This window comes from Odontesthes bonariensis, chromosome 15 (genome assembly GCF_027942865.1).
Source record: "Odontesthes bonariensis isolate fOdoBon6 chromosome 15, fOdoBon6.hap1, whole genome shotgun sequence".
Classification (NCBI taxonomy): Eukaryota; Metazoa; Chordata; class Actinopteri; order Atheriniformes; family Atherinopsidae; genus Odontesthes; species Odontesthes bonariensis.
This window is the reverse complement of record NC_134520.1, coordinates 21,609,051-21,753,229: the sequence shown is the minus strand read 5'-3', so window position 1 is coordinate 21,753,229 and position 144,179 is coordinate 21,609,051. Positions and strand designations below refer to the sequence as shown.

At 41.0% G+C, this 144,179-nt stretch overlaps 5 protein-coding genes and 1 long non-coding RNA gene across 10 annotated transcripts; 1 reads left to right on the top strand and 5 right to left on the bottom strand.

Moving 5' to 3' along the window:
- Positions 1-31,313: 31,313 nt before the first annotated feature.
- Positions 31,314-65,993, bottom strand: opa1 (OPA1 mitochondrial dynamin like GTPase). 4 transcript variants are annotated; one of them, XM_075485518.1, is made up of 31 exons: positions 65,803-65,993; positions 62,233-62,557; positions 61,946-62,042; positions 61,696-61,803; positions 60,704-60,757; positions 59,166-59,248; positions 57,384-57,539; positions 55,735-55,788; positions 55,389-55,493; positions 55,211-55,297; positions 54,384-54,497; positions 54,026-54,106; positions 53,845-53,919; positions 53,676-53,747; positions 53,417-53,516; positions 53,119-53,249; positions 52,625-52,697; positions 52,463-52,535; positions 52,266-52,381; positions 51,276-51,340; positions 50,929-51,005; positions 49,771-49,936; positions 49,305-49,457; positions 48,969-49,077; positions 48,627-48,706; positions 48,045-48,185; positions 47,770-47,886; positions 47,583-47,676; positions 46,912-47,022; positions 33,238-33,311; positions 31,314-33,079 (listed from the first exon to the last, which is right to left on the bottom strand). In XM_075485518.1, exons 1-30 carry the CDS (start codon positions 65,829-65,831, stop codon positions 33,247-33,249), a joined length of 3,111 nt encoding a protein of 1,036 aa, XP_075341633.1. In that variant the 5' UTR covers positions 65,832-65,993; the 3' UTR covers positions 31,314-33,079; positions 33,238-33,246. The 4 variants fall into 4 exon arrangements, with proteins under 4 accessions (XP_075341633.1, XP_075341635.1, XP_075341634.1 ...); XM_075485520.1 differs by lacking the exon at positions 57,384-57,539; XM_075485519.1 differs by lacking the exon at positions 60,704-60,757.
- A 1,442-nt stretch (positions 65,994-67,435) lies between these two features.
- On the bottom strand, positions 67,436-104,184 carry atp13a3 (ATPase 13A3). 2 transcript variants are annotated; one of them, XM_075485516.1, is made up of 34 exons: positions 103,939-104,184; positions 96,588-96,668; positions 93,140-93,226; positions 92,849-93,022; positions 91,130-91,363; positions 90,624-90,694; positions 90,399-90,482; positions 86,958-87,027; positions 86,213-86,347; positions 85,504-85,576; positions 84,909-85,040; positions 84,640-84,819; positions 84,114-84,271; positions 83,128-83,316; positions 82,929-82,990; positions 82,642-82,792; positions 80,600-80,719; positions 80,475-80,492; positions 79,989-80,142; positions 79,562-79,682; positions 79,127-79,251; positions 78,646-78,806; positions 77,731-77,859; positions 77,564-77,643; positions 77,317-77,359; positions 77,098-77,207; positions 76,662-76,758; positions 76,482-76,554; positions 76,150-76,327; positions 75,797-75,975; positions 75,618-75,706; positions 75,272-75,352; positions 74,378-74,470; positions 67,436-72,566 (listed from the first exon to the last, which is right to left on the bottom strand). In XM_075485516.1, exons 3-34 carry the CDS (start codon positions 93,188-93,190, stop codon positions 72,369-72,371), a joined length of 3,813 nt encoding a protein of 1,270 aa, XP_075341631.1. In that variant the 5' UTR covers positions 93,191-93,226; positions 96,588-96,668; positions 103,939-104,184; the 3' UTR covers positions 67,436-72,368. The 2 variants fall into 2 exon arrangements, with proteins under 2 accessions (XP_075341631.1, XP_075341632.1); XM_075485517.1 differs by lacking the exon at positions 74,378-74,470.
- Positions 104,185-106,444: 2,260 nt separating this feature from the next.
- On the bottom strand, positions 106,445-118,187 carry tmem44 (transmembrane protein 44). Its single transcript, XM_075484393.1, has 10 exons — positions 117,970-118,187; positions 117,762-117,888; positions 117,596-117,686; positions 117,182-117,363; positions 116,877-116,963; positions 116,614-116,784; positions 116,128-116,289; positions 110,412-110,501; positions 110,152-110,295; positions 106,445-106,679 (listed from the first exon to the last, which is right to left on the bottom strand). Exons 1-10 carry the CDS (start codon positions 118,152-118,154, stop codon positions 106,494-106,496), a joined length of 1,425 nt encoding a protein of 474 aa, XP_075340508.1. The 5' UTR covers positions 118,155-118,187; the 3' UTR covers positions 106,445-106,493.
- Positions 118,188-119,854: 1,667 nt separating this feature from the next.
- lsg1 (large 60S subunit nuclear export GTPase 1) lies at positions 119,855-126,485 on the bottom strand. The gene is made up of 14 exons (XM_075485515.1): positions 126,228-126,485; positions 125,775-125,901; positions 125,374-125,494; positions 125,205-125,291; positions 124,951-125,037; positions 124,773-124,833; positions 124,265-124,441; positions 123,784-124,122; positions 123,500-123,601; positions 123,260-123,403; positions 122,923-123,046; positions 122,703-122,782; positions 121,437-121,610; positions 119,855-120,455 (listed from the first exon to the last, which is right to left on the bottom strand). Exons 1-14 carry the CDS (start codon positions 126,327-126,329, stop codon positions 120,276-120,278), a joined length of 1,905 nt encoding a protein of 634 aa, XP_075341630.1. The 5' UTR covers positions 126,330-126,485; the 3' UTR covers positions 119,855-120,275.
- A 1,005-nt stretch (positions 126,486-127,490) lies between these two features.
- fam43a (family with sequence similarity 43 member A) lies at positions 127,491-129,495 on the top strand. The gene is made up of 2 exons (XM_075485514.1): positions 127,491-127,581; positions 127,689-129,495. Coding segments are annotated over exons 1-2 (1,071 nt in total). The 5' UTR covers positions 127,491-127,580; the 3' UTR covers positions 128,759-129,495.
- Positions 129,496-131,682: 2,187 nt separating this feature from the next.
- On the bottom strand, positions 131,683-138,764 carry LOC142399849 (uncharacterized). Its single transcript, XR_012772889.1, has 4 exons — positions 138,698-138,764; positions 138,407-138,446; positions 138,233-138,302; positions 131,683-132,381 (listed from the first exon to the last, which is right to left on the bottom strand). It is a non-coding gene; the product is annotated as an uncharacterized LOC142399849 (long non-coding RNA).
- Between the last annotated feature and the right edge of the window lie 5,415 nt (positions 138,765-144,179).

The window sequence follows — 144,179 nt, the reverse complement described above, 5'->3', positions numbered from 1 at the left end:
GAGGGAGGGTCAAGTGTGCTGGATTTCAAAGGGAACCCGTAAAAAGAAACAATCTGGTTTCCACATTTCGACGAAGGAGGCAAATGTGGCTGAGATATCATGCCGTTGCCGTTTCCAGGGAGGGGTGCTATCGCCAGTTCTTACAGTAATTTGAGCTCTGCTCAAGCGTGGCGATTTATGGCTGCTGTTAAATCAGCAGTTCGCAGTTCTGTGCCACTAAAGTGAAAATGATGATGGTTTTAAATTCTTACAGTCACTAAATCCACATGTTACTGATATTCCTATTCTAAAAGAGGACCAAACCATTGGTTGGCATGGGAACCTGCATTTTCTTCTGTCTTTACATTACACATGAGTGTAAGAAACATGCATTAATACCGTTTGCCCTGTAACAACAATCATCCGTGCAACTTCCCCTCACATGATATTGGTTAAAAGTCTCTGGGTACCCCCCTTCACTACTCAATACCTGTACACTTGCTACCTTACCCCCTGGCAGTATATGAGATCTCAGCTCCTGAAGTAACACACCGATTGGGATAATCCCTTGTCAACATGTTGCTGATCCTGGGATTGGGCTGCCCTGATCTCCCCTCTGCCTCCCTCCTTCCCTCATCACTGGGTCTCTTGGGCTGACATGGGCCCTGACAAAGCCCTAATCCATCACCTCCTGTCAGGGAAGGCTGCGCTGCAACCCCCCCCCCCCCCCCCAATGGGTCGGCATTATCCTAATCCACAGGCCCTGGCTTCCATGAGAATGAAGCGCCCACATGGCCTCACCCCGGTTCTGTTTACTCGTCCCATCTGAGTCAACACACTCCCCATTAGGAGAGACACCGCAGAAAAGAGGGGCGTACTATGAAATATCTGAGCACCCATCAGCAGGAGAGGGTTTACCTTGGGTGTGGATGCTGATTGTCTCTCTGACCTGCCTCTGGTGTGGTAATGTAATCTCTGGAGCAAACACAGGCCTCCTGACTTGTGAATGATCCAGTCTGCCCACTGCAGAAGCGCATGTCGATGGTCCGGCTCTGACAGTAAAACGTGAATAGCTTTCAGTGTGCACACTCACACTGAATATACATGTAAACAGCGAGCAAACCCATACTGAAGGGCACAAACCTGAGCCAAAAAAATGAAATTCTACAAAGTGGCGAGTGCGCAAATCTTAGCAAATCATGGCTAAAAAGGATTTTCGAGCAGGCGTCTGCAAACACATAAAAAGTGAGAGCTGCGTCTGACTAATGTTTGTTGGAAGAATTAACTTGTTGTTGTCAGCTGTACCATTAAAATAACGCCTCTCTTCCAGCCTAATACGAGCCAACAATTTAGTCAAAAACATCCAAAAACGTCAACATGGAAAATTAATCATTCAGCACTCAGGCTCACCAGGTGCGAGCAATTTCAGTAATTGCCATGACAGGGTGATATTAACTGTTTTTAATGTTTGCCATGTTATGATCTGCACTCATGCATACATACTTTTACCCGCTGACGGCTCCACACTGCTTGTTTGAGACGAAGCTGCCATTGATCAGCGCTCTTTTCCTCAACGACCATTCAGAGCCAACACTTCCCTCTAGTGGCGGAGGCATGAATAGCAACTGTTTTAATCTCCATGTAAATCTGATGGTACAACCATTTGATCGTCACCTGTTGAACTTGGAAAATGTTTGGGTAAATTTTGTTAGGACGGGTCTGATAAGTTTAACAGATTTTAACTTCACTGAACTCACCAAATTTTAATGAAAGAGTTGTTGAACATACGGAAACCCGATTTGCAAAAGAAATACATTAAGACGTGGAGATTTAACCAGCTGCTCTGCATTGTTAAGAATCCCAAATTTTCATAGATACTTGAATAATTCAATTTGAAATAACTGTCCTGTTCATTAGACTAATCCAAAGTTTTGAGCATCGTTGTGAGAAGATTTTTAAATGCCAGAGGTGCCAGAAGATTAACCAAATAACGGGATATGGAGAGACACAATGCTCTGAAAGATTATAATTCACGACCAACCTCACTTATAGAATTAAGTGAATTGGCAGCAAACTGATCCCAGATCCTGTAAACATTCCCGAAGGACACACACACACACTCACACACCCGAGCCAGGAGGTGTGGAAGCCACGTGCAGAGGGAACTGAGCCCAGGTCTTATTTTCCTTAAAAGAGAGCCTCTGGATGGGTCTCTCCATGCTTGAATTACCTTCCCTTCTAACTGCAGATATCCCTTTATCCCAAAACCAGTGTGATGAGCACGAGTCCCCGAGGGCACATCTGCATGGAGTTTCACATTCTCTCAAAAACACATATTGTCTGGCCAGAGATGAACAGACAAGGAATTCTGGCAGGAAAGGGGGTTATGCTGCCTGAAGGGGAGAAGGAGCTGGTAGTGGGATATTTCAGGATCTCCTGGGGCTTTGTTGGCATCCCACATGGCTTTGTTATCAGCTTCAGTTGGGAGTTGGCGGATAGTTCAGGGGAATCCTGGGCTGTGAGAGGGGAGGGGAAAGGCTTGGCCATAAAATACTTCAAAAATGTGTGTAAGATTTTTGTTGAATGTTCAGGATTTTTTTCATTGTGAAATATTTCTTGCACACCAGTGAAAATACAAGTTATACAGATTTATTGTTTATGAAATAATTGGATGAGAAGTCTAGCTTTTATCTTTAATGCTAAGTGCAGATTGGGTTTATTTAACAGTGATTTGATTTCCATGATTCTAACATTGTCAGTTTCCCTGATACAAGATAACCAATTAGGTAATATCATCATAACTGTTTTTGACAAGATAACATATTGTGAAACTCGTATTTACTGCAGTTGTGATGATCTGATTTAAGTATTGTTTCTGTATCCAAGCGAAAGAGGCTTCTGAAACAGGAGAACATCTGAATGAAGTGTATTATGGAGGCAGTCTAAATTATGTCAATCGATCCCAGCATGCTGATGATATCATTATGATAAACCTTGATTCAATTTATTGACTCATTCTTTCTGTACCTGCCCCAATGCCTGTTAACTCACATTTGGATTGGAACAAATTTTTAATGTTTTACTTCATAACAAGTCAGAATTAGTTCAAACATGATACTCTGCACTACTCTACGGCAATACAGTGATAAAGAAGGTTTCCAGTTGGCGCTACACACGGAAGATATGACAGTGCTGTGGATTCACAGCACTTACACACCTTGGCCCGTGTGATCTGCTTCTGCGATGTCCGTCATTTGAGATCTCTATGTCTCCGCTGCTCTCTGTGCCCTGCTCCTCCTTGTCTGGTGAATAGACAGCAGCCACATTAAAACCCTCTGCCTCACAGCACTTTCACCTGCCGAGTAAGGGCACCTCAGATAATACGGGATCACCTTGCACTACCTGCTGTTTTACTGAACACACAGCCCTGCCACACACACACACGACCTGCCCACTGACAACACAGTTTGTGTCAGTGTAGTGTGAGGAGGGGCATGTGCGTGAGTAAATTTCATGTATATAACTTAATTTTCTTACTCAAAGCACCAGTTTGATCTGAGGGCAAAGCTGGTTGGAGTCCTGCGTCCTTTTCACTGTTATTCAGAGGAATTTTCCCATTAAGAAACCTGCTCAACTGCCCTAAAATTACTTCACACACTAAGCTGCCCTTGTCCTCACTTTAATCTAGCCTTTAAAGTCTCAAATCATTATTATGGCACTCCCATACACAATGAAAGCAATAGAAACATAAAGCCTCTCTCAGCAAGCTAGCACAACACTCCAGGACAGCCTCCACTCTGGCTTTTGTTGGGTTTTAGATTATAGATTCATTTTTGCTGGACGTGTGGTCGAAATCGTCCATGGGAAAAGCCCTCAGTATCCCTCCCTTTCATCTCAGTCTCATTTTCAGGGTATCTAATGGTCATAATCGAGGCGGCCATGCTGGGTATGTGTTTGAAGGAGCGGTCAAGGAGCCACTAATCCCCTCATACACTGTTTGTAGTGGTGGCCCCCAATACAAGAGCTGATTTTGTTGCTGAACACTGAGAGAGAGAGGAGTGGATTTGGGTTTTGGGCTCTTATGAATATACACACCCACACTTACACAAAGAGACAAATGCTTTGGTGGGAATCCTGGGATTCCTGACAAAAAATCAGACAGACATTTAAATCCCAGTGAGTTTATTGAAATTAAAAGTAAGCAAGGATGAGCGGCAGATATGGTTTCAGAGGTGAGTGCTATTAGTTAGTTCCGTGACTGATCGTGGCCTAAAGGTATCATGAGTTATGTACAACTCAATATTTGTCATTTAGGTTAGAAATATGCGATTTGAAATAAAGTAAAAAAAAAAATAAAGCAGACTTCCATTGAAAGTGCAAAAACTTAGATGAAAATATAACGGGTATGTTTTTCTACAATATTTAAAAAAAGGTGCCTCATGTATTGTCTAAGACAGTTATTTCCTTGACTTTCTCCAGACAGTAAATACATGTTTTAGGCAAATGATAATCCACAAAACAGTCTAAAAGACACTTCTGCTGAAAGTTGCAGTAGTTACGATCTCTTTTTAGACCAGCAGAGGCTTCAGGCCTTTCAGCTTTCAGCAGATTATCAGAGTCAAGTGTGGTGGAGTTCTCAGACCTGAAGTCCACTCCTCTCCCCGCTAGTGAAACGCACAAAACAGGAGTGAAGATGCTCTCTTAAGCAGCTGGCAGTGAAAGAGAGGAAACCCTCACTGCTAAACGCTGGGAGCCCTCTTCAGACAGACAGCAGCAGGGTGTCTGCTTCCCACCCCCCCGAGTGATCAAGTTCACCCTCTTCACCAGCACCTGGACCCTTAGCTGGACAGCCTGTCACTCACAATGAGGAGAAAGCATATATTGATGGAGGAAGGGAAAGGAAGGGAAAGGAAAGGTAAGGAAAGGAAAGGAAAAGCCAGAAAAGGAAAGGAGAGGGAAAGGAAAAGAAAGGAAAGGAAAGGAAAGGAAAGGAAAGGAAAGGAAAGGAAAGGAAAGGAAAGGAAAGGAAAGGAAAGGAAAAGCAAGGAAAGGAAAGGAAAGGAAAGGAAAGGAAAGGAAAGGAAAGGAAAGGAAAGGAGAGGGAAAGGAAAGGAGAGGGAAAGGAAAGGAAAGGATAGGAAAGGAAAAGCAAGGAAAGGAAGGGAAAGGAAAGGAAAGGAAAGGAAAGGAAAGGAAAGGAAAGGAAAAGCAAGGAAAAGCAAGGAAAGGAAAGGAAATGTGAGGGATAGGAAAGGAAAGGAAAGGAAAGGAAAGGAAAGGAAAGGAAAGGAAATGTTAATGTTTATTGTTGTTGATGCTGATGTTGCTCATGTTGGGGGGTTGTGTGCAGTGTGGTTGTCAGTGGGATGTTGTGTGTGAGTGAGTTTATGTATGTATTGATTTTATTATGAAAAGCACTTTTCACTTCTTTTTTGTATAAAAAGAGTGATATAAATAAAGTTTGATTTGATTTGATTTGATTTGATTTGATTTGAAAGGAAAGGAAAGCAAATGTTAATGTTTATTGTTGTTGATGCTGATGTTGCTGATGTTGGGGGGGTTATGTGTGCAGTGTGGTTGTCAGTGTGATGTGTGTGTGTGTATTGATTTTATTATTGATTTTATTATGTAAAGCACTTTGCACTTCTTTTTTGTATACAAATAGCAATATAAATAAAGTTTGATTTGATTTGAAAGGAAAGGAAAGGAAAGGAAAGGAAAGGAAAGGAAAGGAAAGGAAAGGAAAGGAAATAAAATGAAAGGAAAGGAAAGGAAAGGAAAGGAAAGGAAAGAAAATGAAAGGAAAGGATGATCTTGAGGAAGCCTGTGAGGTAAGCTCGCCAGCTGAACAGCTCTTATGCCCCAACAACTCCCTCCTTCTTCTCATCTTCCCCTGTTTCTTACCGTGCCACCACGTCTGCCCGTCCCATGGGGCTGCAGGTTTCTGGTCCAGCAGACTGGGACAAGGCCACCATTAACTGCAGGGCTGTGCAGAGGGCACAGGGGACAAAAGGCCCAACACGCTGTCCCTGCCCTCAGACAAGGCCTGAAACAAATGTTACAGGGCTGGCACAGAAAGGAATCATCCGGCCGGTGTCACTGAATACATTTACCTACCTCAGAGCCCTTTCAGGCCCATGCATTGTTTTAGCCCAGGAAGAAGGGAGGGCGTGAATGGAGGGGCGGGAGGAGGAGGGGACTGGGGGATGTCTGTGTTTGTGTGTGTGCAAGTGATGTGAAAAAAAAACACAAGGAGGGAGGAAGGGAAGTAAACGCATGAAATGAACGAAAGAAGCTCCAGGTTTCCACAGTGACGGCCTGAGCTTTGAAAACACCAGAGTTTTGTGAGGGATGGGAGGAGGTGTTTGTGTGTGCGTCCTCCCTCACAAGGATGCCAGGAGGTCTTGTTGATTGTTGTGTATTGTTTTTCTTTTGGCCTCCCCCTTCTCCTCTTTTGTCTGTGCTATCCTTGCTGGGTTCTTTTTAGGCTAATTGGAGACCTGGAGAGCAGAGCAAACTCAGGACAAGATGCCTTCTAAGTCCTCGACAGCAGTTTGGTCAAATAATTAACATTGAGAGACAAGCATTCGGTTGACATGGCTGGAAGTCACAAAGTCAAATTGCAGGTCTGAGTGGCTTTTTGTTGTTTATCTTGGAGTATTTGAGTTTGAATTCCCAGCAAACAGAACTGGATGGACTGGAGTACTCGAATAGACTCCAATGAGGAATTAGTATCTGCCTCACAATCAAAGATTTTGACTTGTTTCTAAGAGGTAGACTTGATTAAAAAGGCTTATTTTTTAATTCTGTGGTTGGGCAAACGTATAAAGGTAAAGTTTGCATGTTGTAAATAATGTGCATATGGTTGATCTGGTTCAAAATACAAGCAGTGAGTCTTTCGTTTAAACCCCCCCCCAAAAAATGTGTTAATTTCTCCAAGTTTAATTTTGTGAGAGCAAAAGGTGCAGATATTCTTTTAAAAAAAGTATTGGCTTATATTCAAGACCAAAAAAAAAACATTTTCAGAAAAAAAAGTGTTTTAAAACTAAAACTATAGTTACTTTCATTATAGGGTTGTTTTCTATCATAATCTGAATTAAACAGTTTAATTTTGGTCCTCCAACTGTCCAAAGATTCAGTTGGCAAAAACACATGTTTAGAAAAAATTATACAAGATTGAGAAATGTTCCAAATCCTCCCAAATGATAAACTCAACCTGGGGGATCCTCATCGTAAAAACGCCTTTTTCTTCTTCCTCAGTAATGAGTTGGTAGGTTTCTGTGAAGAACTTGCACTCTACACTGCATCTCATCTGTTCAGTGTAATGAAACTCAAATGAAGAGAAGGAATTGTATCAAAAGCAATTCACAAAATGTCCAGCATGTGCTCATCTCCCTTAAAGAAAACCTTTAAACTAAAATGTATTCCACACCCCCAACAGAAAGTAATTAGTGTGTCATTTCTCCTATAATCCCTTCAGCTAATCTCCTCCAATCCACTGGGTTTGATTCAGTCATCTTTTCACTCATATTCTAATCCATTTTGCCTTTGAGTTTTTGTGTGGGTCGCAGCGCGCTGCCCCACTCACAAAGAGCAGTCACTGAGCTATGACATTAAAGGTATTGTTGAGCAGGGCTCGGCCCAGCAGCTCCCTTATATGGGCTCACCGCGCAAGGAAGTACGTGTTTTCATCCCTGTTGTCATGGGAATGGACACACACGCACACACATATAACAGCCTCCTCCTTGCACTGAGTTTAACTGCCATAAATTCATTCTTTTGTGCAGAACATGCCTTCTTGTCTTACGCCATGTAGCTGCTTTCACCACCTGAACTTTAAAATATGAACCAGGAAACTTTCCGTCATATGAGGGAGGTGGGGGTGAAATATGCTTTATGATGGTGTGGGCCTGAGGATGAGAGGAAGGGCTTAAGTATAACTCAGCCTGTGCCACCACAAACTGCCAGAGCAATTCATCAGGGCTTTCAAAGGAGTCATGGAGAACAGATGAGAAACAGGACCGACTGCAGTGTACAGTAAAATATGACCTTGGGGAATCACCGTGTCTAAGAACACATACAGTGTGAATTATCTGTGAAGTGTACATGGGAACATGTGGCGCAACAAGTATGCACCCGACATTCGTACATGAGCCTGAATCTTGATTGTCCTCATATCCTCAAGATTTAGGGAAAGATTTAGTCGATATAAACTGGGACAGCACACCATCCGAGTCGGTTCAGTAAATCGCAGCGTGTTCTGAGTAAAGAGTATCTGAATCTAAAGGCTGTACCTCAAAGATGTAGCTCTATTTGACTCGACTGATGAAACTATCCTTAATTTTCTTTTAGCTCGTGTAATTCAACACACAGAGAGGAGGAGTAGTTTTGACTCTTACTTATGCATTCTGAAAGTTTGTTTCCAGCATTCAAAACGGATGTGAATAGCCTTTTTTATTTTCATTTTTCAAAAATGTTGTATTTCCTTTATATTAGTCAACAATTTAGACATAGTGTGTAACGTCTACCTGCATTACAATACTTATTTGTAGAGATTGATGACTCTAACATGAAGAAATAAACTAGATCCAAAGGTATTTATCAATTTGGACTCATTTTCTCTCGAAATGTATAAACCTATCTAATGCAGGATGAAAACATCAAACTTTTCCTCAGGTTTGCTTTGGCTTTATATTTAAATTGGCTTCTCCAATTAAATGTTTTGTATGTAATGTAAAATTATTTTATCAATACTGAAAGCAGCATTTTTATGTTGAAGCTTGGTTTGTAAAGAAAATGGGAGTTAATTTTGTTATCTACTCATTTCATTGACTGAATAAAATACTTAATCTGCCAAAGAACTCTTGAATTTCCAAGTTGAATAAAGACAACAGTATAAAAAGAGTCCATTAACTAAGGTATAAATAAGCAGAATAATGCAACCACTGTCCCCTGCAATTCGATTTTGAGTACATTTTTATGCCTATTATTCTCTAAAGTGGAATAAAATATTTCAACACACCTACTCATTCTAAATGAACATGTGTCTGTGTCCAAACTTTTACTGGCACCGTTGTGTAAAGTGCAACCAAAGTTCAGTGCTTGAATTGATATTCTATGTTAAATTTGGTGTAATTTCATGATTTTCTGTCAGTTTCCATCTTATTGCAAAAATAAAGCAGTTAAAAAAAGAGCCTCAATATACTTTGAAGTCTACTGATGATCAGAAGGAGCAAGGACACGGCCCACTATTTAGTATGATCGGCGAAAGATGTCCATCTTGATTTAGCTCAATCTCTAGATGCTCATGAGGTCATTCATGCCAATTTCATTGGATATCTTGGACACTCGCCAAGTAAGCCAAAGCCAAACATTGATATTTGACCTATGTTCAGAAGACACTAAACACTTAAAAAATAGGTATGTACCTCATGAATAGTGGTAATTTTGAATCTCTTACAGAGCTGTTTGCCTTTGTGATTTTTTTCACTTTTCTTTCTATAAATCTTTTCATTTTGATTCTATTTGTGGTTGTTCTGAGTCTGTTGCTGTGCAGCGTGTTTTCATGGCTGTCTTACATTTAGTGGTTGTTCATTTTGAATGCTTTCTGGGTTTTTATGCAACTCTTTGTGGTTGTTTTACGTGTCCTCATAGTTGTCTCATTTCTCTTTATGATTTCTTGGTGTCTTTATTGTCATGTCAGGTTCAATTTAGACTATTCAGCATTTTGTTGTGATTGCTTTGCATTTCTTGTTGGTCATTGTGACTGGTTGTTTATTTCATTTTTTGGTTCTTTTGTCTCTTTATTGTCACTTTATGTATAAAGAGAGAAGATTTTCACTAGGTAAAACTATTTCAGTTAAAAGTTGCTGTATTTAGGGAAATATCACATTTGTTTTGGGTGAACTGATTTTTAATATCACCTCAAATACAGGAAAGCCTCTTCCAACCCATGACTCCTCCAGCCAGATATATTTTTGTCCTCCTATGATCACTTTTCTTTCCTCTCTACGTCCTTAATCTGTCTGTCTCACAGACTGTCATCAATCTGTCTGCCACTGTATTGAGACCATCAAATAGATATGTTTGCCATACATTCACCATGGCCATATGTCAAAATGGGGGCCCTATAGTCGCACGAGACACCTCCTTCAAACCTTTATGCTGGCTAATTGAGTTTGTCTATGAAGCGTTCATTCACTGTCAGAGAAGAGAGCCAAGTCCCTCTCGTCAATCTTTCCCAAAAGTCAACACTGGGCCAGACATGCACGCACATGCACTGAAAAACACACACTACAATACAGCGCCGAGGGGTCTGGGACATCCCGCAGACAGCATCCTGTTCCCACTGAATGGCTCTTGTGTCACAAAGGACAATTTGGCTTCTCTCTGGCCCAGCTACCTGCGTGGGATCTGAGTGCCTCCCTGGCTGACTTGTGGCCTCAGGTTTTTTTGTTTTACTTTGGGAACGTCGCTCCCTTCTTCTGTCTCTTCTCTTACCCTGCTCCCTCTCTTCTCTTTCTCTTCGTCTCAAGTGGTCTGCAGAGAGTGTCCTGGGAACCTGGCTGGCTGCCCCGCTGGCTGCCCCGCTGACAGCCCCCCAACCGCCACCCCCCATCTCTTAGAGATGGACTGCTGAATTAGACCCTGTCAGCCAACTGTCTGACACCCAGACGGCCACTAACTGACATGCACGCACTTTACATATTCACAATGACATATAAAACAGGCACATAAGCGCACAAGCATGCTGACAAGCCAACATGTAGACACACACAGTGTCAACAATGGTAGAGCTTGACAAGCAGTTTGCCAGATAAAGGCCAAGAGGCATGGGAAGAGAGCAATTTGCCAGAGTGAATTTTCTATAGCACAAACCAAGAAGAACAGACTCACATGCACATACACACACAAATTGGACTAAATAAACTGACATTTAGGACTAAATTCATTTTGTAACTCTGCATCTCATAATGTGTGATGCCAACAACAATGTTTAAATCCTGCAGAAGTATAGTTTTATTATATATCAGCATGATGGGGAAAGTGTCCAATCAGCTTCTGTGTATCCTGTAATCAGAAATTATTAGTGCAAATCTTGGCAATGACTATGTTAATTAAGTAGACACCAGTGGTGGAATGTAACGGAGTATTTTTACTTCGTTACTGTACTTAAGTAAATTTTTCCGTATTTGTACTTTACTTAAGTAAAAATAATAATGCATACTTTCGACTTTTACTCCATTACATTTTGCAGCTATTATCTATACTTTCTACTCCACTACATTTCTACAATATGTGTTGTTACTTGTTACATTTTATAAATGCAGTTTCGCCATAACGTTGCCTACACAAAAATATGTTTAAACCAATCAGGTGGCTCTGTCAGCTTCAATGTTGCTTATAGTTTTTACTAACAGTGACTTCTGTAGAGGCTTAAGTATTACCAGTAGCTATACCTGCATTCTTCATCAAAATGGCCTAGACATTGAAAGACAACCAATTGCGCGAGTACTTTTACTTTTAATACTTAAAGTAAATTTAAAAGTCAGTACTTATGACTTTTACTTAAGTAGGATTTTTGATGCAGTACTTCTACTTTTACTTAAGTATATATTTTGCTGGGTATTTATACTTTTACTTAAGTACAACACTTCAGTACTTCCTCCACCACTGGTAGACACTACAGGAAAAAGAATAGAACTGCTAAAAACCTATTGAGAAAATAGATTATCATCTGGAAAAAAAGCTGTTTTGAAAAAGAATTACATAGTGTGGTCAGTTATATTTAGATTTTCCCCTTATAGTGTCTGTGTAATAGATGTCTTCCAAGCTAACAGACTCAAAACGCATTAGCATTGGTAAAATTCCTTTTTGCTGAAACAGACTGTTTTTATTCAATTTCAAAAGGCTTTTGAATCTTGACAGAGATGCAAAAGGAACCTGATGTGATGGCCAAATTTAGAGACAGCTATAGCTGCCAACTTTTAGATCGAACAATCATTCACATTGTCCTATGCACAGTATTTAGGTTTCCACTGCCTTCTTGAATATTCAGTATGGCATCATCAACTGCATTTACTTACTTCGAATGAAAACTCAAGATAATACAGCAATGGGTTATGCCTGCACTGAGCTTAGTGTATTCCAGTGTATGTGTGTTTGTGTGTGTATGTATGTAAGTGGAGGAGAACGTGGCGGCAGGCAACAGTTCCCCCCTGAGGGTCCTCGCTCATTACCCAGAGGTCACAGCCCACGCCTGGCCACATCCTGCCTGACCTCCCTCAGGAGCGCCGAGCATGCTGGGTTATGGATCACACGTGCTGATCACAAACAATCCTACTTCCTGTTCCAGATCAGGCCAGGGACACAGGGAGAAACAGAGAGGGACCGAGTCCTGGCGTCTTTCAGCCACTTGCTGTGTTCACTTCCTCCACTCTCACGCTCTCTCTGTGTCTCACTCTCATTCATTAGCCTCCTGACTATTCACCCTGGCCCAGTCAGCCCAGCCAGCATAGCCCAGCCCCAGCACTGGGAACAAAATACTCATTCCCCATCTTGTTCCAAACTTCCTCCCACACTCTTCCATCTGAAGACATGAGTCACATCGGCCTGAATCACACATGAATGGAGAGGTCTGTATGTGAGGGACTTTCTCTGCATCCTTAAGAAAATTGGACTGTTCCTCTTGGCAAAATGTAGCGTTAACACCTGAGCAAAGGATCAGTCATTACATGACAAAGATGTGTCCCAGGTTCGATTTTGGAAAATTGATCACGGATCAGACATCTTATTTTCTACTTTTAATAAATGAACATGAAGGATTGAGTGCTTCCCTCAGTTTAAATGTCGTGTAGCCTACAGGGTTATGAGAGTGACAGACATTAGCCACTTTCGGACTGTAGGAACCTTTGGCAGTTCTTATAACCTTTTAATCCACGGGGCCGTTTTCTCCCGCATTCGGACATACAGGAACTCGGGACCATCTCCCTCAGTTCCTATAACCATTTTAGCTCCTTCTCCGAGGCTGGGTCTTTTCAGGGTTCTATAGGAACACATCTGACGGAGGTGTTTGGTGGTCGGTAGCTACGCCCCATGTCATGCTGTCACGGCTGAAATGTTTCCTCATATGACACGGACACAACCGGAGCGTGTTTAATAAGTTAAACTTACACGTTGTCTCCTTTGTCTGCGGCGCTCTGCTCTCCTTTCTTCCTTCATAAAACGAAGAAGTATCGCCTGCGCTCGATCCTTCGTCTCCTGACTCTCTCTGTGAGCTCTTCCAGCCTCAATGTTAGACGCCCGATGTGATCGTCCATGATTAATATCTCCGTCATGCAGACCATGAACACGGTGGCCTCCCCGCTCTCCATGTTAGCTTTTTTCTTCTCTCCTTACTTTTACCGGGTTTGGTTTTGTTTTGTTTTGTTGTTGAATGTGGCACTAAACGGCTAAAGTAGCACGTCACTGACGCAGACGGCTGCGCCGCATTAAGCGGAGTTTATGGTCGGAAACCAGGTCGTCTGCGTGTGTGTCGCAGTTAACGCAGACATGCCCCCCCCCCTTCCGCAGACACTCTGGTGCACCTCCCCAAAATTGTAACTGACCGCAGACAATGCCGCAGATATCGTCGCAGGGAGGAGAGAAAGGAGGCCTCTGACTGGTCAACTCTACATCCGCTCTACACTATGCGTATTTCCGGTTTGCTAACCGGCTTATTTTGTTTGTATGACTGCCGCCATTGTGGAAAACGAAATGGAAATAGTAGCAATATTTCTTCTATTTCTAGATCGATCAGCTGCATCTCAATCAAAGTGAGCATTCGTCCAGTCGCCATTGTTGTTGAATGACCTCCGCAACCGGAAGAGAAACACGCCACCCACCACACCCACAATCCTAGCTTGTTCGTGATTGTCCCTCTTGCGTTGTGGCGTGGAATTAACATAGCGCAGGCCGCGCTTCAAAATTGGGCATAAATCAAAAATAACTGCGTCATACCTGCGACAAGCTCACTGCGACACACTGCTGCGAGAGTATACACGGCCCTTTAGTCCCGACCTGGTCCCGACTCATGTGCGAATGCAGACTGAAACAGTTTCGCTGGGGAAGGACAGTTATCAGAACGGAATTCGAGGAGGACCGTTCTTATAACTGCGTTCTTAGAACGGCTCTGTCCGAAAGCGGCTAATGATTGTACAAGACCCTGGAACTCTTCTCCATACGATATTGCCTCACAGTATTGAGATTTGGTAACTGAAAAGCATAGCGCACATTTCACAGCATGTCTATCCTCATCAAACAATTCTAGGTGGTATTCTCATCAGGAGAGACTACTCCCGATAAACAGAAATGTTTCACCATTGGATAAACATGATCCTTCAGACCATCTTTTAGTTGATGTGGTGTGACTTTTATTTTTAGGGGAAAAATAGACTCAAGGAGGGTCAGTAAAATTCCTCCTAAAACACAACATAGCCACCAGTTAATCTGCTTTTCACACCTTTTGCTTCAGTATAAAACATTGAGCACTATTATACCTACGTTTTACATGTTACCATTGGAAAGAACTGTTCATTCTAACCTGACCTAACAAGCTATTAGTTTACCTTCATAGACATACAGCATAACCTCATCAATGTCAGAAGGAAACCAAACACAAATATTTCACAAACTGTCAAAAGGTTTCTTTCTTTTTTTTTTTTAGTTTCTATGACTACTGTTCATGAACATGTTTGAAAAGCTAAATTGTAAGCTTTAAGAATTGTAAGTGAAAAAAAACAAAATACAAAAACATTTTTTTTGTGTGTGAAGGTCTTGATCAACTCTTGATCATTCTTGCATTATTCCAAGGCAAAACCTTTGTAGAAGCAAAATACAAAGGTTGTTATGTTATGTTATGTTAATTGTAACTTTTCCATCATTTGAGCAATTTTTTAATAATATGTGTATTCAAACAAATCTAATCTCTGACATACCAATCACATCTGAGCAACTTCAGCTGGATTTAAAAATTCACGAATAAAGCTTCATCAGCATTTCAGCAAGTCATTTTTTTAAACTGTTTTGAATTTCACATATGTTCACAAAATCTCCAAAACTTAAGATATATAGCATCTGTCACTTTAGCCGTTAGCCAGCTGACTATTGAGCAACCAGAGGACCTTTGCTGAGAATCCACACAAAATGAAGACTGATGTGTTGAATAGCATCTCAGGACATCTTATTGATGCCAGATGGGCTTTGTGAGGACTAGATTGGCCCTTAGAAAGAGACCTTGCACAAACATTATTTTTTACCAGTGCAGACCCATTGTTGATAAGGCATCTGCGGCTTGCATACCACCATCCTGCAAAATTAGACTGTGGGGACAGGGGTGCAGCTATCCCCTTGCTTTCAAACAACTATGCCCCCTGTGGCTTGACCACAAGTCCTTTTATCACTGGTCAGCAGCCACTACAATAAGCCGCCAGGAGCCTGACCCTCTGACTCACCACAGGGAGCCTTGCCATCCCTGAGCAGGGTCACACCCGCTGAGGCTGGTGGCCAGAGGGCACATCAGTGGTGTGGAGGTCAGTCCAGGGTTGTTGACTCTGGTACCTGACCCTGGCAAACTCTTATTCTTTGGGGTCAGGCATGGCGCTTAGAGAACCGAGATCTCCTGCAGAGAGCTGGGGGATGAGCAACTATTCAGTGTGGCTGAACCAGAAGCTGCATCCCGTTCAGTTCAGCGCTGACCACCCGGGACCATGCAGGTCAGCCCAAAATGGACTCCTGCTGCTGACCACAAATCAGAGAGTGAATGAGGCCATGCTCATTAGGGATGGCATTCTGCACTGGAGATATGTGTGAAAAGTCCCAATTAGCTGGAATTAGGTTACACGGGGCATTGACGCCTAATTGATCATATTGATCAGACCCCAGTGTTCAGCCCAATTCCTCTTGTTCACCAAAGCGTTTTGATGGGGAGCAGCACAAACCGTGCAGCACAAGCACTAGGAAAACCCAAATGACATCTGTCTCTAATATTACATAACAATGAAGCAAACCATGACAAAAACGGTAAACAATTACGTACATACACACCATGGTGGGATGGCTGATTTCTTCAGGGCACAGATGACACCTTACCTGTGTAAGTTTTACTAAATGTAAATAGTCTTCTGTACAGTGAGGGTATTTTGAATACATGTCAAAACTTAGAAAACACGACAGATATCAGTTCACTTGCAAACAGAAACATTGTAATGTTGTGTACGATATAAATAAACACAGTGCAACAAATTTAAATCCCATAGTGACAGAGAGAGCAGTGGTATAAATATTACACAGCTAGAATTGAGAAATGTTTTGTGAGATATTTTTGGTCATTCTGTACGAAAAAGTTGGGACAGGTTAATGTTGACCATTGTGCTTCATCATCTCTTCTTTTAATTAACGCTGAATGTGTTTTGAAAGTGAGACCAACTGCATAATTTTGTTTCATAATGTGCAATTTTTTTCAGTCTGGACAACAGACAAGTCACTTTAACACCAAAATATTATTTACTATTGACCTGTAGCTGAAATTATACATGTAGAATATGGTTTGCTAATGTACATTTTCTGACACTTCTGCAATGACCATCCAAATAAGTTGGGTGTTATATTACCATCGTGTGGCCAGTGTGACTAAACATACCCAGACATCAATATGGTTCCAACTAGCCAAGCTCTCCGATACATCTCTGCTTTTAGGCTGATTTGAGACAAAATGCAATAAAAGTGCAGGGGTCATAAGGTGAACTGATAACACACAAGGACAGGTTGTGTCTTGTTCCATGAGACATCCTCATGTCTGTCTCCCCCTCATCCATCCATCCATCCTCCCACCCACACATCCATCTCTCTCTGTCAACACTGTGTGACTGAGCTCTGGCTCAGAGAGGAAGCCCCTGTCAAGATAGAGTCCTTATCATGTCCAGGGCAGCCCCCTCTGTTCCTGTCACCCATCAGGCAGGCAGCCACCTGGACGACTGCTCAACCTGGCTACGAGCTGATTGGACAGCCGGGCAGAGAAGACACACAGGAGTGGAAGTGATAAGGTAGATAAGAAGCCTGAGCACATTCTTGTAACTCAGCATTTTTTTTTTTTTATTCATGTATTGGCAAGGATTAGGAAGCCATGCTTTTTTTTAGAAGTGTCAAATTTCACCAGGAAGCCAACTCCTATCTGGATGTCAAATCAAACTGCGTGTCTTAAGTTGCCCTGAACTGTATTTTTCATGACCTAAGGAGATCTCCACACAGATTCCCCGCCATTACCTTACTCGACTCCTCTTATCCACTTCACTTCACCTCTCCTATTCTGTTTGTTTGTTTGTATTAGTACCCCATAGGACCAAATTATGGATCAACTGAGGAACATCCATCTCCCTCTCGCCTTAGCCTCTTGCTCGTGCTAAAATAAGTGGCCAATTAACTTGGCAACGACCGTGTGTGCTTGTCCCCATCTGACTGTAGATTAATGACCAGCCAGCGCTTTCCCTCCCCAGACCCATTTATCAGAACCCACAACCAGGTTGGATGATGATTAAACATCCGGACTGTTAGGGCCCCCTGGGGCTCAGGTCCCAGCATTACTGCAGACTCCAATTGAAATTAATTGCTCTCTTTTCATGGCTGTGAAAGGAAAAAGAGACAGTTTCATTGGCAGGTCCTATTAGCCTTTGAGGGGACGAGAGCTGAGGAGTCTTGGATGTCGCGCTTCCTCTGAGTGTGTGTTTGAAGAGGTTTTATAGGACTGAGTTCACTTCATTAAAATACACTCATTTAGGGCAACTGCACTTTCTCCAGACTCTCTTCATACGTCACTGTCTTGTCTCAAAGACTTGACAACCTACAAGGAGTTGGTACAGGCTGAGAAGGCTGCTTTTCAGAGTGGAATAAAAGTTTCATATGGCTCGGGTCTTGTGCTTGCAGTTAATTGGCCACCATCTACAACACTGAAACTGTAAAGCGAATTACTGGGAATAGGGTATCAGTTGAAATCCAATCCAAAAAAGCCAGAAAAACTGGTGAAGAAAAACTAGAAGATAGCAATTCAAGTTTTAAACAAATTGCCACATTGGCAACCCAAATGGTACAGAAAATTCAATTAAACTTATCTGTCGTAAACATCAGTTTAGAAAACATTTTCTCAGTTCCTGATTCGAATCATGCTAGGTAGTAAACATGTCTGGGTATGCAGTTATCCTGTGCAATGTGAGATTGATTTGTCCCATATCAACGATTGAACATTTATCATAAAATGTAAATACCCTACGTTGTTGTTTGTCCCTCTTCGGTCCTGAGGGACCCTCAACCGTCCACACCACTTTGTCCCTCTGCTAACCTCGTTGATGAGCATTTGTTTTGCTGAAAGCTGAAGTTAGCCAGAGATGCTTGATGAAATTAGTCTGGCAGACGGCTCTGATAGAATTAACTCATGCAGGTCAGTCTCTTAAGGCTGCCTGAAGACATCAGCAGCTGTGTGAGTTGAAGTGAATCAGGAGTCTGGCAACTTCTTTTAATCAGCTGTTAATTTAGTCCTGAGTCAACAATTGGAGCCAGCAGGGAGTGTGTGAAATGGATTAGATACAGCAAACCTGAATAGAATGTCAGATGAATCTTTGCCATCACCATAAAGTAATTCATTTTACCATAAATATCTAACTGCAGAAACTACTGACTGACTCATCTTGACTGTAATGGATACGAAACAGATTGTCAGAGTGAACATAAAAACATAAAAACGTAAAAAACGTTTCATTCAATTAAAGCTAATTGAAAGGCATTTCTGATCATTCTCGATTCAGTTCTGAAATGTTTGCAGGCAAAACTGCTACAGCATATCAACATCTGGGTCACAAATGAAAACCAAAGGTAGAAACAAAGATAGCGTGCTGAAATATTGTACAGCGTACTTAACAAGATTTAAAAAATACTTTAAAGACTAAAATATGCATTTTGATTTTTTGTTTTCTCAGAAATGAGACGATGCTTTTGTCCTGTTGTTGTCTCATCCTTGGAGACTATAATGTCAGTATTTATCCATGACTGGGTGCTCGCCATGCAGCGCTGACCAGTATGAAGGAGGGTATCGATGGCATTTGAAAGGCAACAGAGCACTGCGGCCACTCTGACCCTGTCCTGCCCCGGCCTTTCAGCACCGAGCCTTTCAGATGCAGCTGGACAATACCGACAGGCGTCCGGTCTCTGACTGGCCTCTGAGCCGATTAGGAACCGGACCTGCCACAGAGGGGCAGAGCCATGGTCTGACACCACCCACATCCAACAACATCCCTCTGAGGGGCCAAGGTCAGCGGCCAGGCTGACCTCTGGTCTCCCGCCATGTTTGGACACGTCCAAGCACAAAGCATGGCCCAAAGGGGCCGATTAGAATATGTGGGGATGAAAAAGGGCAAGAGGGCTCTGGACTGTTGCAGGCAGTAGTTTGCGGGTGTGGATATGTGCATCTATGTTGTTGGCATGGTGACCTGGTCAGTGGCCGTCGGACCACCGGACCTTCGTTAAAACACCCATCCCTCCCCCACATGTGCAGCTCTTGTCCCTGGTGTCTTTGTTCAGGACCAGGAGGGAGGAATTACACCAGGGATGATCCCGTATTACCGGGCCTGCCTGCCTTTCAGGTTGGGCTTAGTTTTGTTGGCTGGGTCTGGTCTTATCCTCCTCCACCACTGAGCTGATCCCTTTGATGTCCTCATACACTGACCACCAGATTGCAACAATTCAAATTTCTCCTTTCCAAAAATTTGGAAGCATTGTGTTGGATTTGATGAAAAGGTGATGTGGAACATAGATAATGTAACAGATGTGGTTACAATATGACAAATTCTTTTATGGTGCAGATGAAAAACAACGTGGGTGGGAGAATACTGCACTCAAATGACACACTGATTTTAGAAATTGATCATTACAGAGAGAATTTATCTGACAACAAGATTTACTGATGCCTCATCAAGAATAAAACGACCCACAGAACGTAATACACGCAGGAGTGATTCAGTAACAGCGTTATCCGGGTGTGTTAGCCTAATTTTGGGAAGCTCGATTTCATTTGATTTTGGATGGACTTAAAAGTTTGACTTAAATGTTTAAAAGCTTTTCAAAAGTGCCTTTTTATTATCAAAACAACACAATGTGGATAAAGAAGCAAATCTCAAAATCACATGGTAATTGTACTCTCAGCTGGTTTGTGATGAAACAGTACTCTGAAAATCAGATCGACTCACTGAACTACATAGTTTCATACCTAGACAGCCCAAAACAAAGCAACAGTATATATTTTTTGCAGGTTTTTACAGATTTACAGTAACTTCAGACACCCAAAGATGTGCTTTCAAGCACAGAAAAAGAAATTTTTTTTTTCTCACAATATCTCCTCTTTAAATGCCACAAACCAAATCCGATTCCAACCACATTGCGTGGTAGACTAGAGAAAAATTACAGTGTGAAATCAGATCATTATCTGAGTGACTAAACACTACAAAGACTGTTTTGTATGATTTTAATAATTTGTTCATATTTTCTTCACTTCCTTCTTTCAGGCTGATGTTTTTGTTTGTCTTTCATCTGTTCCTTTCTCTTCCCTCTCTTTATTTTTCTACATTTTCATGAGAGACTTTGTGAGGTCAATTATCTTCTTCTTTATAGTCTCACTTAGTCAAAAACATCCAGGGAACAAACAAACATCTCCACAGCGCCCCCTGTATCTTGCAGCTGTTCTTTCCATTTTGGACTGCATTAACCTGCGACCCACAACTAACCTCTCACCGTACAGCTGTGTGTGTGTGTGTGTGTGTGTGTGTGTGTGTGTGTTGTGAGGAGGTAGTGTAGTGAGACGCCTTGTGTGTGACCAGTGGTCCATTTATTTTTCTTTTACTGTTCAATTCAGTGCACACACCCAGAGGGGTTTGCATGTATGTTTTTGTGTGTGCATGTATGTGTGTGCCATGCCACAGCAATAATTGCTGGGGGTCTCGCTCTGACACCCCTGTGTGTACTCATTCAGCACAGAGGTCGTGTGTCAGGGGTCAAAGGGTCTGTGGGGGGAATGAAGAGCTGGTGGACGGTGGTGACTCGAGGGGCGGGGGTGGGGGGATTTGGCGGTGAATATGCCTCAAGGTAGATAGACTATCTTAATTGGCCTCTAGAGACTTCAGGAAGTGTGTGTGTGTGTGTTCTTGGTGTTTACACAACTATGTGTGTGTGTGTGTGTGTGTGTATGAGAAGGAAAACCTGTTGTATCTTCACAGATGTGATATGAGAGGGTGGTGATGACGTTTCGTGTTTATTGGAGCATCTGGGAAGAGAGTACCTACAGGTGAAAGTCTTTTGTTGTGCAAAAGAAAGTAGGGAGGAGAAAAATTCTCTAAATTACAAAAATACCTTTTCAGCATGTTAAATCTCAAATCAAATAATGTTTTTTCATTAATTAGGAATGTGCCCTGTTTTAGTAACTACTGTTCCTTCATATGATGTCTGCTGTGGCCTGTCTGATATGTGTCTGTTTTGATGTCTGTCCATATGTGACCAAATGAAGATAGACAAAAACTTACTTATATAAATCGAGTTAAAGTTAACTGACACAAGCTAAAAGAAACTGCATCTTAAAAACCCAATGAATTATACTTGTGAAGTAATGAAAATAAAGATTTTCTAGAAAAAAAAAACAAAGAAGAAACTGATTTAACTCCAAATTTGTATCACTCGTTCATCAAACATTAGACAGACAAACTGACACTAAGTTCCCACGTAAATGTGTTTCTGAGTGAACATGTGTGAGATGCCTGAAAGCTGCTGCACTACACTCATGACTCCATAAGATAAAAGTCTGAACTAAGTTATTTCTCGTTAAGCTCTTCCTATCTACTGTTTTTTGGAAAGTATTTGGCCCTTGTGTGTGTGTGTAAGTGTGTCTGTGTGAGCAGCTACTTCCCTGTTTGCTCAGGGACAGTCAGTCTTGTGCCTTGCAACCATATTATCCACCTATTAAGGTCCTTATTTACCTTCCTCCTCTTAAGAGGACGGACCGTGTCTGGCTGATAAAAGGATGCAGAGTGTCTGATTCTCTCAAGGCAGGAGAGACGACGACGACTACAGTCAGTGAGTGTTGGCAGAGCAAACATTCCTGAGCACCGAGGATCACACACTTGCACACGCGCAAACACACATTGCTAAGGAGGGGCTTGCACATAAAGCCTGGCTATAGCTTGGAAAAACATCTCATCAGCATTTAAAACCAAGGAACTCAAACACACACCTGTGCAGCCTTCATGAAAAATCTGCAAACATGTCGACATGTAAAATAACTGTGTTCCAGTTTCATTCTTTGGAGTTGTCAAAAAGGGCAAATAGTTATTTTACCTTTGCTTGTATTTAGCAGTCTCCCTGGTGTTGCACTTCCATCTCCTCTGTGCCTTACATCGTGGGACATTTCACAGAAAATATTAACAGCACAACAACAAAAGTTGAGCATTAAGTGTGTCTTCTGATATTATAGAATTATGTTTGCTGTTTTTGTTCAATTTGAACACCCAACATGCTAGAAATTAGTTTGTAGAATTAACAAGAATAATTGTACACTTTGTGTAAAAACATCTTTGTGCTAATTTGAAGCTGAATAGAAACGTTAGGTTAGAGCTTTGCTTAGAAAGTTGAGAAAAAAAAGCTCGATGCAAAATTTGAGGATTAAAGTGACGCTTTACTTTAAAACTTGGCTTAAAGCGTTGAAGCAAAATTGAAAATGCAAGTTTACAATGTGATTCAAATTGATGCAGCCCTCCACACTTTAACACCATCAGGGACGTGCCCCGACCTGCCGATGTCTGATGGCAGTAAAGCTGTTCTCCAACAGTCAAACATTCAGTGGGCAGCAGAGAAACCTTGACTGACTGGTTCAATATTTGCTGGACCGGAGAGGAGACGTGTGGAGGCTGCAGGAGGTCAGGAGGTCGGCGGGGCAAAGCAATGGCCTTTCAGTACGGACACCACTGACCAGCAGGTGAACAAACAGGGAGGCTGCGGTGGAGGGTGCATTGAGATGGTCCAGAGGGAGATGTCAGTCAGAACGCTCAGTGTTATCATGTTTACAGGTGAACAAAGAGGACTACAAAAAGCTTTGAGTTTACATTATGAGACGAAACACTGAGGAAAGGACCAATAAGTTACAGACATTCATAAACCAGATCATTTCTTAAGTGTTCAATCGCTCACCCATTTTCATTTCTTTATTTGGATTTTATGCCTGTGATCAGGACAAAATATTCTCAAGTAAAAGATGTGTTTATTTTGCACAAGCATCCCCCGTGCTATATGGTGTTCATCATTCAGTTTGTCCTCTTCAATCCTATTTCTGACTCATCTGTGCAAAGGTCATGTGAAAAAACAGTCTTAGGAGCTTTTTTTTTGTTTGCTTGAAACAAAAGTGCAAGAATTCCTGACAGCTCTGAGTGTGTAACGTGGCAATTTTCTTGTCTTAATCTGGTGTGATGTCAGGCAGGTTGAAGTCCAAGTGCTCTGGGAAAACACACTGAGCCATTCATGTGACATAAGCTTGTTTTACTGTTTAACTCCCAGAACACATGTAAAACAGGCCTGTTTGAAAATGCAAATCTAATTAAAACTATAAGCTCGGGGAAATAAGATCAGGACTTCCTGAGAAGAGACAAAAGCTCAGAAGCTTAATCGTTTTACCAACTGTGTTGTCATGTCTGCTTTGCTTTAGCATGTGATGCTACTGCTGATTCGGACCCTCGCCTCGAACATTCACACTCTGCCTCGTATTGTGTTTGCTTTTGGTTTTAGTGCCCGCTAAGATACTATTGATGGCTAGTCAAGTAATGTCACCCGACCAGTTTTTCGTCTGGCCTCACTACAGCACTTAGATGATGAAAGCCGGTCCTCAGCGTCCCCCCAATCCAGCAACAAGTGCAGCCCCCTTTCCATCCATCACCATCACTCTGCAAGAGGCAGATCAGCCTGACTGACGTAAGCAGTGTGGACAGATACAATTTCAGCCTGGCAACACAGCCAGTATCTGGCAACCCTGCTCTCTGTTTACCTAAAGGCTGAAGGCAGCTGAACCAAGTCCTCACCTGCTGGCCTCACTGGTTGCCATGAGAGCTCACATAATCCCACTAAGTCCATGCAAGCCCAGAGCCGCTTCTTGTGCTAAAAGCTCCACATCCCTCCCTCACACCAAGACCTCCACTTGATTCACAAACAGTTCTTGTGATGATCACTTTTTCCATGGTAACTCTGCATATATCTCTATTCTGCAGAGGGAAGTTCCCACCCCTCTGCTGTTACACACACAAACATACACACTTTAGTTTCTTTACCTCTGTTTCGACAGCCTTACTGCCACCAATTGTTAGGATGTAACCAATAGCAAACAGTACAGACAAACTTATTCACAAGTACACCAATTAGGATTGTTTTTCTAAGAAATTCTTAGCGTAGACACTTTTTAAACAATATTAAAAAAAAAACTGAATAGATCAATATAAAGACCTGAGACCTAAAAATAACTTGAAATAAAATCAGCTCTTTGGCTTTGTTTCAGTGCGCTTTGACGCTTTGCATGACATGGTTTGCATCTGAATGATTTCACATTAGTAAGTTTATCATTGTCACAGCATCACACACACTGTTCAAGACCAGTGTTTGTCAGAATAAAGCACAGCATCATGCTGTGAAACACCTTGCCAGAAAGTTAAGACTGTAAAATATCAATTAAAAACAGAATGCCAGAATGCCTACATTAATTTGAATGCTTTTTGAAAAATATATATTTTTTTATATATTTTTTGATGCCATTGATTTGTTTCATATTCATTGGGACTGTAGCAACTAAAGACAGGAAAAGTTGGGTTAAAAAGGAAAAACAAAATAAGACACCTGGTGGAACATGTCACAGTTCGCCTAACTGGCACCACACTAGTAACAAGTTTGGGTTTGAAATGAATTCAGAGAGGGCAAGTCGCTCAAAATAAAAGATGAGAAAGGGCTTTGTTACAATATAAAAACCTTGTGTGGAAAAAAAAGGTCAATGATTAAAGAACATTGTTTGAATGGAGGCTAAAACATAAACAACAGCCAGAAACCCGCCACCATCTCTGAGCCTGAGCTCACTTGTGATGGGCTCAGGCAAGTGGGGGAAAAAAAGTCTGGGCTAAAGCGGAGATGGACCATTCAGCTTATTATCACCAGTGATGTGGTGTTTCGTTCTGTCGCATGTGTGATCTTGTTTGTGAGCAGAGTAAGACAACATAGATTGACCATCAGGGATTTACCAGAGGCAGTTTTCCTCCACAATAGCCTGATTGACTGATGACGTCCTGTGTTGTGGGATGATGAGGTCACTTTATGGATGCTTTCAGGGTAAATGTCAGACTTGAATGGTGAGAACAAGCAGCGTTCCCCTGCCATGCCACACACACACACACACACACACACACACACACAGAGGAAGATACAGGACCACCACAGGATTCACACGCTTTACTCTCCTTCAGTTCCTAAAATTTAAGCACTGTGATAATTTATAGCTCTCACAGCGTAAGAACACAGCTCTATATGTGTGTGTGTTGCGGGTATGACAGGGAAGGTCGTTGACCTTGGTGACTTGGCTAAAATCCCCATGGGCCTAGTTCACCATTGGAATGGACCCCACAGCGCAATGGGAAGATGGCTCCAACATAATGAGCACAAAGGCCAATTGTGAAGCTATTCTCTGCAGGGCAGAAAGCGTCAGGCCCCGGGGACAGTAGAGGGTTTTGTCGGCTGAAACGGAGAAGGAAGCCTGTTGCTTCAACAAGCCTCTGATAAGATTAATCAGCGGTGACCCAACAGTGGAACTTTGTCCCTGGGGCACAAAGTGTCAGAGTTACATCCACTGTATCTATCTGCACTTGTAGACTGAAGTGCTGATAAGTGACTCTCATTAGCCAAATTAGTGTCTTTTACTGTTGGTATTATGGTGTTTGTCATGAACAGACAGTCAGAGTTTCTAACGTGTTGTCAGTACTTCTTATGATCAGTGAACTGAAGTCAGCAATCCTGGAATTGATTGCTCTCTCTATGAATGAAATACAATACTAGTGCGAGAATGATTTGTGGTCACATAAAACAAGAAATAATAGCATCTCTTCCCCGAGTTGCACTCACATCTATTTAGTATTTTTTATAATGTAGTTTGGAGTGCTTGGTAGAGTGTGTGCATCATGTACCCAGACTTTCCTGTCTCCAGTATCTTCCATTGTATTTTATTCAAATACAAGTCTAAAAAAGCAGCGAAAGTATCTTTAAAAGTAATAATGTAGGCCTACACATTGAGTCCAGCTCACTCAAACCAGCGTGAAAAGCTCATCTTAAGGACAAATAAGTAAATCTAATGTGAAATGACCGAAACCATCTAAACTTTGGCAGAAAATGTCGTATTATTGTTGAACTCATTTGCTCGCAAAGAAAAGTTGATTAAGGAAAAATAATTCAGGGCCTTTAGTAAGATTCTTTTTCATTTTTATTTAATAATAAATAAAAAAAAAAATGGCTGTATTAAAAGTGCTGGAGATCTGACAGAATCAATTTTACTCCAATGTCTTCAAAATGGGGAAATATTGAAAATCGCAGCACATGGGTTTGTGTCCCTGTTTCCCAAACCATTAGGAAGGTGTTTTACCTCAAAAAGAACTATCTGCAGCAGATAACAAACCTCCTAACAGCCCCGATCTTTACCTCAGAAGTGTATGTACAGCATTATAATAAGTCATGGAAGATAGTGACGCAGCTTTAATTTACAGAAAAAGTGTGTTAATGTCACCAGGATGCTAAGAGCAACCTACCTGCCAAAAAAATATGCTCAAGAGTACCAACAAGAATCAGCTCTGTTTTAAATGCAAATGACTGTCACACAATATCTAATCTACATTTTCTCTATTTTCTTAACTTCCCATTTGGCTAATTGATAAAAAAAAATCCTACTAGATTTTATTCCCTAAAAACAATTGGCAGCAATCAATTTAGCAGTCTTAATCATTGACTTCATAAAGCCTTATCCATCAGTGTTTGTTTAAAGCAGCTCTATGTTTGTCAAGTTCTCTTCACGTTGCAGTACGTGGGTACATCTGCCTGCTGCCTGGATTTCTGCCTATCCCACAACTTCAATGATCATCTATTTAACAGAAGGTAGAGACAGAAGACAACAAAGCCAGTGGCAGCACCAAGAAGGCAAACAAATGCTAACACTGCTCTTCCTGCCAGAAAACGCCCATCCCCACAACTTATTGCCCTTTTCTAAGACGTATTCAAGGTTTTCATCATCTACTGACCCGCCACACCCCTTCCAAAAGACCATGAATGTGTCTGTATATTTAGATGGGGGGGGGGGATTAAAGAAAATTAAGCAACAAGGCCGGCTCTTTCTTTTTCTTCAGAAAGACTAGAAATGACGCTTTGTGCACATCCTCTTCTGTGGCACATTTGACAGGTTTGGCCCGGCTGCCTTTGTGTCACCAGAATAAAAGGGATTTAAGGAAAACACAAACTGAGCCACTGTGCTGTTGTGGTGCTGGCTATTAGTCAACGTGACGGCCTTTACAGATGCTAATGGCTTATAGTGTGTCCTGGTCGGCATCCCTCCTCACAGAGCGTGGCTATCTGATAGCACAAAGGCCTTGTGCTGGAGGTTGACTTTTCCCCCTTTCTTTTCATGGCTGCTACAAAGTCATGAGGCTTTTTTTCCACCCTATTTTTAAGAAAATTGAAGAATACAATGCGAGCACAGAAAGCAACAATTTGACAAAAAAGCAGACTTATTCATGTGTAAAGCCTCAGGTGATGAGGATGAGGCCCGTCCCCCACATCCAGCAGCCCTTTGAGTAAGGTGGAGATGTGGTAGCAGCCAGGCTCTTGTGAAACGAGAGATGATGCCCGGGAGTGGAGGACCTCTGGACTCTGACTGATTAATCAGTCAGACCCTCAGCTGCCTGCCTCTCGTCACAGCCTGAGGCAGCGGCGTACCTTCAGCCAGCTCTGGGATGAGATAACAGCCCGCAGAGGTAAATACTCTGAAGGGTTTGCACAGACCTGGAGCGCAGGCGGCTCATCAGCACAAAGGTCACTGCATCCAGAAGCAACCAGCTGTAGGAGAACAGTAAACTATACATACATATACAAACATACTGTATGTACGACACAGGTCTCCGGGGTTGAGAGTGAAACAATGCATCAAAGGAGATTGTCTGTAAAGTGCTTCTTCCCCTTCCATATTACATGTTTAAACTCCAGAAGGTTTGGGGTAAAAAGAGCTGAAATATGTTCCAGCCAACAGTGAAACTGTAAAGGTACATTCAAGTCGAATATTTGACGTAATGCTTTAGTTGTAGTTGTGCGAGAATGTCAAACTTTTTCCATCAAAATATAAGTCGGTAAAACATATATAGATATGTCTGATCACGTTGCTTGGTAACAGTTCGATAAATAGTTACCACAAGGCCTTCCTCCGCAAGTGGGGTGAGATGTATAAACGATGAACACTCATAAAAAAATACATGAATGTAGCTTTTCCCACAGTGGTATCCATGTACATAGGCAGCATACGGGGTGAGAATAAGCATCTCACTTTCATTAACAGTTTTCCAGACACACACAGCTTTCACAGCTGTCCACATAAGGACTTTGTATTGACTTCTGATTATTGCGGTAGGTCTAATTTAATTTTTTAACTTCCCTCTAACCCAAACCAGAACCCAAGAAATGATATTTCATTGGAAACATATTTGGTCTTAGAAAAGGTCCCTGTGAGGTAACACAAATGAGTAAGAGCACATACACACTTAAAGCAAAACAGTTTACTATTCAAAAACTGCAATGTTAGTAATTAAATGTGTACTAAGTTTCAAAAGACTTAACCCTCCTGTTACCCTCGTTTTTTCAGACATCTATTATCCTTGGGGTCAATTTGACCCCAGCGATTTTAATCTATAAAAAAAGGACTGTAATTCAGAAATGTTCCCAACTTTTCGTGTCTGGCCCTTCAGGTTTATTTGTTGTTAGCATAAAAAAGCCCTTCAAGTGTTCCTGCCCCCCTCACACACACCCCATTTGTCCAAAACACCTAATCAATGACTAGACGAAAATGTGAAAATATCCATAAAATCTCATTGGCTGATTTAAAACTGGAAAGAAAGACATTTATTTTACTTCAATACCTTCTTATTATCTCTCACTACATATTTCTGTAATTTTTAACATGAAAATTGTTGCATGTTATATTATGGCCACGCAGGCCTTCAGCCATGTCCAGGACCACCCTCATCCCCTGGTTCTTCTCTGGTGCTTCACCAGGTGCCTTGCCAGTGTACACCTGCATATTCCAGGCATAGCTGGACTGGGCATCACATCCTGCCCAAATTTTTATGCCATATTTAGCTGGTTTGCTCGGGATGTATTGATGGAAGGGACAGCGCCCACGGAATGCAACTAAACATTCATCCACTGTTACGTTGGGGCCTGGATTGTACAGCAAGGGCAATCTTTGGACCCACTTGTCCCATACCTCCCTTATGGCAGCAAGCTTGTCACGAGCACGCCTTCCCTGCCTGGTTTCTTTGTCATCAAAGCGGATGACACGGGACAACATATGGAATGTCTTCAGAGACATTGTGGCAGGAAAAATAGCCCTTCCTGTTTTAGGATGCCATAGACTAGCTGTAGCTTCCCCCTTTGATCTGTAGACCCCTGCTAAAATGAGTAACCCCACATAGGCTTGGAAAAGGGTGTCACTGATGTCTTCCCATGTGTCTCCATATACACGTTTCCCCTCTAAATTTGTCATGTCCAGTATGAGCTTTTCTATTGGTGGTGTAATGAAAAGCTCAAATGCTGTTTTCATGCTTTGGACATGACTAACTGCATACCTGGTGGGCCCTGGAACCATTTTGATTACATTAGCAGCGCTTCGTCTCCCGTGCTGTTCAAGTGGGGAGACGGACCATGATATCTTGCCATTTTTTGACTGCAACCTGTCTGCTGGAGCGTCTGACACTACAGGGGGATCAACATGAAGGCTTTCATTCTCCTCTCCCTCATCTGATGATAAGTCATGGTTAGGATTCTCCTCAACATTATCCTCTGTTTCAGAAGCATCTTCATTCTCCTCCATGTCACTGTCACGATCAAAAAGCTGGGATAAAACCTCAGTAGTAGAAAATCTTTCCTTCGAAGTCATCTGTTCTTCTGGCTAACAGATATCACAGAAGGAAATTGTGTGAAATGCTGGTCAGGTCTTTTTATATTTTATGCTGCAGTGTAAGAGGCTCCTCCCACTCAAGCGCAGGAAAGATCAAATATCAAAGATCTCGTGGGAATCGTTTTTGTTTGACAAATGTTTGTGTCATTAGAACTATAAGTGTTAGGGCCCTAAACATAAACAAGCCCTCTGAAGTATGTATAAGTGTGACCTTCATGTGAACTGAGACCAATAAAGCATCAGTGTAAGTGAATTTACAGTAATTCTACATTTTCTTTTATGTTTTATGCAGCTAAATCGCTTTGGGGTCAAATTGACCCCAAGGAACACAGATGTATACAAGATGTGTACAGGACATCAAGAAAGTGTTATGATGAAAAATGTCAGTATACCATGTTCCCCCCACTTAATTAGGAAAAGTCATCAAGTATGAAGCAAAAAGAAATTGCACTTTGTGAATTGTGAGTGGTCAAACATTGAAAGGGATCAAATAGACCCCAAGGATAACAGGAGGGTTAATTGCTGATTAGACCCCTTCTGTCATAAAAGAGTAAAAAATTACAATTTCTTGAGGTGTTTTACAAATCCTTTTATCAAATGTCAAATAATCGTTTCACTTAATAGATATCTTTTGTTTTTGTCTTCAAAACAAAAAAGATGAATAAACTTTCTCCAAGTTTGGCGATTCCATAATTTATGGGCAGGTATCACACATGTAGATGCTGCTCCAGTTATCGTTGGCCACTCTAGGGTTAACATGTTACCATGCCAACATTACTTTTTTACAGTGTCCAAAGGGTGTAGCCGAGTCCAAAGGAGCAGCATCTAGATGAGCAGATTTTCTTTGTCACAATGCAAACTGTTGTACAAATCAAAGTTATGACAAAAGGAGGGACCAAACAACACTCACTGGTACTCTGGCTGGGAGGATACTGCAAACACCATGATCTCAGGCAATGTGCCAGCAGCAAAGGCAGCTTCCATCATACATTTGTTTAACTTTGGTGGGACAAACCGACGACCACAAAGAAAAGAAAATCTCTCATTTTTATTTCTCAACTTTATTTTCAATTTTCTTTTAAACACAAATTAAATAAATAAAGCACACCTGATGGGGTACACCATGCACATATTACTTTCTACAACATAAAACATGTTTCTGAGCCACCTGACCAACTTTGTGTTACGCAAGCGGCTCACTCTGCATACTCGTGCTGTACATGACAGTAGCTCCATGACTCCCCATAAACACTAGCCGTGCAGAATGCACATCATGTCTTATATATTTACCCATATACACATATGAATGAATGATTAGAGGTGACATAATCTCACCCCGTTTAGTTGAATACATCTAATCATTTTCAAGATAGGAAGAATGAGAATATGTGGGAGATGGGAAGAGTCAGAATGGTCCAAATGAAAAAGGTGCAGAGTGTGTGGATGTGAGAGGCTTTAAGATGAGAATGTTGAAGGAGCTCAATTTCGTTGGATCAATTGTGAATGTTTGGCTATGAACAGTGAATGGAAGGAGAATTTTGGGGAGTTGACAGAAGCATCCGTTTTCACTTGAACGCTGGACATTTTTCTTGACTTTGAGGACCAAGTGAGATAACTTTTTATCCCCTAGTTTTGCCACGTAAATGCTCAATAACCAGTCGCAGACAGAAAAAGGAGGATGAATACAAGTGCACCCGTGTTTGGGCAAACACGGAGACAAAACATCAGTGACATCAGGGTGTCAGATTTGGAAAAACATGAAGAGAAACTCCTCACTTATGTGAAACTCTACCCACAATAAGCCGGACCTGAAAACTAGATCAGCACCAATAACCAGGTCCAACGTGGAAAAATAAAGAGTTTCATAAAATCAAGACAAATGCATCTGCTAAGTGTCTGAGAAGAGTTTCAAAACATTTATACTGATGTCATTTTTATAAGATCACACTTCATAATTTTGCTAACGGACTCAGCGATTCTCAAACATCTTAAATGTGCGGTTCATTTAATTTTCAGTTTGAAGAGAGTATACGATAACGCTGCAGCATATGAATGACATGTTAATACACAATGACAGAGCAGACAGATTCAGCGGGAAAAAGACAGAACAGCATGACCAGGACAGTCTGTGAATTCGGCAGATATAGAAACTTAATGTTTTGTCTAATAAACCAATTGAAAAATAAATAGAATTAATACAGCAAATTACTTCCAGCACAATGACAGCTGATCCTATTCTGTTAACCTGTTCATTTTTGTGGCGATACAGTGGAGAGCGTTTATGGTTGGAGAGCTGAGTATTGCACTGGGAAGTCTTTTGCTCCAATTTCCATCAATACAGAGCAAACTGAGATTACACTGAAATCTTGGAGGGGTAACTGAAGTGCTAAGTTACCACTAAGTGCAACTATCTCAATCAATATGCACAAAGAAAACAGAAGGAAAGCCAAACAAAATTAAGAAAGCTGGAGATTAGACATGTACACAATCTTCATTTATTGAAAATAAGTGGTTCTGACAACACACTGCAAGCTTCGTAATTTCCTTCTGATCTGACTGGGTTCGGGTTTCCGTGCAGAAGTCCCCCTCTTGTCCCAAAGAAACGGGAGAAAACAGGAATCAAAGAGAAAGTCTGGAAGCGGTTCCTCCATCTTATGCTTCTGTTTTAGGTCAACCACTCCTTCAGTGTCCAAGAGTGAACGGGAAGCCAAGTAGTGGATGGTAAAATCAGATGAGTGATGAGGCGGGGCCATGGGGCGTCGACGGTCATTTACAGATGCGTTTATCTTTGTTCAGTGCATTCCTCAGCTGTGATCCAAAAATGTTTCATCAAAAGAATTATTACGAGGAAGGACCAAGGAGAAACAAACACGCTACACAACAACCAGTTGATCCTGAATCTGAGCAACAGAGTATTCATTTAAAGCACAGCTTTGGGGTAAACTGGTAATCACATAGACAAATACCTGGGTCTGTTATTTTTCCTTGTGAAGAGCTTCTATAAAAGCTTCAAGTTTCTCCTGGATCTCCCGAACTTTCTCTGCAAAGAAGAGAGGAAGTGGGTTAGTGTATCACAAGCAAATTCAAAAACATCTTTTGGGCAGAAATAAAAGAAAAAACATGAAATGATGCCAAGAGCTCTAAAGGTTTTTTTTTGTTCTTTTCAATCTGCAGATATCTTTTGGTTTTGGGGCAAAACAACACTGTAAAGATGTCATATTAACCTCTGAAATGGGAAACTATCATCTTCAAGCTTAAAAATACCAACGGATTAACTGACGGTATCATTTTAGATGCAACAGATTTAAAATTTAAGAATATATTGTGTAGTCCAAATCGTTACTTTGTTCTTACATAAAACAAACAAATAAAAGAGAGTAACCGACAGTCTTTGATAATGGTCATCATTGTCATCGTTCAGGCTGAATGTGAATGTTCACTTTTGAGGGGTTTTTTTCCCAGCAGATTTTGGGGTTAAGCAGAGGCTTAATCATACAGTCATGTCTTTTAACTATTAAGGTTTTGACTGATCAGGACATAAAATAATTTTTCTTTTTTTAAAAACAGTAAAATGTATCAGATGAAACAACACACTGTAATTATTGAACAAAAAATAAGCAAAAAATGCAGAAGTAGTGTGTGAAAAACTAATCCCACCATTCATGCTTCCATCAGAATCAAAAGGGGAAGTAGCCGTGAGGCACTGCTAATCTGATGCTTCTGATTATCTGATGATCAGCAAGTGGGAGCACCAATATAAAAGGAGAAGTTCTGGCAGTTTGCTGGAGTTCATCTGGAGGACTCAGGCATTTGTTAACACAATGCCAAGGAGGAAAGACATCAGCAAAGATCTTGGAGAAGCAACTGTTGCTGTGCATCAATCTGGGAGGGGTTACAAGGCTTTTCCCAAACATGTTGGAGTTTATCTTTCTACAGAGAGAAAGATGATTCACAAGTGGAAAACTGTACCCTGGCTTTTGCCCTACGCCGGCTAGTATAGGCCCCGTCCCCATATGACCCTAAATTGGATTAAGTGGGTATAGAAAATTAAAGGATGGATGGAGTGAGCCATAATGATGTGAAAGCCTGATAATAAAACAGTTAATTCTGCTAAAGCAGATTCTTGTGTGGTGTACTCAGTCATATCACACACTGCATCTCGGGTTACTTTTGTTAAATAAATAATGAAATTGTGTAATATATTTCATGCTTTGCTTTATTTGTTGTTACTGAATTTCAAGACCTGGTAAGGACCTGGTATTCTTTTCTTTATTTATGTGTTTATCTTTTTTATGTCCTGAATATGCAAAGCCTTAGAAGTGACACAAGGTGTTCACCGTAGGGGCTAAATGAACTAACACTAAGATGGGTAGCTGGTTATAAACATGCTCTTTAACAAAGAGTATATTTAACTTTAGAATTGATGATTTTGATCTATGATATACCTGTATATAATTCCAACTGGAACCTAATTCTCATCCCTTTTAGTATTTGCAGGTAGAAATTCCCTCACACTTTTGACCAAAACACCAGATGGTCCCCTCTGACAGTGGCAGCCAAACCTCAAGGCAGACCTCCTTCACACATCTGATGATGAAGGCTTTTGTACCCACATCAAAGCTCTCACCGTTCCCCCTTTTTTTTTTTTCTTAGTGTGTACCTCCTGGGCACATTGCTAATGGACAGAAGAGGACACCATCCCAACAATGGGAATGAATCTGCTGGAAAAACAGTCACTCACTTATTTTCATGATTAAACTCCCATTGTCCAGAGACTGCATACAATGAGCAATCCTTCCACTCAACATGTACTGTCACACGAGATGAACGAGCCATCTAAAGCAGTCTTAATCGCTGATTAAACAGTGGCTGAAGCAAGTCTGTGGGCCAAGACAGAGGAAAAGAAGCCGTGGCTTGCAATGCCAGCTGCACCTCAGGGCCTGGCTGCCTCTTCAGCTTCCTCGTCACCCTCGCTAATCTGTCTGGATCGCTCCCAAGCACAAACTCAAACACCAGCCCTGAAGAACAAACTAGCACTGCTCTATCTTGATCAATCAGCAACACGAGATCCCGAGGGGAACTATTGATGATTGTTTTCCTACGAGGAGGCCAACGAAAAACCACAGCTTTTCAAAGACTTTTTCAGGAAGATAAATCATTTCGGTTCGGACCTCATAGCACCGGTCTCCTAAGTGTCCATTTCACATCAACACAAAGGTGATAACTTGTGCGCGCTTTGGACTGAAACTTAATATTGTACTCGGAGGGCTTGTGTAACCCCCTTTGATGGGAGCACTGCTGTCGAGGTATCCTTTTCTTAGCTGCACCCCCACTTGCACCCTGCAAAACTGCCAAAGCTAAGAAGAGCTGCGTGATACAAAACTATGGAGAGCTGGGAGAAACTGACTTTGAGCCAGAAAGCGAAGTGAAAGATACAGAGACACATTCATCCTCATGTATTGAAATCTGACAAGAGCTGTACAGTCATGCCACTTACACCTCATTTCACCTCCTACATGCTCCACACTGGCAGGTGGGCAGGAAAAAAAATTCCCAGCCTTTGATACTCTGTTAACACACTCGGACAAAATGGTAGGGCGTGAGGGGGAGATTACTACACCTAATGGCAGCATTATAAAAGGGGCCTGTCGAGGGGAAACGCTGACAAGTCACTGCAGCAGGTGTGGGGTTGAATGAAACATGACCCTGCGGTACGCCATCCCAACACACAGCCCACCGCAGGGCACAGCTCAACGGCAGCAAACAGATTAGGCTACATGCCCTGACCACAAGACAACACAGCTCAATCCAAGCCAATCAGAGCAGGATTATCAACATCTGTCTGACCTGAAGAAAGAGATGTGAAGTATGAGTGGGTGGGGAGGTTAGGTTGGTGCGAGGAAAGGAGGGCAGTGGCTGTCAGATCATCAAAAAACATGGGAAAACCCCTGGCTCAAGCTTCAAAGTTTCTCACAGGGTTTAGATGTAGCTGATGACACACATGGTGCTTACAGGGTTTCTAATATATACCTCTTAAAAACAAAACAAAAAAAAACCACTGAGCCACCTGTCAGCTGTGGGCAGAGATTCTGACCTCTGTCGAGTCACTGCACACGCATTTGGGGCATTCTTTGGCTCTAGTTTTCTTGTAGAGAAAGGCTAAAATGCCCGGTTGTAAACCCTGGGCCAGACAACACACTAATTAAATGTCTGCCGTGATATTTTGAAGAGAAGACTGCGTACATAAGAACAGTAAAATCCATGAACTATTTCCTGACAGCAAGATGCTTAATGACTCTGAAATGAGGCCTCAGCAGCTTTCATGATCCCAGGAGGCCACGGGTATGTGTGAATGGCGTCTTTCAGAGCAGCCAATATTCTGGGATAAAAACTGTGAGAAAAAGATATTTATTTCCTCCTGCACCATCTGTTTGCCACCATAGACCACAGCACGATAAACAAAAGGCCATGACAAGGCTTTCTTTTCACCATCCTGTGGAAATGCAACAAAAAACAGTGGACAGAGTCCCCAAGGCCTGTTCCTCCCTGTGCAGAGGGAGTAGCGATTTAAAACTCCATTTAGGCTCCTGTTTACCTAAGAGATGAGCCCCAAAACACAGTCATTCAACCGCTCACCCCTTTATCTGGTCATGAATATTCCCATAAGCCTCTAGGCCTCTACCCCAGAGGCCCCTTCTTTAAGATGCTTGGTGCTGTGTGAGTTGCTGAGGGTGGAGGGACTCTGGCAGACTGATAGAAAGTGAGGGAAACTCCCCGACCCCCCCCCAAATCCCCTCTTTCAAGCCCTTCTTTCGGCTGATCTCCACATGAAATGATATCTCATTCACTGGCACTCTGTAGAGTCCCCTAAGCCCGCTATGGCCAGAGCATTGGCAGAGGTAGGACTGAGCCAGAAAGCCTTTAATTGATCTGTAATTAGACAGCATGGCCTTGCTGGACAAGTAACCAACAGAGAGAAGAGGGAGAATAGAGAGCAGAAAAAGATGGGAGGGAGGGCAAGAAGGCCTGCAAACTAATTCAATGCTTACTATAGATGGCCACTCTTCTTCACAGGATGGGAAAGGAAGCAACCAGGAAGAATGGGTGGCTTTAGTGGAAAAATAGCAACAGAAAGACAAGTATGAAGGTTTAGCAGGCTGCCCTGCAAGGTTTTGCTAACGAGAAAGCAGCAGTTCACAGCATGATCTTGAGAGTGTGGGGCGAGTGGTTTGGTCCATGTCTCAAGCTGTCATCATTCATAAAGACACTCTTTATATCTCATGACTGCCAAGGGTGCAGTGTAGGTGGGGACAGTGAATGTTTAAATGCTCGGCTTCTTCTGCCTTTGAAAGTCAATCTCCTAATGTAACAAACAGAAAAAGTCCTTTCCCTCAGCATGCTGTTTGATTTGTCACTGAATCTGGATCGTTGGGCTATAAAATCTCAGCCAGGGGAGACACGGTCGCAGGGAGAGGGAGCATGTCGACGGCGCAAACAGCACGTCAGTGACAGATTAATGAATCAGTGCGAGCACTCCTGGTTTTTTATCTAGAAAACAGATGCCGGGGAAAAAGCCGCACAATCTGGAGAGAGACGTACATGGGTCTGAATGGGTCAAAGCTTGGGATCAGCCCGAGGGCAGACTAGACTAAACAAAAAAAAAAAAAAAAAAAAAAAAAAAAAAAAAAAAAGGCAAAATGCAGGTAGTAAAATCTTTGAAAAGAGCCAGGTGATGACTGCTGTTGTGCTCTGTGGTGCAGGTTTTATTGACGAGCACTGCTTGCGCCTTTGAAGAGCCAGACATTAAAATTTTAGGGCAGGAGGTTGTAAAGATGAAGATAGTGGCAAGAACATTTAGAAGTGAGCGGGTTCACCAGAAGGCTTAGTAGATTTAACTTCTGCTGATGTTGTGTTTGAAGACTTATTTTTCCTTCGACCTCACTGCAGCAGGGATCATTAAATTTCTCCAACAGTTAAAGTAACACATGTCTACTCTTACGGTGATGGCACTCTTGGAGAAAGAGACAATAAATAATTAGGTGTAAAATATTATAGTTGAATTGTTTTCATTCGTTTTGTTCATTCTGTACAAACAGGGTACGGTCAACAACTGAGCAGCCCAGCTTCACTCTCTCTGTGCTGATGAAATATTTCCAAACAAAACTCTAAATTAAGACTGAGTTGACAATAGCCACCAGCCAAAAAAAAATAAATGTAAATGTCAAGAACACAGATTAACTGTGACTATGTATGAGGAAACAGTCGGCATCACTTTCTATATCTGCTCTTTAAAAAAAAAAAAGAAAAAAGGTATCAGACATTTAATCTGCCTATTGCTCACCGTGTAAACCATGGCAAGTCAGGCGTGTGAAGTTTTGTAAGAGTCACCTTTTGCACTCCAACGTAGGCATGTACTGAGGCTAAATGGTAATCCATCTTGAGAATCCACATGGGCTTGAATATTTGATGCTCAGTTTTAAAGTGAGATTGTCTCATGATCCCTCAGAGAAACTCCCCTCTACTTCCCACAGGTGTACAGAGAGGTTAACAACTGATGAACTTCATAGTAAGCACATACAGGTGAACTGTACCGCATGTTTGAAAACACGTCGACCCTGACAACAACTCCATTTTTCTGAAAATTGACCCCAGGCAAGCATATCAAACATGATTTCTTTTGTTTGCTGAATCGGATAAAAACTGAACGCGTTGGCTCCACGTCTCAATGTGTATCAAGAGCGCTTCTCTGTCAATGTCGTGACAGCCAAGTTACATTGGATATGTGTACTCAAACAGAAGTATTACACTGTGAGCTCAAGCACCTGTGACCTCAGCTAATGCACGTGCATGTGTACTCTGCGGTACACATACATGGAGTACGCAGAGACGAACATCAGAATAAAAGTGACACACGTCTCAATAATTGAAAGCTGCTGCAACAATAGCAGACTGGTGAAGCAATTACTATCATGCATTATCTGTTTGAAAAGGGCCAGAAAAAGATAAGAAAGGTCAGCTGCCCTCATCCTCCCGTTTCCCTCGGGTGTTCCCAGCTGTTCTCGACTCCAACAAACACCTTCACATCCATAAAAAACTGAGAAGATGGCAAACACACCTGGAAACCCTTTGAGCCACTGGAAGAAACCTGTTCAGGCCCATTGGCTGGACTTCCTGGACTGCAGGTGGTTCACTTGCAAAGTCTGAGAAGGTTGTACGAGCGCTACTAAAAATGCAGACGTTTCAGATAAAAGCGTTCTATAGCAATTCAAAATGAAGTGTTTCTTTAAACTGAACACCCATTCTGAGACAAATGTGGCTCCTGAATTGCTTTAGATTTTTTCTGATTCAAGGCTTTGTTCACATCACTTTGGTTCATCACTTTAAAAGAGTGAGAAGACAGAACCAGAGCGTCATTGCGAAACGGGGATCGCAGCAAAACAATCTTTCTTTTAGTTTTCTCCAAGTAATCCAAAGTGAGGTTTGTCATTATGTGGTTAACTGCATACACAAAACAGTCTGTCCCATCCGAACAACATGCTCGAAGCCACAAAACTGTCTGAAAAAAACAAGATCCACATTTTATGCTTCCAAACCAGGCAACCATGAATGGATAGAAGGGTGAGGTCAGTGGGGCTACAACATGAACGCAGTGTCCACTAAAGTTTGCAGTTTACAATTGTTAAGAAGACGGGGTATGTGGTTTTTCTATCACCTCATCTTAACCAGCACCTGATGTCAGATATTTGCGTGCGCATGTGTGTGAGTGAAGGGAATGATGGGTGGAAATGGGTCCCTGGTGGCCCAACTGTGCAGGGAACATGTGAACAGAAGTCTAGCTGAACTTCCCCTCCGATCACTGCACATCTTTCTCTGTCCCATTTTCCCACACTAGCACCCTCTCTTCCCCTGAGCCGGATGAGAGATGGCTTCACAAATCTCCTGTATAGTTTTATTTCGTTATCACCACTTCCATCATCACCCTTTAATGGGTTAACCATTTAAGGGGGAGGGGCTCAGAAGAACGTTTTACTCTAAATAATAAAGTTACTTTCAGAGCGTGTCAGATCTACAGTTTGATCTACAGTTTTTCTCCCTGCAAAAGGTAATTCAGTGCTTCGTTGAAACATTTATTATCATGACCAGCAGCTGTGTTGTCAAGAGCTTGCCAATCAGGTGCTGGACAGCTGACAATGTGTGTTTGTGTGTGTGTGTACAAAAGAAAGACGTCCCTAGTTCTTGACGTGAGAGGAAGGATGGATGGACTGGAGTGCAGGGAGGAAGTGAGAAGTCGTGAGGGAATAAAGGGGAAAAGACAGATGATGGGAAAGTGGAAGGAGAAGCAGGTCATGACTTTGGTAAATGGTGGCAGCTGGTTTGTTGGAGCTTTGATGAAGAGAAGGAGAGTAAGAGGAGAACAGAAGGAGAAAAAGGTGAAAGAGAGGCTCTTGCACGGAAAAGCTGTTTAAGAAAATGATATATATATAAATATTTATATATGCCAAATCTCTGCCAGTGTTATGACAACTCTGAATCTACTGTTATTGTATTTGATGCATCCAAGGAGAAAATGGATCATTTGGCAACAGCCGGAGGTTTACTCTTCTGTGGGAAACACTGATATTGTAATACAACTAAGCCTGCTCTGAACTACACTCCTAGTGTAGATTTAATTCAGAGAATGATTTACAGTGGGGATGTGTCATTCAAAAAGACAATGAGAGGTAGAAGGAGCAAAAGGTTCATGAGAGAAATACAAAAGCAAGATGTGCAACAGTGTGTGATGGAGAGAGTGGCAACAGCCAACAGAGTGTAGATACAAATAAACACATGAGTCCAATTCGTAAAGGTTATACTGAAGGAAGCGCCAAAGAGCAGAAAGGGTGCTCAGTGCTCACTGAAAGAAATTCCCTCTCACTCCAGAATTATACGTTGTGTGTGAACAACAAGACTGGACATTTTATGTTCAATGCCTAACAAAGAAAAATCCTTTGAGGGAAAGCAGAAATTTCATCAGTCCATATTCATAGTAACTACCTGGATCTAACTAATCAAATGATCTAGGTTTGCTTCTGTTGGTCAGGTCTTTGTTCAGCAACATTATGTGGCCAAAAGATGAGGCCAGTTGCCTACCTGAATGCAAGGTTTGTCCATCAATAGAGGTTTTTTTCCTCCCTGAGGGAATGGGCAAGTGCCACGATCACAATCCATCAGGCTCAGATGGTGAAAAAGTGGTTTGGGGAGCATACGTGTAAGATGCTGCACATGCTGTGATTTGATATGGTAATTCTATGATCAGATTAAGTTAGCAGGTTCATTAGTTGTACTTCTGATCTATAAACAAGAGAATGAACAAGAGAAATAATCCAAACAAAACAATTTTCCAGTTTACTCCCTGCCAACTTTGCAAAGACAGCAAGCTGACAGTGTAGAATCAGCTGTGTCACAGCAGCCTTGTTGGTGAAAACGGTGTGCCAGCGCATGGTTTCACCCATTTAACACATACACACCAATTTCCTTCTGCGTCTACCTCTGTTACCGGCTGAGGGGTGCATAAACCTTAACCTTCTCAACTCCGCCTCCAGACCTTATAAACAGAGCAGCAACGTGAAACAAAGGCATATTGTGTAAAAAGTGATTACAAAATATGGCTCCTTGAGGATAAATCCAATAAATGTCATTTTAGAACTGACATATCATTGATAAATGTGCAACATAAAAACTCAGATAACAACTAGATGTCACAATACAGCAGAATATCCTTTTTCTGAAACGCTTGTAGATTTCTCCATTTCCAAGTTATTCTCCTTATTCTTCCCTGTATTGAAGGTTTTTTTTGGCTTTTTTTTTTTTTCCCAATGGAGGAGTATCCAGAAGCTCACTGGATTGGGACTGCAAAGCAAAGACTCATAGACGAACAAAGAATAAAACTACAAAGCAACACTTTCCATGCCTTATCAAACATGCGCTCACGGAAAGTGTGAACTCACTGAGAAGTTTGAGCAATCAACAACACTCGCTGTCACCGTCTCTTCTGAATGCAGCCACACGTGCACAGAGCACCTTAAGATGATATGTCATGCCATACAGGAGGGAGGAGGGGGGGGCAGAGGAGCACTTCTCATTGAGCCCTCACTAATCACTCTGAAGGAAGCTGCTCAAAGGAGGACGAGGGGGAGGAGATGAAAGGAAACAAAGTGAGCGTGAGGCTGAGAGGGCATTCCCGTGAGCAAGCCTCGACAACCAGAGCTTTATTGTATTCTGCTTCCACCAGAAAAAAAGGAGAAAGTGACTGCATGTGCAAACATGCAAACAATTAACACATTTTCACAGTTCTCTGAGCACCTTCTGTTGACACCTCTGATTCCTCACCCCTCAGGTAACCTCACAACACAAAAGCTGAAATCCATCAATTTTCCACACATTATTGCATTCATCAGCAAGAAGCCTCCACTGAAGAGTTATTGTTAGAGGTTGTGAAGCAGCCAGGTGTTCATGTGCATCAACTCGCTCCTGCAACAATGTGCCAACAAACAAACTGGGACACTTATAGATTTAATGTCTGGATCGAGAAATGCACGACTCCAAGTGTAGAAGAAACCCTGTACTGTCAACGAGGATATAAACAATTCTTAAAAGAAAATAATGTTAATCAGATTTGTCTTGTATGAAATCATTTACACAGTTAAACGGTGAAGTGGGAATTTGTGTCCATGAGCGTGGGTCATGTTTAGAAGCTCATAATATTAAAGAGAACACTCAACATGTCATAAAAACTGCCATGACTCCGGAAACAATATGGTGTTCTGGATTTTCTCTAATAAGGGACTATACTACTTTTTCCAGTGCAAGACATTACACACACAAAGCATATTTTCCATGTAGGCCAGTGAAGAGGTGACAGCCCAGTGGTCTCTGCTCTGCTCACACATTAGGCCTGGACCCTGCTCCAGAGATGGCACCGTGCCATACAGCTGGTCTGGCACACGCTGACGCATAAACACACACACACACACACACACACACACACACACACACACACACACCTTTTTGCAGTGTACACTGTACCATTCATTAAAGGTGCTTTCACACTCTCACTCACTGATGCACGCACCTGACCTCTATTTGTAACCTGAGCAATGGCTGTCTGCATGTAGGGGCAAATGGAGCTTAACAGCAGACTGCCCCTGGGAGCACATTTCTGCCTTTGTTAAGTGTGTTTATCCTTTCCCTGTCTCTTATCTCTCCCTCTTTACCCTCCTCTCCTCCCTCCTTTTCTAATAGAAGGGGATGTCAGGTAAAGGTCTCTTCTCTGATTTCCTCTCCTTTCTCAGTCCCTCTGTCGAGGGGGAAAGCGTGAGTTGACCTGGACAGAATTTGATGGGACGCACTGAAACAATGGAAAAAAAATTAGGGAGACTGAAGTTAAAAAAGCCCCCCCTCCCCCCCCAAAAAAAAGGTGGATCTAGTAGTCTAGTAGTGGCTGACCTGTGGGTTCAGGTTATAGTTTGCGCCTGAGGCAATGTGACCAGCTGTCACAGAAGAGGGATTAACATCCCTGAGGAAAGATGATTTCATAATAGCAGGAGTAAGGTTGCTTCACAGACAGAAACTGACAAAATCCCAATTCCTGTAGGGCAAAGATCCCCAAGAAAGAGGTGTGTGCAACTCCTGTCAAGTGTTCTTAACCCCAGATTAAAATAACCACGCTGAAAACAACTGTGGTGAAGAGTTATTTCTGCTAAGCAGACTCCTCTGAGGGCAGGTTTAACATCTGCTAACAGCTGAAATGTCTTTAAAACTGCAGAATGTTCACAGACATTCAGTATCTAACCCCATATACTTCTAATTAAAGGTAGCCTCTGGACACCTCAACATGAACATCTTGATACATAACTAAGACAAAAAAAAGGTGCAAAAAGACCATTAAATAAGTTTGACAACTACCAGAAGTTGGAATACAACCTACTTCACTTTATGATTTCAGACTAGACACCAAGTCAGCCCATCAGCCATGCAGGCCAGCCTAGACTGATGAACCCACATACCCATGCCCACAGACTGTGGTACTGGCTGCACCACACAGAGCACTCTGTGCAAAGTAGCAGACAGCTAATGACCCACAAACTCAACCTGACTGACAAACAAAGCCAAAACTCTGGAGCATACATTCGTCTCAGTAAACAGACAAGAAATTTCTGACCCGAGCAGAAAATTAGGGCTAAATTTAGCAGACGGTAGAGACGGGAAACACCTATTCTGTGACACAAATAAAAGTACCCCAAAGACTGTGTCAGAAAAAGACTGTGCTTCAGTTCATCTGGCGTTGTCATATCTTCAGAAAACTACTCAGTGGGTTCGACGGATGAGATTTACCAGCCAGCAAAATTTCCATGCAGCCCATAAGCCTACAAGAGGTTACAGTGTGTATGCACAGGTGTGGTTCGACCCTCTAAGATCCCGTGACAGATTCAAACCACATCCATGAGTGAAACGAGGCTTTGGTGTCGGGAAGTGGGAATGTTACGCTTGTTTGGAAAAGTTTGGGATTGACTTGCCTCATGGAATTTGCAAGGCCAGGCAGGTTTAGAGATTTTCAGACAGTGTGGCATGGAGACAGACTGTGTGTGTGTGTGTGTGTGTGTTTTTACTCATCTACCCTAAGCTGGTGTCACAGAAAACCTGAGTTCTCTGCAAACAAAGTGAAAATTAAAAGTCTGGCAGTTGGACTGTGTATGAGCCCACTGTAATGGTCTCAAACTGTTTGTCCACTTAAATGCACATCCCAGTGTGGATCTTGTTCTTATGTGATGAGTTTAAGTGTTCATGTGTCTTATATTATAAGGGATATTATAACATTTAGGCATACATTCATATTTTGCCAGGTTTGAACTGAACAGGGGAATCAAAAGAGACTGTGTGCATTTGTTGAAAGCCTCAAAAAGTTAGGGGCACTAAGAAAGTGGAGACATAAAAACTGGAAAATGTATTTGACCACTTCCCATCAATGGAAGCTTTCAAACAAGAGCAGATACAATACATGAGCAAAAACAGTCGATAGCTCAATGCTTGCTTAACAAATGCAAAAAAAAAAAAAAAAAAAAAAAGAGGAAAAAGCTACTGTACTGACTTGAAATCTTTTATTCAAACAGCATAACAGTGTGCTTCAACAAGTAAACATGAGCTTCATGCATCCCGCTGGGAAGAAATGAGAAGACGAATCACCTGTATTGATAACTTCGCTAATCCTTGGGGAAACTCAAGCAAGAATAACACTCCCAACTGTGTGGGGTTTTTGGGCAGCAGTCTGTCAAGATTTAGATATCCATGGAAACACCAAATTATATCCACTTAGCTCAGTTCACGTCTTACCTCAGCACAGTCCAAGAATAATACTCTATAACTAGAGGAATAGTGAGTGGCGTGTGAGTGTGTCTGCATGAAAAATCATGAGAAGCTTAGAAACCTTCCACATCCATCTCTGGTTACCATTAACACTGGGCTCAAACTGAGACCAGAGGATTACTGATGCTCTGACTCATCACAGCCACACATGACAAATGCAACATTTTCTTGAAATATATGTTTGGGTTTACGTACTTAATCCCTTTTTTTTTTTTTTTTACCTTTTATTTATATTTTAACACCAACGTAACTCAACATAGCTTATGTACTAACCAACAACAAAGTCCTTTTCCAAAAGTGTGTGCCAACACTTTGTACTCATATACAAAACTATCTAAAATTACTGGAGCATTTTGAAGTGGCTCAAGATAATTAACCACATTCACAGAAAATGCCCTCTGGTAAAATCAGTGTGATGTCATTACAACACATGCACTGTCACAGAATAATATGCAGTCACGGCATTCTGATATTTGTACGTGAGTCACACGGGTTTGAGAGAAACAGAGAAATTCTAGGGTTGTCTCTTACTAATTCTGTGTTTTATGAGCGTGGTTTTGTTAACCGATGGCAGTGAATACTGCTGAAAAGACACACGCGCTCAACTGCCTGCTCTTCTATGTGTCAATTAAAGTCTACAGATATAGAGTAACAATTCAGTGTTGCACATATAAAGGATCTTCTCACAGACAAGTATTCAAAGTCTCTAACTGCAGTACATACAGTCCCTGTGTAGGCTGAGCTCATTAAAAGTGCTATACTCGTTTGCCATTTGAACAACATTTACAACATGGAGGCATTGGGGCTTGAATATAAAGAACTGCAGAGAGTTTTAGGGGAACTGAAAAGTGAATCCCTCTTTAAAAGACTCTCAAAATACAGTTGGCCTCAACGCTTCTTACAGCCTGTCTGTACTATCATCTTGATGCATCAACTAAAGCAGACCTCAAGCAGTCCATACAGATTCCTGAAGCCCTGCTGCCACCTACTGACGATTGAGAGATTTCCTTAAACGTAACCATAAACCTAAAGAAACGAGCTAAATATTGAGCTGAGTGAGCATATTAGATTGCATGGAAGTTTGTAAGCAGGTAGAATGAATGCCATATAATCAGTGTAATGATGAAAAGTTTGATCAATCTGCTTCCTTGATATTTTTAATTGTAGGCTCTGAGTATACCCTGTGTGATTTTGCAGTGTAAAAAAAACAGAAAAAAGAAAAGGTGTATGCGTCTTACTGAGATCCTCAGCTAGCTGGACTCTGCGGCCGGTGATGAGCTGCGTCTTCCTCTCCGTGTCTTCCCCAAAGTCATCCAAGACCTCTTTTACATTTTTCTCCAACCGGCGCACTGAGAGGAATAAACAAACCACACACACACATAAAAATCAGCTAAATCAGTGACAATATACTGAAATCATCTGTGGGCGTTCTGTTTGAATTATGTCATCGAGACATTTTGCGATCAATAAATTGATGGAAAAGAGCTGCCTGTTTTAACAATGGCCATTTTTTGAGCATATTAGCTGTGAGATCAATTTTACCATTGAATACATATCAAGGTTATGGATCCTGAGTAAATCATATCACAAATCTTGAGCCTGAAGTAAAGGTTGTGTCTTAAACCCCAGTCAAACAAAGCTTTACCACTTCTGTCTGGCTTCAAATGGCTGCTAATTATCATCATGACTGGGTTTGTTACAAAGCTATGAAAACTTCCACCAGTTAAAAAAAAAAAGCCCATAATGGACGTATTTACTCCATCAGAGAAAAACATAAAAGGTGGACTCAAATATCGCCTGAGCTCTAAAGCACTTTGCAATGCAAGCACCAGTGAAAAACAACCAAAATCATTTCACCACAAAAACTTTTTAGAATGGTCTTCTACTGTAAGCAAGTCTCCATCCTTACCCTCAGTGTTGGTTAGCTGCTGACGGAGAGTGTTGGCTGTGATGACCAGCATCCTCTGGATCCTCCAAAACAGAACCACATCATTGCACTCCAGCTGTAACGTTCGAGAACAAAGATGAACTTGAATGCAGGTTTGACACAGCTGAAAAAGGCGGCAAGCTTTTGATCATTAATACTCTGCACATACCTCGGAATCAACAAAGTGTCTTTGATAGTAATAGAAACCCCTCTTGCAGAGGTTGCAGTGGGACAGTGCTTTCTGTAAGAAGTGCCGGCGATACAGCTGATGCCACGTGTCCTTAATCTGTCCAGGTATGAAGAATTTCAGAAGTTTAGCAGTTCATAGAAACAGAATGGGAAAAGAATTGGCTCTTAGAATTCACAGTGAATTTAACAAGCAACAAATAACTAAAATGGGAAACAAAGATTTGCACAATAATCCCACAGGACTCCCGATCTCACCAGTACTGGATCGACTTCTACCCCTCGTCCCTCCAGGTTCTTCCTGACTGTGGTGACCTCATCATTGGCCAAGTAAGCGGTGTGGTCATCGAGCAGCTTCAGCAAGCGCTCCAGCTCATTTTTTGTTTCATTACGAATGTGCTACCGGGTCAGAGAGAAGCGAGAGCGGACTGTCATTGGGTAGCTCCTTCAGCAGCAGACTGAAACATCCAAAATGTCTGAAGGAGTGGTATTGCAGGTCATTCCTCCCTGCTGCTGTTAGCACTGTTCTCAGTAGACCAAAGGCTACATGTAAAGCTTACACGTTAAAAACGGGACAATGTGCAGTTTCATCCCCATCATGTGCATATCTCCATGTACAATCAGTGGGACACTGTAGATACAATGTAAATATCCATACTTATTCCGTTTGTATATATACTGGCTGTTTAAGTGATTCATTCAATATTAAATACGGTATCCTATTTTGTTTTTCTATAACCAATATAACACAATCTCTGAACATTCATAAACATAAAATTATGTATACGCCAATCACCACAGTCGTGGTGATGACTTCGGAGGAAACACTGCGACTCTGACCTGATCAGGTGTACGGTTCTTCCAGTTGAGCCACCTCTGCTTCCAGTCTGGACCAACCATGTCTCTGATTACTGATTCAGCTAAAGGAGAAGCAGTGGGTAAAAGATTAAAACATTGACGAGAGAAATTTGTCAATCAGCCACCATTAGCATATCACAAGTGGTTAGGACAGTTATGTGACTGCAAAGTCTGGATGGAGCATTGTGTTCGGACCATAAAATGTTTATGTTTTTTTAATAAAAAAAAAATACTCCAACTGATCTGAACATCTGCTAAGCGGTATTAATTGTAAAGTAACTTTAAAATCACAGATAAGAAGCAGCCAGCGAACAGTGAACCTACTGTCTTTCAGGCGTGACTGCAAGGTTTCCTCCATGAACTGGATTGCTGCATCCCATTGAGGTTTGTCTGTGATGGAACGGTCTTCTAGGGCATTGTGCTGGATCACCCTCTAACATACACAGAGTTAAGTAGAGCAATTACATCCACGGTTAGGTTGCAATGTGATTGCACTGATTGCAGAGTAAAAACCTTTTCGCATCAAGTTAGCAAGACTAGTTTCTTTGTGTGTGATGCAGATTGTCAGTAAATTGTTTCCTATGTGAGAAATCAAATCAACAAATGTGTCTGTGCTCTCCGCATCCTTGCACAAAGGATGAGTGGATTTTCTGTGTTTACCAGGCTGTCCATTGCCCTCTCATTCCACTTGTGCCTCTTGATGCTCTCATCCTTCACAGCCTCCTTCAGCTTGTCAAATATGTCATCTTGGTCTTTGCCTTTGTACTCAGCCATGAAGCGCGCAAACTCCTCCTGCAAAGTCTCCCAGGCAATCTGAAGAGGGCAAATTATTACCAAGGTAATAGAGCAAAGGGGAGCACTGAATTTAACTGTTGACATAAGTTCATTCAAGAGAGCTGTGCCAGTCATAAATGGCTAAATTAAATGCAAAATTTTGAAGTTTGGAAATAAATAAATACATTTCTAATCTAATTTACTATTAAATTACAAAATGCCCTCCAATTAGCTCAAGTTAAAAAATAAACTGAAAAAATATTTCATGTAGTTATTACCTTCTTATCTTAACAAACTAAATTATGATAGTAGTGGTTGTAAAAAAATATATATTTATTTATTTATTTTTTACCTCAAGTGCTTTGTGTGGAAGCTGCTTGTCTGTCCACTGCTTGAGCTTGATGTCTACAGTGGTGTTAAAGGTGCCAGAGTCCATCGTTTGGGCAGCAGGGAGGTAGATGTTTTCAATAACATGGGTGGAAACGCGTTCCCACAGCTTCTTCTGCAGAATAGACTCCCTGTGAGGGGAAATAAAAAAAATAAAAAAAGCTGTTTGTTGATTTGTACTGCACTCCACAACCAGCCGCTCCAATCTTAGTTTTCCCACTAACACTTTAAAAAGAGCTCCAACCTAACCTTAACTCAGATACCTATTAAGAAGATCTTCAAGATTTGGGTTGTCAACTTGTGTTAGTGAAATGGATCCAATAAATCTGAAAAAAAGATTTCTTTAGGTGTCCAACAGAGCTCAGTTAAGTGATCCGCTGAGACGGAAAAACAATGGCTGTGGAGGGGACTGTTCTTGGCTGACACGCTTTTACTTTTGTCATCCGAAGTACTGCTACTGCACTTGATAGTAAATGCCAAAATAACTCTACTATAACCCTTTTAGCAGGTAACAGAGTCACCACTCTCAGTGGGACTTTGGAACAAAACCTTGCGTCCCCCCTGAGCCTCAGGTCCCTCTCATACCACACCTCTCTCATTTATCATAAACACACGCTCATATTTCATTTTGCCCCCTTTTGTTCAAGCTGGCTCTCCTCACTGTCAATAAACACTTTCTCCAATAGTGTTGGCTGGCTGGCTAACAGGGCCACCCCTGCTCCTGTCCATGGGCCATTCATCAGACTATTGATCTGGGAAAGTTGAAGGCACGCACACAGGGGATGGCCACAAAACCATAAATACATCTAATTTAAGCAAAGTTTTTTTTCGCAGTGTGGGTGAGGTATAACTATACGGTCTCGGTCAGATAAATGCACAATAACAAAGATCAGGAGTTTGTTTTAAAAAAGAGCTTTGCACTCATGCGTGGTTGAGTGGGAGCAAACGTGTGATATACCAGCCAGCAGGTAAAGCACACACGCACATCTTTAGACTGTGGAGTCCCCTTAAGGAGGCATCTCATTAAGAACAACATTCAACAAAAGAAACACTAACAACAGCAAAACTGCAGTGACAGAAAATGCAGTTATAAAGCCCTCATATTTCATGATCATCAACTTACCAGTGCTGTGGGGTCACTTGACTCAAACTAATGACTTCATCCAAAATTTCATTTTTGGCCTTTTCGAAAAGTTCATTCTGTAAACAGACAAAATAATGTTATAATAATGCTGTGGTACCTCCGTCAATACTAAATGCATTTGGAAGCAATTTCTGACATGCAACAGTTCAGACGTTTCAGAAATTACCTTTAGCTTTAATCTCAATGACTGCTTTCCTCCTTTACATTAATTATCATTCAAGAATGTTAAATAATATAATTTCTTTGTCTTTCAAGAAGTAGGTTTCTATCAAATCCTTATTTAATTGCCATTAAGAATCTTTATGACTAGTTGTGCATGTTCTTACCCTGTCCAGTTCTCTCAGACGAGGGTAGTTGTTCTTCCATTCTGTCTCCAGGTTGAACCGTGATGCTGCAGAAAGAAGAGGCCGTGAAGAACATTTGATTCGTCTTCAAACTTATTGGGAACAATCCTCAATTATACATTTGTCTCACTGGACAAATTCTAAATGAATGGAAGAAACTGTCATTGTTGGATAAAAACTGATCTCAAACGTGTCTCATTGCTCTCTCATCTTTTATGTTAAGCATCAAAAGATCATTTACCATAAACTACAGGCAACGATCAAAGACAACTAGCCTGCTGCGTTTTCTCCAGGTGATATAAAGCTTGCTCTCAGTTTGCTAATGGTCTCCATCATTTAATAACTGTGGCTGCGGACACTTTCCACACTTACTCTCTTAACTGGTCCCTCAGGAGGTGAAGCAATGGTTCCAATAACACATTCTTTATCAAAAGTCAGTTTTAGCTCTTACATATGCACACAAAAAGAGAGATAATACACAAACACACCAAGGTTGCAGCCTTTTTCCTCAACTCCCTATCCACAGTGGAGATTAGTCTAATTGCTGATTTGTGGAGCTTGTGCTGGCGCCAAGAACAGAGGATAGAAGCCGGCTGCGCGTGATTTGATGGGATATAGATCAATACATAACACAATGGACCTATGGGAACTGTGGTTTCATAGCCATAAATCTCCTCTGCTGTTAGCAATGGATTGTGATTGTCTAGACTAATTGTAGCTGAAAAGCAGGATGGAAGGGGTGGAAAAGTGTGGCAAGGTGGGCTGAGGAAGACTCAAAAGTCACTAGTCGAGCAGCTGCCTGTTCACTTTACTTTTAACGGTTAAAATCCTATTCCTTTTGACATTATCAAAGGATGTCGCAATGCAAGTAAGTTTGGACATGACCATTTACTAAATAGTTATAAATAGCGAGACATCCAAACCAATCAGCCCTCTGTGGTACTAATGTTAGTCCTGAAGATGAGGTCATACCTTTAAAGACATCGGCTTGCTGTTCTACAGACTCTCGAACCATCTTCCAGAAACAGTCAGAGACGGCCAGACTCAAGTTCTTTGTGGTGACCTGATGAGCCTTCAGCATACCATCCCTAGTGACACACAAATCATTCTTAACTATGAAATCATTTACTTCTGAAAGCATTAAAAGTTGTGCAATAGATGCAACTTACCTCAGTAATCTTGAGTTCTGGAAAAAGTCCTCCTCGTAATCTTTGATGGAGTCAATGCTTTCACCGGTGCTCCCTTTACATTAGAATTCATTTTCAAAAGTCAAACATTAAATGGCATGGGAGTAAATGCAGCATGCTGGACAACTCAGAAATAGGTGTTACCTTTTCCTGTAACTACAGCAAAGTAGCCCAGGGCTTTCATGGGAAACAGCTTGCCTTCCACTATTTGCTGGATCTGAAATAGAAGAGGTTAAAGAAAGGACTCAAATTCTCCAGTGAAACCTGGTTACAGAAGAACCACAAGGTTTACTGAAAAGGACTGAGCTCCCTCTTGTGGAGTAGGTGCAAATAGCTTTAGTAGGCTGAAAAATTGTTCAAATGTAGAAGATTACTGATAGAAGTCAACTTCACGAACATTTCCATCACTGCAACTTCAATTCAAATAGGAATTCCAATAATAAAGATTGATTTAATTGCTTTCAACAACAAATTTACAAACTGTGTAAGTGGCACTGCTGGGATGTTTATTTACTTTTGGTTATGAAATCTATAGACATATCTGTCTAACAGATTCCCACCATTATTAGTCAGCGTAAACTCTTTACATATAAAGGAGCCCTTTTGAATAATCTGTTGGGACAGCCCAGCTCCCTTACTCTGCTCGGGCTGGCCAGATTCTTCTCAGCCAAGTCCACTTTGGTCAGGACAAAGATGGTCCTTTTCCCCTGAGGGTCCATCTGGCTGACCAAGTCTGTTACAATGCTCCGCTCTGCATCCACACTGCCATCTGGATGAAGAGAAACAGGGTCAGGGTAGATGTGAAAATAATCAAAGACCAGGGTTATGTTCTTTGCTCAGTGTGTGAGGTTCCGAAAGGCAGTATTCTTACGGATTATCTCCCTGCTGTCTGCTCATATGAATGTGGTTAGATAGCATAATGCCGTCAGGACTCACCCTGGATACAAAGAATGATTGCATTGGGGTTTTGCATGTAGGCCTTGCTGATGCTGAAGATGGTTTCCTTAGTATCTGACGCCATGCCTGCTGTTACCGTCTGCAAAAGAGATACATTAAGGTTTTAGGCAAAAAAACAAAACGTATTCCTAAAACTAAAATAGTGCACTGGGAGGAAAAAAAAAACCAACACATGAGTGAATATTTAAAGAACTATGTAAATACTCATATCCTTATTAATTCAACAATATATACTCACACTAATGACACCTGGTAAGTCAACGAGTACCATCCTCTGGATGCCTGGGCCTTTAACACTCAAGGATATGGTCTAACATTGAAAAAAAGAAACATTATTTCATGAAACCTAACAGGAGTGAATCAGGAAGTAAAGCTTAATCAGAGATGTGACTGAAACCATGTCCAACCTCGGAGCTGACCGTCTGGCCCTCCTTCACACTCTTCCTCATCCTCAGCTCAATCTCATGCCTCAGTGCAGCCAGCTGCAGAGCACATTGGAAGAAAGACCACAAAAAATGGTGTAATGAGGCAAATTGGTTAAAGGTGTAATTCGAATCAGATGGATGCATCCATCGTCTAGAGACTTACGTCTTCTTCCTTACTGAGGTCAAACTCTCGGCCACTGTCTTTGAACATGGCGACGTGGTGGGGACCTTCGCTTAAAGTGACCTGCAAGAAGATTCAAAGTTTATATGTCCAAAGAATATCTTTTAAAATTCCATTAATACCAGGTTAACCTAGAATTTATGTGTGATCCTAAAGTATCTCTTTGCTCACGGTAGTCAATAGAACCCTTGTCTGCTTTGATTGAGCTAAATGTTTATTGTGGTCTTTAATGACCACATCTCAATAAAAAAAAAATCTGAAAAAACGGGTTGGGTAAATTTACACGAGAAAAATCTCTTTATTTGTCCTGTCAAATGGAAGCCATTTAGTCGAAACTCACCTTGACAGGAGAGCGTGTCATCATTTCTCCCGAGCCCCTGGGGAAGATCCGGGCCTGGGCAATCATCTCCAGCACACTGGTCTTTCCAGCACTCTGATCGCCAACCACAACCACCTGAAACACAAAAGAGAAGATGGGTGAGACCAAGGAAATGGGATGCAAATAGATTAATGAAAAGATGATCAAAGAAGACAGATGGCAGACAGATGAGAGCAACACTCAGTGGCGTACGGTCAGTAGAAAAGGAAACACGGGGTTTCAATATCATCAGATTAACGAATAGATTATATGTTTAGAAAGTCTTTGCTTAGTGATACAAACTGAAATGTCGACTTTAACCATTAAACATTAATTCACAAAACATTGCAGTGTTCCCTAAAAATGATCCAGTAACATTAATCCTTATGTTCAATGAGCAACATAACTACAGCCCTTTTCACACATGAGATGCATAACGTTAATGGCTTCATTGTGGCGGTTGTATGAAACAAAACAGCGAGGGATGGCAGCAGCTGAAAGGGTCCTTTTCTCAACATGTTGGAGCTTGTTGAACATTACAAAGTTTAACTGTACAAATATAACAAGAAAGTGATGTTTATTTCCCAAGGCAACCTTCTCCATAGTATCACCGCTGTTTGGAAAAAAAGCTGTGCCACAAAAACAAAATATATTTTTTGATCAGTGCTGTTATATATCTGTTATTTATCCAATATTGCAAACTGTTGGATTCCGGAGGGTTAATAAACCCATTACACCAACATGTTCGGGTGCAAGTACATTAATGGAAAGCAGTGCATGCGTGAAAGGGGCTTAAATTCACTCCTTACCCTGGGCAAGTGGTCCTGGGTGTTATAGTTGGCATCATAGTCGGATAGGATGTCGAGGACTTCAGAATACAGGTCAATAAGGGATTTCTGCATAAGAAGACACAATCGTCATGAACATCAATGTTAACAGTTGTCAAATCAAAATGCTTTACAGCGAGGTCTTTAATGCGTAACTCACCTTCACTTTCCTTTGATGAATCCCCTTGTCATCTTTTTGCAGCACCACTTTCCTCAGCTCTTTGTTTTCCTTCTCCAGTCTCTCTAGCATGCGCTGGTATTTTAGCTAGGGCATAAACATCAGTATCCTATCAGCTCCAGTCCCACTTTTTGAACATTGTGTTTTTTTTTGTTTTTTTTTTAAAGAAAACCTGGTGACTGTTCCCAATTTTAGGATTCATGGAACATTTTTAAGGGACATTCTGTCACAATGAATTGGACACAAAGTCTAAAACTTATTGTTGAACGAGATTTTCCGCAAAGAAATTCAGTTTAGCTTTCAGCAGAAAGAAGGTAAGAGAGAGTACCTGAGTACGGAGTAACTCCTCCTGAAGCTGGTCCAGCCTTTCCTTGTCTGAGGACTAAAAGTCAAAGTAGAAACAAAGAAGAACAGCAGCACATAGTGTTAATGCTTCTGTCCTGCCTCAGAGTAATGGGTTTCCAGTTAATCTCACAGTGCAGCTTCAAAAAACTCCCACCAGCACCACAAAGGTTCAGTACATGCAAACTGTATTACAGAGAGAACCAGAGTAGAAAGTCAAGTTAATGCATAAAGAGAGAAACAAAACATTTCAGGCAGACAGTACTCATTCTGGTATCACTCAAATTTAGAATCTCAATGATTCCCAAACAGGCACGAATCACAGATTGGGCCCTGAACGATCGACTGAAATTACTCACAAAATGATTCAGTCAGTACAAGATGCTTTTGAATGACTGGGCAAATCCGTGTAATTATCGATAGATTTCATACAGTTACACCATGTCAGGATGAAAGTACAGGACAGGACAGAAAGCAGGAAACAGCATACAAGAACAAATGGGACTGACAGCATAAAAAGGAATTCAACTGACAGACACAAAACTACAGCCCCAAAACTGTTTCTAAAACTAGGACAAGGATTGTGCTTTCAATGTAACTCTAGCCCATAAGAAATAAGAAACATTTAAAGTTCCAAAATGTAAATACTTAGAAAAGCAAAACACAAAACTGCTTTCAAAGACCTTAAGGCTTCTTCCTTTAGTTAAAGTTAGGTTCATTCAAGTTAGTTTCGAAATCGGCTCACATCATGCAGCGGGTTGGCACTCAACTCCATGCTGTGCTTCCATACATGAACTGACAACTGCTGATGATCATCCTGCCACTTATATGAACGAGTGAAGTCCAGCTGGTTGCTGTTTTTCTGAAACTAGGCTTTAAAAGGTCGATGCATGACCCTCTACAGACCTCAGGCAAATCTTAATGCAGCCAGAGAAACTACTGGGTACTACATGTAGGCCATGTGTGGGGAATTGTTGGGAAGTGACAATAGTCAACTGACAGGCCATTAAATCTGTGCTACTTTCAAACAAAAAATAAGCTTCAAAAGTTACAAAAATATCTAAAAGCCACATAATATCTTTAATCAGCGGGCAAGACACAAGTCCTTATAAAATGAAATACAGTTGAATGTATGTGCAATCCAACAAATAGTCAAAAGTTAGTTGAATAATGTCATTTAAATTCTAGTTTTAGATCTTATTGCTCTTATTATGTGGAAGGAATGAATCACTTTAGATGTAAAACATTTAGCACGTGGTCAAAGCAATGGAAATACTGTTCATGGGTCATTTTGAGGCCGTTTGGAGTTGCTTCGCCTATCTCTGTATGTTGGTTAGACATAAAATACATGCATTCGTTTACTCATAATAGTAAACAAAGAACATCTAACAAAATGCGAAACTCACACATAATTTAATCAATTCTACTGAAATATTAAAAACTATGATTTCTCATGTAAAACTTTACACCAGCTGAAAATCATGTCACTTCAGCGGGTTAAGATCTCCCACTGCTACAGTGATGAAGCAGAAATCAAACTGTCCTACAACATAAAGTCTTGCTCTACGTTTTAGCTGCAGTGTTTTGGGAGTCGCTGGTGGGATGGGGCGGATCTAAGTGGGGTGGGACCTTCACCTTGCGTTTCTGTTGAGGGGGGCTGGGGTCCGGAGGCGGACTGGGAGCAGGCTCTGGTGGTGGGGGACGCGCACTATTGGCTGCAGCGGCCCGCCGGACCTCCTCCTCGTGCTGCTGGATCTGCTGCTGAATAAGAATGAGCTCGCCGAGCAGACCCTGCTGGGGTACGTCATAGTGTGAGAGAGGAAGGAGGAGCAAAAAAACAAAAAGAAAAACAAAAAAAAAAAAACAACAACGGGCCACTGGGCTGGTTAGCCATGCAGGCCAATGCTGCATCCCAACACAGGAAACCTGGCCTGGGAAACTGGCACTGGTCTTATTCAAGTGGAAAGGTCATTTCTGACAAGATTTACGTTTGAAAGAACCAAGATCTTTCTTTTTGGTAATCTTGCCATCATCATCATCAGTGCAACCCAACAAAGTCAGTATCTCTTAAACACAAACTTTGCCAGACTGAAGGCAGAAGAGGCAACTGATGCCACAACCAGAGCCTCTTAGCACGTGGCAACTTGCCTTTCTTCACCATCTTGGGGGATTTCATGACCGTACGCTCACCCACCATGACATACACCAATACATGTAACATACAGACTACAAGTGAAGCTCACGTTGTACTGTGGCTGCAGGAGAAGTTTCAAGTTCTGAGCAGAATCTTTTAATGTTTTGCAACACAATGTTAGATGGCTCTCAACAACTGGCCTGTTGATGCCGAAGATGAGGATTCAACAAGCGAAGCAAGCAATGTGATACTGATCTTTCAAGGCGAAGCACATAGCAGGTGAAAATTGCCTTAGTTCAGAGGTCCCCAACATGGCATGGGTGTCTAATTCTGTGCTTTCTTTTTGCATTTTAACTCGTTGAATTGTAAGAATAGCGGCAGTTGAAAGTAAACTGATGAGAAACGCCAACTCGTAAGTTGTCATGTACATGTTGGAGACCATGATTGCAGGCTAAAAAGCAGGGAAGGGAGGGCTGTTTATTTAAAAGCACCTTTTTTTTCTTGATTTTCAACGCGACACCTTTACATTTCCTTTGTTTAAACGTTGTACTGTGATAAAAACATTTAAAAGACATAAAAAACACTGAGAAACTGAAACTGTTGAGGAGAAAAGACAAAATGAACAAGGCAGAAAAGAGACCAAAAAAAAAATTTGAATATCAAGTGTTTTGTGAGAGATGGATACATAATATGAAACTAAAAAGAAAAGGATCGCATCTATGAACAACACCTTCAGGAGAAAAAGAGGCATGATAAGCAGTAAGGCACAGTTGAGGCAATGGTAAAGCATTTTGTCTTACTTTTTAGTATTAAAGTCTTATTTAATACTCACATCAAATTTGGCCATATATTTAATCTTTTCCCCAATTTGAAAATAACATTTCCCACTATAACATTGCCTTGACTAAAATGCTTATCTATACAATTGGCTGTCAGCCTAAGTGAAATATTTCACATTTAGGAGAACTGGTTGAATCAAAATTCACCCCAAAATACTCATTATTTTTCATTTTTCACTTGTTTTCAAAATCCTGCGAGTACACGCATTTATATGATTCTTAAATAAGGGTGAAACTTAAGGAGAAAAAAAAATGACTTGATCTTTGAAGTTCGGTGCTTCAGGAGCTGTAAATGTATCATTGAGGACATTTTCATTCAAATAACTGCAGTTCTCCTGGTGAAAAGTAGCCAAACTGCCAAAAAAATGAGTTGAATGACATCATTGTTGTGGCGCAGAGAGCAAAAAAAAAGCTGAGACGTGTCGACTGTTTGTATAAACTTGCCTTTTTGTATTGCTTGTCACTGGCATCATGAGAGGCTGAAGTTGAAGAATCGGAAGCTTTTAGTGCAGGATCACTTGAAGTGTCTATCAGCGGAGACATGACAACCCGAAAACAAAGTGTCATTAAAGAATAAATATGTCCCATATAATATGAGGTTAGGAGCAAATGATGCATGTCGGAGGATTCTTCAGTAAAGCATGCTGCGATAAGCAAAACAAACACCACTGTGATTCAATTCAAATGTTTGGAAAAGTTTTGCACTGAAAATGAGTTTATAGGAAACCCATGAAAGCCATTACACGGGCTAAATGTACCTCTTAGGGGCAGATACAAAGCAATCCAGTCAGGATAGCAAATTCTTTCATGATCCATGAATTACTGACAGAAGCAATGGACTTGCTTTCTTTTGACTTTACATTGTATTTTTTGTCACAACAAATAAAGTTGAGCAGAGAATGTTGTAATCCAAAAATATAATCTCCAAAAGTGTCACAAATATAATCCAGCTGGGATTCTTAGCTTCAAAAGCATGCGATAAAGGTTCATCTACAGGTTCTTTATGTCTTTACTGTTGACTGAAACTTAAATTAACACATTTTCATGGTTTAGAAATCCAAAGGTTTTTAACTGAAAATGCTTATCATTACTTTGGCATTACTCAGCATCGAAGCCTGCTTTTAACTGTAAATGAGGCAGGTCTTTACTGAAGTGTTTACACTGCTAAATATAACATATATGGCAAGCAGGATATATATCGTTTAAAAATCCACTCACAGTAATGGAAAATACTTTCCCGAAGCCATTAAAAGGTACATAGAAAGTTAGGAGCGAAGGCAAAGAACCAGGGGTGCTCCTTTGCTGTTTCTATGACTACATAGTACATTTTCCAAACATTTGTGTGTTAATGACTAAAGGCAGAGAAAGGTTAGCAATGAGACTGTAATTAGAGAAAGCAGAAACCCATACCGGTCAGGTGAGAGAAAGGGAGGAAGTCAAAGGAGGCAAAAACCACACAGATAGGAAAATATACAGCCAAAGACAGTCAGGTTAAAAAAAAAATAAGAGAAAAGGAAAAGGGGGAGCATACTACAGGCAAACAACGACTTCCTGCATCAAAGCACTCTCTCCAGAAACCTTTTAGAACTCTCTTTGAAGCTTTTGTGCTTTGAAATGAACAACACATAAGAATAATAAAAAAAAAAATCATAACCCTTCGAGGTTTAAGAATTTTGACTTAGCAAACAGAAGTCAGCAAAGAAGTTATAAAAACTGACGTCTGCTTAAATCAGAATACTCCTAAAATCACTAAGTTCAAGATGAGGCGCTTTAACCTTCTACAAACATTCGATTGAGTAAAGAATCTGCGTAAACAATGAACGAGGCCACTGTTGATGGCAGCATTCGTCTGCAACCTGGACAGATGGACCAATGCCACCTTCAGAGACTAATCTTTTCAACCCTACCAACGGCATGGCGGCCACAGAGACAGAAGGAAAAGAGGGGAGTGGGCAGCGCTACTAAATGCGGGGTTTACACACCTAACAACAGATGCAGACCAGAGGCTCCTTTGACTTCACTACCCAAACTCACACCTGCAAAGAATGTGAAGGAGGACAGGAGGGGAGGGGAAGGGGGAGACAGGAAGAATAACACAAGATAAAAATCATAAAAGAAAGAGGCAGAGGGATGGTGGTCAAAGCAGGAACATGGCTCAATGATGAGAATTATTAAAAAGCTGCTGCTGTGCCAGAGCTTCAAGTGAAGTGGTCAGTTAATGAGAAAACATGTAAACAGACCCTTGATGAGACTATAAATGATCATTTTGTCATTACCAGCAAATCAGGATTTACTCTAATTAAAAACCTGTTGTTGAATGCCCAGAGATTTGTGGAATGAATGATCTGATGGTATTACTTCATCCGTTTGCGAATGTGCCAAAATGACCCAAAATCACCAGTTCCGCTGTGAACTGATGGAATAAATTTCGGTTAAAGCCTCTGAAAAAAGAATCTTGGAGTAAGATGACCAAACACAATTGCATGTGGTGTACAGAACTGTACTGTGGCAAAATGACTTATTATAGGCGGCATAAAGCAATTTCGAATGTGGTGAAATAATGAACATATCTGATGTGGTATCAGTCCACCAAGAACAGCAGCAGCACCATTCATTTGATACCATCTGCAATAACAACTCTTTGTGACACCATGTTACAAAAGCCAGTGCACACAAAATGAAATGTTTGAATTTTGCAGATAATAACCACAGCCAAAGGCAAGAGGCCATAGCAAAGCAGAAGCAAAACAAAGCAGGCTACTTCTGTATATCTTAAGTCACTAAGCTGTAGAAGAGACCAAAACATACGGTACTTGAATGATGGTAAAGGTATGAAGGTAGAGGTCAGGTTTCATTTAGTTTAAAAAGGTAATCCTTATTCCTATAAAGACCTAGACACACTGATATCTACATGTTTGTTTTATTTAATATTCAGTAACTTTATGTAGGATCTGTTGATACTTTGTTTACTCACCAGGGGTGAGGAGGCTTTTAAGGAAAGTGAAGTTCTCTCCTATCTTGTCGAAATCAGGGAGCAGTTTGGCAATTTCTTCCATCTCTGGTAGAGCTTTGGCCAGTTTATCTGTAAATGAAATTAGATAGGGGGTCAAAGGGAGAAGACTAATAGTCAGGAGTTGTATCTTATGACACAGCTGTCAATGTAGGGAATGAGCACATTTATTGGAAATATGATCAGTTAATAACTAAAATTAAAACACACTTACCAAGATCTATTTGTTCACTCAGTTCCCAGACAAAATCAGGAATTACCCAGTTGTATTCACTAAAATCAGGCAGCATATCCTTCCACTCATCATAGGTCTGAGGATAGGATAAAAGAACACATTTTTGGTATCATTAGCCCATTTCTTCTAAGCATCAGTGTACAATCACAGCTAAAATGTCACATCACTGCATTGTAATCATTGATGGAGAGAAAATGAAAAATAGGTAGAATTCAGTTTAACTTAAGAGAGCGTGCAACAACAAAATATTACTACTTGACACTGACCTTCTTAGCGGTGTACCCTCCTCCCACCGCTGAGCCCAGCAAAATGTATCTGAGCTTTAGTAGTCGAGTTGCAAGGCGCACCACCCAGAAGTTGCGTTTCTGTTGGTAGCTACGGCCACCTGAACCCGGAGGGGGCTTTGGAGGTCGCATGGGCAACCGAGACATAGAGGTATAATATCGGGCTGCTGTACGATGAGGAGTGCGCTGAGGGTTAGCGTTTCCCGAGTAGCGATGGTGGATGGCACGGGACAGAGGGTGAAGCTTCTGCAGCGGCACTCGAAATCTTATCCCCATATTGGTAGAGACCAGGTTCCTACAGGCCATGCTGAAATAAGGGAGAAATGTAAAGCTGTGATAAAACGAGGGAGGGTAAGCTGTAGTCAAAAAGAGGGACAGGGGCAAGGAAGATTAGAATAGTTGTGTAAAGCTATGAAACCATCTGGTGAACAGTGAGCTATTAGGGACATAATAAGAGCGTCCAAGTGAGGCTGAGTCTTTTAAAAGTGGAGATGCGGATGGGTTTGCCATGTTGTGCTATGCATGGGAAAAAAAACAAAAAACAAAACTGGATATGGGTAATATTTCTTAATGTGAAACGACAAAAAACAGGTGCATAATGTACTTCAGACATTTAGATACTATGGAGATATCAATGTACACACAATGGCCCTCATTTATCAAACTTGCGTAAGACGAAAAACGTGCGTAGGTCGTGTGTACGTTCTTTTCTGCGCATAGGTTGGCATTTATCAAATCCATCGTGAACGCAGGAAAGATGAAATCGCCACGACAGGTCTGAGGCCGTGTACGCACTTTTCCATTTTGACTTGCGGTGACTGCAATACAGCAGCGTCACTAGTGCGTGCTCAGGAGTCGCAACAAATAGGTTAAAATGACAGACTTATCACTTTAAAGAAGGCCCATGTTTTATTTGACTTCCACATAAATATAAACATAAACGCAAATTAAATAAATTAAACAAGTACAACTCCGTAATTGGGAGAGTGATGGCTCATTAATCAACCGTGCACCCTCACACCGAACAAGAGAGGGGCTTTAACACTGCGCATTCGCGCACGCGTACCCCTGTGGAGAGGTGTATATGGCTCCTAAAGCTGGATCTGTCTCTCGGCTGTGGGGGGAACCCTATCCGCCCGAAAAGGTATGCAATATTATTATTGCATGCGGAGTGCCATTTCCAGATGTACATCCAGAGGACCCCGCACCCAGAGATCCCTACCACCAGCCTGCACAGCCAAGAGCGCTCAGGAGCAGAGGAACTTATTCAGCGATTCTGACTTTCGGTAAGCATTCTGTTATTCAAGGAAAAAAGAAAGGAGAACAACGATTTCTTTCAGCATTTATTCTGTGACTTCAGTGTTTCATTTATGTCTTTCAATGTACTGTCGATAGATTGCACGGTGTGTGTTAAAGCCATCATCCACTTCACGATCTCTGTTTGTCTTTCTAGGACCTCTGTGGTTAACACGGCTGGCCGGTGTGACGCTGCAGACCGGGGGGGGGGGCAGAGGCAGGCAGACGCCTCGGATGTTGACGGGCCGCGTATTCGTCGCGCGGGTCAGGTTGCCCGGATGCCATTTTGGATTCATCTGTGAATGAAAAATATTAGTTTGATTAGGAAACTCATTTGTGTTGAAAATTAAAGCAACTGTGTTATTTAAACGTCTTGGGTGTGCAGTCATTCTTACCATTCTTGAGCTCTAGCATGGGCGCATCAGTGTCAAGTTTCCCTGGCACGCCCGATGAGGACGTAGCTCCGATCACGCCAGCCACCCTCTCCTCCAAGGCACTCAAATCCAAACCTGGACCCCCCCCCCCCCCCACCCCCCACCCCCCCGCCCCTCCTCCCGTTTGTGACATGCTGCGTCGGAGAGCTGCGACCTTCTTTTTTGGCCAATTTCATATCGGACCACTTCTTCCTGATCTTACTGGAGAAAAGGTAAAACATCGCTCAATTTTAGATTTTATTTAATCTGGAGTTTATCACATTTTATTGACCATCACAGTAGGGGAAAATACATACCTCGTCCGGTCTGCGATTTACATCGCCAACGCTGTTGACAGCTGGGACGGCTGTCAACAGCGTTGACAGCGTTTCTTTGCCGCCTTTCGTCTATCCATGTCGCAAACTCTAGAGGTGCGGCCTCTCAGCCCCGTTTTGTAGAAGGCGTGGTTAGGATCATTACGATGGATTTCAGCCACCGGATTTATCAACAGCCGCTCGGTCTTACGATGGGATTGGTGTGGTACGCATGTTCTGTAAATCTCACTTGAACCTCTGCGTACGACGAGTTCTCCGCTCATATCTACGATGCTTTCTACGACGGCTTGATAAATGAGGGCCAATGTGAGGCTGAACAATACACACGGTTCAAAAGCCAGCATTCACAAAGGTATAGGCCCTCATTAGTGGACATGGCTTTTTTATTCTCAGGAAAGGCCTTGCTTGTTCCAGCAAGGTAACGCCAAACCAAAGATTAAAATGGGACGGTTCCATAGACAAATACTTAAAAATGAAAAATAATAATAAATGAGGCCTCAGACAGTCAATCAAGAATGGTTGAAAAAAAAAAATTAAAACTACAATAATTGGTCTCCTGACATCCTAAAGGCTTGTAAATTGCTTTGTGTTTTAATTTAGAGGTGATTTTATTCAGAGGCTCAAACTTTTTTAAAAATCGTTGCAGCAATCAATATCACAATGAGCGTACATTTTCCAAAAACAATAATATTTTCTGAGTTTCAACACTTGGTATCTTTACATTGCATTAAGTCCAATAAATGTGGGTTTTAAGAGGATTAGCATGTCATTGCTTTCTAAAAAATCTTTTTAAAAATTTATACTTGACATATTGTCCAAATATGGCAGATTTCATATTTTCTGGGCTACGACTTTATCACTGGATGAAGATTTAACCTTCTGACGGAAACAGAACGAAGAAGACTAATATCAGAAACAATATGTATAACCAGCTATCAGTCTGTCACACCAAAGTGAAGCCATCAGTTACATACTGCAGGCACTCATTAGCGAAAAGAAAACGGAACATAGCTTGAGCTTGGGATATCACTGCATGTCAACAACAGAGGTTGACATCCATGACACTCAACCAAACACTTTCCTGCGCGTATACCAACATTTACCAAAAGTCACGTTACTACAGAAATCTGAGAGCAAGTCAGCTTGGTTTCAAGTAATACTTGATTACCACGTCTAGATTTAATAAGAATGCACTGACAAACCATCTGGATTAGCTTCTTAGCCGGTCAGTTGGCTGGCTAGTTGTCACGTCAAACTCCACACCAGCACAAATGGAAACACCAACAGCATTAAAAAGTTAAAAATGTCAGTGACAAAGTGGGCGGACAAAGCATACTCTTAACGATAAATATTCCAAATATGTGTATTTTCCCTCTAGATCAGCAGCTAACGATATCTACACAAAGCTAGCCGTCCTCAACTGACATAAGGACCCGCTACTTATGCTTTCCTTACACTACAGTTAGCACTAGCTTCGTTACCATTACCTTCAGCAAATAGAAACTCACCAGGCAGCTTTGCTCCCGACACGCAACATGGTGCTGTTAACAGTGGATCAACGTCAATCTCTTATAAATTCACTCTTCAGGCACAGTTGAATTCATCTTTCCAAATGGTACACATTTGCTTGCCTGTTATGGCAGCTAACTAGAATGCTAGCTAACAAGGACACAGCCAGAATGACAGTCCACTTCCGGTGAACAGTACAACATCCAAATCAGTCCTGACAGAAAACGCTTCCGTAAATTGATTCCAGTGTATTGCGACATTTGTGGAACTTTGCTCGAGAAAGCATTTTCTCTTCATCTGAGTCATCCTCAACATTATAATCCTAGGTCCCCTAACCTGTCCTTTTATTAGGCAAGTAAGTAAATAAATAAAAAGTTTAGTTCTAAATAGTTATAGAGCTCAACACTTTATGATACAACTTTACCACTCTGGAGGCATACCGGAGACATAGAAGACGACTGATAAGTGCAATTTGAATAAAATGGGTGTGGTTCATAGGGTGTAAGAGCAAACTGCAGTGAAGATGTGGTTTAAGACTAACAGAGTTTATGCTACTCGTGATGATCCAGACCCATTTATGAAGACGATCCATTAGGTCCAATGTTTAACCTGGCTCAGATAACACAAAGTGTGTATGTAGGTCAATAGTCTGAGACAATTACTCAATACACTTCATGTATTTTTATCAAGAATGCTCCACTGAAATTGGAAATGAGTACTTATACTAAAAGAGTATTATTTTCAGTCCCCTTGTCTTATTTGACAGCAGCATTCAAGTTGTATGGACTTGAATTGTGTATTTAAAACCAATAACTGATCACTCATAATTCTACCATGTTCCAGTGACTTTCTTGTGAGGTCAGAAATGCTAGGCTCCCTTAGTCTTTAAGTGCCACCATTAATCTTCAGAGGTGGTTGAGGTCGGGTGACTGAAGTCAGCATTCATTGGTCTTCAAAGCGTTGATGCATTTGGCCCACAGGGTGTTGCTCATCGACGACAATGAAGCGCTACGTCATTTTGTTCAGGGTGGAGTAATTTCAGGGCACCTGTGGAACTCCAGAACAAGCAAAACGCCATTGTTCCTCATCACATTTCATTGTAGGTTTGATACATCGCCATATTTCTCTCACGGTCATCCCATTGGAATCTTGCTTCCTTTATGCTGCATCTGTGATGAAATTGCTTTCCAATCCCTTTGTGAAAATGCCTTGATGTGTTAGCCTATTAATGTTAGGTGTGCCTGTTGCTGCTTTGGATACACCTGATATTAAGTCTGAAAAGCTCTTCAATGCTGAAAAAAACTATTGGATTTCTATCTATACTCGTGATGATTATGTCAAAGTCACACATCACTGTTTGAGTACAGGGTATCTTCAGCATGTCATTACTTTGTGTATTTTCTATGACACTTGTGTATTTTTTGTGACCACTTGACATTTAACAGGTGCTGCACAAACTTAAACTCTTTGAACAGGTGAACTCGATCAGCAATATGCCTTGAATGTGTGTGAAATATAGGCAACTTGAGACTTCCTGTATTGACCAATGTTTCACTCTTACGGGGCTTTTCCTGCATCATTATCACATTTACACGCACATGGAAGTAAATGACTTGAAGACATGCAGCGGGCTGCTTTAAGAACATTTATTGAAAATAAATCAAAAATAAAGCTATGATACAATCCTCAGAGAAAAAGAAAATCAAAATAAATAAAAAATAAATTATAAAGTACAAAAATTTTCAGAAAAAATGTACATCTCTGCCAATAAAAAGAAAACAACATACACATCAGGTGAGCCTCTTGGTGAGGTGCAGAAAAATAAGCACACCAAATAAACTGAGCTGAACTGCAGGTGGACTATAACAGTACTAATAATATCAATGATTGGTGAATGGTATATTTTGCATTCAGTTTGGCTTTCAACTTTTGTTTATTTGTCTTTACAAAAGGAAACGGTTCCCTGAGGAAACAACATCCACGAGTCATTTACCCAGAGGCGGATTCAATCTGAACGCCATGCAACAGTTTGTTTAAAATACGTCATGTGAGGACATGTGTGTATACAGACCGTGAACAGTCTGTATACACAGTCTGCTGTACCTGTAGAGGTTTCATAAAAATCCATTGCTTTGACAAAGCTGTGTCGTAATAAAAGGCAGATTTGTAGCACTGAAGAAAAGCAATAGTATATTTACATGTTGCACATCATTTAGTTGTTGGTTTTTTTCTGCTTGAAGATGCATACTTGTTTTGTTCAGAGCAGCAATATAATAATTTCTATAATAGCCCACTGATGCTGAACTGCAATGCTCATTTGCCTCCCAATTACATTTAACATGGAAGGCAAACTAAGTTTTAATCCTGTCCAGACTAGACATTCAGTGGGTAATCAGACAAATTGTGAATGTACCAAGTGGTGGTGTCAAACTTATAGTTGCTGAATTCCCTTCTTGTGTCAGATTCTTTGATGGATAAAAACCATTGTGGCATAAGAGAAATGAAAATATGGGTAACTCAGAATTTGGAACTCCAAGTGGAAAATCTTTTGCGTTGAGGGTGCTTAAAATCAACCATATTTCCATCTCTGAAACAGACATTGGCTGCGTTTTGTTTACCCAAGTATGTCAGCCAGACTTTGCAAAGACTGATTTAATCTGACACGAATGCCTACAATTCATGTCCAAATAAAGAACCAAGATTATACAACGCCATCATGAAAGCAAAAGTACAAATAAATCGGAAAGACAGGAAAAAAATCAAAAGCAGACAACTGATTGTAACACAGTACCAAAACAGTAGAAAAAGACACGCCAGCCCTTTGATAATTCAAAAACAATACATTTTTATAGCTAAATCTTCAGAATTTTATGCACACACTAGAAATGTACATCTCTTATGTACAGATTTAACTTCGAATATTATTAACACCACTTAATATCCACCTCTAATGTGTCCAATCTGTTGCAGATATGAACATACACCAAAAAAATTCTAACATTTACTCTGTTTTTCACCTTTTCTTTCTTTTTTCCCCCCATTTTTTCTTATTTTCAAACCAGTCCAAATATGATGAAATGTCTTTGGGAATCAAATCAATTATCATAGTATTGCATCGCTTAAAATTTAATCAGAACAGCACATTCAATATTAGCCTCAGTAGGTATCTAGCGAAAAAGAAAAATAAGGAGCGTCACTGGAACACGATGCCCTCGTGGAACAGTGTAGAAATCAAACAGAAATAAATTGTGACATCACGCTGTGAGAGAGTCACTCTGTCAGTCAACTGTACATGTCAAAGATGCAACAGGTCAACATTTCTATTCCGAATCCAAAAATAACCAACAAAATAGAAAAAAAAAAAAAAAAAAAAACACACAATGCAACAATGAAAACTAAATCGCATTTGAGCACTTTTAAGGACTCATTTATCAAATGACAGACAATGATGCTCTTTTTATAAGGAGGAACCTTAAACTCTTGCCATTATTAATATGATATAAAAGAATCTGTTATGATTATGTTTTTTTCTATATGAAATGATTGATAATCAATGGAGAAGATAAACATAACGCCTCATACATGATAGTGTCAGACGTAAGAACTTATTTGTCCAATTTTGCTAGAGAATGAGAAGCGTAATATTGAGGTTGACATTTTTTTTGTTTGTTTTTTAACATAGTGACACTATGACTGAAACCTGGGCAGAAAATATTTAAAACTTTAAAATTCATGAAAGGCAGGCTGCTATGCAATCGTTACAACTGAGCAGGCTCTTGAACGTCAGCGGTCGTCTTTGTTTTTAAAGTAACGTGTCATTTCGAATCGCTATTTCAACATTTAACACCAACTGTGATGGCTTTAAATGTTGCCGCGTAAGTTTGCCGTTTTCCCAATTCAAAGGGCTCATAGTGCAAATGAAACGGTGCCTCTACTGTACAACAGTTTGCTCAATGTATCAGTGAAAGTGGAAGCTTTTTAGATTAATCAAATTTCCACCATCAGTTTTTTCTTTAAGAAACAAACCACAACTTCTGCAGCTGATCTTTGTCATGCGAGTCTCTTCAGGGTGAGTGTTCAAGGATAGATTACAGTTATAGTTTCACTTTAAAAGCCAAAGAGCAGTACACTTAAAATATAGCCCTTAGCTCTACACAATTAGGATATGGATAAAACATAAATACAGCTTTACTATCAGCGTCCATCTTTCATAAATATTCTGGAAAAGCCAAGAGCTCCAAGCAGATGAGATGCAGAATTCCAGGTCCTAAATCACTACAGTATTACACTTTTAATAAGTCTTCCACAGGAAGCAATCTTGCTTTAAAGAAAAGAGCAAATTCAAACAGTAATGACTTTCTGGAGCCAATCTGAAAAGACTCTAAAGACGTATGATGCTATGATTAATACAGTGCCATGCGTGTGGTTAACCGTTGCTGATGCATGCCGTTTCTGGGGCAAACTGACGTTAATGTAAATGTTTCTTAGTCCGACAGTAACGTTGTAGACTTGTAAGAATATTCCTAGAATTACAATCATCAGGTTTTCAGAACTTGACGATAGGCAGCTAGCTTCATGCAAGTCTTTGTGTGTTTTCTGCCGACAGGTGGCTCATTGATGCGAAAAACGAGTATAAATAAATGCAACAAAAGCAAATGAGTGCGGAGAAGTTCATTACACGAGAGAAGATATTTTCTGATAAACCTAAAAGTTTAAGCCAAATTTGCCTTTTATGAAATAGAGACAAAGGAATGAGTTGTGACCGCCAGACCTATAAGCGTATGATGCTTCCCGCTGATGTATAACATGATAACATTTAATGTGTTCCCATAATATATGAGCATTAATGCCACTACTGTTAAGGTCGATGAGGATTTAGTCGTTTGTTAAGGAGGTATCAGGTTATAAAAACAAAACAAATATATGTCTAAACATATGTATATAATATTCAGAAGTGTTAGAATCTATGTTCTGGAAATAATGTTTGTCCTTAATTTCATGGTGATATATGAAATATTCATCATTCTCCATTAAATCGGCCAACAAATCCAGTGTGGCAAAAAAAAAGAAAAAAGAAAAAAAACAATACTTTTTTTATTTCTAGAGACTCTGCCACAGAGACAGATTGGGATCAAAGTGCACCAGTAGATTTGTCTACCTCACGGTTTAAGTCGTAAGCTATAGAGTATGTATATTAAACTTTACGCCTATTCATATTCTAAATGAATTATAGTGGAAAATGCCATCTTTTGTATTGTTGTCAATCTGTGATAATTAGTGATGTGATAGAGCATTTTGTGATAAAGTCATGCCACTTTTAAAATCTACTTTCCCCAGACCTACCTAGCCTACTTACAACATAAAGAATTTTCTGCATGATCAGATTTACAGATACTTTAAATAGGCTTCATCAGCTCTAACGAAAAGAAACAAACACAACACAAAGACATGACTTCTCACAGAAGAACGGTGCCATTTCCAACCCTCTCAGAACCTGTTCATTTCTAGATGCCTTTAATAGACAGCAGGATATGCATATTTTGGTGATTACCTCAAAGTGTGATGATGCACTTCTCCCTTGGGTGTGCAACTGCACAAGACACTGACACCAGACATGATAAGACTCCGACAACGGACTGAATGCTGGTCTCAGATGGGTAATTTTATGGTTCCCACGGCCATCATCGTTAAAACTACATTTTGTCCAGCTCTCTGTGTTATCTGAGGACGTACCAGGTGGCGAAGCTCAAACGTTAATATGACTCGATGCATATTAGTTGTACAAGACCACTACACGGTAGCAATCCGAACCTGAATTACTCACATCAGCAAAGAGATGGAGACGTCACTCAGAAACACAGAGTGGACAGCTTTACTGCAGTTTGATCCATCTATCCATTATTCCATCCATCAACAGAATCGCTCTGCTTTAAAGTGCAACCGCTTTTCTTTACCTCATTGTCCTCCAGACTTTTATAATCTATCAATCTTTTCGCCCATCTTTTGTCAGACAGGGCCAAAAATACAAAACTCTTTTTTTTTCTGCGCTTCTTTGTGTTGCGTTTCAGTGCTCTCTTAAAGACTAACAGGAGGGTAAAACCATCAAATTACTTAGTTTTGTCATTTTTTGACAATCATAAAAAAATAATTACCTCTGGCATTAATGCCCTCTTCGTATTTTCTAACCGAACGTGTGCCCGAGAGTGTAACTCTGAAGCGTACTTGGGTTCTCCGTTACAACCTCTTTCAGATAAAAATGAGGGGATGTGTTTAAATGAGATGTAACCATAAGCAAATGAGACCTGAGAGCTTTGGTGGGGAGGTGGGGGTGGGGGGTGGGGGGTGCCAGACAGAGAAATAGTACTGTGAAAGCTAAAATGCTATTTCATTTGGTATCTGTGTGTAATCCTAAACTTTTTGTAGTTTTGGATGTACAAACCGTTGAAACTAGCAATCATCTTTACAGAATTTCACTAGCTTGAATATTTTCCACTTAACAAACTTCCTTTGCATGACCCCTGTATGAAAGCTGGAGATTTGACAGTGCTTGTGGAGTATGGGGGTGCTAGGAGTTGATTATGATTCGATTAGTAGAGCCATTTTCTGGGCGGGGCTTGGCCTCAGTGGTGGTAGTTGGCTTTGGGGGCCAGTCGGGGTCCACACTGAGCTCCTGGGCCAAATGCATATAGCGTGCTTTGGGTGTCATCTTGCGAGGGCAGCACAGCCAGGACAGACACTTGTATGCTCGCAGGTCAATCCCCCCCTGAAAATACCATGGTGGTAAAAAGTGAACACAATTAATAGAACAACTAGAAAAAAAAGGAAAAAAAAGGACCAAAGGGGAGAGGTGCTTTCTTACTTTGGTCAGGGTTTCTAAAACTTCACGACCAATCAGGCATTTGCATGCTGCTACATCTGTTGCATGCAAATAATAAAACTAAAGAGGATCCAGTTGGGTGATACACAGGCACGTTTCATGCATGCAAGTCATTCAAAACAAAATTTAGCATGATAACAGTTTAAACAGTGAGCCTACTCCTTAAAAACAAGCTCATGGCGTCAAAGATCAAACAAAGGATTCCACGATAGATCTTCACAGATTGGAGAAAAAAAAAGGAAGAAAATGGGAGTATTTTGTTTACCAACCCTTCAATTCTAAAGACATTTAAGGTGAGGCTCAATTTGAATCAAAATGTCCTCGATGGGAAACGCTGATAGTGCCGAGTGCCACAGATAGCTATGACCTAAAAGAGAAACTAAAAGCTAAGCGCAGCAAACGGACACTTTCAGAGTGGAAAGTGGAGGCACAGAAGACAGAGGAGTGAGAGTCGCAAACAACAGAAGATAGCAAAGGCTAACACAAGATAAGGCAGCCCTGTTTACAAAGAAAGTTTGGATGCTGAGTGTAAAAAATAAACAACAGAATGCAGTCAGTGGAAAATCATTTCACTTCGATTGAAAATAGTTGAAAGATTTGGTTGTTTTTGACATGTGCAGTAATGAAAACCAACAGGGACACTAATTAAAGCCTGGGCGGTCCTTCTCAACTTCAGCCCAGTGGATGCAGTGTCTGATTTCCAAAATGAACTCTGCATCTTAAATGAATCGAAATTTAAAGTACAATTTTGACCTACATTTATGGATGCAGCGATGAACCGTATTCACACAACAATTAGGGAGGTTCATAACCCATTTAAAGATTTCCCTACTAAAACTGTTATCACTGTCAATATCAACATTATTCTTAGTAACTGGGCCCTTTGTGAGTTTCATTTACAAAAACAACGTTCAAATAAACATGATTCAAATGACCGCTTTCTGTTCTTATTTCCATTTTTAAACAGCATCCCAGCTTTTTTGGAAACGGGGTTGTAATTATGTATTTTTGCAGTTATATTATTTCCTCTGCAGTGCGTAAGGTGTAAATCTGTATGGCAGCATATCCTTAATTAACAAGTAATGCACAGTGTTAGCTGAAAATATAGAAACTAGACATTAACTCTGCACTTACAGTAAGTGGAGTCACCAGAATGAAGGTTTAATTTCACAACAAGAAGGCTGAGGATGCTTTACAGGCCATTATGCTTGGAAACTAGTCATTTCTCCTGCTGCCTCTCATTTGTGTGGGAGATGGCTTGAAAATAAATTGTGCAATTATTTGCACAGTTTCACCCCATGGCCCTTAAACTGCTTCTTGCTTCAATGTCTTGTCCTTCTGCTGTGTGACCATCAACTTAAGGAGAGAAATTTAAAAAGGGCAAAAACAAAAAACTAAATTTGGACTTTGCAAATGCCCCGCGGTGACCATCGAACTGTTCTGTTTCAGTGACCTCAATGAGGAAAACCCTTGCCTTTGAGTAAAAGTTTAACTCATCAAGCCCTGAATCAGAGGTGCACAAGAAAGGGAGTACAGATAAGGATGAGACTTTGGTCTCATATGCATGTGTTGATAAGCAGTAGCATTAGAAAGGTGTGCTCCGTTAGAGACATTAGAGATAGAAGTAAGGACAGAGAGGAAGAACACCACACACGAGACGGAAAGGGCTAGTGAAGAAGGTGTCAGATTTTCCCAACCTGTGGTGTCGGGCCAGCAGGGGTGACGCCAAAGTTGCCCTGTTTGTCTCTGCTGAACACAAGCTTCCATAAGACGATGTCAAGGATGATGGTCTATGGAATAGCGCAGTGGGCAGGGGAAAGAATTACAGACAGGCTAATTTGATTTCACATAACTCCTGGTATTTTCTTTTCTCTTTCTTCTTTTTCAGCTAAGGCCTTTCAGCAGATTTTTGAGCCAAACTATATCAAAGCTTTAGGAGATCATGTATGGCAACTTTTTCTTCCGTTAAACAGGGTGTTATTCATAAAATGTGAGGTAGAAAACAAATTAGTAAGAGGAAAGCATATGGACACGGTCTTAGAATATTGAACATTTTTGATTATGCAGAACAGGTTCAGCTGAAGTAGTTCATTCACTTTAATATTAGTGGAATTTGCCCTGGTAGCTCAGGAAAAAGCAACATCTGAGATGTACGCTAAGCAGTGCGTGTACGTGAGGGCAGCCATCATAAAAGGAAGGTGGAGATAGTGATGCTGTGCCGCCGGGTGTAGCAGGTCAGGATAAACTATCCATTACTACAGCTACACAGGAAAAACTACTGTATATTCTTAAAAGGCATGTGTCAGTTCAAATAAAGTTACACTAGACAGAAGTGTGTCATTTTGAGATAATTTTGGAAGCCCCACAAATGCACACAAATCATCAAAAAAAGTGAAGTCACATTTTTCTGCTGTTAACTATTGAAAATGCCACGTCTTAAAACGGAAACGTATTTTCTTCTCATAACACAGGACTTATCCAGTTGTCCAGCTAAACAAGACAAAGATGAGCACATTGCATGAAATAAAGGAAAAAAGTGAACACGACAAAAACATCGACTGTTACTGCAAATGTTGTCGTGTTGGTCTTACCTCCACCACAGCAGACACAGCGGCATTGACTAGGATGATCAAGAAGAGCTTTACCCTCCAATCAAAGGGGACACAGACAATCTGTACAGACCAAGAAAAGCTAATCACTGAGCTGACAAGAGAAATTCATGAAGTCAAACTATGACCGAGACACTACTTGCTTTAAAGCTTTATGTGTATGCATCAATAGAATAATTCAAGTCTTCCTGAAATAGCAGACTCTGCCTTCATATAAAACAATAATTAAGATAACGATCGTATGAATGAAGTATTTTTCTATTCTATTTGGTAAAACAATCTAAAGTCTACGGCAGAAATGACGCAGTAATGGAATATATTCACCTACCTCTAGAAACTCATCAATGCTTTTAACAGGGTGAAACATGATGAACAGCAGGAAAAAATACAAAATCACAGAAGACAGCACGAAAGGCCCTGAGGAGACAACCCAACCGCAAACATTACAATACAAATGAGGAACTATTTTAGCAGACAACTATCAGTGTTCAGAGGAGAGAGTCTTACAATTCTTGTAGCTAGGCTGTCTGAAAGGTTTGCCTTTTGAGAAAACGATGGCAACAATGAGATACTGGAAGGAGGAGACATAGAAGAGGCTGGTGTTCTCAAAGTTTTGGATGTTGTGGTCGTCCACTTCTGTCTCGTTGAGGTCAGACAGATTCAGGTGTGATGTGTGGTTGCAGACGCTGAATGAAGACAAAGTTTGATTCAGGGATAGTCCAAAGACAGAAACCTAACTTTGTGTGTTTTTCAGATGTCATATCAAATCGTGCAAGAACAAATCACGACAAAAAAATAGCGTTGTGATGTTTTTGTGCGTTGGCTGCTGGACATTATAGAGTACAATAGTAGGTGCTCACTCTGTAAGAGGTGTCCAGGTGGTGTACCAGGGCTGCTGTCGAACCCAAAGGAATGTGATGGTCTGGAAGCCCAAGCAGATGAGGATCTGGGTCAGCACAGAGAACAGCAGAGGCCCTGAGATCAGTCCTGATGGGGGACGACGCGGTACCAATTCTTTCCACGCTGGGTTCAGACTCACTGAATAGGAGCAGGAGAAATGAGGAGGATGGGCAGAAAACAGATCCAGCATCGGTTTAGAAAAGTAAAAGCATGAGGCAGAATACATTATTTAAAGTGGTTTGGAGAAAAAACAAAAGCGTGACCTTATCTTTGTCAGTTTTGCCGTACTTACTGGTAAAGACAATCAGGAGAATGATAGCAATGTCGATGAAGAGGAACTGGAAGTCTCCAAGGTTACTTAGAATCTAAGACAAGAAAAAAAGATAAGAAAAACAACAGAACAGATTTGTAAATACACTTGATATCTCATCATTTCACAGCTGATATTGACTGACGAGGCCACATTCCGTACCGAGTACAGGAGAGTGACACTTATGTACTGGATGATACTGTAGAGAGCCATAAACTTGAACACACAGAAGGATGTGATAAGAGCAGCACGTCCCTCCCTGTAAAGAGAAGCAAAAACTCTTTCATGTCTCTAACCAACATATCATTTTAAAAGTGTGACATGTTTATCTGTGGATATATATAACGGTACACTATCGTAGACCCATACCATCAGCACTCTAATAAGCTGATAATGTTGTATTTTTCAAACCCACCAGCAGAGAGGAAACCTAATGTTTACTCTAAAGGGCATTCACCCTATATTCCAACACAAAATTCTATAGTATATCTGCTTAATTAAAAGCTAATTTCAATCTAAATCCTTGGAAATTCACTCCTTTTTGTTAATTTACCTATTCATGGTACAGTATGTATGTAAGAGAGAATGAAAGTAAAACCTGATGAGGCTGGGGACACATGAGATGTTGGGGGTCTTCGAGGTGAAAGGAGAGGCTACTGAGGCTTCAAGCTCCGACAGAGAGATCCCACCGTGCGCCCTCTTAAGAGCCTGGGAGAGGGAGCACATAAAACGGCGTTTACATAGTGCATCCAGACTATGACCATCATAAGGAGTCACCGTTATATCAACAGTACTATTAATGTACAGCTGTACGTACCCCGCAGTCATTTGCTCCGTCTCCGCACATCCCCACAAAGTAGCTGCGAACAAATAAAAAATTATTATTGTCGATCTACTTGTTCATCGTTTTTCTAGTTTCAGGTTGAGGTGGAGGGGTGACTCTACACCTCATGATTAAATGGCTCACAGTATCAAGGAGGTCAAACCGGAGATACAAAAGCCTTTTGTGTCATTGACAGAAAACGCTTTCAGAGCAGCATCATGTGTTTTACTTCAATACTCACTCCACTCCCTGCAGAGCCTCAATCAGCTGGGTTTTCTGGTCGGGCGCCATTCTGGCAAACACTGTCCCGTGCAGCACGAGCTACAAGGCAGAAGATGGTTTTGGTATTTCTTCTCTAATTCCAGAAAACGTTTCAGAATGACTTTCAGTTTGATTTAAGTCACCTACCTTCTGGAGCATATCGGGGAAATGCTCTTCAATCACCGCAAATGATTTTCCGTTCATTGCAAAGTGGTACAACTCCTGGGTTTTGGGCTCATCTACGTGACACACGTCCTCTAGGCTTATGTTTATTTCCTGTTGAAGTACGGATTGAATTTAACACATTGGAAGATCCAGACGTACGGTACTTGTAACTATAATTCTTCCTATAGAACCGCTGCTGTATTCTGCCCCATTATGTGAGCAAAGAATATTTCTTTTAGTTCTATACACTGAGAAATGTTTTAATTGAGACGGATATTCTAGACGAATATAAATTTCAATCTCATCAATAAACAAATACATTTTAAACTACAACAAGCACAGATAACTCTTATTGAGCAGATATATTGATAAATGTAGATTTTGGTAAGTTTAAAAGATAATTCTTCCAGAGTTTTTAGACAAAATCAACTTTCAGTCAACATATCAAGCTGCCAAACTAACGTGTTTGAAATTGACATACTCTACACATGGATCTGTAATAGTCTTTTCAGCCATTAAGCCAGGTTCACACCCATGAACCCAGCCTTAGTGTTGAAATTGTGCGCCTGTTTCCAACCTTTTGTTGTGTGTCTTGAGTGTTGATGCCTCACAACAGGCCTTTTCACACCAGACAAGGAGTGACTACAACGTACCTTTTTTTTTTTTTTTTTAAACAATCGTATAGAGACCAAAGCATCCAAAAAAAAGAGGTTCTGACACCGACAGCATAAATGTGCAGTTATATGTGATGTAATCGATCCGTTTTACAGGTCTCCACAGCAGCTGGCAGCGTATTCAATCCAATTGTGCAGGTCTCGCTCCCATGGTTCATATAAAAAAAGCCAGGCCTAGCTGTTGTGATACCTTAAGCAAGATTTTACTTTAACATCGGTTCACCTCAATGCGAGTGGTCTTGCTGGGTTTGTCAGAGTATCTCCATGAGATCTTAGCGGCTTGTCCATCATGGGGAGGTAGGGCGTCAGCAATGATGACCGTGTCCTCAGGAGGGATCATTCCACAGTCACGCGCCACAGAGATTGCTGTCAGCATGTTGTCACCTTGAGAGAGGATGGTGGAATAATACACAAAACCCAAAGTATTCTCATTATGGTTTCACATTAGCGATCAACAATTCACCAAATCTGTCACCTCAGAGCAATCCACAATGCTCTCCTGGATGATTAACAGAAATAATAAAAAGATTAAATAAATATAATTATTATTGGTATTATTGCATCAGAGTTGAGCTGCTTGTGAATTGAAAGTTGATGAAATGAAACCCCAAAGCCACTCAAAAGTGACACCATTAAAGGTCTGAGGACCGAAGAAGCAGGAGATAAACATGAAGCTTCGTTGCTAAATACTAGTTTGTTTGCACCTGTAACCATAACAGTGCGGATGTTGGCTCGACGAAGGTCCTGCAGCACTGCTGGGGTTTCTGCCTTCAGCTTGTTCTGCATTATGATGAGACCCAGAAACTCCATGTTTGCCTCTATGTGATCCCTAGTTCAAAGAGAAACACACACATTTCAAATGTAACACAGAATAAAACCATCTCAGGTTCCTTTCTTTCCTTTACAAAAATGGAAGCACAGAAGAGATCTTTGCTAACATAATGGATCTTAGCAAAACAGATAAAATATCTATAGAAATCACATACAAGTGAAAGTCAGTGTGACCATTTAATGTCAGCAGTGTCAAAAAGAACACATCTTTTCAAATGCATAAAAGGTGCAAATGATTTGCCAAGTTTCTGTTTAACTTTCTACGCAAACATTTTCAAAACAGAGTTGAATATTATACATAAAACTACCTGTTGATGTTCTGGACTTTGTGCCATGTGAGTCTGGATTCGAGTCGACGATGAGCCAGAGCAATCACTCTGAAGCCCTGCTTAGTGTAACTCTCCAAAACTTCTGCAAAGTTTTCTGGCACTGCAAATGAAATATATACCATTAGCCAGCAAATTAAGCTAACCACAGTGTTTGTTTGATATATAACACAAATGATTCATTTTAGAATGACTTCATTTTTGGGGACACTGAACTCGCAAAAGAAACAAAACCGAAACTGAGCAACATTTTGATTCCTCCCCCCCACCCCCATAATCCTTACTCCAAATCAATAGGACAGATTACAATTTGAGGCACTGAACTGCACACATTTATCAAGACAGTGAAGTGAAATCAGATGTACATTTCAGTGGTCCTCACATCAGCTACAGTTTCAGGACACCTCACCTGTTTCTTTCTTGCAGAGACTAGCCACCACCTCTGGTGCCCCCTTCATGTAGGCGTCCATACGTTTCTCTCCCAATAGACGCGCCACCACCGTCATTCTCTGAAGTGCCGAGGAAAAAGGAAACTGCCGCACGATACCTATCTCATATGCTGACTGCACATTCACACACACAAGCAAAATAAAACTATTTTGAGTTACTGTAAACAGAAAAGATATCAAAGACGTACATCATTTAAATGCAAATGAATATTGTACACAAAGGCCGATTATTTGTAAAACTGAGCTCTTCGTTGACAAAAAAAACCAAAACCTATTTCACATATACATAACATAGAAAAATGTATCAATACCAGTTATTTTTTTATATATTCAAACATGTCAGCCCCTTAAAATAAACAAATGCCTGAAGTCTAAACAAAGGAAAATGTTTATTCTCAGTTTACATTTAGGTTAGGATGCATTTAATGTTCAAAAAGACAACTTACTGAAAGCTCATAGAGTTCCTGTAATATAGAACAGAAACAAAACATTAGATGACATAAATTATCCTTTCCTCAAGACTTTGAGTGAGATGGCAGAAACAGCTTAACAACTGGGTTGCTGTACATACCATGTCCTGTTCTGGTGACAGAGCGGGCTCTGGTGGCAACAGCTGCTTTGGGGGTCGAACTACAGTGGGCATGATGCGATTGTGGAGGGATGTTTCCTCCTCGGTGGCCTCCTCCAGGATCTGGAGCACAAAATCCACAGAAAAAAAGAAAAAGGGAATTAAACACAGAAGTATTAGAAGTACAGAAGTAAACACAGGGAGATTAGACGGGAGATTGGACCGAAAAACAAAAAGTTTTCAGTGTAATCTGTTGGTTTTCTTAGCTAGGAAATTGTTTTTGAATTGGGTCTATATGAACTAGGGCCGGCACGGTATATGTATTCGTACCGAACCGTCACGGTACGGGGGTCACGGTTCGGTACGCGCATTTCCACGCAGAATACACACGGTACGGAAGTTTTCTGAACACGGAACTGTTATTTTGCAAGAGTTTCCTTCAGGACCCATTTAAACACTGCCACATGCAAGCTCTGATTGCTCCGTAGAGATATACGCTTTCGGACAGAGTAGTTATAAGAACGCAGTTATCAGAACTGTCCTACTCGAATTTCGTTCTGATAACTGTCCTTCCCCAGCGGAACTGTTTCAGTCTGCATTCGCACTTGAGTCGGGACTGATGCGCCGCGCGCAGCCGTCCGCGTCAGTGACATGTTAGCCGTTAGCCGTTTAGCGCCACATTCAACAACAAAACGGAACAAAACAAAACCCGAGAGAAGAAAAAACACCACAAAGAAGCTAATATGGAGAGCTAGGAGGCCACCGTGTTCATGGTCTGCATGATGGTGATATAAATCATGGACGATCACATCAGGCGTCTAACATCGAGGCTGGAAGAGCTCACAGAGAGTGTCAGGAGGCGATACTTTTTCATTTCATGAAGGAAGAAAGGAGAGCAGAGCGCTGCAGACAAAGGAGACAACGTGTAAGTTTAACTTATTAAACACGCGCCGGTTCTGTCTGTGTGGTATGAGTAAACATTTCAGCCGTGATAGCATGACATGGGGCGTAGCTACCGACCACCACATACCTCCGTCAGGTGTGTTCTATAGAAACCATGAAAAGACCCGACCAATTACGTCTCCCAAATGTATAACAACCCCTGGATACGAATACATGCAGAGCAAAAAAAATTACCAAAGCAATTGGAATTTACATCGCATCTGCTATGCGCCCATATTCCACTGTAGAAGAGGCAGGATTCAGATATCTATTACATGTGCTCGAACCTCGCTACACGCCTCCTTCGGCACTGTACCGAAAATGTACCGAACCGTAGGGTCCGTACCGAGGTACGTACCGAACCGTGAGTTTTTTGTACCGTTCCACCCCTAATATGAATTGGATTATTTTATGAATTATGATTATTATTAATTAATTGAATTCCAATTGGCTTGAATTGGACTTACTATCTAAGTGCCTTGAGATGACATTTGTTGTATTTGGCGCTATATAAATAAAAATGAATTGAATTGAAAGTAGTTTCAAACATGGAAAATGCCACATTGCTGACTTCCACAAGCCATTTCAACTATACATGGGAAACATTTAGTTTTTATTAAGTTAATGTTTCTACACAGACAAGCCAAGACTGAACTGGAAAAAGATAAAAATAAAAAATTGAATATTTGGCATAGAACATAGAAGTCAAGACAGTATAACCCTTACAATCTGGTTATAGTTCCTTTGAGTCCTAAAGTTATCTTGATACCAAAGGAGATGCCACCTCTCCTATCTGTCCTATTCCTACACTCTAAGAGACGTAGATTCATGTTGTAAGTTACACAGTAATGTAACCTCATCCAATCAAGTAGGACAGCTGTTGTGACTTCCATGGAAACATATCCAGCCTGGTTATTAACGGCGAGGGCTGTATGTCTGAAAGGGGTGGAGATATTGGCTCAACAACAGGTATACATACTTGACCTAGTGTCATTCAGATTCCCTCTATCTTACAGATCCACAACATTTAAAGTGCTGTACAACTTCTCATTTTGATCAAACAAGTCAAATGCTGCCCCCATGCTTATGGACGGATAACTCACCCAGCCTGTAGCCTCAAACATTTTCAGATCCAGCGGGTCTCCGGACAGCTGGCCTTCTATTTTGGTAAGAGAGTGGCAGGTGGCCATGCAAGCCACAAACTGGGACTTGACAAGATTCTCCTTGTAGGCATTTTCCTCCGACAGGTGAAAACTGGAAAGGCAGGAGAAGAAGATGGTGGAGGGGGAATGGGAACAACACTTTATGGATAAAATAAAAGTACTTGAGATCTGTAGCAAAAAACCCTCACTAGGATATTTCCATATCATATTAATTTAAACCATCTTACCAGCGATTCTCAACTCTCTGAACTCCCCAAAGGTCCAATCCATCTTCTGTCAGAGTCCCAGTCTTGAAGAAGAAATGTGGCATAAAAAACATAAACACAAGCAATGACTCAAGTTCCTTAGTCACCTAAAATAATCTATTCCAACCACTGTTCACGTAACGGTTTCTCCATTTCTCTAGAAACTGTTCGAGAGACTCACTTTGTCAAAGCAGACCAGATTGATCTGACCACAAATATTAATCCTCTGTGGGCTGATACAGAAAATGCCAGTTTGTTTGAGACGTCGCTGGGCGTACACTATTCCCGCGGTCATGGCTGCCGGCAGTGCTGGTGGCACGGTGATGGTTATAATGTCCAGGGACTCAATGATGATGGTCTTTGCTGGCACCTGGAAGGCAAAACATATCAGTCTCTGCCTTTGACTTTGGTGCTCATTCCAACAACCAGAAGCTATTAAAGGTTCCCTTTCACTCATTTGTTGAAGTGGCTGCTAAAATCCTGGAGGCACAAAGAAATCCAGAAATTAACAACAGGACTAAACGGTGTTGGGGAAATTAATTTGCTACAGTGTGCAACCGAGGACCTGCTTTCAACAATTCAATAGACTAACTACTGAACAGACTTTAACTGAAAAAGGAAATCACCTGATTGTGAAAATGTAATCATTCCTGAGAAAGTTTGAACAAACCCCAAATCGTCTTTTTGGATTTGTGGTACTTGCCAAGTGTGACATAACAACACCAAATGAAATGAGTGAATCAAGTAAAAAAATAAACTGATTATGTTTTGAGGAGCAGGCAAACCGAATCAGAGCCAAAACACCAGATACTGAGCATAACACTTATTCATCAGAATGAAGGACTCTGGTAATGTGGAGAAAACAACAGTGTAAGTACATGAGCTTGTTTTCAAGTAATTCTACCAAGTACAGGGAGAGCCACAGTGAGCTGGTCAAAGGTCAACAGATTAAACCAGGTCGATTTTCCAAGTCTCACTGTTTACCATTAGAGGTGTGAAACAGGTGGTTGCTAAAATAGATCATTTGTACCTTGGTTTTTGTGTAAGCATTAACTAAGTTTTAGAAATATCATCTCCTGTTGACCAGCAATCAAGTATTGTTCCTTGATGTTTCACTTTTATCCCACTGTACTGTGTTCAGGCTGCACTCGTCTTCTCCTGGATTACCTCGTTCAGGATACTGAGGACAATGGAGTAAATAAAGCCGATTCCAGCCACAGCCACCAAACACAGCAGGAAGAGGTAGGCATCACGATACAGCTTAAAGTCGGTGGGTTTAGGATAAAGGATGGAGCGCACCAGCTGGCCTTTGGCTGTGCTGAAACCTGGGCAAAGAAGAGAGGTTTGTCAAGATTTATAAATCTTTGCTCATATTTTCCTTTCCTTCCAGACACCTGCTTTAGTAGATCACATAAAATGCTTGATGGCTGAGTAATAAATGTTCTGAGGTGCTGCAATGTTTTTGTAGTAAACAACATTACTGCTTGGAAGCTATTTGAGCTGACTCAATGGCAAGAGACTGAATTTTATGCAGGATTTAAACAGAGATTGTTAGAACTGGTGAAATAAACGCAGTATCTCACGGTCAAAGTACCAATGCATTTTTTTTCAAGGGATGAAGGACATTTTTAAATGAAATAATAATAACACTGTCCCAACACTAAAGTTCTAAAATCCAGACCCTGAGACTGACCAGTGCGGACCACCACAGCCTTGACCAGTTCGCCTGTGTAGAAGCGGGTTTGGATGACATTGGTGCCACAGAAGAGTGTGTGTCTCTTATGTTCCTCTGTGTTGTAGGCACTATCAGCCTCCTCCTCCTCCCCTGGCACTGGGTTTGGGAGGTTCGTCTTTGTTACAGGAACACTCTCACCTGATGGAGGGAAGACTTGTTAGGATGGGCTACAGGAAAAATTCCACCTCACTAAATTTACATCTGAGTTTACAGATTTCTCCTCCTACCTGTGAGCATGCTTTCATTGACGATGCAGGTGCCACTGACCAGAACAGCATCACATGGCATGATGGTCCCATTGCCGGGGATGACCATCACATCCCCAGGCACGAGATCAGTTGACAATATCTCTTCAATATCTGTCCGGAATGTAGAAGTTAGAAGGTTAATTAGTGCATTAAATGCAGTGTGAATACAGTTGAACATTGTGTAGACCAAGAGTAACAATGGATGAATGGGTTGAGAAAGGAGAGAGGAGACAGCTTTAAAGTAGTGTATGAGCTTCCACTGTCATGTTCCACTGAAATTGATCTGATACAATTTGCTGATAATGTCATTACTTAGACAGCAACAAACATAGTTTGAAAACATGAGAAAGGGTGTACAGAGTTATTTCTCAACTCTGCAGTGTCCCACTGCAGCAGCCATCTGGATGACAGCCTAGTGTGAGGCTTGGTTGGAACAAACTCCTTAGAAAAGCAGCAAAGTAAATAGAGCAATCCATGCCGTTTGCCACTTTTTAATGACTCTAGACAATTTGAAAAACAGTTAATAATACTACTGATAATAAAGAGATAAAAAGAAAGAAATAATAAAGCCTACCATTATTGGCTCGACATATAGACACACGGACAATACTGTGAGCTGCCACCATGTCGTGAAGCATGATGTATTGCTGGGGAGACACAAAAACAGTGAGGAGAGAGCTTATTAATTCCTATAAGCACCTTAGTGATAGCAAGGCTGTTTTCATACGAGTATGTTGGCTGAGGCCGAGGCAGCAGACTGTGTACAGAAAAGCTTTTTTTTTTGGTAGCTTGAAAACACTGGATTAGACATGACTGGGGCAGCAAATGTGTCTGTGATTGCTGTAATTTAGTGCAGTTGCTGTGACAAACGTAGCAATGGGTAAATTCCAAAAGGGAAGGGAGGGAGGGCTATGAATTCATTCTCTTTGATTCTCTTTGGTATGCCTTTTAATGTTACACATATAAAGCCAATCTGAGATAAAACAACCTGTGACTCATTTATTTCACCAAACTAGTAAGACCGACAAACCATGACTATAACCATATATCAATTCATTCTTCATTGTATGGATGCTTTAATCTTTACCTGTTGGGTGAACTTGTGTGATTCCATATTGATACAAAAATGCATTGCACAAAAATCCTAATTACAGCAACTTAAAAAAAAAAACACAACTTGCAGCTCTGTGCAGCAACTCATTTATATTTGCAGCCAGTTAATTGACCCAGACATAAATAGAAGTGTTAAAAGTTAGGAGGACTGGAAAAATTGTGGATCTCACCTTTTTGATGGTGTACAGAGAGGTAGCTATGGATATGACCGACATGAAAACAATGGCCACAGCATAGTAGTAATACTCATCGGCACTCCACAGGATCACACTGAAGAGCTGGAAGATGTAAAAAGGGTTGAGGACCTGCGAGAGGAGAAAAAGAGGAATTACTGTAGTAATTACAGGGAGGAGCTTGGAAACAGGTGTCTGCTGGAGGACATGAAGCACACCTCAAATAAGACAGTAAAGCTCTTTGTATCTACGAGCTGGACAGAACTAAAGGTTAGATCAGATTCCTTATAAAGAGAGTGATAAACACAAAATGATAGTTTTTTTGGGAAACAATCTGCCCTCAGATAGAGGAGTTGCCATTTACACAACTTAATTTGATTCTGAATTTACATTGTCTCCATCTGTGAGTCAGACATCTACTGAAATAATAGACAAATGGTTTATGCTATACTCAAAAGCAAATGATGAAACATACAAATTCTGAAACCAGTTTCATTCAAGTCAGCAGTGACTTTAAGACATAAAGCTCTGAAAAAAATCAAGCTGACTAGCACAAAAATCTATTTTTTTTCTTCACTAGTAACAATTGGTTCTTTCAAAGCTATAGAAATCAGTAGGACACAAGTAGAGATCTGGGTTCTGACAGCTGAAGGAAAGCATGTGCAATGAGACGAGCACAGAATGGAAAGTCAGAGTAAATAAAAGACCATGCAGCCAATGTTAATGGAAAACTGGACTCTACCTCTTTGATAAGCAGCTTGAAAACAGAAGGCACTTTCACTGCAATTTCATTCACTCCGAAGAACAGTCTCCTGACAAGAGAACAAAAGCATTGTGTTTTGTGGTGTAAAACACACCTGCATATTCAAACTCACACACACTCTCTACATAGCAGAGTTACACAACAACATACCAAAGAATATAAGTGTGAAGATCTTTAATCTTAACAATGCTATCAGATACATACAGTTTTGAAATTATTTTTATCTGCACTCTTACATCGATGAACATATCCGGGGAATGTGTGGCTCAGTGGCCCATGGACCGGGGAACGACCCGCTAACCATTATGTTGGTGAACGACCATGCAACCAGCTGAGCCACGACCGCTCATTAATTTGCACTAACTGTTTAATCCTCTTTTTCTGAGGGGCATTTAATAAGTACAGTGTAACCTGTCATTTTAGCATGTCCTAAATGACTTCTCTGGGGTGTTTGTGAATCCCTTTTAACGTTGTGTGTGCAAAACAGGAGCTTGGCTCTCGGTTCAGAGTGAGGCTTGCCTTCAGCCTGGAATCTAAATAAATCTCAGAGAAGTCTGTTCAAGTCGACACATCCCATGGAAGAATGGAAAGTATTTGGGCTGTGGACAAGATCAGACAAGGACAGCTTCACTGATCTTGTACAATGTGTCAGTTTAATCAGACTTCCTGCACTACACGAACCCGTGACTTTGCGCACACTTTATTACAATTATTACAGTGAAATGCATTAATATAATTGGGCTGCGTCCAACCAGTGTCCAGTGTGGATAAAAGAGAAAACAATAATAATAATAACAATAGGCTCTAAATGCTGGTTGTAAAGTTTAATTATGTCCAAAATATGTTTGACATGTTTTAATAACCCCTGTCAACACATTTTTTCCTGTCTGTTGCCATTAACTCTTTTTGACAATATTTAAAGGGACACTATGTAATTTCTTCCCCCATCTAGTGGTGCAATTTTATTTTGCAAAGTTGAATGAATTTGCTCTCTAGCGCCTCACGTTTTCAAATGTGCGCTGCAACTTCTTGAACTACGGCAAGCGGAATGTGTCAAGATTCAAGAAGCTATAGCTTCAGACTCAAGGTCCATACAAACAAAAAGAAATCAAGACACACAGTACAAAGGATTACATAACACACATACAACAACACTATGAATACAGATGACAGATAACATGTCAGATAACATAACATCTCCTTTGATGTGCAAGCAATGCAATTATTCATATTCCGGGAGTTACCGGAAGTGACGTCGACGCAGCGTTAGCATTAGCCTGTGTTAGCAATAGGAGCATTAGCAGCGGTAAATAAACTCCCGGTAAACTTACAAACTTTCTAATGCCTCGTTTTGTGAGTTAAGAGCCTATGTGTACTACGGCAGAAGTTTGGTAACAATCAATGCATTATTAGTGGGATCATTTACAAGATAAAATCTATTTAGCATTTTTTTTTTTTTTTTAAACTTTATTAGTAAATCAACAAAATAACAGTTTACAAATGTGAGCATAACGCCAAAAAGAAGATATCCAGGGGGAGCATAGGAATAATAATAAAAAGAAGAAGATGATGCACTTACAAAAAGAAAGCTAATGAACACAAAGACATATGTGCCAAGGAATAAAATCTACAGGTGCTGGTCAACGAATTAGAATAATTTGAAATAGTGCAATCAATAAATTCTTTGAATGCATTTTTCGTGCAGAAAGCAAATCAGGTGTTCACCGCACCTGTCCTACTCGTTAGACTAATCACAGAACTCGTTACCTGTAAAAAATTTGCTCAGCTGATCTTTCCAAAAGGCCCATTTAGGCCATTTAACTGTGACACTGTTGTTTTATTGAATTAGAATAATGGAGAAACCGTTTCATTGAATTAGAATAATTTTTATTATAATTAGAATCATCACTTTCTCAGTATTTTGTGGCTGCCCCCTTGGCTTGTATGACTGCCTGAAGTCTCCGCGGCATCGATTTGACCAGCTTGTCGCAAGTTTCCGCACTCACAGCTTCCCAGGCAGTGGCGATGTTCTGCTTCAGTTGGTCCAGCGTAGTAGGCTTTCTGTCGCGAATTTTCCGCTTGACAATGGCCCAAAGGTTTTCAATGACATTGAGGTCAGGCGAGTTGGCCGGCCATGCCAAAACTTCAAGCTGTTTTTTAGTGAACCAATCTTTGGTCGACTTTGCCGCATGAGCCGGTGCAAGATGCTGTTGAAATATGAAGTCTTCTTCGCCGAACTGTTCCTCAACAGTCGGAATCAGGAACGTTTCCAGAACATCTTGATACAGTATATCCGGCCAACTCGCCTGACCTCAATGTCATTGAAAACCTTTGGGCCATCGTCAAGCGGAAAATTCGCGACAGAAAGCCTACTACGCTGGACCAACTGAAGCAGAACATCGCCACTGCCTGGGAAGCTGTGAGTGCGGAAACTTGCGACAAGCTGGTCAAATCGATGCCGCGGAGACTTCAGGCAGTCATACAAGCCAAGGGGGCAGCCACAAAATACTGAGAAAGTGATGATTCTAATTATAATAAAAATTATTCTAATTCAATGAAACGGTTTCTCCATTATTCTAATTCAATAAAACAACAGTGTCACAGTTAAATGGCCTAAATGGGCCTTTTGGAAAGATCAGCTGAGCAAATTTTTTTACAGGTAACGAGTTCTGTGATTAGTCTAACGAGTAGGACAGGTGCGGTGAACACCTGATTTGCTTTCTGCACGAAAAATGCATTCAAAGAATTTATTGATTGCACTATTTCAAATTATTCTAATTCGTTGACCAGCACCTGTATTTAGCATTAGCGGCTGTAAGCCATTTGGCGGAAATGACGTCACAATGACGTCATTTCTGCTTGTAGGCCTGGTGGGGAAATCGCGATTCGAAGTGCTTTATGTCCCTCTCGGCACTTCGTCATTTTTCATAGACCGGAAGGACATGGCAGCCTCCATAGAGCTTACCTGCTCTATGTAGATACAGACAAGTTATTCTTCACTCAGGAGGATAAGTGAGATTTTTGACAGAGATCATTTTACACCAATGAGGACTAACTTATGAATGAATATGTTGATTTGAGCTAATAAATGACTTAATTTATTACATAGTGTCCCTTTAAGCATTTGAGAGCCTTATGTTCAATAAGCTACAGCCTGTATAAATACATCTATATATTTTTTTTCTAAAGAGTTGTACATGCTTTTTGTTGTTCGTTCTTTTGTTATTTATGTTGTTGTTTTAGAGAAAGGAACATCAACCTATGATGTCAAAACCAAAGTACATGCCAAACCATGAATTTTGCTAACAGCTACACCAGGAATGAAAGGCTTAAAGTTTGCAGTTGTAAGGCCTTTGCCCTTTGCCCCGACCCTGTACAGGAACATTTTATCGTGCGAGCTATCCTTTGAACAGATGTTACCTGTACTCCCGCTGGTTCCCGGTCAGGCCTGCACTGTGCTCCGAGTGGAGGGTGGAGCAGCTCATCAGCTGATCCTCCAGGCCGCTGAAAAACAAAGCAAAACAACAAAAAAAACTGTTTCAGTTGTTTGTTACTGAATCTTAGTTGTGATTACAACCATGTACTGGCCAGATACAGCTTTTACAATAACATTGCAAGTATTGCAAGTATTTAAAGGGTGCTTACGTTAAAACCTCAAAGTTGTGAACCTCGTCGTTCCAAAAATACTTTGTGCTATGGAAGGTAAAGTAGCGAATCTGAGGGAAAAAGAAAAGAGTTCCAGTCAATGTTGACTAACTTGAGAAATGTTTAAATTGTTGCATTTGTGTCGATGAAGTTTAAATCAAGTTTAGAGGGAAACCGTCAACAATGGAAAAAAAATTGATCCTGAGATGAAAATGACATTATCTGTACTGTGCTCATAAATAGGATAAGATGTTATGCAATGAAGGTTGTCAATGGAGACCACCCACATGTGCACGTCACTGAAAAAAGGCTCAGGGCCATGACAGTATTCTAAACAAATGTTTAATAATTGTGATGTTAGGTTTGTGTATTAAGCAATATGAAGTATCACTGCACATTATTGAAGCATCCAAAGCCGACACAGACAGATAGTCAGCAACATTTGTGTGTTCTGTTTTAAAGGTACTTAGAGTATCTTGTGGAAACCAGTGTTGTGCCAAGTGTACCTGTGTGGGCTGGTAGTCGGAAAATCTTCTTATGATATCCTGAGCAGGGCTGCCATCGGTGGGGTAAGGAGTGTGTCCGTTGGCCAGAGGTGGGGAGGCAGAGGTGGAGAGGGAGCAGGAGTGAGAGGAAGGGGAGGAGGGGGAGGTGGTCTGGGTGTCCAGGTTGTGGAAGGGGTTGCTCCCCGGAGCAAGCATCACTCGCACCCTGGCCAGGAACCAGCGCCGGAACTCATCCTGGTCAACAATACACGCAAACAAAGTTAGTCGACTTGATTTTTAGGACCCTTAGTCAGAAACCACATAATAGCCTCCATTACTTATCAAGTGTAATGCTAAAGGGCAACACATATCAGCTGGTTCTCATCTTTCTGAATGTTGGTCCGTTTGTGAAAGAATAAAGTAATTTGTCAGGTCAGCCGGTGGTGCACTTCCTGGCATCTAATGCGTACCAACTGACAACCCGCAGACACCACATCTCTCTGTTCTGTTTATTCTGTTGCATCTTTTATTACAGCATCACAGAAAATGATGCCAACACAATTAGACACATGCAAAAACTAATAATACATACGAAAATAATAAATACTGACGGCAGAATCCCATTTCTGAAAAACGTTTTTGGAAAGTGAATTTTAGCAAAATGTTTTCAACATAACTACAGGTGAGTAGTTCATTATGCTTCAACCATCATGAGAACATGTAAAATTCTAACTGATGGTCAGAAATGGTTAGGAATACAAAACACAAGCATTCAAGCACGAGATCAACCAAGAGAGAAAGGAATGCAGACACACACGTCAGACAAACACACACACACGGTATCAAACAGCGTTATGAAAACGCTGTGTTTTCATAACGCTGTTTGATAAATAGTTTATTTGTGCATTCCTTCCTCAGGCCGTATGGATAAGCCACCCGAAATGCATCTACTGTGCTGCTATGATCCTTCAGCTGTATTCATGCAAAGCTGTAAAACAACACAAGCTTTAGATTCATATCTCCAGCATAAAACTGATTTAATGAGAAAATTAATCCTGCCATTATTTTAATTACACAACAAAATGGAAGAATCTGCTTCAAACAAGTGTTACATCATTTAATTGAAATATAAAAGTAACAAGAATATTTCTGTTTAATGGCTGACACTGTTCTATTCCAACTATATCATTTTGCAGGCCTGCAGAGAAGTTCTATGAATAAACCCTACTTTACCAATGGTTGAATATGAAATGTGGCAGGTAAACATGTAAACAACAACAACACAGACTTATAGAAAAGATCCTTGGTATATATCTCAGCTGAAACATGGCAGTGTATATTTTCTTGTATATTCTTATTTAGTTATGGTCTGGAACAGTTTTGGCCTGCGAACTTTGGCCAGGCACTGACAGTAGACACAAATTAGGACTATAATTATGGCCTTTGTCTGACATGACTCATCAATTATGTACAAATAAATGACTGTTAACAGGCTAATTAAAGTTATATTGATGCTTTACTTGCTACTTTTTGTTTGACAACATTATTCATAAATATATTCTAAGGGTAATTCATAAACTGCATCCTGGCATAATGTTAAGTAAATTCTACTGTTTACCATACACGCAACAAATGTACACGTGATGGCTGAGCAGAGAGTGGTGCAGCACTTTGACAAACAGGCAGGTCCTGCAGGTCCAAAGGACATGCAGTATCAGCCGGGCTCATGTTGCTACCTACCGTGGAGCGCAGCAACACCACTTCGGCATCACGGGCTGTGGTACGGGTGCAGGTGGACTTGACGCACCATTCTGGCATCCAGTAGAGCAGCAGGAGGAGGAAGCCCCCTGTACACAGTACCCCGAAGCCCACAAGTGCCAACCGCCAATGACACAGACGGTAGCCTTGCAGCTCCTTAAGGATGTGAGAAGAAACGGAATCATGGTGTGCTCAGTCAGACAGGAATGTGATCAGTCAAAGCGCAAATTACAAAAAAAACAAACAAAAAAAAAACATTTTTTTAAATCATACCATCTCCTCCTCCTCCCCCTTGTTGAGGACCTTCACGTCTCCCTTCTCCATGTTGCAGAACAGTTTGTCAAGCCCCTTCCTAAGTCACTGGACGCACAGAGAAAAACGTGTTAGCATTAACAGTGTAGAGAAACACCTCAACTCCACAACAGTCTTTAGCCCCTTTCACACTGCCGAATAACCCGCGTTTAATCCGCGAATTTAGCGTGTCCGCTGTTGCGTTCACACTGCCGACCCGGGCTGCCGCGTCAACTCCACTCGCCTTTCGACCCGCGTCGGACCCTAGTCTTTTTGCCGAGCCGAGTTTGGTGTGAACGCAATCGACGCGGGTCGGACGTGGGCGTGGCGTGACGTGAGGAGTTTAAAAGACAGAATGGACAGCTGATTCAGAACAACAGCGACAGGTGAGGACAAGTTTTACTCTGTTTTAGCCTACATCAAGTTCGAGACATTTTTTAATATGGCCAACTGGGGAGACAAGGAAGTCCGCGAGCTCCTCAGCCTCCGAGCAGAGGACGTTATTTACCGCCACATTTCGGGGACTATAGTGCTCTTGTATTCTCCGCATATGTTCTTCGGCGGCATCCCACGTTGTAACCATCCACACCCCGTAAAATAACATCTCCATGAACTGCATATACAATTGCAAAAACGAGTCCTCAAGGTGTATTTAACCCTACCTCCGACGCATGGCTTGTGCCTACGTCATTGTACACGCCCAGCATTTTATGTGTTTCGTGTGACGCTCTGCCACTAGGCAACGCCCCCTGAACTCGGCTTCAGGCGACACGGGTCAACACCAACACGCCAAGCGTTCACATTGCTCGACGCGGGTCGAAGGTGCATTTTGGACCCGCTAAGGTAGCGGGTCGCAGTGTGAAAGGGGCTTTTGAAAAACAAGGACTAGACATCAGAAGGTCATCAAAAGGTCCAGGGATATCAGTTATGAAGACGCATATCGTTTAGAAAATAATGGTAATTTAAAGCATTTTCATCATTTAGCTTCCACTACGCCAAGAGACACCATGCAAGGCATTGGGAACCTTTAAAATCTGATAAGCTAACCTCACGTCCAACAAGATTTCCCATCACGATGACATCATTGGCGGTTTACCACAGAATACTAACATACTCACATTTCTCTCACTAAATTCTTACTACATAAATGGGAATTTTGCATAGGCTATCATCAGTGATGAAATTTCACTTTACAACTGATTGTGATGAGAATCATATTGACTTTTTCCTCAATTAATATCATGCCAGTTTTACATTAGTAGTATTAGCTGTTTTTGACTGCCATCTTTTTGCTGCAAACCCAACAAATGGTGCCATCTTAGACTCTGATTTTTCTAAATGTACCCAATGCAACACAGTGGTGTTTGTTTTTTGTTTATGCCATTAATGTCAATAGATGCTCATCAGAATGCATTCAGGAGAACATCAAAATCGAAGTGCCTTGAGAAAACCAGTTGGTGCCATAACACCACAGCGATAGAGGGAGACACAAAGTGGAAAATAACATGGAAATTGTAATAGAAATGAGATTCTGTCAGTTTCATCTGGATGTTTTGACATCTTCTAATGATTATGCTTGATAATGATTAGAACAGTCATCTCAAATAACTGCAATTAGGCAAAAGCTGTAACAGGGCAACATCTGCCTTAATATGAGCAGATAGGGGCAACTGTGTAAAAACAGCCTTGGTAATACTAGTGACACTGCAGACAATCTGTGTGGCTGCAAAAAATAACAAAGAACTGGAAGATTTGTTTTCGCAAAGAATTTATTTCAATTCAGCAGAGGACTCAGCAAAACTAGCCTCTGCTTGTCTCAGCTTGGCGTGCTCGCACACACTTCATACGGTGCATATTTTCAAGAGGGCTTTTGAGTGATTAGTGTTACAACTTCAATTCTCCAAAAGTCAGTTTTCTTTTACAGGTGACCAAAAGTAGAAGTCAAAGATGACTTTGATTAAATTACAGCAAACAGGAAAAACAGAAAGAGTACATACACAGAACAGACAAAATGTAAAGACGCGGGGTGGGGAGGTTATGGTACACTGACCTCAGTTATTTCTGACAAATGCTGCCATGGTGTGTCAGGGCATGGTGCCACCCCTCTGCTGCCCCCCCACTGCCCCTTCAACACCCACTGATCCTGTGTCACTACCCCTGCACTGAGATCTTATCAGCAAGCTGCACCCGGGAGAACCTTTTCTCTGGCATATTGTGGAATATTTTGCTTAGGACCAAGCCCTTCCTTGTATATTACAATGGCAGCTCCCCCCCACCGCTCCCCCTCGACCGGCGCTAGGCAGTAGGAGCCGTGCAAACCAGAACATTCCCTCCCAAACTTGTGCTATGACTGGAAATGCCGACACCAGTGTATCACGGACTGAGTCACCATTCCAGTTTAGAAATATTGCAGATGACTGAGATAAAAATGCAGCTAAAGCATCTTTCATAAAAAGGATTTCAAAGTAACAAGCTGGGCTCAGTGTGGTTGCTGAGACGGAGCCAGTTCAGATAACAGAGGGTTGTAACTTGTAATTACAGGCTGCAAGCACACAACAGGCCAAAGTTAAAGCTATGTGCCTGACAGGCCAGTCCCAAGTTAGCCATATTAACCCCGTTTACAGCTCCAGCACCAATATGTTACATGTTAAGCTGCAGAAAGCTCAGTTACACTCTTCTTTAAGTCATCCACGGGATTGGAAACGCTCATAAATGACTGTGTATTTAACAATCAATAGAAAAATTTGAATACACTGAGGACAAGTGAGAATTACAGAACTGAACGCTTAATGGTTGTTTGGCCTGAAATAGCACACTGAGCAAGACTTTCTGGAGAAGCTGTAGACCACAAGATTAAGATGAGGGTTAAAAATAAAAAAATGAATCACCAGCTAAGGGTTTACATTCTCATAGTTAAGCGATTTCAAGAGGATTTCTGCGGTTGAGGAGGCCACGTGTGACAATGGAAATCAATAATGTTGGTTAAACATACGAGGCAAAGGGAATAATTAGCCCGAGCTTGATCAGTGCCCAAAGAACTGACTCAAAAGACTGGAGATTCTGTGAAAATTAATGGTTATCCTACTGGTTTGTACTGAATCAACAATACAGGTAAAAAAAATGCGTTTAATGCAGAAATAACGTAAAATGTACTTTTCTTACATATTACAGTTTCTTGTTGGTGTGTGTGCTCCTACTAAAGGTCAGATTACATGTGTTTTTCAATGTTAGATGTCGATATTTAGAAAGTATTGCGTTCCATGATGGATACTTCATGCCAGTATCATTGGTTTTCTTCTTTCTTTTTTGATACACATCCTTTAGTTTTCATGAATTAACAAATCGTTTGCAGATCCGATAATCTAAAATCAGCTTAACACCGGGATGAATAATTAGCTGACTAATTAATGTGGATATCGCCCATTCCTACCTTGAGACCCAGGGACGCAATGCCCCAGGCGGTCCACCTCCCCACAGGTAGCTTGCTCTCTCACAACACCAACCTGGAACCCTGGGAGGAGAACAAACAAACTCATGTTACAAACACAAGCGTTCAAAACTTCAGGGGCTTTGATTAAATTTATAAACTGGAAATTAACCGTCACAGCACAATACCATATCATCCCTATGGAAACGTAAGAATCGTTAAAGTGTAATGAGATCCAGGTTTTCTAACCAGAGAATAGAAAAACAAGAACATAAAACGCTCTTTAGATTGCAAGCACTGCATAGAATCCCTTTTATAAGTCAAGACGATGCCTGGATTGACAGTTCCTGGCAAACCAAAGAAGGACCCTCTGTCTAAAGGCTCTAGCATGGTTGCCGCGTCTGCTCGCGCGAGCGGTGTTGATGACGTCACGAGTTCGTGCCCGCCATAGGACCCTATATAGTGGCGCAAGTCGTTGCGCGCCAGTAGTTGCAATTTTCTCCGTCACAGAGGTGGCGCTGCTACGTGAAGGTTACCTCTACTCTACAACCACGAAAGTGGAGAAGAAAACAATGCCGCTGTCAAGAGCAAGAATACTGTAATTAATGATACTGCTACAGTTTTCGGATCATTTTAATTTTTTTTAATTCAGTTAAAAGAGGTGAAGGTTTGAAGCCCCCGGCATCAACAGAGTCTCTGCCCTCTTCTTTGCCTTCACGTATCTGTCCCATAGCTTCTTCCACACATTCTTACAGAACTCTCCCTCTTTCCCCAAAGTTCTGCCCATCTCTGTGAACCAGTTTGGGGAGTTTACGTGCTCCCTGTGCTGTTTCACTGCAGTTTCGTACAGCTGCCTGTACAAACGCACCTCCTCACTGAGCCTGGTCTCACAACAGTCCGTCCGGTTCGTTGTGCTCGGCGCCGCCAAGTAACAAAAATCGACTGGTGCACGACAACGCGCTGCGCCGTCTTTTCAAGGGAAGCGCCATGCCTGAAACGTCATTTTGACGTCACGGTGCGACACCGCCGTGACAGACGCGGCAACCATGCTACCGCCTTAACACTTTATTTGGACTGGATGACTCACAACCCTGACAGTTCTCACGAAAATTGAGAAATAGATTAAGAAGTTGGTTCATAGTCGAAATCTAAATTCATTGTAAACCAGCCCAGGAAATCCATTGGATAATGAAATATACAACAATGCACCGACTGTGAGACCCTGTGAACAGAGGATAAAAAGCATCACAAACAATTCGGTATAAGATTTGGAAGAGTATGTACACTTTGTCTTTTCAGGGTCAGCATAGTCCTTCTATGTCGACATACTTTTTTTCGCCTTGGACATTCTGTACAATGATCTCTCAGCTACAACATTGAATGAATTAACTCACATTGCATGTCTTAATTCAATCGGCCTTCCTGCAGTGCCAGTGTTTCTAAGGCTGAAAGTGAATCAGCGGGATCAATAATTACTTCTTTTCTAACCATGTTTCACTCGTCCTAGTTGACTTTTAATTTCATTCAACAAGAAAGTATGAAGATCAGAGTCTTGCAATAGAGCATTATTGTCATTTATTTTTGCTCTTATTGACTTTATATGCCAGACTCTGGGTGTCTTGACAAAAAAGATACGCAGAAAGGGTCAACAATGAACATTTATTTTGTTAAGAAATAAATGAAGATAGATAGATAGACTTTTTTTTTTAAATGTAAAAATGTTTGTTTTTGTTACATTTCTCAACTGTGCTGAAAAGGTACTGCTGACGGTACAACTGTAGGTCTTATAACAGATTTTCAAGGACTGGACTGATGCAAGTTCAGCTATTGTCCCGTTAACTCCCACCATGCACTGTTCATTTTACACTTCATTCCCAGGGATCCTTTCCCACAGTGACTAGAGAACCTTACACTACTGCAGTTGTCAAGATGACACGCAATGCCTCGAGAACTTTGCCCGGCTTCCTACTGAAATAATTTAAGAAACAGTCAGGTGATTCCACCCGATTCTCATTCATCCACAAGGCTTTGTGTTACATTTTTGTACCGCCCAAAGTGTACAATCTACATTTTAGAAACCGAGAGTAACAGAAGAAAGCAGTGTTCTTACAGAAACATCGAGGACCATGTTTGGGGCCTCCAGGAGTCCGCATGACTTCAGTGTTATTTATAGATACCTCGAGCCCAGCCTAAGGCCACATTGTTGTCTCTCATTTGATTAGTCTGCTATTGTATTCGTAAGCAGTTTTGGCATGAAAAAAAATAAATAAATAAAACAAGGCAGCCGTTAATATCTTTTTTTTTTTTTAAACAAGATTATCATCACTGTTACAGGAAAAAAGAAAAAAACAACAGTGTCCGTTTTAAAAAAAGGAACTCACTGAATGTGAGCCTATAAAACCACAGCAGATGTGGTGACATTGACTAAAACTATCAGAGTCCAAGAGCTTTCACACAGCCTAATGACGGATACATTATGACAGGATTACAACTTGACACAATCAATTAGAAACTTATTTCTCTGCGCTGCAAGTTCTGAATATATTAACAACAACAATACATTAATTAGAGACTAGACATATTCTCCTTTCCAGTTCGGTCCTTTTCTTCAACACATAGACAAAAAGGAAAAAGTGAACAATGAGCCATGACCTAATGACAGAAGTCTATAATTCATGGAAGCTTTTGAAGGAAAGTGTTTTGTTGCCATCATACTCTGCACTCAATGTGCTTTCTTTATCACTTCCCCTCCTACTCATGAGGTATTACGGCCAAGCTTTGTTTCACATCATGAGCCAGTCAACTCAAGATTTTTATCACTGCTGCTACTGGCCTTCTTTAAAAATCTTTGACCACCTGCCCTGACAGCACTCAATCAATACAGAGAAAACATTGATAAAACCTTGAACTGAATCAAAGATTTTTCTTTGTTAGTTGTTGTTTTTTTCTATGGAGATATTTACAATATCTATTAGGGTTACAAAATCAAACGTTTTTGTTGTATTGACATGCTGTATAACATCTATTCTGCTATCTGTTTTGATGCATATGAACAACCTGTGTGCACCCCTGACTGAGTGCTCTTGCCATATTAACCTTTTAGAGGAAGTTTTCTCTTGACCGACAACAAGCCAAATGAACAACTGAGGGAGGAAAATTATACCGATGACATACCAGTATCATAAGATAAAGAGGAGAGGTTCAAATAGATGAGATCAGAAAGTTGAGGAGTTCTAAAATGTGGATATTATGAAAAAAGAAACATGGGGAACAGGGCTGGGAAAAAAACTTTAATCCCACAGATCAAAACTTTAAGTCTGACCACATGCTTTTGGATTAACTGGGACCTGTTTAACAATCTATGAAGAACTGCTTTTTTTCCACTGTAAAAGAAATTAAAACACATTTTTATATGTCTTTTCAGAGTCGCTTATTGATAGATGCAGATTCCAAAGGAGATGCCACTTCTACATGAATGGAAGAGATTGCTGAAGTATTTACTTTTCTTTTTCTCGCAAGCAGAATGAAAACAGAAATGTCACCGTTATATTAGTGAGATATTTATATATACACACACCAGTAAAATGCCATTTAAAAATACTGAGCAACAATTAAAGAAGACTCTGTCTGCAGCTCGACCCGCTTAGTCAGTGTGAGCTGATGTTACTGAAGCAAGTTTACTAAATGTTCTCCCCAAGCAATGTTATGCACAAAAGTGCAAAGAAAGTTCAGTTTTATCCCTCAAGTCTGTTTTTTCAAAGAAAATGTGTCTAGCTTTAATGAGGATATTGCAGACAAAGTTTATAATGTATACAGAGACAAAGCATACATAATCGTGCTGGCCATTGAAAACCTGGTGACTACTTTAAGAAAACAAATGTGCCTTTCCTACCTGACGTAGTCAGACAAGAGTAAACTTTGGGATGGTAACATCTGGTGAGGTGGAGTGATATTATAACACAAGCTTATGAAGCATTTTGAAGTATTCCATGTTATTAGCAAAAAGTCCCCTCACTCCAGTCAGAGCTCCATAACTCCACAGAATAGCAGAGTTAAACCTTCAACAATTACGCAAGCAATACAACCTCTGTGAGACTCACAATGCAGCGAGTACAAATGAAAAGCTACTGTCATTATACCAGGAAGGTCCTGTTCTGTTGTCACCCGTTTGGTAGTTTTTAACCAGGAATGGAAAAGAGGAATGGAAAATGGCTGCTTTCATATGATCTCTTCGGCTCCCTCTAGATTATAATCTGCAGCACCGTTTTAAGGAAGAACCTATCAAGATCTTGGCCCTGAGCTTTCTCTCGCAGACTACACTTAATAAAACACTTAATGTCCAACCGTCCAGAGCCAAAATTTAAATGGAGACTGGAGACCAAATATGAGAGGTCTTGATTTGTAAAAAACAGATGAAGCGAACATGTTCTTGACTTTGAAACTGCAAACTAGTTAGGTAGGAATTAAAAGCTTTAACCTTTAGGTGCCATGCTATCCAAAGCCGTATAAATCCTGTAATCTTAAAATCTATGGGATATCTCTATTCTCAGGTTTGCATTGCTCTGTTAAATTCTACAGTTGTTGAAATGTTTGCTGAAAGTGTTCTCACTTTCACTGATGCGGCCCGCTGGGTTGTCCTGGTCTTATTGGAGGCGAAACGCTATAACAGCACTGCAGAGGTCTGTTTTTCTATCACACTGCTTTGGGGCTCCCACATCAAACAGAGCTGGGCAGTGAAGAGGACTTCTACCATGTCAGGATATTTCTCATCTCTACTCTAAATCAACACTGGCAGGCCTTCCATCATAGGCTGATGTCTTTGAGCTCACATGTAAAAAAAATCTTGAGGCACTGGGCTCAAAGGCTGGTGGAATATCAGCGCAACACCTCTTAAACAGAGTAAACCGCTTCCAAATGCCAATTTGAAAAGACGACAAGCTCTCACAGAGAAGAAGGTACTTCAAAGATAAAAAGGGCAAGTTCAGCTTCTCAGTTTCCTGGTTCCAGGAATGAAACTTTCTGTATCAGTTAAGAAATACAAATATCAATGAGTTCTGTTGTTGCTTTAACGGACTCAGTTTTGAAAAACACTTTCTGGTGTGTTGATACCAAATAAAATATGAGGAATTCTTGAATTACCAGCTGGATATCTCTCTAAATGATATGCACACACAGCTTGAGAGGATCAGAAATTGGACTTGAAATTACTTTTCTACTCCAAGGACGAACAGACCTGTACATATAACATCTGAATCCTAAAATGGGCGAAACGCTACATGGATATGGACTGCAGAGAGAGAGAAAAAACGATGCGTGTCTGTAAGTCATCCTTCTTAACGTCAAGGTAATTTTCCCATCAAAACTACAAAAAATATTTATCTCGCAGGCCTCGTCACAGCATGGAGGACATGCAAGATGAAGCATACAAGCCAACATTGCCGTCTCTGTTAACAGCTAAAGAGAAAAGTGAATAGACTGAATACATTTGTCCTGAACTCCTCTGTAGGATTCATATTTCTGCAAAACAAAGAAACTGGAATTCAACCAGGACATTTTTTTTTTTTTTAATGGAGTCAAATACCTTGTTGATGCTTGGTTTCCTTAAGCATCATGTAATCTGGCATGACAGCCACACCGTGATATAAATATATAAAAATAACTGTCTATCAGTTTATAGAGAGTCAACAGTTTTAGGGCCCTTAAAGACTCACTCTTATAAGACAGACCGGCATCACCAGGCAAACGCCCAAACATGAAACTGTCTTTTACCTCTCAGTTTATTTTTGATTTGAAACAGGCGTCATGTATAAGTACAGACCAACAATCAAAGCAGCGAAACATGGGCCTTTACACTGAGCAACGCGTCTCTATGGCGCCCCTCTTATTGTCTCATCATAAAAAAATAGGCTCCATATTAAATAGACGGCAGTGATTGACCAATCTTAGATAGGGCCAGATGTAAAATATGTTTGAACAGGAGGAAAGTCAAATGACATCTTCTATGTGAAATTAAACATGAGCTCCTGGACAGGTATGGTTCCCAATTTTATCAACAACTTTATGTAGTATAAAGGTATATAAAGGTATAACTAAGGTAAATAATTTGTAAAGATTAGATTTTGTAATGCAAGAAAAAGAACATCTGTTCTAAATACTTTTTGCAATTTTCGTACTATTAAATTCAAACAGAAGACACATAACATTGTGCCAATGTTTATCAATCTGGTGGCGCTTTCTAATCCACAACCTATCGCCCCCATCACAACAACGCTGTCACAAAATCTGGGCACTTCAATTTAGTTCTTTTATATCTTTTCTGGTACATTTGGCTCCAAACTCCATGTGTTTTACTGTACAAAGCTGTATGTAATGAAAACACTTTCAAGTAACAAGCTATGTAAATAAGTCATTGAAAAGTGATGCTATCATGAACTGAAAAACGTGGCCAATAGTGAAGCTGTGTCAGGAAGAGATACGGTTGAATCATGTACTTGAATTGTTCATTTGAGTTTACACAGAAATTATCAATTTCCCTCCCTCAGAAAACCTCTAAATATCCAATATCATCAAACACTATTAAGCAACTAGTCATATTAAGTCAATCGTCATATGACTGGGGCTACAAACAGTTTAAATAAACTCAGAAGATGGAGACTAGCTCCGGATGGCAGGTGTTTAAGAGCAAAGAAGCTGCGAGAAAGGGGTCTGTCGTGCCCGATGGACACAAGTCGTTACACGTACGTACTGGTGGCAACAATTACTGTAAGGCAGAATTGCTGATAACTCGGAGAGTAAAGGATAACTTTATCAAACCATTCAAAAATGTTAAAAAACAGCAACAATAATGACATGTGTGTAATCTGATTTCTCCAAATGAGAGGTTCAAATTGTATCGGGTCACACTTGCCTGTGTTTCTTTTCCATATGCTCGTGTTAGCAAAAAACGATAACACCAGACAGTGTTAGCTGCCAAACTGCTGACAATGAATCATTGATAAAAAACCCTAGTAAGCCAGGGAAGTGCCTCATCGGGTAAATTATAAGACATCGCTGGGTGTTTGCTAGCTGGCTAATGTTAGCTAGGCTACAATAATAGCCCCCTACTTAGTCCATGTGTCTCCCACTCTTTCCCTTACTTTCTATTCCTTTCACTGTTGGAGCGAGCTGTGTTTTAATACCAACACTGGCTATTTTTACTGCCAAAGCCACAGGAAGGAGACTGACGTCCACACACGCACCTTTAATGCCAACGTTACCGCTTTAGCTTTAGCCGCGCTTGTTAGCTATTGACACATGGGTGATGATGACAGCGATTAAGGCAAACCGCGAACATATCTCAGAGTAAGACACTCACCCAGAACCACCTGGACACTCTGAAGATCACCTTCGAGTCATAGTGAGAAGAGAGTAGCTGTTATCTGAAGGAAAACGTCGCTGAAGAGAAAACGGGACAGAGTTTAATTGAAAAATGTTGTCAGAGCAGACACCCGGAGTGGAAAGTAGCAGTGTGTTGACAGCTCACTGAGACAGACTGAGTACTACAGCAGCGGTGAACTGGTCTGAACTGGCTCAGAGTGTATTACTCTATAGCTCTGAACTGGCTGTGTGACGGCAGGAAGTGACATATCGTGACATCACGCAGGACCACGAAGAACGAGACCCATCCCATGTGAATGTAATTACGCCTCAGAATACACAGTGGTGAGGTTATAATGAAGTAAACACACTGTCCTGGAAAAAAATAACTTGAAAAAATACTATGGGTTTATTGTGGGCCTGTTTTAGAGTTAATCAAGAGCGGGTTATTAGGGTAGACTCTATCATTAATTAATGTTACTGTCAAAAGCTTTCATTTGGTTTCACATAAAGAAGTGTTTTCTGTAAAATAAAAGAAAAAGAAAAAGAAAGAAAGCCAAACGGTTTCAAGAATTTTTGTTCCTGTTAAACTATTTCCACATTAGTGATTTTTCAATTATGCCAAAATTTCAGTTGCAGTTTCAGGCCAAAGTTAGTATAAGTAACCAGGACACATCTGACAAATATCGATTGATGCTTTTTCTATTTGCTGATAGGTTGACTGCAGTCCACAGGCGGAAGAATATTGGTCAAACATCTTACCAACATCTTTCGGCAGTGTTTTATCAAAGTGCCTTAAATATTCAGAAAGTGTAAGCGCTTAAAATGGAAAACAAAAGGCCCAGGAACACGTGCAAACTTACACAATTTGAATGCCTAAGTTCAAACACATTTGTTCAAGATATTGTATCAGCCTTCCAGAGCCATTGACAGTATTAGATTGTACCACCATATGTGTTAATGTGGTGAGAAAACTTTTCTGATCTTTACAAGTAAAATCATCCTCCCTCTTTTTAAAAGTAGTCAAACAACTCACATTTACATAACCCTGTATTCCAGTGAAAGTTATTTAGTAACAACTATGTATTGATTAATGACAGGTTTAGTTTCTGATTTATTCCTGGTTTATCATATTTACTCTAACTATTGTGTTTGTCCTGAACACCTTTCCATATCCCTCCTCCCTTTCTGGCCAACTTGCAAGGTGTACAAAATGTCCCGCAGGCTCAAACCATCCTGCATCTTTCACGTCCTCTGCAGTGGAGTGAGCTCTGACGCACGGGCCAAGAAAAACAGAAAGGCCTGCTCGCCATTGCTGCTTTAGATGTGTTAATCCAGGCCCTTCTCCACCTTTGCAAACAGAATTCCACATTTTTGTTTGACACTCAGTTTGTTTTTCTTTGGCCCGGTCTCAGAAGGGACAGAGATGAGGCCCAGAGATTGAGCAATGCTAGTTAAGCATTTGTCATTTGGACTCAGACTCCTTAAAACAGCAACTTGTGTTTTGGTACATTCAAGATGGGTCATAGTTTGAATACTGAAATAGTTTAGAAGTAAATGCTCCAGGAAAGCTCAAGAAACACATTTTGCAACAAAAGTTTGTTAAATTGACAGCTTTTGTGTAATGATTGATCCCGCTACATATGTGGGCAATACGTAACGTCACAAATTTCTCCTATTATACAACACAGGCCACCTGTCTTCATACTTTTGGCACCAACTTTGTTTGCCTAATTTATTAGTTTTATAGCTGGCACAAAATCATTGACTTAATCATTTGGAAAGATTTGAACAATGAAATCAGATCACACAATATTTGACGACCAGCATAGAATTATCTCCCGGCCGACCCACTGGGTCATGTTTACAGGCAGAGCAAAGTGTTCTGCTACATTAATATGGATTGCTGAAATCAGCAATTGCTTTGTTACATGTCGTTAGTTGTTTCACAGTCATTTTTCTCAGACAGATATGTCATTTCAGGAAATGTAAGAGGGAGGAGTTCAGTGCGGTTCATATCTCTTCTCTATTCTGTGTATTGTTTAGTTATCAGGCTTTAGGAAGTGTGTTCAGTTAAAAATGCTCTGCAATGTTGTTCCAGCATCATCCCGTAAAGCCAAAGAGCCAGCTGATGGACAGAGGTCCGTTGAATGATTGGCAAGCCCTGGCCGTCTAGTCTGGTGCTTATCTGCTCTGCCGGCCCTTTTCCCAGTCCAGCCCTGATAACCCTGGACGACGAGCAAAATACAGGATATGACCCAATAACCTTAAATGGCCGCAGGGGGAGTAAATGTGTTTTATTAGGGAAGATTTTTTTCTGTAAAACCCTCGCAGCAGATGAAAGTTTTCACAGGACTCAATGTTTACTGTAATGGTTGGAGACAAATCAGCACAATCCACTTAAAGACCAAAACCCTTCAGCATCATTTCCCCAACACTTGTCTGTTGAGGAAACAGCGCTTTAAAACAGGCAATGAAATGACAAATAACAGGTCACTGTTTACGCTTTTATTAATTCACAAGTTGTAGGGCCAGACGTGGTCGAAGGAACGTTCAGCTTACAGCAGAGCCACTCTCATTTGTTGCAGTCGGAGTTTTCTGTGGGAGTTCAGACATGGAGCGCATGCAGATGTTGAAGGGTTTGGGGTTTGTTGGCCAGTCTTGAAGGGGAAACTCATCCCCCTCCTGTGGTTTTGCTGCTGGTTTACTCCATTGTGAAATGGCTGCTCCAAAATCCCACTGGAAAATGGAAAATTACAGTAGAAGGGTGATGTTATGTAACGTAGTAGTCTGCTAAGTTTATATGCGGCGTAATAAGTAGCTACAATCCTGGTTAGAATTTTTGGCATCCCTGAACAATAAATACAGAGTTTACAATATCCTGAGAAATAAATACAAATGATACAGTTTTGTTTTATCAAAAATAGCAGCCTATAATTAAAATCAATAAATACATAGAAAATTGTTTTTGTAGACTCCTAGAAGCGTCATGCCATCTGCTGGTACTTTCTGCCACATTACTTTTTGTTGAACCTCTGACCCTAGAACATTACCCCAGCAACACTGAGGCTTATCTGGGAAGACTTTTGCAAGCGCTAATCTTTCCTCTTTTTTTTTGCCTTTCTTTCATTGGTTCTATTCAACTTGGCTTTCAAATACAGAACTCTACTTGGTTCAGTGCATAATACAGGCTGAAACAAGCCACCCCAGATGTTTCCAAGTCAGCCTGAAGCTTTTCACTGTTTTTTCTTCAAAAGATGCACCAACCCACACAGATTTCTTAAAAGTGTTACATCTATGAAACCCCTTGACAATAATCTTGAAACAGAAATTTCCAAATGTCTTCCACATAGATATGGACAACTCTCTTCATCATTAAGAAAAACTATTTTGAGGGTGCTGGGTAGCTCAAAAGGGTGCCAAGAATTATTTTTGCAGCACATTATATTGGAAATCCTCTGGTTACATAAAAATGGTTGATTTGCATTTATTCAGAAGATATTATACATTATGTCCTCCAATAGTTCAGTACGGCTGTAGCATTACTTATCTAAGACATCTTGAACACCATCCAAAAAAAAGATAACTTCAGACAGAACGTATCAAATAGTGGCGTGTGAATTAATCCTTTCAAAACCTGCATGACATCTATCCTTCTTGCTTTCTACTCTGCCATACTGCTGCGTTTCATGGTATGTGACAGCTTGATTTATCTCGGCAGAACGGTGTGAAATGTTTGAAAGGAATACAGACGGCCTCTGCAATATGTGCCCTCCTTCACACAAAAAATTACACATGTAGGAACTGTTTGGAAAGGAACACTTGTTCCATTATGTAATGCTGGTCCATTATTAAGCAGTTGTTCGCTCAGCCACTTTTGCAAATATGTCTCAGTTAGCGCTTCTCTATCTGAGCACTATGATAAGCAATAGGACTTTTCTGAAGCCCTGGTCCTCGTCCCATTTCACTAAGGTAGTTGTAATGTTAAAAAATCCATAAAGTATGTTTAACTGTTTTGTTTAACTCCATGGGAGTATTAACTGAACGTGTACAATACAAGAGGTTTAGTATTGTTCACACACGGTTGAAATTCCTGGCCAGCAGGCATCACACAAGAGACCATAAACATCTCCCGAAATAGCAGGGGGCAGCACTGACCCCCTATAGACGAGGCAAACATTTTGCACCACTTCCTAGGCAGACGGACCCAGCCCAGCAATGGTCTTTAATCAAAGATTTTTTTTTTTTCTTTTTTACAAAAGAACAATTGGACCACATGTCAAATCTTAAACAAGTCCACCCAGCACTGTACCCCTCAGCTTCACCCCAGCCAAGAACCAGCACTCAGCAGAAATGTGCACGAAACACACGGGACAATAGAGATTTCAAGCTGCTGGCCAAAGTCACCGTTCAGTTTCAAGGGCAGCACACGTGGGCACATACTTGATGTAGAAATATCGTGGCCCCTTTCTCTTCGTTCTCAGTTTTCTTTCAAGCAGGTTAGTTAACCTCTGGGCTTCCATGTAACAGATGCACTGCAACCAAATTAAAAAGTAACAGTCTCACATATCATTTGGTGGAGAGTAAACATTACACACAGCGTCAACTTGTGAGGAAACTATCTTTCTCTTATATAACCAAGTAAACAGTGTCTGTTAATTCTGACAAACAATAAGAAAGGGTGTCAGAGAGGGTCTAGCCATGGAATTAACCCTGGAATTCAGGTCTCTGATTAAACAATAACTGACTAAAGATCTCTGTTCAACATTGATCACAAGAGCTTGCCGGTGTGAGTTTACACGCTTAGCTTGAGCTGCCCTCAACACACTTAATATTTGGGAACTAATGCTGTGTTGCCAGAGCTAACAGATCTTGATCAACCAATGAAAGTTGAGATTAGATTAATTTGGAAAGAAAAATTCACAGCTGAGAAGTTACATGCTGCCCAACATAAAATACATTCTCACAGCTCATTTGGAGCACTTGCTAAATCCCTTTTACTTCTCTAACAACAAAAATGAGCTAAGGGCATTCAGGTCAATTGCTTTTTCCTGTTTGGTGAACAATATCAACCAGCAATTGTTTGTGCTTGCACCATTTGCCTTTGTTTCTGATTAAATGACATCCTCCATAGACTGGATTTCCACTAAAGCACAGTAAGGGAGTTTCTCTTCTGCTTATGAGCTTCAAGGCCTTAAAAAGAAAAAGGAGAAAAAAAAAACCTTTTCATTTCACCCCCCCTTGCATTCTCCAACTATACATTTCAAAGAGGGAAAATTATATAAATACCGTCTAAAACAGGACTCGTTTTGCTGTGTTGCCAATATTTGATTTTTAGGCACAAAGCACACTGTGGGGGAAAGTTAAATTACAATCCCTGGTCCACCCTGCTCTTTTACCCACATGCACACGTCGCATCATTCAACCAAGAACATGCTGACTGTTTTCTTCTCACAAAAACCTCTCTCGGCTGCCCCCAAGACAAGTAAATACAATTCCTCATAATATATACCATTATGTTAATAAGAAAATCCAGAAGCACTAAAGCAATAGTCTTGATGCCCATTTTTAGCACATACATGTGAGACCACAATTCAAACAAGATTAATTCTAAAACAACAAATCCCTCGAGTTTGTCCAAAATTCATTAAATAGCATCAGTCTCGACTTGCTCCTTACGATAAACTTCAGGGTTCATAAAAAGGCCACAAATGGTGCAGACCGCCGTCATCACAACAGTTCACTGGAGGTGACATGACACAAGCAGAAGCAGTAAATCAGAAATGAAAATCATTCATATTATCATGGCAGCCGTGCTCTCTTATTTCCGTATGCCGTCTCCACCTAGTGGCATATTGTCCAAAGTGCACATTGTGGCTTTATTTGTTCACAGACTTGGGAGTTATCTCAATATACTTAGATTTTTTTTTAGTAATCAAATTTGTCAAAAACAATATTATTCGTGATAATATTATGACTGGCGGATTGAAAAATTCCCTGTAAATCGACATAATTTAAAGACAACTGGCAAAATCAAAACTTTTTGATGAATTCAGATGAATTCTGCTGCTCTGCTTCGACATGGTTGATAACTCACTGGCTCAAAAAACATTATCTTGTATTAGATGCCATTTGCATTTCTGCTATGACATGTTGGTTCGCTTAAGCTGATTTCATATTAAAGTGATTTCCACAACACAGTCCAACCCACCTCAAGATCAGAGCTGACTGGGGACGAGTCGTAGGACATATCTGAGGAGCAGAGGCTGTCCACTCTGATTACTCGCACCACCTTATGGAGAATACCGTCACGCACACCTTCCTTCGACAATGTCACTTCTTTAAGGGACATTTGCTTGGAGGGGGGGAAACAAAAAAGCACTTTAAGACAACTAGAGGGGAAGATTTCATATAAAGATTACATTAGCTGCTATTGCTATGAGTGTGTGGCAAAAGCCTTTATCAGCTTACTTTTCTTGCAGGTTGAAAACTCACATCCATGTAGTGGCCCATCTCAGTCATCTTCTGGGCATTTTTTGTCTTTGAGGAAAAGGTTGAATACTGTAATATTCAATCCAAGACATTAGTAAAAAAAACAATAAACAAATCAAATTAGCACAGATTTGTGTAAATGACATACAGTTACGCCCAGAATGTTTGATGTAGAAGGTTTCTACAGGTTGGAAAGAGTGTAAGAGACAAAAGTCTTGAGATAAAGTAAGAGAAAAAAAAAAATTATTTGTTACAATTATTACAAAAATCCCAAGTTCGGCATGTTGCGTGCTCTTTCTCAGCAATCGGTGGTAAAGCCTTTATTTGTTTTTACTGCAATCAAATGGTTTTTGTAACTGCAAAGCAAGCTTTTTACATGTCTTGACTGGGATTTGGCGATCATCGCTCCTCATTAATAATCTCCAGGTCTTTGAAATTGGAGGTTTTTCTTGTCATCACTGATCTTTCCCTCTATACACTGATTTTTGGTATGAATTGGGTCAGGGACTCAGGCTGAGCCACTCCAACATGTCGATGATGTCAACCACTGATTGACTGATTGCTTCCTGCTTCTGAAGAGTGCAGACGTGTCTCTGCTTCCTCCTGCTGCTTATCGCTTTATTTGCTTTTAAATCATTTTACTTCTTTCCACAAGTCTTGGATATAATTTTATTCTTTTTCTTTTAAGTGAACCAAGACTTTTTAAAATCATTTTTATTCTTTTTACATCTTATCTGACGAGCCAGCGACTACAATCCTTTCAACATGCCCTGTGAAAGCTGTCGGATATATCAACAAGAAATTTGGGCGCTACAAGTAAGGATTTTTGCCATAGAAACTGAAATGGGACTTCATGAAACGCTCCCAATGGAATCCAGTGGTAAGAAGTCCACATTTACTTCCAAAGGAAAGGGTGAAAAAACTGCTACCTCCAACTTAAAGCTAAATGATACTGTGTCTTTTCCAAGACTCTGTAAAGGCACGTATGATGGACTTGGTGCAAAGCCGAAGAATCGTCAAACTGTTGGTATCAACAGAGAATATGTAACATCACCCGGAATAAAGTTAACAAACAGATTTTTACCACTGTCAGAGCCAAATGTGACTGAGTGTAACAGACAGAGAGACGGTACAAAGAAGCAGATGGACAGAGAAACTGTGTCGAGTGTCAAGGTCAAAGATACTCTTGTGCTTGGAGACGGAGCCATATCTAATATAAACATAAACAGAATGGTTACATGCAGCTATCCAAGTGCCACTGTCTCTGACATCACAAGATTACTACCAGAGGTACTGGCAAAACACCAAGGGGTGAAACAGCTGATTGTGCACGTGGGTGCAGTGGACATCAGAGAGAATCAGTCTGAAATCTTAAAAAAAGACTTTGAGAAACTGTTTGAGAGTCTTGATAAAGTGACAATACCAACATTCATAAGTGGACCTCTCCCAAACATCGACAGGAGGATCAACAAATTCAGCCGGCTGCTTCAGTTGAACACATGGCTGTCCAAAGTCTGTGAGTCCAGAGGACCTCATTTCATCGAGAACTTTAATCTTTTCTGGCAAAGAGATGATCTCTTTCAAAGAAAAGGCCCACACCTGAACAGAGGTGGAGTGAGACGACTGACGGATAATCTTCTCCACGCTCTGAGGCATCAGAAGGGGCCAGGGCCAGGACCAGGACCAGGACCAGGACCGGGTCCTGTGCTGCCGCAGAGAGAGAAGACGAGCCAGAGAAGAGCTCCTGCCTCGCCACCCAAGGACCCAGCAAAGGATTCAGCCACAGCAGCCACAGCAGCACCTCCAGCATCCCGAACACAGGATTCAGCAGCTCCACCATCGCCTTCACCACGGGCCTCACCACAGGCCTGGGACCCACCTGCTGCATCTACACCCTCCAGAGATGTTTCACCATCGTTCTCTTCTCCACCGTCACCCAGGAGATTTCCTGATCACCTTGAAAGCTTGGTGAAATCGGGGATTAAAATGGTTCCTCTCACGCCAAACATGGCAAGATCAAGAATTCTATCCTCAAAGAAGCATCGAGCCCCTCTCCCTCCCCAGCCTACTCCATCGACCAAAGCCCCCCCAGCTTGGCCCCCATCACCGGTGCCCACAGCTGTCATTTCCAACAGCGTCAATGCTGTTGTCTAGGACACTAAGGGCCTCTGTGTTGGTAAACACCATCTCAACCAGAGGTCCAAGGATGGAGTGAAGAGAGGGACAATCAGACTGTCCAATCAGAGAAATCTTATCCATATCCCTTGCAAGAACACAGCATCCAGTTCAACTATAACTAATCTCAAACACGCAGTACTCAATGTCAGATCTTTAAGTAACAAATCATTCTTAATTAATAGTTTTATTTCCTCTCACAATCTTGATTTTATGTTTTTAACTGAGACGTGGCTCGACAAAAACACAGCAAATGCAGTCCTGATTGAGTCTAGTCCACCTCACTTCAATTTTGTGTCTGAAACACGAGAAAACCAGAGGGGTGGGGGTGTTTGTGCCATGTTTAGGGACAATATACCCACCCACAAGTTGTCATTTGGGTTTTTTTCATCATTTGAGTATGTGTCATTCAAAATGGAGATAAAACAATCTTCCATACTTTATATCACCATTTATAAACCACCACAGAATTGTTTTATTGATGATTTTACTGAACTACTTTCAATTGTGTGCACTGCTTTTGACTGTTTAGTCATAACAGGGGACTTGAATGTGCATGTGGACGTAGCGCATAACAAGGAAGCTAAAGAGCTCACTGCTGTCCTTGAAATGTTTGGTCTAACTCAGCATGTGACTGAGCCCACCCACAACAGAGGGCACACTCTAGATGTGCTCATTTCAAGGGGTATTGTTATTTCAAACGTGAATGTCGTTGATGTTGCTTTATCTGATCATTTCTGTGTTTTCTTCGACCTATCTACTTTACCCAAAACACCAGCTGGGTCTGCAGTTGTTCGGGGAAGACTCATAAATGACAGAACAGGGACACAGTTTATGGAAATGATTAGGTTTGAGAACACCCTGTGTTCTGATGTTGATGATCTGTTGAACTCTTACACATCAAGTCTCTTAAATGTTTTGGATACCATTGCTCCTGTCAAGGTTAGAATGGTTAAAAGTAGGCAAAGGGCGCCATGGAGGAAAGAAGAGTCGGTCAGGGCACAGAAAAGGGAGTGCCGGAGAGCCGAACGGAAATGGCGCAAGTCAAAGCTCCAGGTTCATTATGAGACTTACAAAGAAAAGCTATGTGTGTTCAACCAGACTTTGCGTAGAACAAGGGAGAGTTATTTTTCTGAAATCATCAAAAACTGCAGTAACAACTCTCGTGTCCTGTTTGCTACAGTAAACAGATTAACAAACCCTCCAGTTTCACTGCCTTTAGAACTCATTTCTACATCCAAGTGTAATGAGTTTGCAATATTCTTTAATGACAAAGTTCAAGGCATTAAAAATGCAATAATTTCCACAACACAAATAACTACTCTGCAGCCAGCAAGACACCTAGAGCTGACACATTTCACACCTGTTACTGACAAAACAGTCGAAGAGACCATCTGCAGTCTGAGTTCATCAACGTGCTGCCTTGATGAGTTGCCCACTAGATTCCTAAAGTCTGTGCTGAGCAGTTTGTTACCACAACTCGCTCATCTAGTCAACATCTCACTCCAGACTGGAACATTTCCAAAGGCCTTAAAAACTGCTGTCATTAAGCCTCTTCTAAAGAAGAGCAATCTTGATGCCACAGTACTGAACAACTACCGGCCCATATCAAACCTGCCATTCTTAGGCAAAGTCCTTGAAAAAGTTGTATACCAACAGCTTAGTGACTTTCTCCTGTCTAACAATGCTTTTGATACTTTCCAATCAGGCTTTAGGCCCCACCACAGCACTGAGACAGCTCTGATCAAGGTGACAAATGACATCCACCTGAACACAGATGCAAGTAGAGTCACAGTCTTAGTTCTGCTGGACCTGAGTGCTGCCTTTGACACAGTTGACCATGCGATCTTATTACAGAGGTTAGAAGACTGGGTGGGAATCTCTGGTCGTGCTTTAAACTGGTTCAAGTCCTATCTGGAGGACAGGAAATATTTTGTTGAAATTGGTAACTGTGTCTCGGACCAAATGGCTATGACCTGTGGGGTTCCCCAGGGGTCAATCCTGGGACCCGTATTGTTCAATCTGTACATGCTTCCACTAGGCCAGCTAATACGCAGCTATAATGTGTCCTACCACAACTATGCAGATGACACTCAGATCTACGTGTCACTGACGGCAGGAGAACACGGGCCTGTAGATACACTGTGTCGCTGCATCGAACAGATCAGTGTGTGGATGCAAAACAATTTCCTCCAGCTAAACTCAGACAAAACTGAAATCATTGTCTGTGGCCCACAGAAACAAAGAGAAAGTGTTATCAGTCACCTTGAGACTCTCTCTCTAAAACCTAACTATCAAGTTAGAAATCTCGGGGTAATATTGGACTCAGACCTGAACTTTAACAGCCACATTAAATCTGTAACATCAGCAGCTTTTTACCATCTAAAAAACATTGCCAGAATCAAAGGAATAGTGTCTAAACCAGACTTAGAGAGACTGATCCATGCGTTTGTCTCCAGCAGGTTAGACTACTGTAATGCCCTGCTCACTGGGCTCTCTAAACGGGCTATAAGACAGCTGCAGTACATCCAGAACGCTGCTGCTCGAGTCCTGACTAGAACCAGGAAATACGACCATATTAGTCCAGTGCTCAGGTCTCTGCACTGGCTTCCTGTCGCTCAGAGAATAGACTTTAAAACAGCTCTGCTTGTGTACAAGTCTCTTCACGGTCAAGCGCCAAAGTACATCTCTGACATGTTAGAGCCATATGAACAGACTCGGGCTCTGAGAACCTCAGGGAGGGGTCTCCTGCTGGTGCCCAGAGTCAGGACTAAACAAGGTGAGGCTGCGTTTCAGTTTTATGCCCCTAAAATCTGGAACAGTCTTCCAGAAGATGTGAGACAGGCCTCAACTCTGACAATGTTTAAATCCAGGCTGAAAACAGTTCTATTTAGCTGTGCATATGACACCTGAAAGTATTTTATCTGCACTCTTCACTTTTTAATTACTTAATGATTATTTTAATGGGTTTTAAATTTCTGTCTTTTATTTTTTTAATTCCTTTTTAATGGTTTTATTGCCTTCTTGTGATTTTATGTAGCTGTAAAGCACTTTGAATTGCCCTGTGTATGAATTGTGCTCTATAAATAAAATTGCCTTGCCTTGCCTTGATTGATTGTGTGTTTTAAATTATTGTCTTATTGGAATACGAAGGACATGTTTTACTGCACACTACCTGATGTTATCCACTTACAGTTTTAATGAAGTCTTTTTTATTTTAAACTGTCCAAGGGTCCTCACCATGTCGGGTAAAAAAAAGAATGGAATGCCATTTCTTAGTCACTTAAGTAAAGATATGCAAAATCTGTCATTAACATCTCGTGTCTTACTATCATTTGTCACTCGTTTAGCTCATCTCCAGCCAGAGGAATCCTATTGGCCAAGCAAAAAAAAAATCACTTATGAATAATTTTGGGCTTAACTTTACGGTAGATACAAGTCACTAAGTTAGTTGGGACGTTTCATGACATCAAAGCTTCTTAAAGAAGTGATAGCAGCAATAACAACAAAATAAACTCACTTTTGTTTGTGCTGACGATGGTATTTGCTGTTTTCTCTGTCGCTCCAGGACAGCGAGATCCTCAGTTTGGACACCTGAACCACTCAAAAGGCTCTCCGTGTCCGGAGAAAGTCTCGTCGACCGCTGCCTGGTTCTTCTCTTGCACCAGTGGATGACTAAAATCTGACAGTGCTGGGTTAAAAGCCAACGAATCAAACCTCTGTACTGTTTTTCGACATTCAAACAAAACATCAAAAATCCAGTTATAGTTCACTCTAGTCCTCTGGTAGTTTGGTGTACTGAGCTTCCCTGAAATCAGCTTTTTAAAAGAAAATGTACAATATTTAGGTTGCATCTGGCGTTGCATTACCCTCCACCTGCTCAATTTGTTGTTTATAACTTCTGATTTAAACATCTGAGCTGTCATCGATAGGATACGATAGTTAATCAAGCTACCCTCCAAACAGAGAGAATACAATGTGATCATACAGTGCCATGCAAGGATACAAGCAGGTCTAGGGAGACACAGCCAATTGATGACAGAAGCCACGGCATAACTCTCATAAGAAACCCAAAATGAGTGTCATAAAGGAGAATAGCCACGGTGTAGAGGGTACCAGACAGTGAGCACAGCAATCTGGAGGAAATGTAGGCCTTGGCCAACTTCTGTCCTCTCTTCTAAAGGGAAGTAAATGCAATCAACTCTCGATTGGACACCATAGAGATTTAATTATCTTGGCTCTGACCCCAGTGTGTTGTTTGTCACTTACCGCTTTACAGAGTGCAGGGAACCTGGAAGTACAGGCAATGAGAAGGGACAGCAGTCCGAGGGTGTAACCAAGAATTTCACCGTTGTCCTTTAGAAAAAACAGGGTAGAGTTATCATGTGTGCTATAATATATGGATATCAGAATTAATCTGTATCCACACTGAAAAACTGGTGCCATTAAATCTGACCATCTAAAGAAAACATTATTCAGCACTTTAGAAAATGATGAGTTGAGTTTAAGTGCACACAGTGTGTCTACAGAAAAACAACACATCGCACATATTTAAACACACTGTGCAACCACACCATAAAAGGACTCCAGCTGGAGACTTGCAGAAGGACTCGCAGCAGTCCTCTCCCTCTGACAGGCTCGGCTGGTGGAATATCATCAACTCTGGACTTCAGGAAACCTCCTGCAACCACCATCAAGACACCCACAGCCAGGAGATGCTGCCTTCTGCGCTTCTTCGCCATCCTCAGTCTCCTTTCTGAGGGAGAACAGCAGGGAACATGGCTGAGCTTCGACAGAGTTACAACATATTCTCTGTTCATTTGTGTGGTTATCTGTAGAGGTTCTCTGATAAGTTTACTATCCATTTTGCCTAAAGTGTGTGGCATCTTGGATGCCAATATTTACACATGCATCTGTGCTAAGTTGTTGCACTTACATTGTCAGGTCGTGGAATTGTCAAGGGATTGTAACATTTGCTCCCAACTTACGTGCTGTTGAGTTCCAGCACAGGAACACAGGGATGCAGCACATGAGGCAATTCACCACATCCATCACGGCAGTAAAAGCACTCATGAAAATCTAGAGGGAGAGAAAGAAATGACACCAGGCCACTACATGCAACAGATAAAAACTACTTTAGTCAAATCATAATACCTGTATGGGCAGCTGCTTGGACAGAATGGCTCCCACTGTGCTGCACAGGTCACCGAGGAGGCAGTAGAGGACTATGACGGTTTCTCCGGCATACTCCCCTGGAAATCTGCATCTCTGATACACGACCCTTAAACAGATACATCGGATTGGATGCAAGACCTTTCGCATTTAAATGACGGGGGTCAATCCAGAATAGGACTTTACTTACAGAAGGCACGACAGCAGTAAAATTAGCGCAGAAACGAAGGTGAGACCAGCGGGGACGCAAAGTTTGTCCGCGTGACGAGAGAAACAGGTGGTGACCGAAGCTTCCCAAAAAGAAACCAGACTTGCGGGGAAATAGTCGGAGATAACTTTGGTGTCACCGTCCACGATTGTTATATTGCCCTCCATTTTTGCAAATACCTTTGTATTAGGCCAGCGTGAAAGTGAGAAGAAGTTGAAGTACGCGTCAGGAGGCGCGCACAGGAATGAGCTGCGTTAATGTGGGGAGGGGCTTATTTACCTGTGATGCACGTGCCCAAGTATTTGTATAACCGCAGCAATTAGACTTACTGAGACCTTTACTCGCATTGGGGTCACAAAAAAACAACAACACAGAAGTCTCATTTTTGTTTCTACAAGACACATTATCTTTTTGAAAAATTTACTTTTTTTTCGAATCTATTCTCTCTGTTCCTTTATCAGTTTTTTTTCCAATCGATTATCTTTTTTTTATTAGATACCAAGATTTAATTTCTAACATTGTACGTGTTCATCTCTGTGTAAAATGTCCTATTGCCTATTTTGTGTTTGGCTCTTTCATCCCATGTTACCTCATTGTTACATTTATTTCACTCTCCCAAAATTCTTCTGAGCGCATACGCCTTGCAAATTCGTTTTTATGTCCCCTAGCTGCGTTTGTCAATCGCTTGTGAAGCATTTTTTGAATGACGTTTGGTTAGTTTGACAGGTACCATATGAGGAAATTTGAAAATAATTCATAAAATTCATTTATACACGCACGTATGTATCGATAAGAGCTGCTTATTTCCACGACTCTTCAAAGTGCATTCACCAACCAACAGTTTGAAAAATTACAGCAATATACAGCATAATCTGAATCATACAGGTCTTATTCAACAATAACATGAGAGAACTAATATTGAGATACAACCTAAATTAAATAGAGAATACAAGGAATGGCACATCTCAAACCAATGTTATATTTTTTGAATATTCAGTCCAATTTGTGAACACAGTTCTTTACTTCTTGGAGACTTAGCCTCTCTTCGGTGCTCTTTTTTTTTATTTTATTTTTTTTTACACCCAACCTTGTTGCTGACCTGTTACCAATTACCACAATTAGTTGCAGCATGCTCCTCTAAATGTTTCTTTTCAGCGCCAGTCACTTTTCCAGCCTTTTTTTTTTTTTTTTTTCTTACCAAAGTTCCATCTTTTTTTGGACACGTTGCGGTTTTTCAAAATGTCTCTCAACACTCTTTCAACATTTGCTATGTTTTCTATGTTCTATTGTGATTAAAATATTGATTTATGAGATTTATGAATGATTGCAAATCTCTTTTTATTCATATTTTACACAGAATCCCAACTTTTCAGGAAATGGGGTTGTAGAAAAACAATTGTACAGTTTGTATACTTATTTTTAAAAATATAAAATATTTGAATGTTTCAAACCAGTTTTTACATTTCCTGGTTGGAGAATGAGCTGTAATATAGCATCATTACTGAATGAGGTTTTTAAAAGAAAACAAGCAGAACAAAAAAATCCAGCAGAAAAACTGTTATGACTAGATGTACTTCCAATTATAGATGTACTTACCAAGAGACCTCACTATTATTTTCTATGGTCAGATTGTACTATATCGTTACAGATGCCACCTCTTGGCTCCACAGCTGAGTTTACCACTTTCCACTGGGGGGAGTCATTTGGATTCGGCGCTCAGAATCAGTACAAGTACCAGCATCCCATCTCATAAGCTTTCAAACGATGATGCAAAGTTCAAAATTATTTGCAAACATACACTTTTCTCTCTCAAATATGACGTGTTACTAAGACAATAAAAATGTGGAAAAGAAGTTAAACACCAACATGACAACATTTGTTTTATTTTGTAACCCAATTTGGTGGCATAGATAATTTTTGCATATGGATAAAGGCAGCATACTACAGTAATTTAACTGTTTAATGAAGACTGTGTGCCATGTCTTTGAACTTTATTTCTAATCGCTGTAAATTTAAAACATTCTGGATGTTGAGTAGGTCCGCTGCTGTCATGGTGGTCCTCTTGATGGAATGCTTTGCACCAGTATATTTTTCAAACCAGAGCATTATATGATTGATAATGCAACTCATTAGTTAAAATCAAGACCTCTCCACACCTGCAGTATTAAGGGGCCGTCGTCCACCTACACCACAACTCAGCATCAATTCCCTTGGTATCACAAATGAGCTGCACTTTTTCATTCCATCTGATACAATCTGATTTATAAAGCGGAGAATTCAGAACATCTTCATGCATCCAGATGCTTGGTAATCCGGCGTAATTTCTCCTTCTTGTTCTGGTTGCTGTGTTTTTTCCAGGGTTTGCCTGCTACCATGTCTGTCTGAGAGTTGCCCGGGACGACTGGTCCACTGCCGAGTTTGTAGCCCATGACTGACTGAACTCCTTTGGTGAGCGCCCGCACATTCTCCTACAAAGAAAAGTCCACCAACATTTAATTCAATCATAAATCGCCCCTCTGTTGCAGTCACGCTTATGGCCCTGTCACACTGTTGCGTATGAGAGAAGCGTATGAGTTGCGTATGAAAATTAATAATATAATTTTCATACGCACGAAAAGTCCTTGAAAATAAAGAATGACTAGCGTATGAGTAGCATATGAACTGCGCATGCCCAGCGTACGTTTCAACGCGCCTATATCAGCAGCCTTTCCACATTGCTCCATTATTGCAGTAGACGACGCGCTATCAACATCTCTCGAGACATTCATCTCGATCATGCCTCCCAAGAAGCAATCGTCGTTTGCCCGGGCCCTGGGCCGAGGTCGAGGAAAAGGCAAAAAAACACAAGAATCATTCTCACCCAAACCTGCTGAAATGCCTGATGCACCTGCAGCTGATGAGTTACATGCTTCTGAGCGATCAAGATCCCCAACTCCTCCTCCTGACCGCTCCCGTGAATCGTCGGTTGCCTGCCGCCTCCATCTCCGCCCGTCTTGCGGAGATGGAGGCGGCAGACGGGCAGAGGCTATAAATACGCTAGTTGTACGGTACACCTTCATGGCAACATATGGCAATTTATGTCCAGCGTTCTCGACCTATCAGTAACATACCTATATCGTACCTCTAGCGTATTCAGCGTATGCCTAGTGTATGCTTAGCGTATTAACCATACGCACAAAAGTTTTGAGCATGTTCAAAAATTTATTTCTGCCTCAGCGTATGCCAGCGTATGCCAGCGTGCTTGAAACGTATACAACCTATGCCTAACGTTCCCCTGGCGTATGTCAGCGTATACCAGCGTATGAGTGATAATTTTCATACGCAACTCATATGCTTCTCTCATACGCAACAGTGTGACAGGGCCTTTACATATGATGCCTTTGTGACAACTTGTAAATTATGTACAGGGATTTTTTCAGACGAACAAGAGGTCCGGGGATGTCTCTTACCTGGTGGAAGAAGTTCTTGTCAACAACATTTTCGATTCTTCTGATTTTCTGTTTTTTATTCGTCACTGTGGAAAGGTCCCCGTTGTCCAAGTCTCTTTTCAGGAACTTGCTGTGCTGTGGCTGGAAGTCTTCAGCATTAATGTGTGGGGGAGGATGGCAGTAGAGAAGTTTGCCCTGTAAGGAGTAAACATTTGGAGAGTGGGCAAGGCGTTCAAGGGCTGCACTGCTCATCCTCAAAAGTAAATGTTAAACATTTTGAAGCTGTGATTTACAAGAGAAATGTAAATGATTTTAATGTAATGCAAATAATTCAGAAATGTGATGCAGTCTTATTTCTCTCATTCATCCTGAATAAATGGCCGATTGAGGATGAACACTGTGCTGTGATTCATGCATGTAACGTTTCCTCCATTTGTCAAGTTATGCAGTAATAAAGGCTAATTAATGTGCTGCTTTAGGTAAATTTAAGAGACCATGTGCCAAGAATGGTTCAAAGACAATTGAGTCACGATTTAGGCATTTTGTTTAATCAATCTTGGTGAAATCTAACACACTTCAAAATGAACAAAAAAATTATCTTAAAGGCTGTGTCCTTCTCTCGACTTCTAAGTTCAAGTTTTATATCTTAATTTTGTTTAACAATAAAATCAGTTAACGTCCCCCAAATGGACATTTTACATGATACAACATAAACTGCAGAAGAATTACACTTCATGAATGGACTAAAAAGATACACAACTGAAGTCCTTCACTTCAGGAAACACTACCCTGATCCGCCCTCTTAGGACATCACCTGTTTCGTCCTAGCTCCTTACGCACTTATTTGTTTCCTAAATTGTCTTTGTTTTTTAAAATGTCTTCCCATTTGTCTAGGTACCTAACTTACCGCACTTACTCTAGCACTAGTTATGCTCTTAGCTGTTTGGCTTTGGAAGGAAATGCACTTATGATTTCTTGTGACCTGAAGTTCTTTTGCCTACCGATGTGGAACACACTTATTGTAAGTCGCTTTGGATAAAAGAGTCTGAAAAATGACCGTAATGTAATGTAATGTCTGCACTGTTGTGTAATGTTGCAGATTTGCAAGAGGATAAAAATCCCTTTTTTTTCTTACTTAGTTCATCTGGTCATGACAGAAATATCTTATTCATCAACTGAAAGAGATTTCCTCAACAGTTAGGTATTGCGTGCAGAGGCCCTGAAGCCCTGTCTGACGTCTTGACATTGTGGCACCTGCACCAACAATCAACACAACTGAAAACTTACACAAACATAATCCTTCAGGATGTACCGGGATGACCTGGGCTGATCAGGCTGGCCGTGTGCTGTCATGAAACCTCTCATGTCTGAAACAGAGGGAAAGACAGAACAATAAACTTTATGCAACTCAACTTGTGAAACAATATTTAAAAAAAAAGAAAAATGAAATTGGCATATTTTTTTGTTAATATCCAACAGAAACACTACGAATGCTTGGCAGCCTCACATCCATATGCCATCAGCATCTCTTCAGAGGTGGGGGGCCTGTCAGGGTCTTCATCTTCTCGCGGTCTGATGATGTTGATGCCGTATGTGCCTTCCAATACAAGTCGAGGGATTGTCTGGCAAATGTAACTTATTCATTAAGGACTTAAGGCCATCTTTGTCAAAGTACCTTCTGGTGTTCCCCCTCTCTCTGTCCCCTGCTTCCTGTCTCTCTACACTGTCCTATCTAATAAAGGCATAAAAAGCCCCCCCCCCCAAAAAAATATATATATAAAATTAAATAAAATTAAAAATAATAACAGGAGCACACTAGTTTTTATGTTTCCAAAAAAGGATATAAGAGACACTGCAGGTACATGATCTCTCATCTGGTCAATGGGGAGAATTCCTGAACAAATCATCTCAGCTTTGGTAGAAACAAAGGAGGGCATGACCAGACCTGGACAGTCGCAAAGACACAGGCCCGGCTCCACATAGAGAGTCTGTGATACATGTCAAGAAAAGGACAAAAACAATACTTTAAGCTTTTTTTCTGATGGAATCTACAAGATGAATTTATGTGGCAAGAAGAGTTCTACCTGAAAGTGCTTAGTGTGTCCAGGAGTGGCTGAAACAGACACCTTCTTGTTCCTCATAATAGTGTTAATGGTGGAGCTCTTTCCCACATTTGGATACCCAACCTGGTGAATACAAACAGAAAGTAATTCCTTTTCATTTCTGTCCAAAGTGTGGACCTCCTGAAGTAGATTAGCCTCTCAGGACCAACTGATTCCTGTGTTTTCACTCAATATGAATGAACAAACTAATAGTTAAAAACTCACAGGGTGACTGTATCACTGCATGCATTGAAGTGTTTACCCACCAGTCCCACTGTCAGCTGTTCTTCTTTACACGTGGTGCCATTATGTACAGCTTTAAACATATTCAGCAGCTCATCTTTGTGCAGCAGCCGGCTGGAGTTGTGGAAGGATTTACTGGATGAGCCGGCACCGCCTCCCTCTGCTTCCTCCTCATCTTCTGAACAAGTGTGCCAGTCCTCCTCATCAACCGTTACTCTAATATGCTGCTCCTCCTCTACGTCACTCTCCTCTCCTTCTTCCCCTCCATCCTCCCCTTCCTGACTCAAGTCTTCATTACGTGGGGAGCCGTCTTCTGGATCGGAGGAGGACGGATCGGATTCTGGGTCATTCACTTCCATGCCCTGTGAGAAGAAATGTTTCACACTTTGGCTGCTGGGTTTAAAAGCAGTGGAAAGTCATATCATTGACAACAGTCTGATGACATACACCTGTTTCAGAGGATGTAACATTATTCGTCTCAAAATTGAGCCTCCACCTCCTCACCTTCTCCTCTGCATCCAGCCTGTCGCTCTCAGCCAGGGCAGACCAGAAAACTGCCCTAAGCCCCTCTTTCTCAAAGTACCTGGCCCAGAGTCGTCTCTGCTCCCTGGTGAGCAGGTCTGCCTTATTCACCAAAATCATGTTCACCTTATTCGGTGAGACCTCTTTCACATATGCCTCCTGGTGGCAAACAACAGGAGAGAAGTGTTACAGTCACTGGAACAGAAATTGAAAGCTCACCTTCACGCAGTATTTTATTTGATTACGGGCAGCAAGTCACTCACAATGAAAGGGTGTTTATCAATTAAAGTTCTTCAAAATTATTATTTTACTTATTCAGCATCAGTTATATTCAGGATGTTAGAAAAAACTTGGTTAATTAAAAAAAAAAAACTCAAAACCAAAAGTAAGAGCATCCAAGAACACACAAAACCGAAACCCATTGCAGGCCTGTCTGTCACTGTGTAACACGAGAAGAGGCAGCTTGTTTCCATAGAAAATATTAACTTACCAGATCAACACATCTGAACAGCAAAGGATTTCTGGCATCAACAATCTGAGCAACGACATCACTGAGGAAAAAAACAAAACAAACAACGGTTTTGCTTTTGGCATCTCAGAAAAAGAACATATCCCTCAACTAAGGACAGATGTAAACTGACAGCACAGTATAGCTCTTTTAGTTTTACCTCCTTTCGATCACTCTCCACAGCTGTCTCCAAAATTCAAGGTTCCTCTCGAACGGGGTTAGAATCAACTTCTGCTCCTCTTCCAGTCTTTGGAAATAAAACCGTTAGATTACTGACAGATAAGCACTACGTGGGAAAATGTACCAAATCTTTCGCTGTAAACAAAACGTTTGTTTCTTAACATGTAATAGAAATGTCTGCATTGCCTTATTGCTTCTTAGTTACAAAACTAACATGATCTGAGCATGACATACTGTGCAAGCTCTCGTCTCCACTTCAAGAAGCTGTCCTTTTCTGCCTGCTGAAGGGCATCTGGACTGGTGCTTTCATCCCAGTGGGGACTTGAAACACAAAGAGAGACAACACTTTAGGATGCAAAGCATACTTAAATGCTGCCAAATTGAATAGAACTGATCAACATACCGTCGAGGTATTCTGAGAAAATGCTTGTTTTCTTCGTGAAGCTGCTTCAACCTGGTTTTCTCCTCAGCTGTCAATAAGCCTGCTCTGGCTTCAGCTGGCACAAACTTGATGTTGAGTTTCTCTAAAAGCACAAAGAAACAACAAACCAGTCACACATCCCAGCAGAAAAAGGGAAGCTGTGCGAGAAAATACTTAATTTGGACTCACGTCTGGGAAATAACAGTCAATAGATGTACAACAGTGGCACTTTACAGTCGAGATTGTACTTCGAGCTACAAAACTACAACTGTTGAGGCTTTGAATACAGCACTTCATGGTAAGTGAAACGTATACATAATTATTCGTCCCAATCCACATGTTTTTATTTCATAAAAACTAATCAATCAACTCATTTTTCTTACCTGCAACAAACTCCGTTCCTGCCATTTCAGCAGTAGCAAGAAAGTCATCCATAGAATTTTGTTCTGTCACTGACTGCAGGTTCAGCCGCCCCCAGTCATAGCCATCATTCAGTTCACTGGTGTGGAGCTGGAGAAGCGATACAAGAGTCAGCTGAGGTCTGCTCCACTGACTAATGAAACATTAGCGTGCTCTGGAAAAGCCTCTCCAGAAGGAAACTGACTCTCGAAGAGACATACCGTGTTTCATTGACAGCAAGAAGCTTTTCTGGTTGTTTATTCCCATTAATAGTTTAATTCCAAAACACTGCGTGAGCAATAATAGCGAGCTCAGCACATGCTCTTCATAATGTTGTACGATTATATGACAAACACTGCCTATAGATAATCTTCTCAAAACGGTCTGGCACATGCTTACTTTAAACTAGTAGAAAATTAGTTCAGGCCATGTCATACCCACGAGTCGTTCCTCTTGGTTCCTCGGCCAGCCTGGAGTCTCTCCTTTATCAGAGATCTGCCGAGTCCTCCTGCACCACCGCCGGGTTTCTTCTTCCCCATAACCACCTCTGAGGTTACAGCAAAACACCACAGAAATACTACACTGACTGGTGTAAAAACTGAGCTCTCCGTCGCTAACAAGCGTATTCCATGTGCACAGCGTTGTTGTCGTCAGAGACGGAAGTGGGAACAAACCACTCAGATCACACATCCGGGTTATTAATTTCCCGGCTGCGTAAGATATTAACGGCGCATTAGATTAATAAACAGGTAGTTAATCTATTAAAAAGAACGCCACGGTAAGAATTTCTAATGTTCCTTGGGTTTTTTACTAACCAAACTTATTGTAGGCGGAGTAACTATGGTGGTACATCCCAGTTGCATGTACAGCTATTAAATGTGCTCTGACGAAACAGGTGAAATGAAGAGGAACGTTCCTAATGCGCAACATTTTTATGTAAATAGGGTCATCAGTTGTTGATGAGTGCAGGCAGACACGAATATGCTCATTAGAGCAATTGTTTGGGACAATTTGCTTGAAAGTAGTTTGCTTTTTTCCCATCCTACCGTCACACAAACGTAACAAACGCGCTTCAAGCAACAACCAGACGATGGCAGCATAAATCATCATGTGGCTACAGCCAAGTCCACTTCCACTTAAACTAATGTTAGTCTCCATCCAGCTGATTTAGGCCATTTATTGGTGAGGTGGTTTAAGATTATTGAATGTTGATTTGGTTGATTTCATTCATGAAGCTGCACTGATGTCTAATTTCGAATAAAGAATTTGACTTTTAAAAATAGCAACAAATTGTAAAATATTTTATGTAGAGATATGATTTAAAAAAAACTACCCACTAAAGATCTGAAATATAGTTTTTTTTCAGTGTATATTAAACTGATATATAATAATAATAACATAAAGTCTGTGTCTCTTTGTCACTCAGTAGCCTATAGAAGACAACATGAATGCAGCTTTTTAGCAATATTTGGGATTTCTCCGTACTGTTAAGAAACATGAAAATGTCCATTTCCAGATTCCTAACGATTTTGTTCTCAATTGTTGCATTTAACCTGTACAGAATATTCCATGTTTATGTCTTCGGACATTTTGTAGTCATATCTTAATTCAGATGCATACAGAAACAAAAATCAAACGTTGGTTCAGCCCCCCCTACAGTCAGGCTGAAATGGTTTCTCCCTGTGTATAAATATATGAGCCCGCACCTCAACACAAGATTGCACTCCGCACTGCAATATAAGATCGGAAATCCTACGATGGACAGAGACTTTAAGAGGATGGACAGATGAAGTACGGTGTCTTAGCGTTTAGTTCCCAAATAGTAGCATATAAATGACCTGACAGGCACTAAACGCTTCTAGGATTTAGTAATAAAAAGTTTTCTCTCTCTCTCTCAGTGTTGCTGTTGAGTGTAAACAGCAATACAATGCTGCCTTGGAAGAAGAACAAGTTCGATCTGATCGAGGAAGACAAGCAGTCCAAACAGAAGGGCTATGCGGTGAGTCTCAACTACTCTGCGCTCACCTCTTTCGCCAAGTCCTGCCCTGAAAGCGCACTCAACAGGGTGGGCAGCATGTTCAAGTCAAAGAGGAAAAAGGTGAAGATCACCAACGAGGACCCCACATACACGGTGCTCTACCTGGGGAATGCCACCACAATCCAGTCCAAGGGAGACGGCTGCACGGACGTTGCTGTGAGCAAGATCTGGGGCAAAAGCGACATGGGCAAGAACGGCACCAAGATGAGGCTGACCATCAGCTCGCAAGGCATCCGGATGGTGCATGTGGATGACAAGGCCAGGAGGCCAGGACACTTGTACTTGCTGCACCGGATAACCTACTGCGTCGCAGATCCGCGGCTACCCAAGATTTTCGCTTGGATTTACAGGCACGAGATGAAGCACAAAGCGGTGATGCTGCGCTGCCACGCAGTGCTGGTGTCCAAGCCCGAGAAGGCAAAGGCCATGGCGCTGCTTCTGTACCAGACCTCGGCTACAGCCCTGGCCGAGTTCAAAAGACTAAAACGGAGGGACGATGCCAGGCACCAGCAGCAGCAGCTCATAGGCGAGCAGACCATCCCGTTGGTCCCTCTCAGGAAGCTGCTGAACGGACAGTGTTACTACAAACCTCCAGTGGAGCGCAGCCGGAGCGCGCCCAAACTGGGCTCCATCACAGAGGACTTGGTCGGGGAGGAAGAGGAGGAGAAAGCGATGCACTTTGAGTGTGAGGACATTCTGGACACGGACCGTGATTGTGTTTCTAACGGTAAACACGAGTTAACGCAGATCATTAATGATTTAGGGGAGATGAGCATAGGAAACGACGTGCAGACTCTAAAAGCTGACCTCAGAGTCACCAGACTTCTCTCTGGGGAGAGCACGGGGAGTGAATCCTCCATAGAAAGCAACCACGAGCCCCCTCCACTCAGCAATGGTCTTGAGGAGGTAAAGGTGCTGGGAATTGCCTGAATTGATGCAATTTTGTGCGCCTCTCACACATTCCTTTGAGTCACAGTGTCTCCGCAAGCAAGTTTTCCTCAACTGAGTGTTTGTCAGATCTGTGCCTCTACGACTAATTGGGGGAATCCAGAATAGATCAGCTTCTGGGACAGCTACCACACACAGATACATAACAAGGCAACTGAATGTTACTTTATTATGTTCACACAAAAAAAAGTGGGGGAGAAAAAACAAGTGCACATTTGAGAGATGGCCGATTCGACGACAAAATCCCAGTGCGCCTCAGGACTCACAGCAGTAATTCCATCTCCTCTATTTAAGAGGATTTGTTGCAGCTGCAAGCTTGTTTACCTAACTTTTTTTTTCTAACTTGAAGTGGCATTTTTCTGTTGAATTATGCCAATGTCGATCCAAAAGCAGCATTCCGTTTTAAAAGCACGTTTTGTTCTTAAGTGTTTCGGTGGGTCTAAAAAAGCTCCCTTAATTTCCCTGTCAGGGCGCTTCTGTGACAGACTGTTCTTTAGTTTTATTTTTGCACTGTCGTGTGGAATTCCTATATATGTTGGTGGGTATGTTGTCTGAAACATAAATGTTATATCTTTGCTGTGCAAAAGGAAAAAATACCTTCATGTATTAAGATGTAAAGCAAGTTTTAATTATGAATATGCTATTTTTTAAGAAATATAAAATGTGGTTTGATATGTGAACCTCTAGAATGATCAATAAAAAACCTTCATAAAGTTGAATGTGTCTGTTGAAATTTTTGTTCTCACTAAATATGATTTACATGGAGAGCTTCCAAGGATCAGCTTGACAAAGCTAGTAAAAGGTCATATAGAGACAACACAGAGAACAATGTATCTATCACAGGTTTAAAGGTGTTGCCACCAGAGTCTCTGTGTTGAAATGTGTATTTCATCGAATAGTCTCTCAAAGATCCTTTTTTTTTTAACCAAATAGCTTTCAAGGAACAGAATGTGAGATATTTAGTCAAGGTACTGAGGGCCCATTCATTCTGACTGGCCACAGGGAAGGCAGGCAGGCCACACATCATGAGGGCGTCAACACAAGACGTGGCTGATGGAACATCACACAGATCCTTTAATGACAAGGCAGCAGTTGCAATAGACACCATTGCATAATGTTGTTTTGTGTGTCTTCGCCCAGAAAGATATCGCAGATTATCAGAGATTCAAAACATTGCTGTTACTCTGTATGCTGCAGCTCTGAAGGCATGTGATCATTCCATTCACTTCAACGTACAAGTATCTTTTATCCATATTCACTCTGTTTTTTTTAATCGGAAACATCTGCGTTCATTATGCTGTGTGTTACTTTGACTTCAAATGACCCCTTTGACCCCAGCAAATGGAAGATAAGATCCGTTCTCTTAGATGTCACCATATCATACTCGATATGTGATATACCCACAGAGGCAAAGAGACACTGTCACATCTCATGCTGCCTCATGTGACCTGTGATCAGTGACGTATGTGACTTGGTGGCAGCGACACCACTTCTGCAGCTCTAAATGTGGAAAACTTGTCACTTCCCTTTCACAGACAGCTCCAACACGCATTCGGAACAGTTCTCGAAACTTATTTGGATGAGACAGCGATTACTTTATGGCTTTCATATTAACCTCGATAGTCCTGTTTCTGGGCCAACAGGACAGAACAAGACACAGAAGGGGAAGAAACAGTCTTACTGTAGACGGATATAGAGGGATTGTGTATTTCATACAGCTTCATCGGAAATGTTGAGGTATTCATTAAAATCAAAAGCACTCCTACGATTGATTTAGAATAAGATGGAGAGGGATGGGGTTAAAGTATTTCAGCCAGTGGTTGGTGAGTCCTATAAAAAGCTCCACTGCAGCTCATTATGAATTGATGTGCCTTCAGGTGCACACACACACACACACACACACACACACACACACACTCTATGAATAGAAACTGGCTTATTTGTGGCTTGTCAAACACGCTGAGATGCAGAGCTAAAACGGGAACAGAGCACAGAAACCCACACAACTAATTTTTCTTCCTCTTGTGGTGTGATACCATATCTACACCAGCTGCAGCTTCTTGAAGCTATCTCTTATACTACAAAGACAACATGACATAATCAGCATCTACATTAACATAACAATTAAACAACAGGCTATTTGTGTGCTGTTGCTGCCTTTTAGGGCCACTCGGTGCTTTTCTAGGTGGATGTCTGGCCCTGACCTACATTCTCATACATCTTTTCTTGTGTCCCACCTCAGCAGCAACAGCTGAGGTCTTGCAATCTCTCAGGGTTAACTGGCTGTCAGCCACTCGTGCAGCCAGCCCATTCATTCAAGTAAAAGCTTAAAAGTGTTTGCAGAAGACGTTTTCAAGCTGTCGAGGAAGAAAGCAAAGTTCCTGACCGATAAAAGTTTCTTTACAGAGGCTTTTTGACATTCACTGGTCACGTTCACTTTTCCTTGAACAAATACTCAGGTGTTTGCTTGACCTACTGTCAGACATGTGAGTCTCAAGCAAAATGTCACATGTTCGAGATCATCGTTGTCTGTCCGGTACAGAAACCAAGCTGTGTAAAACAAAAATATATTAAGGATTGGACAGATGAAAGATTTTTTTCTCTGTGAAAAATCATCATCATCATTAAAGAAATATACCTTTTGTTTTGAGCAAGTAGGAAAGTAAAAGGATGGTGAAAAATATGGCATGTGATAATAAATAAATAAAGAAATAATAGTCATTAGCCATTTTTTAACCCATCATTTTGAAACTGTAACAATTTGTTCTGTGGACCAAAGTAAATTTCCCCCATTTTGTTATGAGACTGGGTTGGAGTAAATACTGTTGCTGTGTAATAGTTTCCAATATCAACACATAATGGGACATCATCAAAGTTAACCGAGTTCCAATTTATTGAGTTAGCGGCAACAAAAACAGTTATAAGTTAAACTCAGCTATTCCCAGACAAACAGACATTGGGTCTGACAGTCAGAGTCTGGCCTGACACAGAGGCAGAGGAGCAGAGCTTCCGAATTATCTACCAGTTAAACGGCGCCACAGGCCATCACTGTACCAGATTACAGCTAGTGCTAGGCAGCCACACAGTTTAATTTTGAGGCATTAAATCTCTTTGTCTATAATGCATGAGAGGAGCTGGGTAAGCGCAAGAGCTGACAGTGTGTTCCCATATCTGATTACGCCAGCAGCATGAGAGACGTCAGAGCACTGAGGTATTGTGACCTTCTCTTGATGATGGAAAGTTATATTTGAATCTCATGCAATAGTAGCTGTGAGCAACGTGTCCCAGCATGCCCCCAGTTCATAATCAGATAGTGTATGTAGACTGTACCTCTGAACTGAAAGCAGGTGAGAAGGATTTGGATGCATTGCACTACTTATTTGTGGCTCAAAAACGTGTAATTAACACACTCCTCAATTACAGAAACCACCACTGAAGGTCATTTACACACAACATAGAATTAACTGCAGAAGAACTTCAAGGCAGAATTGTGGTGGACTTTGTAGATCTGTTTTAGGCTTGGTGATGTGCTATGACTGTGGCCTTCACAGGCAGACAGCGTCCCACGGTGCTGGTGTCTGCCGATGACATTTCCAGGATGACAGCTGAGTGTGTGAGAAAAGACAGACAGAAAGAGAGAGTCATCATAAGTTGGAGTATGACAGCTGTCCTGTGTGAGTGTCACTGTGCGTTCATAGATGTGAACTGTCCAGATGAACTACTTTAATTCTCCAAGGCATTTGAAGGTGGAGACAAGCAAAGGCAAAATGCTTTGAATAATTATTAAGACTGTGTAAATCAGTCGGATATATGTCAGTGATTATTATGTACCGGTGGCTTGCATGCTGGATTATGTGACCTAAAAGGAAAAAAAATCTAGCTAGATGAAAAATAGAAATCTAGGAAAACTAAAGGTTGATAGCCAAACTGTGAGAATGTGGATCCAGACAGTGGAAAATGCATAAATACTGATATTTACAGGTATGTTTGTTTCTTTTGAACTTTGGTTTCGCATGCTTTGCTAATTAGCATGACACACAACATCCTATAAAGTATTGCACCTTCAATGATTTGTGGGGATCAGTACAGCTTGCAGGCTTGAAATTTTCATCTAAAAAAGAAGAGAGAGGCAGAGGAAAGGAAGAAGAAGAAGAAGGAAAAGAAAAACAAGATTGAACATGTGTGTAGGAGTGGTGGGCATTTATAGACATACAATAAGAGGGAAATTTTTGAGGTGTGGCGATGCTCTTGAACATGAGCTTAAAAATCTCCATTTCATAAAGACATTTTACTCTGACAGCTAAGATGTTTGTGGTGCAAGAGCATCATTTCCAATTTCCATCCATTACTTTTCATGACCATGAAATATGAAGAGGTCATGGTGATTCAATATATTTCTGTAAAACCAGACTTAAAAAAATTTGTGAGATCCAACAGTCTCCTTGAGTCAGAAACTAAACCTCTACATCTTTAGTTCACCACTTGCACTTTGTAGAGTATTTTATCAGTGGACCCATCATTCAACCTCAGACAAGATTGCTTACTATATTTCCTCTGTGAATCATAGATGCGCAAAGTCTCCCATGACACTTTGCTGCTGATCGTGTAATGAGCTGTGTCTGTATCCATGGGCTGAGTCCCATGAGGCTTTGAAACTCTAGATCTCGCAGTGTCCCATTCAGCCACCGCTGCTCTTGTTTTTCACTTGCTCTGACACAAAAGCTTTGGCCCTGGAGAGCCATAGATTTCAACAGGGTTATTTTGGTCTTTCCGTTCACGGGCAGGAAATGGAATAATAACAGAGGAGTGAGACAAAATCATGGAGTAACCCTAAGACAGACAGACTGTCTGAGCAGAAAGCCGAATCCAAAAGGACTTTACCCATCAGTGCTGAGTGAAGTGTAACCTGAGTGGGTTCTGAGAAGCTTTATTGAACACGTACTGTGGCCTACTTTTTCAGATCTGGCCAAATACAAGAAAACTATGTAAATATTGACAAGTGTAATTTTTCTGTTTCATATAGAAACAGGAAGCAGATGAATTGCCCAACACTTCAGTTCTCAGTTTCAACACCTTCGATGGACTCGTTTTAATTTGAGCGTGTGTGAGTCTGAGTGTCCCCGTGACTTATGCAAACGCTACGGCAAGAAGCTTCAGATACGACTGCCAAATAGGAATAAACAAATGTATCAATATCCTGAAATAAAGATCCCTAACTGTTTCAGCTTCTATTAAAAATTCCTCAGTGCTATTTCATAAATAATCACCTTAACACAACATTTTTTAATCAAAATTCCAAAGGGCTGCACTTTGTGCTTTGAGCCCCACACAGATTGCTCTCAAACATCATTAGTCTTTTACATCAGTCCTTTGATTTTGTGCACAGTGACGTATTTTCCGAGACACTTTGAGAGCTCAGAGCACATTGGTTAGACTCACTCAATCTAAATTTTCCATTGAATCCATGATTTATAACAGACAGATGCTGTCACTGATAGTTACATCCTGACCTCTCTACATCGATCAGTTCAATGCAGGGCATTGTGCACAGGCACAGATTGCTGCTGTGAAATCTGATCATGGTCATTGCTCTGGCTTGCTGCTTGTTCATAACATTTCACTAACACATCATGATATAACTGCCACAGATATTTTTTAAACAGCTCATCTCAAAGTTAATCAATCGAAAATCCGGCCACTGGTTGTGGTTTAAAGGACTTAATTAATTTATGACATGATGCAGTCAAATGATGCATTATTCCTGCTCTTACTCACAAACAATATACTTAAATGCATACAGTGCAATATAATGATAATAATATCATTGAAATTTAAATTAAAAGTCCTCGATTTTTTATTTTTCAGTTTGTTGAGTTCAGATCTGTCATTACTACTTAAAAAAAAAATGAATTCAGGGTTTAGAAATTTTGCACATCATAGCACTTTGTCATACATTTGACCAGGGTTCTATCTTAAAAATCACCTTAAATCTGAAAATTTAGGCTTTTTATAAAAGTTAATCTAACACTATCTACTAAATCTCCTAATGTCTACAAAATCTCTCAAAGGTGCTGGGATTCAGATATCTTTGTATATGGATTTGAGACAATTTCCCTATTGCTCAGAGGACAGCAATAGGTAAGAGTTGTGAAACGTGAAAACATTTGTTGACTGCAGAATATCCCTACTGTGGGCTAAGTGACTTACTAATGTGCACTTTCCAAGTGACTGCCCTTTCAGTTCACTGTCACATGCTCATTAGGATGAGGTTGTTGGTACGCACTGACCAGTTCACCCTGTTCTCAGCTTTCAGCCCTTTAAACCACGGATCTCTCTGCGAGGGGAATGTAAACAAAACAGAGTCCTTTGTTCACAGAAATCCCAGCAATGTTTGTCTGTTGTTTCTTTGTCTGAAGCACTCCACAGAGTCCCGCAAAAATGAAAACAATACTAGTGCGAAAATATGCTGCAGGTATCAAAGCTGATTCTGTTTAAACTGCACAAGAATATCATAAAGTAACATTGTTGTTGAACATAAATAATAAGATCTCCCTAGAGATCAGAAAAGGATTCCCCCTGCCAGATTTCTTCCTGCATGACTGACAGTTTGGGTGCAGCTTATCCAAGTGCGCACATATTTTAAACTATAGAGCTGTCATTCTCAAAGCTGAAACAGATTAAACATCCTCAGGAAGCATCACAACACATCAGCGATGTCAATATATTCCCATCCAAACATGTGTGACTGGCTACTGAGGATTTAGCCAGATGGCAGCTCATCTCTTCCAAGCCTGTTAAAGCCTCTTAAGACACAGGGCATGAGCTGCAGCAGACAACAGAGCAACCTTGCTGGACTTCCATGGCCAGACCGTAATCTCAACCCACCCTGTGCACAACGCTGTCTCCATGGAATTAAGATGTCATCTGGTCTAATGAGCCATACACAGTCTAGGAAACACGCAGTGTCCTTGACTGTCGCTATGCTCACTTTGTCCGTTGGTTTACCCGAGGGTGAGCCCTAACGTGGCAGAACATGAAATGTGACCCCTGGGTATGTTGGTCTTAAACACTGTCTCCACTGCACATCATTGCTGCAGTTTCCATGTTTTCTCAGAGATATTGGTCGTCATTGTTGTTACTGCAGCTAAAAAGTCATTCTTCGTTTTATCCCCCTGTTGCAGCAGCTAAGAACATAAAACCTCTCCTTTTCCATTCAGCAGGGTTTTTTTTCCTGTAAAAGAACAACCTGACATCACATGCTTAGATCAGCAAGTTTTCATTAAAAGGCTGGACTTTGTCTTTTATTAACTAACAGCGGGAGGTAAATTTCTCTTCAATGAGCAACAGTGTTAGAGGACACACACAGCAGGTACCATCAGGCATCTCTACACAAGTGTGTCAGTTTATCTGTGGGTCAAAGATGGAATGTAACTTAATACATTTAGACACTGAAATGTGGTAAAGAACAGGTACTTAACTACATTTATTTGACAGTTTTAGTTGCTATCATCTGTATAAATGAAGATTTTTACGCACAGAATATATATGCAGAAACTATCCTGATATTTATAACTGTTAGCACAGCCAAAACAATTAGTCGATTGATCAATTTAGTTAGTTACCGGAAAATTGACAGCTATTTTACTGACCATTTTGATGGTATTACTGCCTTTTACAAGAAGATTTACAGACCAAACACCATCAACAAATTAATCTACAATAGAAACCATGATTACTTGCTCACAGTGCAAGATTTCAAGCTCTATTTCCACATGGTAGACAAAAATTTGCAGTCACAGTAAAATGGTCCAGAGTTGAGGCAAACCCAGGTTTGATCAGCACTCATTAGTCGCCATTTATCAATGCTTCAGAGGCACTGTTTGCTAGGTGTGCAGTTTCATCCCAGACTTCAAATACATAAAAACATTTTTTACATGTCTTATACTGAAGCAGTCGGCAGGGGAGGAGTTAAAGGCAGGGTAGGGGATCTTTTTCTGGAACATTTTTTTACATATTGCTTGAAATACTCTTCACACCCCCATTGCAACCAATTAATTAAAAGTTTTGACACAAATATGAAAAGTTTTAGTGGCCTCTAGAACGTACAATCTAGGAAAAACAGTATCCAATCATTGTGAACGGACCGTTCACAATGATTGGATACTGATGCCGTCTATCAAACTGCAATCTGCTCCTCCCTCCCCCTCCTTCCCCCTGTGCGCGTACCCTGCTCCGTGAACGAATTACGCGTCCAGAAGCTTGGCAGGAAGCTAAACTAGAGCCAGCTTGGCTAGCACCTAGCATTATTAAACGTATAGTTAGCATAAACTAAATACTAAATACGGCAACGATCGATGCTTGCTGTCAGAACAGCGCTCGTGCACCTTCGTGCTCGTGCGCGTTCATGTACTCTAGAGGCGTGCCTTCGGGGGGAAAGTGAAGAAAAGGGTTGGGACTTTTTACCTGTGTATTTTCAAAATGCAGCTTCGCTGGACTCAAAATCCAGGATCTCCTACCCTACCTTTAATGAGTGAAGAGCTACAGCCAATATGAGTGCAAGAGATGGGGTGAAGGAACTGAGCGGTATCTGGGGAGATGTTGTTGGGAGCACCGATGTCTCTTTGTTGTTTTCAGAGTGTAATATCATGACAGACTCAATAGAGATGGGGTGTGTAGAGGAATTGACAGTTTTTTGAGAACAACCTGGTGAGCAAAATCCTCCTGGAGCTAATTGTTTTATATTGCAACTTCAGTGACAACGTCTAGTGAAAAATCTTGCAGTGTGTGACCTCCTGCTGCAGATAATTTATGTGGTGTGAACACACTAGGGCTTCATTACTCCCAGTCACAACATGTAGTGTGAACAACAGAATTATCCAAGTACACTGAAAATCTTGTTGCCTGAACTTGCCTTTATAAGCTCTACCTTGACTGATTGCTAAAGACAAATCATCATGTAACAATGATGCATGAGTAATGATATAATCATAATAGAAAATGCTACATAATATAAGTAATAAGGATTTTCGTTCCAGCAAAATCTGTAATTCCTAAATTTTGTGACTGCCTATTTAATTCAAAACTTTTATTTAGTACAGACTACAAAAAAAGAACTAATTACTCAATTTCAAAAGAGAAGCCAGTGCAGAAGGGTTTTGAAGCACAGCACCATTAATGCTCATTAGAAACTAGCTTCAAAACATCCTCAGACTCCCGATCAAAAAAGCTTAAACTTCTGTGGTTAAACATTGAATATCTGACCAGTTTGCTAGAGTCCCATATGAAAGTAATCCCATAATTAAGTACATATTACCCCCCGAAGACCAACATTTTCTTATTGTCCCATTTCTGCCAGTTTATTCTGAAACACGACTTAAAAACGTGTTGTTAATACTTTTGCTAAAGTAAAGGATGGGACACTTCCTTTTGAAAATCGAAGAAAATGTTTTCAGTTACCTTAAGGTCATAAGTCAAGGAATTTCATCTGGTTCCAAATGTCCATGGAGCGCAAATAGTGCTGCTACTGCTAAAGAGAATGAAATGTACTGTATTTGTGCCACACCCAAAGAACAAATGTTTTAAATGAAACAAAACAATAGATTTGAGGACAGTAGGAGAAAACGTAAATACCTGAGAAGCACTTATGAACACAGTTCCTGCACCAAAATACCTGCAACCACAAAAAGTGAACATAGATAAATACACACGCGCACCCACGCATGTATTGTACACACACCATAAACTGAAACAGATCCTTTGAATCATGAGCCCAGGTGATCCTGTAGATTTCCTCAGCAACAGCAATGACGAAAATTCAGTGGAGGCAGACAAAATCAATCAAAACAACATTGGCATGCAAGTGTGTGTGCCCACACATAGAGGGATCTATGCACGATTATGTGTGTGTGATAACAAACATACCATTGACATCTTGACAGTCCTCGTTTAATTTTGTGTCGGCCTCTGCAGATGAATCATGTTTTTCTTGGATGGCGAAGTCAAGGAAAACTACTCTTGAGGCTTTTCTTTGATTTATCTGGGAAATGCTGCTGATGTGGTGTTACTGGCTGGTTAAACCAAACAAAGGGAAACATGCCCAGGTCCTGTTTGAGCCAGGCTTGTCGTGTTGTGGCGGCAATAGAGATGTTTTTGTCGCCACCCTTGCTTGCTGATCTGTGGGTTATCAGTGTGGAATAATTGGCTTCCTATGCATGCTCTCTCTCTCGAAGCTAATGTGCAGAAATGCTTTACTTGGCGTCTGAGAGAAGCTCAGCTGTCACATATGTTTGAACAGTGGGATGTTGACTGACAAAATGATCACTGAAATGAAGAAAAACTACTCTGAAAATACCTACTTTGTAGCAAAAGTCTGGGGATTACAACAAGCGAACATCAAACTTTTTCTGTGAAGTTGTTCTTCTTTTTTTAATCAGCCAACCTCTTTCTCAATCTGTCTTTTGTAGTTCAGCCTGACTTTTTTTTTTGTCTTCGCCTTTTCCCTCTGTATGTGTCCTCTTTCTCTGTCTTTATTCTCTAAGCTTAGTGTTTATCATCCTGTGTCTCAGATTATGCTTTTTTTTCTTCTTCTTCTCACAGTCAACAACAACAGGTTGTGTATGTGTGTGTCTTTATGCGAGTCCAGGTTTCCATACAGGATGGCAAAAATAAAAGAGTGGCAGTTTTGCAGTCTCACAGAGCAAGCCTTCGTCATTTCCTTCCCGTTTCCTTCATTTCATTCTGTGGTCTGCTACTGCAAACTGCCCCCTTTTCCTCCACTAGAAATGCCTTGAAGAGTCCCAGACAGCTGACAAACAACCTCACAAAATCTTTCATGCATATGCAAATACTTTTTGAACAAACACACAAAAACAGACAAAGGCATTGCAGGTGCTTCTGTCAAAAACAAAGCAATAGCAATCCCTGAAGCAAATGCATTAAATGGTATTAGATTCTGTGTGTGTACTTCTCTTGTGCATTTGAGTGTCATGGCTATTTTCTAAGAATACCTATGATAAATAGACATAAACATATTGGAGATATGTATTAATTAATGCATATTGTGCACATTTGTGTCCATTTGTGTGTAACTAATCATTTATCAGGCACAGCCACTGAGTTCACAACAATGAATCGGTAATCTCTTAAATGTGACGTAGCAATGTAGACTTTCAGGTGCAGTGGGTAATCAGAGCAGATCTGAACAGAGGTTCATCTGGCCATAACATGAGAGCACACTCTGTCATGTGAGCAGTGGCACCATGGTGACAAAGGGCCAGCCGAGAGATGCCCTAAGCTTCAACAGTGCATCTCAACTGTCACAAGAACCATCCTCTGAGGTTATATTACATACAACAATTGTGTCAGAAAACTGTTTATGTGAAAATTGCCCGTGAAACATTAGCAGCTCCACTAAACAGGCGAGATCAGCAGAGTTTCAGTGCATCAGACAGTTGGTTCACCAAAGTCACATGCATTGTGGTGCCTATCAGACGTGGGAAAGCAGAGGAAATGAAGCACTTTGAGCTGGATACAGAGGATAAGCTTTGTGATCATTCAGCCTCTGAAAATAAAATGAACAGATACCATTGTTTGCTCTCATAGGCTAATCATACTAACTCTGCGTGAGAGGAATACTGCTGGTCAAGATTCTTGTAATGACATGGGATTGTACACGAGTGTGTCTTTGTGTACTCATAGCTTTATGTTGCTCTTTTTGCGTAAAACTGTAAAAACAAGAGTGTAAAACAATTTAACCGTACTGTTGTGAGTTACATTTTTTCTACACAATCAAATGCATACCATACCTGATGTCAACATCTGAAATCTAGAAAAACGAATCCTAATAACTCATGACAGCTAAAGCTCTGCATAATTGATAATGGCCATGTATAGGCAAAACAGTTGTTTTTGCTGAAACAAAATGCTAAAACACATAAATATTTCATCTGTGTCTATTAAAACACATTTTCACCCAGAACATCGCTGGTGTGTGTCAAACCGAGGCAACCAAAGGTTGGAGGTTGTGGGGGCAGAGGTGGATTGCTCTAGCCTGGCCGACGCGTCCACATCTCGATGAGATGGTGGTCTGGGAACTAGGTGTGCATTTTCTCGTATTTGAGGCGTGGTTTACGAATGCCTAGAGCCGTTTATTGGACGCTACGAATGTCTATCAAATGGCGTCTGGTTCTTCCCATGCTGCTTTGCGCGCGATTCATAGCCAATTGTATCACTTATACCAGATGACGTATGTAGAGCGACAGAAATTCGACAAGGAAGAAGAAGACGTGTTGCTCTTTTTTAGAATTAAAGTTGCATTCTAAGCTACTTAAAACATTTTCTAAGGCTGCATCGAACGGTAACGTTGTGTCCGCTGCCATGTTGGATTAACACTCTACAAGCTTCGGTGTCGTGCATAGACGTCATTCGTCTTGCTGCCCCCCCCCCCCGTTCTGTGATTGGTTCCCTAACTCAGGCAAAAATAAGGGCGGTGGTTTCCAGGCTGCCTTTGCAGTGTGAATGAAATCGCGCGCAAAGCAGCATGGGAATTCCCAGGCTAGGATTGATCTGGGTCTTTTTCCCATCTGTCCCCAGGGGGATACACGTGCCGGCTGGAATGTAAAGCCGCTCGTGACCTTTCTGAGGATTTTTGCGTTCCTCAAATAACTTTAGAGAGAGAGAGAGAGAGATGAAAGAGGAAAAAATTGACAAAAGAGTTCAAAGAATGCGAGGAGACGGTCCAACAGGGGAGCAAAAGGTTTTCAGGGATGTCATAGTCTCAGTTGTGGTGTAGATGTACCACGTTGATACTACCTGATTTGTTTGTAGTACCTAGTATGTGATGACAATGACCATGTGAAATATGAAATGCACAATCCTAATTGTCATAAAAAAGTATAATTTTTGGCATATAGATTGCAGATTGGACGTCACTGTTTCCTGTAGCAGATATGATTTTTAATGCCAATAACTGAAGGAGAGGAAAAGGCAGAATCAGAATCTTATCAGCTGTCGACATCCAGTGAGTTTGTCTGGAGAAGTTGAGACTTGTTACACGTCATGCAAAGTTGACAGAGGCATTGAAAAGAAAAAAAGTGGGACGCTGCTCCTCAGAGGTAAAGCAGGTTAGCGTTTGATAGAAGGGTGGGGGATTTAATCAACCTTAATCCTTCCTACAAATAATTCCTCTTTTCAAAAACTTCCCTTAGTTCAATTAAAGGGACATTATGTAATTTCTTCCCCCATCTAGTGGTGCAATTTTATTTTGCAAAGTTGAATGAATTTGCTCTCTAGCGCCTCACGTTTTCAAATGTGCTGCAACTTCTTGAACTAGGGCAAGCGGAATGTGTCAAGATTCAAGAAGCTATAGCTTCCGACTCAAGGTCCATACAAACAAAAAGAAATCAAGACACACAGTACAAAGGATTACATAACACAAATACAACAACACTATAAATACAGATGACAGATAACATGTCAGATAACATAACATCTCCTTTGGTGTGCAAGCAATGCAATTAGTCATATTCCGGGAGTTACCGGAAGTGACGTCGACGCAGCGTTAGCATTAGCAGCATTAGCAATAGGAGCATTAGCAGCGGTAAATAAACTCCTGGTAAACTTACAAACTTTCTAATGCCTCGTTTTGTGAGTTAAGAGCCTATGTATACTACGGCAGAAGTTTGGTAACAATCAATGCATTATTAGTGGGATAATTTACGAGATAAAATCTATTTAGCTTTTTTTTTTTTTTTTAAACTTTATTAGTAAATCAACAAAATAACAGTTTACAAATGTGAGCATAACGCCAAAAAGAAGATAGCCAGGGGGAGCATAGGAATAATAATAAAAAGAAGAAGATGATGCACTTACAAAAAGAAAGCTAATGAACACAAAGACATATGTGCCAAGGAATAAAATCTATTTAGCATTAGCGGCTGTAATAAGCCATTTGGCGGAAATGACGTCACAATGACTTCATTTCCGCTTGTAGGCCTGGTGGGGAAATCGCGATTCGAAGTGCTTTATGTCCCTCTCGGCACTTCGTCGATTTTCATAGACCGGAAGGACATGGCAGCCTCCATAGAGCTTACCTGCTCTATGTAGATACAGACAAGTTATTCTTCACTCAGGAGGATAAGTGAGATTTTTGACAGAGATCACTTTACACCAATGAGGACTAACTTATGAATGAATATGTTGATTTGAGCTAATAAATGACTTAATTTATTACATAGTGTCCCTTTAACCAATGTCCTAACAAATCCCTGTTTGACATATTCCTGACCACCCCAAAGCTGCTCACTTACAGTTTTGCCTCTGTTAGTATGAAACACTTGAGGCTGTGTTTGGAAGCTACTGCAGACATACAGGCTAGATGGTGGACGGGAGGCTTTAAATCAGTCTAACTGATAAAATAAGTCTCCATAATCCTCTACCTAAATAATCTGTGCATTGCAGACATAAGAGGATTCCATGGCAAATCACTGGTATTTCTTTCAGCCGAACAATGGCGCTGATAACAAGGGTTAACAAGTACATTGTGTTGTAAAGCTTGCATTACTTTTAAAATACATCAGGAGCAGTTTGACACGATAATTCACAAGCTCCCAGGGCAAGTCAGTTGACATCCAACAGCCTTGTGACTCAGATGTGGCTTGACTTTGATTTGATTTCTTCGATTGTTATTCACAGTTTGAGTCATTTGCCAAATTCCCCACATTCTTCCCATCATCAAATCTGAAAAGGAAGAACGAGCGGCAGAGATGAATAAAACTATACAGCTGGTGAAAGTAGGTCAGAAAACCCTTTCTATATAAAGTCTTGCATATGCAGAAACACAATTTAAAGTATCAGCTGCAGCAGCACCACAGATGACAAACAACAGCATGGTGGAATAAGACTGATTCTCAGTTATGAGGGATGTCCCGACATTAAAACAACTGTTTTCACTGTTGTAGCCTGTCTGCTGTCATCTGCCTCACCTTTTATAAACATTTTAGGGTGTGAAGAATGAAGAGACAAAGAGATGGCGAGCACGTGTGCGTGCAAGAGTGGATTTTAACTCGTGTCTCTAGAGTATAAGCATCAGCTTCCACGTACTCATGTAATATTCATGCAGATGTGCCTGCCTTTACGAGTGTATACTGATGCGATGGATTGCCAGCCTGTTTGAATTTTAACTGAAGAAGTCTGTGTATTTTCCACTCAGACAAAATGGAAACATTCTCAGGAAAATTCTTAAAGTTCATTTTCCTGAATGATCCCATTTGAAATACAGTAACTATACTCAAATCATAATAGATCAAGCTTTGTATGAACATTACAAGCTGATCATTTCTTTATGTTTGTGAGAAAAAAGATGCACGTGTTTACAGAGGGAGAGAAAGAATGTATTTGAGAATGT

Coding starts and splice junctions, on each gene's coding strand:
- atp13a3 (XM_075485516.1), bottom strand. CDS start 93,190: ATGGAGAAGGGAGACGTGAAGGTCCTCAACAAGGGGGAGGAGGAGGAG. Junction 86,348..86,957: donor TCAAGCTGCTTATCAAAGAG/GTAGAGTCCAGT, acceptor CTCCTCTCGCAG/GTCCTCAACCCTTTTTACAT. Junction 82,793..82,928: donor CAGAGAGTTGAGAATCGCTG/GTAAGATGGTTT, acceptor CTGCCTTTCCAG/TTTTCACCTGTCGGAGGAAA.
- lsg1 (XM_075485515.1), bottom strand. CDS start 126,329: ATGGGGAAGAAGAAACCCGGCGGTGGTGCAGGAGGACTCGGCAGATCT. Junction 124,442..124,772: donor TGTTCAGATGTGTTGATCTG/GTAAGTTAATAT, acceptor GTTTGCCACCAG/GAGGCATATGTGAAAGAGGT. Junction 123,404..123,499: donor GACACACTAAGCACTTTCAG/GTAGAACTCTTC, acceptor CATGTATCACAG/ACTCTCTATGTGGAGCCGGG.
- tmem44 (XM_075484393.1), bottom strand. CDS start 118,154: ATGGAGGGCAATATAACAATCGTGGACGGTGACACCAAAGTTATCTCC. Junction 117,364..117,595: donor GTGCTGGAACTCAACAGCAC/GTAAGTTGGGAG, acceptor GTTCTCCCTCAG/AAAGGAGACTGAGGATGGCG. Junction 110,296..110,411: donor GTTTTCAACCTGCAAGAAAA/GTAAGCTGATAA, acceptor CCCCCCTCCAAG/CAAATGTCCCTTAAAGAAGT.
- opa1 (XM_075485518.1), bottom strand. CDS start 65,831: ATGTTGCGTGTCGGGAGCAAAGCTGCCTG. Junction 55,298..55,388: donor TTCATCAAAGGAAAGTGAAG/GTGAGTTACGCA, acceptor CTTCTTATGCAG/AAATCCCTTATTGACCTGTA. Junction 54,498..55,210: donor CCCAGGACCACTTGCCCAGG/GTAAGGAGTGAA, acceptor TTTGTGTTTCAG/GTGGTTGTGGTTGGCGATCA.